The 123,282-nt window shown below is 41.8% G+C and overlaps 1 protein-coding gene across 3 annotated transcripts; it reads left to right on the forward strand.

Moving 5' to 3' along the window:
• Window positions 1–2,380: 2,380 nt before the first annotated feature.
• LOC149321760 (LON peptidase N-terminal domain and RING finger protein 1-like) lies at window positions 2,381–57,201 on the forward strand. 3 transcript variants are annotated; one of them, XM_089528119.1, is made up of 13 exons: window positions 2,381–2,817; window positions 20,432–20,550; window positions 24,816–24,938; window positions 25,594–25,728; window positions 26,077–26,203; window positions 28,625–28,739; window positions 40,210–40,324; window positions 42,415–42,536; window positions 46,628–46,786; window positions 48,467–48,629; window positions 49,882–50,028; window positions 53,097–53,287; window positions 56,788–57,201. In XM_089528119.1, exons 1-12 carry the CDS (start codon window positions 2,496–2,498, stop codon window positions 53,259–53,261), a joined length of 1,812 nt encoding a protein of 603 aa, XP_089384245.1. In that variant the 5' UTR covers window positions 2,381–2,495; the 3' UTR covers window positions 53,262–53,287; window positions 56,788–57,201. The 3 variants fall into 3 exon arrangements, with proteins under 3 accessions (XP_089384245.1, XP_089384237.1, XP_089384255.1); XM_089528111.1 differs by having other exon boundaries at window positions 53,097–57,201; XM_089528129.1 differs by lacking the exons at window positions 53,097–53,287; window positions 56,788–57,201 and having other exon boundaries at window positions 49,886–50,022.
• The last annotated feature ends 66,081 nt before the right edge of the window (window positions 57,202–123,282 follow it).

The following is a 123,282-nucleotide window of genomic DNA, read 5'->3' on the forward strand; positions in this document are numbered from 1 at the left end:
ATAAAGAAGCCAGCGTGCGTAGTGGTTTCAGCCTTGGTCTACCGCCCTGGAGACCAGGGTTCAAATCCCCGCTCCAGCACAGGAAAAAACCCCACTGCCTGACCTAGAGCAAGTCTCTCTCGCACACTCTCTCAGCCTCAGGGAAAGGCAAGGGCAAACCCCCTCTGAACAAAGCTTGGCAAGAAAATAGGTTCGCCATAAGCCGTTTATGACTCATGGACACACAACAACAACAACAACAACAAAGGCAGAATTCAAAGATATAGCTGTTTTAGTCTGTAGTATCACTTATGTAGAAAGATCTTAGCGCCTTTTAGACTCACCAAAAGAAAGAAGTTGGCAGCATGCCCTTTCCTAGACTCAAGTTTACTTCCTCAAATGCATATAGCTACATATGATGCATCTATCTATCAATACAGAAGCATATAACTATAGATACTATACTAGACACCAGTCTACTTCCTCAGATGCATATAGCTATATATGATGCGCATATATATATATATATATATATATAAGCTATATTTGCTATAGCAGACATCAGTCTACTTCCTCAGGTGCATATGATGCATCTATCTGTCTATCTAGATGCATATACCTATACAGTAGATGCTATACTAGATGTCAGTCTACTTGCTTAGATGCAAATAGTTATACAGTATATGATGCATCTATCTATCTATCTATCTATCTATCTATCTATCTATCTGCATATAACTATAGATGCTATAATGCACGTGAGTCTACTTCCTCAGATGCATATGGCTATATGTGATGCATCTATCTATCTAGATGCATATAGCTATAAATGCTATACTAGACTCAAGTCTACTTCTTCAGATACAGATAGCTATACATGATGCGCATATATATATATATATATATAGCTATATATGCTATAGTAGACATGAATCTATTTCCTCAGATGCGTATAGCTATATATAGAATCATAGAATCATAGAGTTGGAAGAGACCGCAAGGGCCATCCAGTCCAACCCCCTGCCATGCAGGAAATCTAAAAGCATCCCCGACAGGTGGCCATCCAGCCTCTGTTTAAAGACCTCCAAGGAGGGAGACTCTACTACACTCCGAGGGAGTTTGTTCCACCATCGAACAGCCCTTACTGTCAGGAAATTCCTCCTAATGTTGAGGTGGAATCTCTTTTCCTGCAGCTTGCATCCATTGCTCTGGGTCCTAGTCTCTGGAGCAGCAGAAAACAAGCTTGCTCCCTCCTCAATATGACACTCCTTCAAGTATTTAAACAGGGCTATCATATCACCTCTTAACCTTCTTTTCTCCAGGCGAAACTTCCCCAGCTCCCTCAGTTGTTCCTCGTAGGGCAAGGTTTCCAGACCTTTCACCATTTTAGTCACCCTTCTTTGGACACGCTCCGTTTCTCAATGTCCTTTTTGAATTGTGGTGCCCAGAACTGGACACAATATTCCATTTGGAGCCTGACCAGAGCAGAATATAGTGGCACTATTACTTCCCTTGATCTAGACACTATACTTCTATTGATGCAGCCTAAAATTGCATTGGCCTTTTTAGCTGCCGCATCGCACTGTTGACTCATGTTCAGCTTGTGGTCTACTTAGACTCCTAGATCCCTTTCACACGTAGTTTCATTCAGCCAGGTGTCACCCATCCTATATCTGTGCATTTTATTTTTCTGCCCTAAGTGCAGTACCTTACATTTCTCCCTGTTGAATTTCATTCTGTTAGCTCTGGCCCAGCTTTCTAGTCTATTCAGGTCATTTTGAATTTTGATCCTGTCCTCTGGAGTATTAGCTATTCCTCCTAATTTAGTGTCATCTGCAAATTTGATAAGTATTCCCCCAATTTTTTCCTCCAAGTCATTGATAAAGATGTTGAACAGTACTGGGCCAAGGACAGAGCCCTGTGGGACCCCACTGGTCACTTCTCTCCAGGATGAAAAGGTGCCATTGTTGAGCACCCTTTGATGCATATACCTTTTAGCTATAGAAGCTATATGCACCTGAGAAAGCAGACTTGTGTCTCGAGAGCTCCTGCCGCCAAGCCCTTTCTTCCAGTGAGTCTCAAAGGTGTCCAGCCATCCCCGCCAAGGGGCCGAGGGCGGGGCAGCCAGGGCGAGGGCGGAGAGCGCTCCCGAGGCCGGGCTTCGGCGCCCTTGTCTAGAAGGCTGCGAAACTTGGGAGGCTGGAGCCTGGCTGCGCCTTTAAGAGCCTGGCTGGGGAAGGAAGGGTGCTCCCAGAGAAGGCAGGGTTCCCTAGTTCCTCCTCACCCCCCTCAAAGTGTCTCTGGCCAGTCCAGCGGGAGGAGGAGGAGGAGGAAGGGCAGGGGAAGAGAGGCGAGGCTAGGCTCTCAGGGGCTGCTCCTCCTCCTCCTCCTCCTCCTCTTCTTCCTCTTTCTCAGTCCCTGCCTCTCCTTTGGGGACAGGGGCGCCCCTGCTTCCCTTTGCCGCCTGAGTCGGAGGGGTGTCCCCAGCAGCAGCAGAAGCCGGAATAGCATTAGCCATGGAGCTGTTCTTGTGCCCGTCTTGCCGCCGGCTGCTCTGGGACCCGGTGACCCTTCCCTGCGGGCACTCCTTCTGCCGCCGGTGCCTGCCCTCCTCCTCCTCCTGCTGCCCCTCCGCCCGCTGCCGCCTGTGTCCGGGGGAGAAGCCGCCGGCCTCCCGCTGCCCGACCTCCAGCAACGTGCTGCTCTGCAACTTGTTGGAGAAGTGCCTGCCCCGGGAAGCCCAGCTGGCGCGGCTCAAGGCGGACGCCCGGCAGCTCCTGCTCCGGGACCGCGACTACCGGGCGGCGCTGGGGACCCTCCAGAAGGGCCTCCGCATCGGTAAGGAGGAGGAGGAGGAGGGGACCCTCCCTCGGGGACCCAGAGGGGGACGGGGACGGGGCAGGCCCGCCTGGGGCGGCGGCACGGGCACCGGGCCCTGGCTGGTTATGCAACTTGTCACCGTCTCGCCGGCTGCATTGTGTAAGCGGCAGCCAGGGACCAGGCTCCGGCGCAGGGCAGCCTCGCCTCCGCCTTCCTTCCCGATGGGCTTTGGGGTATTTGTTCAAGAAGTGAATAACGAGGGGGATAGTCACGTATTGGAGGCGGGAGGCAGAGAGACCTTGGAGCAGCACCTTTGAGACTGACTCACTGAAAGGAAGAACTTGGTAGCTGGAGCCTCCCTGGACTCCACTCTCCTTCCTCAGGTGCATCTGGCGGTGTTGAAGCCAGGCACAGGCACATGCCATTGGGATGTGAGGGTCTCAGTGCAATGGGAAGTCCAAGGCTTTCATGGCTGGCATCCATAGTTTTTTGTGGGTTTTTCGGACTCTGTGGCCTTGTTCTAGAACCCACAAAAAACGATGTCAATACAAATTACTAATCCTTTGTGTTTGGAAGTGAAGTTGCAGCTTGAACCCAGGATTGCGTTGGCTGCACGAAAGCAGAAGTCCAGAGTGCTGCATTTTCCCTAGAGGAAAGAGACCTTTTACTTTTCTTTTCCTTTCAACCTGACAAAAGTACTCCACTAGCAGAAGCTGTCCTCCTTTGTAACTTCAGGCACACGATCATCGGGTTGGTGCTGGCAGTCAGCGATGATGGCCTCAGGAAACCACTTATGCAACCATGGTTTTAAAAGGGGGGGTTTAAATATATTAAATACATTGAATATATTGTAACCTGCCTTGAATCCCACCGTGGGAGAAAGGAGGGGTATAAATCCTGGAAATAAATAAATAAAAAGAGCCACGTTGAATCCCATTTTGGGAGAAAGGCAGGATATAAATCCCTTAATTGATTAATTAATGAATTACCCCTCCCCCTCCTTTGCCCAGTCACTGCCATTTAGGAGACACTTCTTTGAGATCTTGGGAAAAGCTGAGTTGCCAGATTGGTGTTGCCTAATCTGCTCTTCTGCTCACATAGTAATGCTAGTCTGTGGTCATTTCAGACCATCTATATTCCCATGTAAGAGAGAAGTAAGGCCATTTATAGTTGTCTGGGATTTATGTATCCCTTCTCCCACTGTACGCACTCTTTAAGTATATTTGTGAAATCAGTTAACAAGGGGGATAGTGGCTTACTGAAGAGGGTGTGAGAGCCTGAACCCAGGACTGTGTTGGCTGCACTGAAGCAGAAGTACAGAGTGCTGCATTTTCCCTAGAGAAGATAGTGCTGCATTTTCTTAGGCATAGTGCTGTATTTTCCCTAGAGAAAAGAGACATTTTACTCCCGACCCCAAGAACTCTGCAACTGTTGTTTAGAGTTGTCATTTTTCCCCTTTAAAAGATAGGCAATAGTTCAATGGATGCTGCTTTTCTGGCACAGGGCTGCAACAATTGGAGAAACTGTGCTTAATGAATTTAACTGATATGCTGCCTTTCAATGCACAGGACCTCTGTTATGGGAGGAAAAAAACCCAAGTGATTTACTTTATTATTCACCCAGCAATCTTCATTTGCCGGCTTATTCCCTCTTTAATAAACCTAAAATGTAACTGGAGGACCAGCTTTGAGGCTGGAGGTCACCTAGGCCTTGTTGGAGCTAAGAGTGACCTAAGCGTACATGCTTCGCTGATTCACACCTTCCTCTCTACGCAGAAATGCTGGCACTCTTGCAGTGTTCATCACTTGCTCAGAGCCTGTTACAAAACACCAGCTCTCAGTTTGCCATGACTCAGACAAAGAGCACAGGTGTTTAAAGTACACACACGCACATGCAGGTGAGACTGGTATAGAGGAATATTACAGAACTCACATGGTACTACTGTTATAACACGGTCTCTGTGGGAACTTTATGATCCTCCAAATGTTGTGCAGCTCCAGTTCTCATCAAGTGTAGCCAAGGGTGAGGAATGCTAGGAGTTGTAGTCCACCAATACAGGGATACGTGCTCCCCATCCCTGCCCTTGAACCCCTACCATAGAACCTTGTACGGCAGTAAACGCCTTTGAATTGCTGTTGCTTATCATTTACTTACTGTACAGAAAAAGCACCAACACATCAATTATGCACCAGTTCTGTCCAAAACACTGTATTGACTGTTGTGTTTGGAGTGGGTCGGTTTGTTTTTGGTCCCAGCTCTTGGCATTAAAAATATAAAGAAAAAAATTAATATAGAGAAGCAGGATTTTCCTTGTGAAAGACAAGAAAAAGTCTTGGACCAAACACCCCCATCCTCCCAGAAATCATTTTATAATCCCCCCCCCCCCCCCATTGTTGTGTCTTTTTGGTCCCGACCAATGGACAGGATTAGGATTAAACAATGTTTTGCTGATTCAGGGAAACAGATTTAAATGACTGCCAAATCCAGTATGATTTCCTCTTTCCACTGCAGCACAACTGAGCATCCTATATTCCTGTTCCAAAGGGCTGGGAGATCCCTATGGGTGGACCTTAGTGTTGCAGGAGGGAGGGGACGGGAATGAATCTCCGTGACATGCACCAGCTTCTTCTTTGAATAAAGTTACATTTTTGTGACATTTTATTGCATTCCAAAAGCTACTCCTGGCAGATTAATAGTTATATACTTATCTATTAACAAAACACTTGCTTTAGAGTTGGTCCCAGTAAACTCAATGTGCAAAATGCATAAGACAACAGGTTATTTAATTCAAAAGCACCAAGAGTAGGTGTGGTTATCAAATACTGTTTGACTTCAACTGCTATTATTCCTGACCTTTGTGGTGCTTGGGTCAGATGAGATTTGGAGTCCAGTGACACCTGCAGTGCCAGAGGTTCCCTGTTCCTAATAAATAAGATGGTTTCAAAACACAACATGCACATTTTTATTACTGTAAATATAAATGGCCAACAGAAAAGATTATCATTAATGCTATGTAATTTAGTTTTTTGTCAGGCCTTGGCTCTAGAAAGTATACAGTGGACCCTGGGGTTTGGTGCCAGGACCCTCCATGGGTACCAAAATCCATGGATGCTCAAGCGCTCTTGAGGGGGATAATGACTTTTACTGGAGGTGGGACGTAGAGACCTTGTAGCAGCACTTTTGAGACTCAATGAAAGGAAGAAGTTGGCAGCAGGAGCTTCCCTAGACTCCACTCTACTTCCTCAGGTGCATTTGGTGGTGTTGAAGCCAGGCACAGACATATATGATGAGGTGGTAAAATGTCCTGTCTATAAAATGTCAAAGTCAAGGTTTACTTTTGGGGTTTTTAAAAAATATTTTCAAGTTGTGGATGGTTGAATCCATGGATCTGAAAGGCTGGCTGTATTCTGCTTTTCAGCAAAATCTGCATAACTAAGATATGAAGATTTACTCAGGAAGTTAAATATTAAATATTTTGTTCTGGAGGACACTATTTGTCCTGAGCATATGTATAACTACATTCACCTTTCTCACAGTAGAAATATCTGAAATGTATGTCTTGCCAGACGTTTAATTTTGCAGCAAGTTGCAACCAGTAGTGGAGAACTTCTCACCCACTAGATGTGACTAGACTCCAACCCCATCGTCCCTGACTATTAGCTGTGCTGGCTGAGGCTGATGGGAGTTGCTGATGAGGCTGATGGGTGGTCACACCCTGAATTGGGTCTCCAAACACTGAACACTCACAAAATTCCCATTTCAGTCTTATACAGAAATCATATGTAGACTGGGAGAAACTGTGCACAGGCTAACAGGCTCTAGTCTAGAGTAGGAGAAAACTGCTCAAGAGTTACAAATGTTCTCTCTATCTTACTTCTAGACTGAGTTGGTAACAACATAAATTCACCTGGCAAGTTTGGGTCATACCTCCCCCCCCCAACAGTGGTTCTGTAAATTCACAGTCATGATGATGTAATAGACAGAAATTCCACAGGGTCACCTTCAAGCTAGACAGAAATTTTCATGTTGGATTTCTGTGTATGATACTGCTAGTATGGCATTACAAAGACTTCCTCAGGGAAAAGGCTAAAGAGGCATTGTTACATACTGAGCAATACAATAGGCTGGTGGCATCATTGGGAGGGTGGGGTGGATATGGACTGCACCAGGTGACAGCCCACAGGAGAGGTGACACCCTGGTGGGGTCTTCCTGCTGCTGCTCTGTGCCCCTTGTGGCTTTATTCCTGGCTTGGCTCTCTCCCCAAGGGGGGAGCCAGGCTGGCAATGAAGCCATGAGGAGCAAGCAGCAGGAAGAGGTGGGGCAGGCTGCTGTCACCACCCCCTGGCAGCCCCCCCTGCACAGGAGGTCACCAAGTATGGTGACACCACTGCAATAGGCATTTGGTATTCACTGGGATTTGGTTCTAGAATCCCCCCTCCATGAATTCCAATGGTCAATGGCGTAGTAAAATGGTGTCCCTTATTGATTTTTTTTTGTGTGTGTGGACAAAATCATTATTTGTCTTTGGATTTTTTGGCAAATATTTTCACACCACAATGTGTAATCCATGGATGGTAGAATTCATTGATAAGGAGGGCCGACTGTACTTCCTGTTTGATCATGTGCTTCCTTGCTGTCTTACCTTTTCAGCCATGATATAACATTACACAAAGTGCAATGGCAATCTCATGAAAACTTACTAGACTGGTTCTCAACTGTTTTGCTAGTTGCACTTATTCTACTTTACATATCTTCACATTATAATTTCTTCCTATTATTGTTTTTGTTTTATGTTAGCACAAGGGGAATTTGATCACTCTGAGCCAGCATGATGTAGTGGTTTGAGCATTGGACTACAACTCTGGAGAACAGAGTTCAGCTCCCAGCTTGGGCATAAAAACCTAGTGAGTGATTTTGGGCAAGGTACACACCCTCCGCCTCAGAGGAAGGCAAAGAAAAAACCCCTTTGACCAAAACTTGCCAATAAAACCATGTGATAGGTTCACCTTAGCGTCACCATAAATCAGAAATGGCTTAAAGGCATACAGCAATGACAACAAGATAACTAGGCATTTTCTACCCAAAATGAGAAAGAGAAAAGGTTGTGTTAATCTAAAAGTGTACTGTTAGTACTGATAAATTGTTTGTACTGTCTAAAATTCTAATAGCCCTATAGTCACCAATATTTTTCTGAATACTATTTTTTATGTATATTCTGCTTTGACAGCTTTTTAAATGTTACTGACCTGCGGCAAAAGCAAATCTCTGGGATCATTTTTATTTTAGGCTGTAGTTCATGGAAATAAATCCTATGGAATTCAGTGGAGTGTACTACTGGTTGACATACATATAATCTACTGTTAATTTCTATATGTTTGTGGTGTGATGGTGGATTCTAGCAGGGATGGGTAATACAGTATTTTCATTCAGTTTGGCTTTTGACATGGACTTAAGAAAAATGTATACACCTCTTTGTTAGTGGAACAGGAACCTTCAGAAAGAGAGTGCAACATTTACGAAGTGTGCACATATTCTAAACAGATTTATCCATCTAGGGTTAGCAATCAAAATTTACCCACCAGTCCTATGGTAAAAACAGTCAACTGTCTTGTAATCCTTAAAAGAAGACTCCAGATAATTTTTAGATACAATAGACACAATTAATCAAGCACAACTGCTGTTGGAGTCCTATTCAAATCAATTGTACCCACGTGGAGGCAAAAAGGGATTGTGTTTCTAGTTATGTTTCTCTTTTTCATGGCTTTTAGTGAGCCATGAAGGCTATTTGGGGGGATGAAGTTTATACACATGAGAGCCAGTGTGATGGACTAGCATTCCAGGAGACAAGGGGGTTGAATTCCTGCTCAGCCATGGAGACTCACTGGGTGATTTTGTGCAAGTCACACTCTCTCAGCTGTTGAGGAGGGCAGTGGTAAACATCTGACTCTTGCCAAGAATATCTCATGATAAGTTGTCCTTAGGGTTGTTACAAGTCAGAAATGAATTGAAAATAAACAACGGCAAATTTATTCACATACCTGGAACAGTTTTATTGTCAGGGTTTTATCTGTGATCCCCACAAATTGTTTATCTCACATTTTTACCATTTTAAAAGATCAGCATCCATTGAAGCCAGTGTCTGACTGAGATCCATAAAACACTTTGATTTAAATCTCCAAAGAACTTCTGCAAATGTGTCTGGCAAGCTAATGATTCCAGTAAACAGTATTACTGTCTGCATAAAGTTTATTCAAGTGACAAACATGAATTGAGATCTGAACCCGGGACACTCTGAGCTAAGCACATCAATTACATCACACTTATTTCTATATAATGATTTGTGGAATGATTTGGTGACAATACAAGGAGAATCATTATGGATTATGTAAATTGGAAATTAATGTTGCTCAAAGTGGTGGTCCATGGTCTACTGATGTTCTGTGAGCCACTGCTGCTGGTCCTTGTCAAGAAAGGGAAAGAAAGAAACAGTTGTAGCCACTGTGCAGAAATACAGTACTCTTCCCTGGCAGATTAAGAAGAAAAAAAGCCCTGCATCAAATGGCTTAAGATGTACTGCCTTAAGTGAGGCTCATAAATAAAACAATAGAAACAATTTAAAACACATCCAGATTATAACAGGAAAGTAAGGATAAAATAGCATTATGCAAGGCAACAACAGAAACAACATAAAAGGCAACAATAGCATAAAACCATGAGAGCTGGTGTGGTGTAGTAGTTTGAGCATTGGCTCTGGAGACCAGAGTTGGAATCTCTGCTTGGTCATGGAAACATACTAGGTGACCTTGGCAAATCACACTCTTTTGGCCTTAGAGTAAGGGAATGGCAAGCTGTCTCTAAAGAAATCTTGCCAAGAAAACCTGTGATAGGTTCAACTTAGGGTCACAATAAGTCAGAAATGACTTTAAGGCACTTTACATACAGTCAGATCTTCCTGTCTTCAGGCTTGCTATCTGCAGATTGGTGCATCCATGGATGATCTCGCATCCTGTATTCTGCTCAATGACGGCCCATGCACATGGCTGCACCAGTGCGATCATGTGCTCATTGTGCCACCATTGAGGAGTATGGGACTTTAAGTCCCATGGAATTTGCCATCCGTGTGTGTGTGTGGGGGGGGTCCAGAATGGAACCCCCCCCCACTGATATGAAGGGCCAACTATACCTACATATACATTTAAGTTTGGCCCAAAGACTGTAAGTTAGGCCCCACTAGTTGACACAGAAGGGGACTCTTGCAGACTTTGGCCAGTATTCTACATCAATTACTTAATCTATTTACCTGTATTTATTCATGCATAACAGCTCCATATTCATGATTTCTGCTAGGTCATGACACTATTGCCAAAACTGTAACTTTCTCCTTGACCTACTTTACTGGTCTTCAGTTGCATGGGAGAAGGAGGTCCATTCTGCTGGAGACTGGAGCACAGGGTAATGATGTTTCCATCAAGTTTGGAGCAGGGAGAGGAATATGGCCAGGAGAAGTTATATAACTTAGTAGGTGATGTAGCCTACTGACCATTATTTGGCAGCTGTATATAGAAAGAAGCACTCCTTCAAGTAGTATTGAGGTCTCAAGAATTTAGCTGTTTGAATGTCATCACCATCACCTTGAATTTAGATTGGAAGTGAATTGGCAGCCAGGGCATCTCCTTTAAGGGTGATATGATGTGTTGTTTACATCTTGCTCCTGCAATCTGCACTAGCTGTCTCTTAAAAGAAACCTTTGATTTTTAGATATTTTGTAAACAATTTTAACAGATGTAAAGTCAAAGGTTTTCATGACCGGCATACATAGTTTTTTGTGGGTTTTTCGGGCTATGTGGCCATGTTCCAGAAGTTTCTTCCTGACGTTTCGCCAGCATCTGTGGCTGGCATCTTGAGATGCCAGCCACAGATGCTGGCAAAACGTCAGGAAGAAACTTTTCTGGAACATGGCCACATAGCCCGAAAAACCCACAAAAACAATTTTAACAGAAGTATTAATTTATTAATACTTATTTTAATGAATATTTTATGAACAAAGGATTTATTCATATTAATCAAGTGTTTGTTAATTAAGTACATAATAGGTTAATGGCCACACTGAGTCTCCTGACGGCCCTAACAGGTGCATTCATATATAGAAGAAAAACTTTTCAACCCCATGTTTGTATTAGTACATATTTGCATATCTATAGCTGAAAACCATAAAGGTAAATCTAATAATATCCAAACAATGATATCTTTATTGGGACAACCAAAATGCATAATATACATGTTGCAAGCTTTTGAAGCTCCACTGGGTTCTTCATTGGGCAAGATGTTAAAAACCATATAGGAGAAAAAAAATTTAAGATGTTAGTCATAGGCCTGCATTTTGCTGTGTTTGGAGTTTATCGAACAGGAGGAATTTCTCTTAAATTCGAATGAAAAGAAAGTGGGGCCAGAACACATTCACTTCAAGTCGCTAGTTTCACGCAATCACGTGAATGCGCATTGCATTCGAACTGGCTCCCCATTGCCCAAAAATAGCATGCCATTGCCCAAATTTGTGAAACCACATGATTGCATACAGACTGACTTTCCATTGCCCGAATGTGCGTGTGGCGGTCTATCACGCAATAACGTTAAACCCCATGATTGTGTTCAGATTGCCATCGGATTATACCTCCAATTCCTTTTGTCTGATAAACTCCTTTGTTCTCAGATGGTATGGAGGGTATTTCTTGCAAGCTGCAACCTCCTCTTTCTGGCCATGTGGTTACTGGGAGATTCTCAAAGTAACACAAAAAAGATGCTTCCTTTGGAATCCAATATCTCTCCATCTCTTGTGAGGCCACAAGGTATTTGGAAAAAAAGTTCAAAGTTGTATTACAAGCAGATAGCTTTATAGCTTTCTATGATGTAGGTTAGGGGTGAGGATCACATGGCCAGTGAAATGTATGTGGCCTGCAAGGTATTTTTCACCCACCCACACAGACTTCCCACTTAAAAGAATGTACTGGTAAATTTTTTTGTCAGTAATGGAAGCCTTCATGATGGGGTCCCAGCACAGTGGAGGGGAGGACCTCTTATAACATGGACTTCTGGCTGCTTCAAGATTTGAGGTTTCATTTTGAGGGGGTAAATGCCCCCTCACATTTGCAAGATGGGAAATAGTCCTCTGGGTCCTTGGAGCTTGCTCACCCCTGATGTTTGTAGTGTTCTTCTGTTCAGTGGTGGAGTTACCATGAAAGCAAAGAACAAGTGCAATAACAGTGAAACTGTTCAGAAGATGCATGTCAGATGTTGTACAGTTAACTGAAGCAGCCTCAGTTGTTTGCTGAAGTAACAGTAGCATATTCTTTTCTGCTTTCTCCCCTTTTTTGCTGTTTTTAGTGCTTATATGGGAAGGAACTGATTTTTATAGGACAAAAATGGCAGCTTTTGTCTTGATTCCTGTAGTGTATCCCTACTGCACAGTCATAACAGTTCAATACCTCTTTGAATGCCATGACTTTATCCTACACAATCTTGGTATTTGTAGTTTGGTGAAGTACCTAGATTTATCTGTCAGAAAACTCTAATGTAGTTCAACACTAGAGAATTTTAAGCACCTTGTGAAACTGCACATCACGAGAGTCCATAGAAGCCACAGGTGGTATCAAAAATGCTATAATTGTTTAGTGTGGATACACTCCTGTTATCCATTCCGAAAACGTGTAGCTCACTGAACCTTAGGTGCTGACATCATTTTAATCTCTTGTTTCCTTCTGTTCTTCAGCCACTGGAAGCATAGACAGGTAATAGAGACACATAATGTAGGGTAACCTGAGAAATTCCTTATTGGAGGGAAGAGATACTTGGCAAGGGGCATAGTCTTTCACCTTTAGGCATAGTCTAACAGCCCATCTTTTGGGCTCAGGTTAATTGAATGTAAAAATAAAACCCTGAACTCCTTATTTATGCACAAAAGACTGGGATATTTAACTTAGCAGTTTAACAACAGGTAGAGTTGCAGTGGGAAAATCTGATTGATTCTGACATGCTGTTAGATCCTCAACGTGTTAGGCTTTTTCTTCATCCCCTTGCCACCCTTCTTTACCTTATTCCTCCAAGACAAGTAGAAAATTGTGTGGCCATGTTTTACAAAACACATCAGCAAGCAAGCTTGTTCAAGAGTAAAGACCCAGTTACAAGGAACACAATTAGATCTAGGTTTGCTAAATTTTGGCCCTGAAATCCCAGAGTTTAAGATTTCAGGACCAAAGTAAGAGATCTATAATAATAATAATAATATGAGTTATTTATATTCCACTTTTTCCTTGCAGAATCAAGGCAGACTATAAAGCTATGGATAAAAAAAATACAAAATGCACCCCTCTACAAAATACATCACAGCAATTATAACATTCCACTGAACATGTAGATAGAACTTGGGGCTATCTGTAGGGTTATGTAGGAATGGTGCATAGTGGAGGCTGATGTTGTTGATGTTGATGGGATGGTGAATCCATCCTGGGGTAAAACCTGAAAGGACTCACTACCCCACTGGCATGGGAACCACCACTGATGGTTAGTAGATGTTTAATAGACTGATTTTGCTAAAGCCCAGTAGTAATTTGCAAAACAATCTGAAATTTGTGGATTGGGTTTTGATGTGTGGAAAGTCAGCATTGGAATCCCAACTAGGGGAGAACCTGGCACAACTCTGGGTGCTCAAGTAAGGGAGTTTCTTCTGGAGAGCAAGAGAAAGCATGGTGTAGTGGTTACAGTACAGTTCTCCACCATCTTGTACATTCCATGCAATCCATTGCAATGTTACTTGAACTAGGAATGACAAAAAGCTTAAAGAGGTTTGGTGATAACTTTTGCTTAGAAATTTTAAAGATGTGGGACTCATTGTTCCATTCCTTCAGCTGACATCTCTTTATTGTAGTCTAAGAAGCTTAGAAGGCAGGGAAGACACTTGCTGCTTAGAGGCAAACATGGTCATACTGAACAGTTTTATCATAGTGACATGTTCTCAGGGAGCTTCGATTCCACATCCGAAGAAAACAGAAGCTGTGGAAGTGCCCACATATTTGGTTTGTTTGGCTTTCATTTTATTAGTCATTATAAATAGTAGGTAATGGAAATATTAATAGTGCAAAATTTCTACAGCATATGCCATTAGAAGGCATTTTGCATGGTCAGAAGCCATAAATGGCTAAAATATTCATGAACCTATAGACCTCTGGTCCTTGCAGACATCTCAGCGCTGTTCATCAAAGTAGTAGTGCTGCGGCAAAACTTTTGTTCTTTCTGTGATGGTCTTCTCCTTTGACATCCATTTTCTAACAGTCTTCAATATCATGCTTGTTCCCCACTGTCTGAGCATACTGTAGCCATTTTCATGGGTTTAGTAAACATATGGGACAAGGGGAGAGGGAGAGGAAGAGGGAGAGAGAAAGAAACAGTTGTTTTCATTATTCTTGCTTCCACACATCTTTCTGAAGAGAGCTGTTTCATGTACAATGGTACATGCAATCAGTGATCCTGCCTCTTGCACAATTTCCATTCAGGGAGTTTATATCTTGCATATGTGGGTTTAGGACTTTAGCATGTGTAATCCTAGCTTTTCTTCCTTTCATGTTTTCACTGAACTGTTATAATGGATTCATCTGTAACCATCCACAGTGACAATTTCTAACTTTGCTTTCCTTGCTCTGTTTTGATTTCTGTTTGGTTGGGGATGGTGCTGGGTTGACCTATATTGGATTTGTTCTGTAGAATGACAATGGATTTAGTACTCTCGTGCCCTTTTAACACCCATTGTATGCATGGGGTGCTTATAGATGATGGGTTGCTCTTCCTACCCATAAAAGGGATTATGCAGCCATTTGTTCATACCTTCGAAAATGCACTCTCTCTTATTCCTGACAAGAAAAAAGAGGCAGTGTGGTATAGTGTTTTGAGGTTTGAGGTAAAAACAACTGGGTGACCTTGGGTAAGTCACACACTCAGCCTCAGAGGCAAGGATGAAAAAAACCCTCAGAAGAAATTTTGCCAAGAAAACTCTGTGATAAGTTCACTTTAGTGTTGCCATAAATCAGAAATGACTTGAAGTGAAAGAAATGATGGAGAAAAATGGGGCAAGTTGTTATGAGATTAAGATGACATCTGGACAAGCATCCATGATAAAAGTCTGTGAAAAAAGCCTTATGTGAAAATACCCATGATCTGAACTGAAAATGAATCAGTTCAAGTCAGCCATTTCCAGGCTGTATCTCCATCCTGTGTGTGATGAATGTCACTGAATTTTGTGTATGTTGTTTCTACATATAAAGTTTGTGGCAGAGACAGAGTTTATTGGACTTCATAACTGACACACTGGGGTGGATGGGACAGTTCTTATTATATGTTCTTCAAAGTACTGACAGCCAAATGACTATCAGGTCTATACTCTAGTTTCTGTGTCAATCCGGAACTGGTGGATTTATCTTGAAGAGCTGATTGTGAAGAATTTTAAATGCAAGAATATTTCAGTTAACTTTTGTTTTTTGAAAAAGGAACTAAGTTCAGTGACTTAGCTGAAAGTTTCTGAGCCTCAAGATAGACACAAGGGTCAGTCTTTAGCTGATTTATGTCAGTGGGGAATGTATTCTGTAGCACACTGAATACAGGCTCCCTTGTCTCTCATTCTCTCAGCTTCTCTGTGATGGAAACTGTTGTTGTGTAATCACTTTTCTGCAGTGCTGATAGGTGAATCACTACTGCAGTACTGATAGGTGAATCATTACAGCAAATACAGCTGCATGCCTTTTATACAGTGGAGATTTGCAAGATGGGGTAGAATGGGGACTCCATTTACAGTCTTGTATGCCACATAGACTAATGATTTTACCAGCCTCAGTGTATCACTCTAGCACCAACCCAGCAGGCCCTGTCCTGAAGCATGCAGGGCTGATAGGCAGTGTCAGATTCTGCTGAACTGCACAGTTCCATAGTTGCATAAGACTAGGTTGGGGGGAAAAGAAAGAAATCTGGCTTGAATCTGAACAAAAGGAAAACTAGCAAAGATATGGTGAATATTTTATTCTAAGCAAAGTTGATTGAGTTGGCTAAAGAAAATGCTGAGGGATATAGATCATGAGGATAAGCTGGTTATCCTCATATTCTAGCAGGGTCATCAGATGATGTCCTAGTTGTGATTAATGCTTTATCACTGCTGCAGATAAATAGTGAATTTCAGAAGGAATCTGTCCAATTTAGATCCATTTTGATCAGTTCCAAATAGGATCAAATCTGGAGCAGACTGGTCTGGTTCAAAGCAATTTGGACCAATCCCAGGGTTGGGAAAACCAGGCAGTTTGTTGCTAGCTACATCATATAATAAAAATGACTTACATGAGGGGGGTGAGGGGGATTTTGTTCAGTTATAGCTCTAGTCTATCGTCTGGGCAGGAATCTCACTGATACTCTCCAATAATGGCACTGGGGATGAGACAGGGGAGGGTGGCTGAAGTATGTACATTCATTTCTCTTCTACAGCTTTGTGCTCTTTGTCTAGATTTAGAGGGTTACAGCAGCTCACTGCCTGCCAGACGACACAGTGCCCACCATGTTGGTTCTCAGTGAAATATTTTATTTTTATCTCTGGTGTTCAGTTCTGCTCTTTAGTGCAGCCGTACTTGACCTCTGAACTCAGAAGATACTCTTGGGAACTGTAGCACAAACATGTCACCAGTACTTTTCATACTGTCACCATAGCACAGTAACACCAATATTTCGGGGGCATCGGCTATGGTGTCACCAAAATCAGGCACCTAGGTGAAAACAAACAAACTGAAAAGCTTCCGTTATTTTGATTTTCCAGTGCATGTCAATGTGAGATTTCTGAATCTTGATTTGGATGCAATATCCAAAGCAATTCAGATTAGATTCAAATCTGTCTGAATAATTTGGGCTTAATTTGAATCATCAAATCAGGATCTGAACCAAACTGGGGACCCTGCTAGCAATGAAAACTCTCAGAGTGATGCGCTTTATTTGGCCCAAATAGCATTACCTGTGCACAGGGGAAGTATTGCCAGTGACTTGTCATAGGATATTTTTCATTTGGGTGACAAAGGGAAACACAGAAATAAGAGCCCTCATGCAGAAATACATCTTTCCTGTGAATAGCCCAATAAGGACTGGGCAAGAAACCCTTATGACAGAGTTGCCATATGTCTGAGTTGACCCAAAGGTATATAACAACCATAAAGCTCAGTGGATACAGAATCCAAAGTAATTGATGAGGAGAAAGGGGACAGAAAATCAAGGGGAAACAGGTAGCCATAGTGAATAGAATGCACTTCACATTGCAATGTCAAGTTGCAGGCCCACCTCTTAGTCACAGAAATAAATATTATGTATAAGCCACATTGAACTCAAGGGAACTTATTTCTGATAGCATGATAAAGGATTGCAATGTTACCACTAGAACACTGAGTTATCTGAAAGCTTAATGATCAGAAATGAGCACAAACATACCATGGGAAAAACTGGTGTATTTTATATGTTAAAATATGTAATACATTCATTTTGTACCTACCAGGGAGAACCCATGGGAGGCAACTTTACAACAAATAAAAAACAAATATAGGAAAAGCGAGCCAGACAAACTGGAAACCATTTAAAAAGTGGCAGGAGGTAAAATGTAAATACTGTAGGTAGTACCTATGTGAAATAAATTGTTCGAGCAACAGAGAATATGAGTATAACATGAGTATAACAACAGAGAGTATGAGCATAACCACATAAATGAATTGTCTGTATTCCTTCCTTAATTAGAGCTGATCCATGTACATCCTTGAGATTCCATGCTCCCAATCTATCATCTAGTTTCTTTCCTACAGCAGTTTCTGATTTTTAAAAAGGGTGTATATGTCTGCTGCTATGCAGTAAGAAACTGCAGTGGAAGTACTGGAAGGAAATATCATTGATAGAAAGGTAGATTGTATCTATAATATATTGCATGGGTTCTGGAGATATTAGGGTTCTTAATTAGTTTAGAAGCAAATTTTAAAAAATATATTTTCATAGTTGTTTGTAGAGCTAGTATATGTTAATATTTATTTATTTATTTATTTGATTTCATTTTTATGCCGCCTTTCTCCCAGAACAGGACCCAAGGCTGCTCACAAGATAAAAACATTTTAAAAACTTGCAGTAAGACTTTAAAAAGCGTTAAAATCATCTAATTAAAAGAGTATTAAATTAGCATAAAAACATATAAAAAGTTAAAGCATAACTAAAACACACACCCCATATAAAACCACCCTGTCATGATTATCATGTTAAAAAGCCTGCCTAAATAAAAACATTTTTGCTTGCCAGCAAAAGCCATGCAGGAAGGGGGGCCAGTCTAGCCTCTCGTAGAAGGGAGTTCCAGAGGTTGCCTTTATTTATTACATTTATTTCCATTAATGAACTAAATGAAGTTTAATGAACTTAATGAACTCAAGGTGGCATAAATGTATCTCAGCAATCTTTGGTCTTCCCAACTTTTTCATGAGGTAGCTCAGACTGACAGGCTCACCCAGTAAATTCCATGGTTCTTTGAGAACCTAGATTCCCCAGGTATGAGCTGAACGCAAATCTTGGAATAGGGTAAGTAACTTGCCCTGGATAGGGTTGTACTTGCCCTGAAGGAGCGGGTGTGTAGTGTGGGAATATTCATAGATTGATCTTTGTCACTAAATGGTCCAAGTGGACTGCATTTCTTGGAGTGTTTGGTGCCAACTCTGACCAGTGCACCAGCTATGATCTTTCCTAGACATGGATAACTTAGCTACAGTAGTCCACATGCTACTGTCTGGATTAGTTTACTGTATTGTGCTCTATGTGGGGCTGCCTTTGAAGATGATTTGGAAGCTACAGCTAGTACAAAATACAGCAGCAAGATTGGCTTCTGGTGTATCATATAGATAACATATAACATTGGTCTTAATAGAACTGACTGAATTCAATATGCTGGTGATGGCATTTTAAGTCTTAAGTAGCTTGGGACCTCAGTACTTGAAGGAGTGCTTGTCCCTGTGTATGCTTACAGTACCTGAAAACTGAGGTCTGTAGGAGAGGCCTTCTTCTGTGTCCTACTATCGTGGACAATATATTGTGGGAAAATATGGGACAGGGCCTTCTGTGTTGCGGCATGGAGGTCTGACTGATACCAACTTTGGTTTCTTTCTGGTGCCAAGTCAAATCATGGCTTTTTATTAAAGCCTTTGGGGACTAATTTACTTTGAAGTGTGAATGTACATGATTTTAAATTGTTGTAGCTTTTAAAATTGTTTTAACTGTTGTCTGGTTTATTATTTATGGTTTTAATCTGGAAGTTTTAAAAATTGTTCATATTGTAGGCTGTCCTGAGGTTCTACAATAGAGGACAAGATTAAAAGGTTTCAATAATTTTGTAAACCATCTTGGGTCCCTTGGCAGGAGAAAGACAGGGTATAAATTGAACAAATAAATAAGTAAATAAATAATGAACAACAAATAAATGAAGGGTAGGCATACTGGACTGAGCCAGAATATACAAATAAATTGCTTTTGTTAGGAAGGGAGGAAGCAAGGAAATGGGATTTCTTCCCATGGAATCTATCATTTTAAAAACGGAAAGATAAAAGGAAGCTATAGAACAACCTCTAGTATGTTTTCTGCTCATTTTGAGTTCCTTGTGTCTTATTCTTTCAGTGTCCTATGGGATTGGGGCATACATCCAGAATCATGGAATAAGTCCCAATAAAGGGGGTTTTGCTTCTTCTTTTCTGCCATATATTTTCTCATAGGCAGAGCTTGGAAGAATTTCCTTTTGATCTACAACTCCCAGCACCTTCTACCCAGATGGTAACCAGCCAGATAGTTTAAAAATGCTTTCAAGCTCTCCTCTTAAGACACTGTGGGGCTAGTGCCACTGCTCCCCTAAAATTGCCAGGATGAGCCATACCACATAGTTCTGCTATAGGTGTCTGTTAAAGTGGATGAAAGAAAGCTCTTTTGAGATATGGCACCAGAGAAGAGTTGTGAGAATACTGTGGAGAGCCAAGATGACAAACAAATAGGTCCTTGAACAGATCAAGTTTGAACCTTCCCTGGAAGTTGAGATGATCACATTGAGACTATTGTATTTGGCCACATCATGAGAAGGCATGACTGATTAGAAAAGACTATGATGCTAGGAAAGGTAGAAGGCAGTACAAAATGAGGCAGACTGCATGCCAGGTGGTTAGATTCAATTAGGGAGGCCTCAGGCCTGAATCTACAAGATCTAAGCAGAGCTGTGGAGGATGGGGGGCTTGGAGATGTCTCATTCTTGGTGTTGCCATGAGTTGAGGTCAACTTCAGGGCAGCTAACAAGGGGGCTGTTCACCTTTGAGAGGCTTTCATCCTGACTGATTCTAGTCAGCGGCTTATTAAGTTGTTGGTGGTGGGTTCTGCTTTCCTAATGCTAGTGTGTGCAGTGTTGCATTTTTGTATAAAGGCCTGAACAGAAATAGTGGACCTGTTGGCTCAAGGAATTTGGAAGTTGTAGTTCAAACAAGTAATTTTTTCATGCTTTGATGTTAAATGTGTTACAGCTTTCTGAGCCATGATTCTAAAGTGTTATGCTTTTTGCTGTAGCTCCAGATGACTGTATGCTGAGGCTGTGGCGATCGGATGCCTATGTGGCTTTACAGCTGTATCCGGAGGCACTGGAAGATTTGGAGGTGCTGTGCAGGCAGGAGCCTGAAATGTGTGAGGTGAGTGTGCAACTTGTGTTGCACTCCTTCTAGAAGATTCTCAGGCTTCTCTGAGACTCCTAAAGGAATGTTATCTAGTTGAAGGAACAGTTATCCCCCACTATGATCTTAGTTTTACTGTGCAAATATTTTGCCTTATTTGTGGAAGTTAATGAGAAAGTCCATGGGATGATATCTTCAGTTTTCATCCTTCTGAGGTTTTTCATGTCTTTTTTCTTACTAAAGGAAATCAATTAGGGCCCCATTCAGACTGGCCCCTCCCCCAAATCTCTCCATTAGCAAGTGCCCACTACAAAAGAGGGGCATTTTAAATCGAATGTATTCTGTGCCTGGTGTGAAGGTGCCTGCTGTCAATCAAGCGATCATCATGGTGACGTTTTGCAGGGGCATCGGAAGTGTCCTCCCCCCTCCTTTTTTTTTAAAGAGCCATGCACAAAATGCCCCAAAGTGTCAATTTTTTTAAAACTTCTTTTTTGTGTGTTGTGTGTATATGTGGGCAATTGGGGCAGATCTGCCCCTGTCCCCATTTTCAATCCCATGCAAGCTAATGCATCTCCCACTCCTTGCCCTCCAGAATGCCTCTTACACATGTAATAATAATAATAATAATAATAATAATAAATTCCTCACCTTGGAAATGCCAGAAAAGGATGCAATTGCCACGCATTCTTTTTTTGCTTTTAAAAGCAATTCAGGGCTGCCTCTGAATTCAGTAGCAAAAGCATGTATCATTTTGTCTAATTGACAAGAGCAAAAAATGTAACATTCGGATTGTAAGTCTAGCCCTTTGCAACATTTGTAACATTTGCTGAAAGCGAGCAGATGAAAGGGAAAGTGCACAAGCTGCTAGCCCTGCTCTATCTGCCTCAAGAAAAAAAATCATGCGCATATTGGGTCAAAAATAATTTTTCAAAAATATGAAAAGGGGGGGGGGGAGATGCCTGATGTGAGCTCCGTTCGTGCCCTGCCTTTGACCTGAACTGAACTGACTCTTTTCCTCTTGCTACATTCTCTTCAGAGGGGCTTTGCCATTGCCTTCCACTGAGGCTGAGAGAGCGTGACCTGTCAGTTCCAACTAAAGTAGACCCATGGAATGAATTGGGAATAAAAGGGAAATGCAGTGCAGGCATTCCTGTAGCATCCTCATATAACACAAATAATAATAATAATGATAATAATAATAATCCAGGAGCAACAGGAAAGTAGAACAAGCAAGCACCCAAAAAATAATGCGCATAAATGGTCAAAAGAGGCTGATTTCCCTACATCCCCCAGCATGGACCCACAGCCCTACTTCCCTGGGCAATCCTCCTTCCTTCTGACCCTCACCTCCCTTTGAGCTTTCTCCACCACCCCCCACCTCCCTCTGACAATAATCCAGAAGCAAGAGGGAATGAAAGTAGAACAAGCAGCCTGATTTCCCTACATGCCCCAGCGTAGCCCCGCAACCCAATTCCCCCTGGAAATCCTCCTCCTCTTCTTCCTTCCATCAGACCCTCGGGGATGCCCATTGACCCTTTCCCGCAGCTCCTTCATCCTCCTCCTCCTCCTGCTCTGTTTTAGGATCCCCTCCATGGCTCCCTTCCTCCCACAGCCCCTTTCTCCTCCTCCTCCTTCACCACTTTCTCCACCCCCCACCTCTCTCTGACAGCCCTCTGCAGCCCAAAAGTCATCCCTGATTTCCCCCTTTCCTCCTGTCCTTTGCATCCAGATTCCCCTTTTTTTGGCTCTTTCCTCCTCCTCCTCCCCCCTCCCTTCTGACGATGGGAGGGAATGCCCTGCCCTGCCCTGGGGCAGCTGTTCATTGGTAATCCTCAACTTGGAAGCTGCCTGGTGGTTTTGTTGGGTGGATCTTGTTGAGGAAACAGACTAACCAAATCCATCAATGAAGTGTTTGGTTTCAGGTATAGAATATAAACATAGTGTTGTGCTAATTGGTTCATCTGTCAATTCCCATTAATCTTGCTGGGCCTCAACAACTCTATTGGGTTAAAAAAAAGCCCCAACTTGTCCAGCTTCCTGTCTTACACAGTCTTTTGCTCATTTTATCTCATTTTTTTTGGTGTGTGTCAGCAAATTAGTAAGACAGGAAATATGGAAAGGCTAGAAGGGTAATTCACAGCTCCTGCAGTAAGCACATAAGAACTAATGGCATCAATTAAGGTGAATGCCTTTATTTTTATTTTGTTTTTAGTTACCTTTTTAACAAAATAATTTTTAAAAATGGGAACTTCTGGGTAAAATTTCAAATGCTTGCAAGGAAAGGAGTGCCCACACAATTGGAATAAAATCATTCTTTGGGGTGGGGGAATGCCACTGGTATAACAATTAGGTTCTCTGTTCACTCCATTGGATATAATAAAATAATATAATAAAAATAAGAAATAATAATAAGAGTTTAACCAAGAGGCTATTCACAAGTAATAAATCTAAGAGATTTATTTTAATCATAATAGATAAATGAAGAACAGGATGAAGGCCCAGTACATAAAATGGGACTTGAGTGATTGTACTCTCTTGGCCAAGTTCAGTGTCTGAATACAAAAAGTCCCTCATTGCCTGTCACAGACTCTCAGTTCAAGTATATTTCTAAATTACTATACCATCGTAATTTATCAGTTATAGTCATTTCCACTGCTAAAGTTAGAAACATATGACCTTGCTTATACATAAAGAGAGACTGGTGAGGGAATGATGCATCCCTCCAGATATTGTTTGGACTGAAGCTCCTAGCATTCTTTATGTTTGGCTATCTTAACTAAGGATGTAGGGACTTGCAGTCCAGCAATATTTGGAGGTCTTGCAGTGTTTTCACTTGGGAACTAATCAGAACTTATAAGTAACTAGTTAAAAATACTGTAATTTGTTGTCGTGTGCCTTCAAGTAATTTCCAACTTATAGTGACTCTACAGCGAACCTATCATGGGATTTTCTTGGCTATATTTGTTCACAAAAGGTTTGCCATTGCCTTCTCTTGAGGCTGAGAGTATGTGACCTACCCAAGGTCACTCATTGGGCTTCATTAATTACTTTTCCCAAAAGCAAAACTATAACCACATGACATTGTGATTGTAATGTAATGAGGGATAACTTCACTTCTTCTGGTAGTATTAATGGAGAAACAAATGGCCTTTAAGGGGTGGCTTCCTTCCAAAGATGGATTGGGGCTGCGCAAACATATACCCCAATCCAACCTGAAGCTGGCCAAAAAAGGAGCGGCAAAGATCAGTTCCTTTTTTGGCTGGCAAAAAGCTGGCTTTTCCCACCTGGCTGAGGCTGAACCTGGCTGCAAGTTGCTCTGACAGCGTGCGGCATATAAACTTGAAGGAGCCGCATTTTGCTGCTCCTTTTTGCATCTGCCAAAGGCTTGTGGGTGGAGCTAGGGCACAGCGTCCTCACACTGGATGCCCTAACCCCACCCCCAGGGTGCCATTTTGGCGTGCTCCGGTCCACACAGTGCACACTATCATAACACCCCTCCAGTGCTGCATCCACATGATGCAGCCCTGAAGGGGTGTCATAAAGCCATGGCTTTATGGCATCCCTTTGAGGGCAACTTCTTTTTGCCCTCTCCAGAGGCCAAATGGGGCCACGGTATGAGGTTGCTGTGGCCCCGATCCAGACAGTAAAAGGGCGGCTGTAGTAAAGGGGTGGTCTTGAAGTTGCACACATCTAAAGTGTCTTTTACAGGCCATCTGTTCCGGTCCTTACTGAACCTTTTTATTTATGTTCATAGATATGATGGTGTCCCCCCACAAATAGAAGGGAAAGAATATTAAATGGTTCGAATGCTGACTTGTGATGTGCTTTGTGTTCTATTTTGGATGTTGGCTTGATGTCAGGGTTGATAGGAGGAGGAGAGTATATTTTGGTACCACAGGCTGAAAAGTGTATGTTTGTATATACAGTATGTATAAAAGAAATTGATTTGAAATTCACCAGTTATATTTGAAAAAAAAATGAAAAGAAATCATTACTTGTAAAAATCCTAACTATAACAGTAACTAAACACTTTGGATATCTGGAAACTATTGCTGTAACTGATTACTTTTAAAGATAGGTTCCAGGCTCTACAATTAGTTCAATATTGTCTGTAGTCACTGGCAACAACTCTTTCATGTTTCAGTCAGGAATTGTTGAGCTTTAGCTAGAAATGCTGGAGGTTGAACCTGGAATGTTTGCCACAGTAATATTTAGCACTACAGTATGAATACTGAAGAAACCTGAAAGCATCTGGTTAAAATGTTATGTTTGCTTCCTTACAGGGTTTTTTAAGGAAGGGGAAGGTGCTGCTGGAAATGGGGAAACAATCTGAGGCCCTGCTGCAATTCCAACATTGTCTTACACTGAATTCCAGTTTCCATGCTGCTCAGTATGAGATAGAAAGGGTAAATGTACAATGGTCATTCAGTTCTGAATTAAACTTTAGGAATTAATAACAATTGCTTTCACTGGAAAATTCTTGGATTTTTCCTTTTTGGTCTACGGCAGACTGAGATTCTTTTCTCATATATCATCTTGTAAAATATAGACTCTGTTCATCTTTTTTCAAATAGTGTATGGTTCCTTTTTGACCTCCCACAAGCACCCAAAACTCAGTTTTAAATAATCTGACAGGGTGATGATGTATATACTTGGGGGATAGCATTTGTGGTCAGGTGATATTTAAAAAAGTATATGTTACTATTGCCAAATAAAATGATATCTGGATTGTGAGATGTGCTTGGTAAAAAATGTGCCTATAGTTGCCTTTTGGCCTACTTGCATGCATATTTTGTTAGGCTTATGGTTAAATAGCTGCCAGAAACAATTTATTTGCTCAGTGAAAGGAAAGGACCTGAAACAGAATATCAATTTGAAATCTTTTTTTACTTGTGATCTCACAGGCCAGTGAAATCTGCTTTTGGCTTGCTTAACACATTTTACTGAGAGAAGGAAAAAGAGATTTATTGCTAGCATCATCATCTCTAGTGTTGTTTAAAAATCAAATTCAATCCTACAGGTTCCTTTCAAAAATAAAATAATGTATATTCTTGTTTCCAGATTCTCACAAATGATGCCTCCCCTCTTCCAGGCACTGTAGTGGAGCTAAAGAGTGATATCAGTCAGAACTTGAAAGGATCTAACTCAGGGAAAGAGCTAGCTTTACTTGTATCTTTTGAAGAAGAATCTTCACAGGTAAGCAGCATGGATCAGTATGTGTACAAACTGTATACAATCGCCCTTTCTTTTTCACGGGGGTTCAGTTCCAACCCCCCTCGCAAAATATTCAATCCCCGTTGGCTTGAATATAGGTGCAGATGTGTGGGTGGGTGCCGCAAGCATGTGCCTCATTTATTCTCCCTCCATTTGCCCCTTGCACATATGTGAGGGACGCTAATCTGAAGACCGCAAGAATAGAAGGAGGACTGTTTTTCAAGACTTTAAGCAAGTTTCTATTAACGTCTTTTATTATGTGTGCTTCTCTTCCCCTCTGTCCATCCTGGAAAATAAGTGTTTAACCTGTTTCTTTTCTTTATTTAATAGAATTTGAAGGAAAAAAGGGAAATTTGTCTGGGAGAACTTGGTCCAGATGACAACCAGGCAGCATATGCTACATCAGAGTGCCTGAAGAAAAAGTCAACTACAGATTTTTTTGTAAAGAAGGAAGGGGGTGAGAATAGTAGAATAAATATTTGTAGATCCATGATGTTTATAAGTGAGCCTCTTGCCTCTTTCTGGGAAAAGCTCACCAAAAACTGTTTCCTTGTTCAGGTCTCCTGCACTGAATTCAATATAGGATTATGGCATATTAAATATTAAGTGTCTAAAATACACTGGCCAGGTTTTTTTTGGTCTTATACAGTCGGAGTTCCTTATCCATGGATATATAAGGGATGCCATTTTGTTATGCCATTATATTTAATGGAATTTGAGCATCCATGGATTTTGTTATCCGTGGGGGATCCTGGAACCAAATCCCAGTGGATAGCAAGGACCCACTGTATATAGTATAAGGTCCTACTTGGGAAGCAGTTGTGTCATTCACATGAATAATTAAATCTACCAACCATTATGGCAGTGTGGTGCCATATAATACAGTCAGCCTTTGAGATCAGTGGGAGATCCTGCCTCCCCATGGATACCAAAATCCATTGATGCTCAAGCCCGCATTGTCCCCAGTGGCAGCACATGCATGTGGCTGCGCTGCCATTAGGGAGGGCCCCCATTGTCCCATGGCAGTGTGCGCACATGGCCACACTGCCACTGGGGGCAATAGAACCTAATGGCAGCACAGCTCTGTGCATGTACTGCCATGCACATACCACCATTGGGGATAACGTGAACTTGCTGTCCATGGATGCTTGAATCCGTGGATGGCAAGCCCACGGATACCAAGGGCTGACTGGATTATTGACCTAGCTTTATGATACATTGGGGTCGAAGAATTTGTAGAAAAGAAAATCTTAGGTTGATAACACTTTTCTTTCTTTTTAAAAATTATCTTTATTCCACATACAAAACGTAACTTTAAGTTCCTATCACATTGACAACATAAAGTTACACATCTAAACAAACAAAACATTCAGACATTCTCAGACACTTTCTTTAATCCTAAAAGACAAAAAAAGATTACACATTTCTATTCAGCTGTGTCAATATACATCTAGTTATTTCAGAAAACAGAAACCTATGTTTCTCAAAATATCTCCAGGGTACCTCTGCTACAGAAAATCAGGTGTTTGTTATTAAGAACTGAAATAAGTTTCATAAATATTTGAAAACTTTTTTTTTAGTATCAAGAAATGCTGATGCGAATAACTCTGGACTTACTCTGCACAAAATTTGTGCATAAAACAGTATTCTTTTGAGAAGAAAATTAGTGACGATTTACATCCCTGCTTGTTAGCTGCAACCTCCATGATGCCAGACTTCCAGTGCCAGCTCAGTTTATTTTAATGCTGGATGCAGAGTCAAAATGGTGCTTCTCTATCCCATATGTACAAGGGTCAATACAGTGCTACCTCGGGTTACGAAATTAATTCATTCCGCGGCGCCGTTCGTAACCCGATACATTTCGCAACCCGAAAAGGCGCTGGAAAGCCGCTAGCCGCGGCTTCCGATTTGAATTTCGCGCCGAAATTAATTTCGTAACCCGAAAAATCTTTCGTTACCCGGAACAGTTTTTTTAAATCTAACTTTTTCGTACCCCGGAAATTTCGTAACGCGGTCAATTCGTATCCCGGGGTACCACTGTACTTTGAAAAGTCTTTCTGCACCATTTCTGCCTTCATTTTTCTCCTATGGTACCACCTGAAGTAGGTTGCTTCACGATGTCCCCAGTAGGGTCAGCCTTCTGAATTTTGGTTGCTATTGAGCTATCAGAGTGCTTACAAGGTAAAAAGGGTCCAAGAGGAATATGTTGTTAAAATATAATAAAAAGGAACATAGAGCTGTGAAAAATTAACCCAAATGGCTATCTAGTCTAGTTTTCTCTTCCTGGTTTCCAGTCCAATTCCTTTGGTACATTCACAAGCAGGACCTGAAGGCAACACAAGCCCGGAGAAACCTTCTTCCTCCAGTACTGAAAATAATATCTGCCTTTTATGACTGGTAGCAATTGATGACCTTATCCTCCATTGTTGGCAGGAGCAATTAACTAGATATCTGTGCATACCTCATAGGGCCATTTCATATATTCTAAAATATATGAAATCATGTTTTGCCACTCTGTTCACAGTTAGTACAGCTCCACAGTGAAAGACTGGTCCCTAAAGAGTGAAGACCTATGCTTTTCTCATGTCACTGAAAACCCAGCTGTATACTTAAAGAAAACATGTACAGTGTGAAGTAGCCCTTATTGATGCAATTTCACTTGTCAGTGTGAGTCCACTTCGGTCCTAAACCACTAATCTATGGGAATCCAAAAAGCAGGATATGTGATCTTGATTCTGTCTGCTGTTTCTCAGATGGTCCTGTACAAAGCAGCCTAGATAATCAGGGATATCCTGTGGCTTAAAATGGCATACGGTGAGAATGTGGCCAGTGTATGATGTTGAAAAGCTTTCTCTTGCTCTTTCCATTTGCTAAATAGATTTGGAGGAGGGAGCATCAACAGATACAACAAGAGTGAAGTCTATCCGGGACTGCCAACCAGACTTTGGGGGCCTTCTGAGTACCTCAGATTTGGAATGTTCTCTTTGCATACGGTCAGTTTGTACCAGAGTAGCAAGACAAAACGCTTTGGGGAGAAAAAGTTCCCTTTCTTAGCCTCATATGAAAATGGTTTAACGTTCTAGCCAGCATCCACAAGAGGAAAGTGAGATGTGATAAACAGAAACCTTGAAATACATGCAATATTTACTTTCTTCTTTAACTTTGCTTCTTTTTTTATTATTAAAGTACTACCCCATACAAGATAACAAATAAACTTGTATTGCTGGAAAGAATAAATGATTTATAATCTTATCCAGTGTTTATTCAGAAGGAAGACCCATGATGTTCAGTGGAATCTATTGCCAGATCAGTGTACATAGATTTGCAGCCTAAGGGGCTATACAGACCTCCCCAAAGGGGTGGTCTGCAGCTGCCCCTTTACTGTTTGGATCGGGGCCATGGCAACCACACACCGTGGCCCTGATCTGGCCTCTGGAGAGCGCAAAAAGGAGTTGCAAAAAGCGCCCTCAAAGCCGCGGCTTTACAATGCCCCTTCAGTGCTGCACCATGTGGATGCAGCACCGGAGGGTCATCATGATGGTGTGTACCATGTGGACCAGCACATGCCCAAATGGCACCCTAGAGGCAGAGTTAGGGCATCCAGTGTGAGAACATTGCGTCCTAACTCCACTCACAGGCCTTTGGAGGATGCAAAAAGGAGTGGCAAAATGCAGCTCCTTGCACCTTCTAAAGGGTGCCATATCTGCCACAGCATGGCGTGGTGATGTCCCTTCAGCACCATGCCATTTGGGCGCAGCACTGGAGGGCCCTCATCATGGTGCACGCTGTGTGGACCACTGCATGTCAAAATGGCTCCCTGACAACGTCATAAGGGCATTGAGCATCAAGACGCTCAGCCCTGACTCTGCCCACAGGCCAGCGCTTTTTGCCCATCTGTACAGGGCCTATGACACCTTAGTGTATCTTTTTCTGTTTAGGATATAGGGAAGTAGGTGGGATATAGGTGGGAAGTAGTGGTTAACCGAAAATAATTAACTTAAACGCATTATATGGAGCTTAGCATTAATTACTCAGAAAAATGAAAAAACTCAGTTGAGGATATATTTCTCTCCATTTCAAAGCTTGGAATTTTTTTAAAAAACAGTAACAGTTATAACTCCATGGTCCCAAAAGTAGCTACTTAGGGTTATAGCTGCTGTTTTTGAAAAATAACTTATTTTCCTGAATCTTGTATTTAACATAGTTGTGAATGTGTAAGCTGACTGTTTAATAATATTTATCTATATATTAAAAATGTTTCCAATAATTACAGTAATTTATTGCTCTGAAAACTTTTCAGAAGAGACTTCTGCTGCTCTTTCTTTCCCCTATACCAGTGGTTCTCAATATTTGGTTCTCCAGATGTTTTCTGTTTTATATCCTAGGATACCTAACCATTGGCCAAGTTAGCCAAGGCTTTTGGGAAACCCAAAACACCTGGAAGACCAAAATTTCAAACTCTGACTGTCATAACTTCCATTTCGTCCCCCAATTGCAGGCATAGGACAATTCTCCCTCTGGTTTTGAGATTTTGTTTGTGCACCCCTAGATATGAAGCAGAATGGAGATTTGGTTAAAGCCATTTTTGTGCAGACTACAGCCTTTCAGGAATCAACATTTTCTAGTTTCCTGCTCAGAGAAACTACTGGTAGATAATAGCAAAACAGATGTGGGGCATACTTTTCACACATAACTTTCTGACAACGGATGGTGCAGATAGAGGTAGTCTGTAAGAGCTATATGGGGAAAAAAACCCATGTGGAGGGGGTCCACTAAATTGTGGAGTTGGAAATGGCTGTAGCTGTCTATATGGTTCTAAACTTCTGTACAGTCCTCGGTGCTTAAGGGGATTGAAGATAGAAGGAAGATATGTATTTGTCAAGACTTGACAGGACTGCTTTGGCAGAACAGAGCGTGTTAAAGCAATGGGATGTATAACTGGGAAATCAGTCAAAGTGGAACTCCACCAGAGGGCATGTTTTAAAATTAAGATCATTATTCAGTTCAGTATGCCAGTACCTAGAACAGTTATACAACTGTTCCGTTCTCTTCAACTCTGTAATGTTTTGATGGTTTGATGTTTTTTCAGAGATAAAGCTGAGATCTTTTTGCATCCAGTCGTCATGGTATTCCTAGTTCTTATCAAGCTTGTTTGTGTGTATGTATATATGTTTGTTGCAGGTATTTATAGGATAATAAGAATTCATGTGATATCATACCAATGGACCAGAATGACCAGCTTGTTGGGTAGTCAGTTTTTGATACCAGTGTACCAAAAAGATAACAGTGATCTCTTTGGCCTGTTACAGACTGCCAAAATAAAGCTGCTTCGGGTCTCTTTGGAGGTATGCTATTTAAATGATGCATGCATCCTAAGAATCCGTAAGCTGCACCAAAGCTGTACTCCAGTGCTTAGGAATGGAGTGTGGCTTGGGAGCAACCTCCAGATTCTTAGGACCCATGCATCATGTAAATAGCATACTTCCAAAGAGACCCGAAGCAGCTTTATTTTTGTAGTCTGTAACAGGCCTTTGTTATGTTATGCAATCCTATTTATATGTGGAATTTTTTATTTGCAGAAGATCCATATTCCCTTTGTCTTGGGTATCCTTTTGAATCTAGCTAGTTCATTAGATTTCATAGTTATTCAAGGATCATAGAATCATAGAGTTGGAAGAGACCTCAAGGGCCATCCAGTCCAACCCCCTGCCATTCAGGAAATCCAAATCAAAGCATCCCCAACAGACGGCCATCCAGCCTCCGTTTGAAGACCTCTAAGGAAGGAGACTCCACCACACTCTGAGGGAGTGCGTTCCACTGTTAAACAGCCCTTACTGTCAGGAAGTTCGTCCTAATGTTGAGGTGGAATCTCTTTTCTTGCAGCTTGCATCCATTGCTCTGGGTCCTAGTCTCTGGAGCAGCAGAAAACAAGCTTGCTCCCTTCTCAATATGACATCCCTTCAAATATTTAAACAGGGCTATCATATCACCTCTTAATCTTCTTTTCTCCAGGCTAAACATACCCAGCTCCCTAAGGCTTTCCTCATAGGGCGTGGTTTCCAGACTCTTCACCATTTTAGTCGCCCTCCTTTGGACATGCTCCAGTTTCTCAATGTCCTTTTTGAATTGTGGTGCCCAGAACTGGACACAATATTCCAGGTGGGGTCTGACCAGAGCAGAATATAGTGACACTATTACTTCCCTTGATCTAGACACTCTGCTTCTATTGATGCAGCCTAAAATCGCATTGGCCTTGTTAGCTGCCACATTGCACTGTTCACTCATGTTCAACTTGTGGTCTACTTGGACTCCAAGTTCCCTTTCACATGAAGTCTCATTCAGCCAGGTGTCCCCCATCCTATATCTGTGCATTTCATTTTTCTGCCCTAAGTGCAGTACCTTACATTTCTCCCTGTCGAAGTTAATTTTGTTAGCTGTGGCCCAGTTTTCTAGTCTGTTCAGGTCGTTTTGAATTTTGATCCTGTCCTCTGGGTTATTTGCTACTCCTCCTAATTTGGTGTCATCTGCAAATTTGATAAGTATTCCCCCAATTTTTTCCTCCAAGTCATTGATAAAGATGTTGAATAGTACTGGGCCCAGGACAGAGCCCTGTGGGACCCCACTAGTCACTTCTCTCCAGGGAGAAAGGGTGCCATTGTTGAGCACCCTTTGGGTTTATCCGGTCAATCAAGGAAATTGATTGTGAAGGAAGATGAGATCCTGCCAAAGATCTATCCTCAAGTTTCAGGTCTGGCACCTGTCGCCGCAGTGACTTTGTTGGTCTGTAACCCCTTTTCTCCTCTTAAAGAGGATTATACAGTATTTCTTGGGTTGTGATGACAGGAAAGGTACCCTACTTGTTGGCCATTCCTCCACCACATGTAATGTGTGTTCAAAAATTAGAATAGCTTCCTAAAAAATTGTTGGTATGCCAGTATATTTCAGTCAGAGCATGACATTCAAATATTGTTGTCATGTGCTGAGGTATAATATGTATGTTACAAATATGTTTTCTTCTGTTATAAAGAGCAGGATTGGGCAAACTCCAAGAATCTAAAAGGGGGGGGGGGGTCTGCGTAGGCTCAACAGCCCGCAAGCAAAATCCTAAGTGGCAAAAATACTCTGGATGGCAGCACATGGGCCCTGTGGTTCCCATCCCAACTATAGAGTTTGAGGAGCAATGAGTATGTAGTATGTGTAGTACATATGAATTGAATAATAATTGAGTTGCTGTCTGCCCTTTGTTCCTGCATTCCAGTTATTTTACCACACACACACAATTTTTAAAAATAATTTCCCCTCAGCTGTCAGCCAAGGCTTTTTGTGCATATCCCAGCAGCACAATAATGGCTTCTCTCTTAGGTGTCCAAATAAATAGGTTAAGATGAGCTTTTTCTTCATCCCATCCTGTCCTCATCAGTCAAAGAAATAATGTGGCAAAATAGAGGTGAATGATGCCTGGGTGCTTTGAGGCTGCTCTCTCTATGTGTCAGGATTTGATGGCTTAACCCTAAAGCCTTGTCAACAGGCTGGTGATAGAAGGGATTTGTGTGTGTAATTAGGGATGTCTTTATTGACTTAACAAACTGGTAACTGAGGCTCATCCACATAAACGTTAGTTAAGGAATATTACTTGACCATGAGGTCAAAGTGAGGCTATGGAGAATGGATGGCAGAATGAGAAAAGGCCTGATGAAGAATGCCACATATGTCAAGGGGAAAAAACAGCTGCTGCTTATGGTGATTTATAATGTCTGTGAGTGACAAAGGCTTCAGTGCTACACTTTCTTTCCCATGAGTAAATCCTATTGGAGCAAATGGGGTGTATTTTTGAGAAGACTTATGTAGGATTGCACTATATAGTATCTTCCCCTTTTAATAACAAAGTTATTTCTAATGTGAAGTCGAAAGCTTTTATAATTTTTTGTGGCTTTTTCGGGCTATGTAGTCATGTTCTAGAAGAGTTTCTTTCTGACGTTTTGCCGGCATCTGTGGCTGGCATCTTCAGAGAATGTTTGCCTGGAAACAAGGTTTGACTACCAGTCCTGAAAGATAGCAAGATAAAGACTCAACAAATGCGAATGAGAAATCTCCCAGCAGACAATGAGCACTATCAAGCAGACATTAATCCTCTTTTGCAGACCCTCCCATCCTGAGGCCTGCTTTAGCAAAAAACCAATATACTGTACATGCAAATCATTCCTGCCTTTCCAGGTCACACAATATATATACCCAAGTCCTTTCCAGGCAAACATTCTCTGAAGATGCCAGCCACAGATGCTGGCGAAACATCAGGAAGAAACTCTTCTAGAACATACTCAGATCCCTCAGCTGCCCCTCATAAGGAATGGTTTCCAGACCTTTTACCATTTTGGTCATGCTCTTCTAGACAAATTGCAGCTTAACAATATCCCTCTTAAATTGTGGTGCCCAGAATTGGACACAGTATTCCAGGTGAGGCCTGACTAAAGCAGAATAGAGTGATACCATTACTTCCCTCAGTCTACACTTCTCTTGGTGCAGCTTAGGACTATATTGGCTTTTAAAGCAGTTGCATCACACTGTTAACTCACATTCAGCTTGTGGTCTATTAAGAATCCTAGATCCCTTCTGCATGTATTGTTTTCAAGCAAGGTGTCCCCCATCCTAAATCCGAGCCTTTCTTTTTTTTCTACCTTACATTTTTCCCTGTTGAAATTCAATTTATTAGTTTTGGTTCAGCTCTCTAGTCTGTTAAGGTCATTTTGAATTCTGATCAATGAGGCATTAGCTACCACTCTTATTGGTGTCATCTGCAAATTGGATAATGCCCTCTATTCCATCATACAAGTTATTATTATTATTAACCTTTATTTATGAAGCGCTGTAAATTTACACAGCGCTGTACATGCAATCTTTTTAGTTAGACGGTTCCCTGCCCTCGGGCTTACAATCTAAAAAGACATGACACAGAAGGAGAAGGGAGGGTGGAGGTAAAGGGTAAGAGGTCCAGCAGTTCCTCTCTACCTCCAAGGCCTGGACCAAGGCAGATGGACTGGAGGGAGGACTTGGCTTCATAATGGATGGTTAATCATTTTCCAGGGGAAATACATACTCTCAAGTAGGATAATGCATATACAGTACATAGCAATACAAGAAATGGTTTGATAAACAGGCACCAAAAGAACATCAAGTAGTAAGCGACAATTATGCAATGTCTGGGAAGGCTTCTCTGAACAGGATGGTTTTCAACTCCGTTTTGAAGCTGGTTAAACAAATGATGGTTCTTGCTTGTGGGGGAAGAAGGTTCCAGGAGTGAGGGGCAGCAAGTGAAAAGGGGCGAATCCGGGATGGGGCAGAGGAAATCCTGGGCTGAGACAGCAGACCTTGACTACCAGAACGGAGGGCCCTGGTGGGAAGGTGAGGAGAAAGAAGGTCTGATAAGTAAGGAGGGGCCGGTCCATGGAGGGCTTTAAATGTCAACAGCAGGAGCTTATACTGAATGCGGAAATGGAAGGGGAGCCAGTGAAGGGAAGCCAACACAGGAGAGATATGGTCAGAGCGGTGGGTGGAAGTGATAATGCGTGCAGTTGAACACTGAACAGAGATTAAAGGACGGAGGTGAGAAAGAGGGAGCCCAGCCAGGAGGGCGTTACAGTAATCAAGTCGTGAGATCACTAGGGCATGGACCAGGATCTTGGCAGTAGAGGCGGAGAGATATGGTCGGATTTTGGCAATATTGTACAAAAAGAATCTACAAGCCTTGGCTGTGGTCTGGATCTGAGGGATACACGACAGAGAAGAGTCAAAGATAAAACCAAGACTGCGGGCTTGCTGCACTGGTTGAATGGAAATGTTGTCCACAGAGACAGAAAAGGAGAATTGAAGGGTGGGCTTAGGAGGAAAGACAAGAAGCTCTGTCTTGGACATGTTGAGCTTCCAACGCCGATGGCACATCCACTGCGAGACAGCTGTGAGGCAAGACGAAACTTGCTGTTCAAGGCTTGGAGAAAGGTCAGGGGCGGAAAGATACAACTGGGTAAGCCAAGAGAGCTAATGAGTTTTCCTAAGGACAGTGTGTAGAGAGAAAATAGAAGGGGACCTAGAACAGAGTCCTGGGGAACTCCAACAAATAAGGGAACAGGAGAAGAAGTCTGGCCCCCTGCAACTACTGCAAAAGATCTGCCAGACAAGTAAGATCTAAACCAGTCGAGAACAGAGTCTGAGAACCCAAGGTCAGAAAGTATATCAACTAGAAGACAGTGATCAACAGTGTCAAAGGCAGCAGACAAATCAGGAAGGATGAGTACAGAGTAAAGGCAATTGATAAGTTATTGATAAGATGTTGACTGGCACTGTTTTAGGTCTACTGTTGCCCATTTGTCAATTTACCTCCATGACTAGGGGAGCCTATTTTTAGGTGGTGTACCAACTGTATTCATTGCTGGACAGAGATAGCTGGGCCATGGCCATTAACACACAGGGAACCTCATGTCTGAACTACAAGTAGTATACTCTGTGTGAGACTTTGCTTGAGTTTGGAAGCTGCAGCTGATACAGAATGTGGCAGTCTGGATTCAATAGGGTACCTTATTGCTTGTATAATATGATGGCATTCTGTGAACTATACTGCCTTCCTGTTAGGTACTGAATAGTCTTCAAGGGATTTTTTTAGTCATCAGCATTCAAGCCCCTGAATAACTCTAGACTAGGATATCTGAAAGACTACCAGTCCTCTTTACAGATCTGCATGGACACTATAGCCACCTCGTCTGGGGTCTGGGGAGATCTTGCTGGTGGTACCACCTCCCCCTGCCATTGTCTGGCAGTGGCTCACCTGAACTGAGGCTTTTCTGTTGTAGTGCTTCATTTTGAGATGGTGATCTCATTGCGATAACAGAGGCAGGATCCATTATATTTGCACAGCCTTTCCCCAAATTCTTCCTTCTGGGTTCTATACTCTCTAGACAATGAATGCTGTTTTATCACATCAAATCTATTTCTAGACAATGAATGCTGTTTTATCACATCAAATTTTTGTACAGTGCACCCGCATCATATGTGGGTGCCTTTTACGCAGCTTTCAGCTTATGCTAAAAGCCGCACAATGGAAACAAAATGGCCGCACCGCATGCATGAGCCCCATTGTTTTCAATGGGGCTTGAGCGTACGCGCTGTTTGCTTTACGCGGGGGGGGGGGAGGGAGGGGGCGGAACAGATCCTCACATAAAGCAAGGGTTCTGTCCTGGACTGCGGCCAGCAATCGCAGACATAAACTGATAAGAATGACTCAGCTTAGCAAGTGAATGTAAACACAAACCTTGCAAAGGCAGTCCTAGAAATCAAGCCGAGGTCAGGGCACTAGAAGTCACAACAATCCAAAAGCCAAGCCGAAGTCAGGATACCGGGAGACAGAGTGGTCAAAACAGTCCGAGGTCAAAGTAGCCAGAAGATAACAAGGGTCTGGTCTGAGATCAAACAACAAGGAATCAAGGTGCCAGTGCTAGCAGCAATCACACCAAGGGATCATGCAATAAACTCTGGCAAACAGTGAGTGTCTCTCCATAGTTTAAGTAAGAGAAACTCTCCCCCGTGCCACCTGAGGCTGGTTGGCTAATTGCCTCTCAGCAATCCTTTTGGATCTGCGCCTGCAAGCACTCTCAGCCCTTCTCTCTAGGAACGTAGACACCTCCAGGCAAGCTTCCTCCTCAGAGTCACCACTAGGCTGTTGCACCATAGGAGGCCCCTCTCTAGCACTAGGACCTGGTTGGGCCTCCTCTTCAGGGTCAGGGAGAGTACAGCTGGGACCTGGCAGAGCAGGATTGCCACCTGGTGTAGCCTCAATCAGCTCTTGCTCTGGAGGAGGCTCATCCTCCTCCTCATCCTCCGAGAGCTGATCTTGGCTGGCCATGACAGGTGCACCGTAAACTGATTGTGTGTATGCATGCACATCTTCAAGTTTCTGCTGACTTACAACAATCCCATTAATTTTACAGGATTTTAAAAGGAAAGGACTACCTAGTAGTGGTTTGCAATTGCCTTCTTCCCAAATATAGCCTACAATACTTGATCTCCACTGGGTAGATTCTCCGATCTGATGTTTTCAGATATTGTTTTATGTTTGGATATTGTTTTATGATTAACAGTCTAGAATCATGGTGAATGAATAGAATGAACAGTGACATATGGTTGACATATAAAATGGTATGAGTTCAGAAAGCTATGATTGCTAATACCATCCTAGTTTCAGTGTCTGTTTTGATTCCTCTTCTTTAATCAGTTATCTTGTTTCATGGGACAATTCATGTCATGCCACTATGTGGTCTCTGTTCAACACACACATGGGTCTGTGCCTGTGCAGAGGCACTGTTTGGAATCTTCTAGTTAGCTGAGATTTTGGCAATTGCTTCTCCCACTCTCCCCAAATGGCATGCTCTGGCAACCATTTCCCCAGTTCTGCTTTGTCTGCCACAGTGGCTCCATGTAATACAGATCCTCTTGTCTAGCTGAGAGTTTGTTCATTTTGTGAGTCTTTTCCTTTCCCCTTTATTTATTCCCTTTGTTCATGTCATCAATCCAAATTTTTGAAAAAAAACCTTACTACATTATTCTTGTTTGTTGCCCAAGGATTATAAGGAGGACCATAGCAGACAGTGTCCCTTTCCAGTTGGGAAGTCCTATGGCCTCATGACACTTGTAGAAGCATTGCTCCTCCTACAATAGAAAGGCCTTGCTCACATAGGAGCACTCCTTGTGCCACCTTTGCTTGGGCTCCTCTCATGCTGTTTTGGACTGCCATATCTGCTTTTTACTGCTCAGGAGAAGCACAACAGAACATAGTGGTTATGATCCTTTCTCTGGGAAAACTCAGTGGCACTGGGGATTCTGCATATTGTAGTCTTAAGTGAACTTTCCCTAGTTGTGCTCCTGTCACATCAGTGATTTCCCATCAAAACCTATGCTGTCCCTGGATGTTTTGATCCCCTCCTCTCAAAGCTTATGATATTTAAATTCATGGCTAAATTTAAATGACTCATCCGCTCCAGGAGGCATCAGTTAAGTAAAAGGCCATTATTTCTGCGAGCTGAGATGATTGGGCAACTCTTTGATCTCCTGCTGAATGCTTTTCAAGGTCTGGTACATTTTCCAAATTGCTTGGTGCTGTTAGGGTAGGGAAGGCAAGTTCTATAGAAAAGCTTTTTAAATTTCTTTTTGAAGGCAGCAGGAAACTGGGTACATACACCCCTCTCTTCAAATAGTTAAGATGCAAATATGGTGCAAAGTATGTTAAACACCATGAAAATGGCATGTTGTACCAGATAATTTTATTTAGTTTGTGTTAGTGACACTAGCTCACTGAAAAGTAAACCAGAAAAGTTTCTGACTTGGTTTTCTCATCAACTCTAAGGTTTCTCTTGCCTCTGTGTCCTCCTAATTATGTTAATTCATTTTAGCTTGGGTGCAGTACAAAGCAGCTGGATACTGTACTCTTCATAAGCTTGAGCTAAGCTCTCTGATTTGTTGCAAAGGAAATCTTTCTTTCATTACTGATGTTGAGTTAGAACTAGCACAAGTTTGTGGTGACCTTCTGAGGAATAAGAAGACTTGTAGTAGTGTCTTTCTCATAGTAGGCATCTCCTCTTACCATATATAAATCTTGGGATCCCATTGCCTAATGTTAAGTGTCTGTTGGACAGGGAAAAATCATGCTTACAGTCTGCTTTAAGAATAGCTAGACATTTTTGAAACTAATACTATTCCATTTTAAGAGAGAATATGAAATTCCTAGATGTGTCTGCCATAGTTCAGTCAGACTTTGAGAAAGTTATTTTTTGTATTATATCTCTAAATTAACAGATATGTATTTGCTGTGGCTAGTGGTATATGCCTATGGCAAACACACAGTGATGTGTATTTAAAATGTCAGCTATCCAGGCAGTTGTAACTTAATCTTTCATTTCAGCACCAGCCTCTCATCTTTGAGACAGGAATGCTTTTCCGTTCATACAGGGCACATCCAGACTAATTCAAAAGTCCTGAAAGTCCCAGATTTTCTTCCTGTTCTTTCCAGTGTTATTTTGGAGATCCATACACATTTTGTATATCCCAGAATATTTTCTGTCAGCTCCCACTATGATCAAAGACATTTTATATCAGCTTCCCTAGTCAGTTTATTCTAACCCAGTATAAAGTCAGCAAAATAAGGAACAAAATGGGACTTCTCAATCACTCTGGATGCACCTTTAGTGTCTTTGTGTTTACATTTCACACACACATATCCAATCTAAAAGGATGCACTCCCATATTCAGACTTTAGAGAAATTCCTCATGTTTGGATTATAACCCCTATCCTATATCATGGCCAGATCATTTCTAAGTTCTGTCCATATGATTATAGTTACTGATTTTTCAACTACCTTTTTAAAAATCACTGTGTGTGCTTAATAAGTAGTATTCATTTTCTTCTTTTGGTTTGTTCTGCAGTCTGTTCTTTGAGCCGGTAACTACACCTTGTGGCCACACATTCTGCAAAGAGTGTGTGGAGCGCTGCCTAGACCATCGACCCAATTGCCCACTTTGCAAACAGAGTCTCCGAGAGGTAGGTAAGAGGAATCTGGCCTGCAAGTGAGCTCATAGGAAGGTCCAAATTGGTATTGTCTCTAAACTTTCTGGAGCTTTTTACTGTATGAAGAGGTAGTGAAAATGGTAGGTTCTGACTTTGCAAGTTGTCAATGGCATTCTTTGTCCTCTAGTTCCACTGTTGTCTGGGATAAATTATTAATAATAGCTGCTAACTACTAAAGTCTTCTTTATTAGGACATGATTCCTGTGTCTCTAGCACATCTGTAAATAGGGAGCTTCTGGCAAGTACATCATTATAACAGCATTGGTGGCTGCCAAAATTTTATTAAAAGCAGCACTAATTTACATAGAAAGATCCGGCATGGTGTAGTGGTTTGAATATTGGACTAGGATTCTGAGAGACAAGGGTTCAGATCTCCTCTTGGGCATGGAAACCCACTGGGTACATCTTACAATCAGAAATGACTTGAAGGCACACAACAACAAATTATTAGAGCTATCTAATGAAAGTTCTTTGGGTCATCTGATGAAGGTTCTTGGCTCCTCTCCAAGGGCTAAATCGGAATATGCTTCTGAAATGTTACCAGGTATGACTTTGCATAGATAACAGAGTTTAGAAATCATTACACGTTGAAGGCAGCAGTGGGGAGTATATAGAAATATAACTTTTCATTAAAGAGAAAACATGAAATAATGCTTTGAGTCTCTATTTAAAAGAGTCCCCTGAATCACAATGTGATTCAGACATAACATTATTAAAACGGGAAATAAATATGACTAGGATAGATAAAGATAAAGATAAAACAGTAGACATAAGGAAACAGTTGGTTTCCTGCGTACTGATTGAGTTCCCATTCTGAAACAAATTTTAAACAGCAGAAGGTATTGAGAACTGATTCTGACAATCAAATATGCTGCCCCCCCCCCCCCCCATGGTTCTTCCTTGGTTTGAGATCACATGAGAAAGCACCAGCACATAACTGAAAATATAAGTACTTCATGGGTCATCCATGTAATCTTGCTGACAGAAGGATTGCAATGGAAATAGAAACAGTCATGCTGCAATGTTGAACTGACTCAGAACATTTTGTGGAACCTGTTTGCCTACAAATACCCACTAAAGGAACTTTAAAACCAATTTTATTGAAACGATTGTTTTTCTTCCCTCAGTAAAGTATAAATGTTTCTATACATGGGTTTGAATAACCTCTCTCTTTCCATCCAGTTTTGTGTTTTCTAGAGCTACAACTATACAGTAGATTTTGGCTTATTTACATTAGGGGTATGGACCCTGTGGTCTTCCAAATATTGTTGAACTACAACTCCCAACATGCCTAATCACAGAGTAGCCTAACTAGAACTGATGATAAGATTTCAAGTTCTGTAATTCTAGGAAAGGTAGAGAAAGGTAAAGAAGAAAGAGAAGAAGACTACAAACTAGATGGATAAACTCAATCCGGGGGATTGTGGGCAAGGGTTTGCAGGATCTGGCCAGGGCATCGGGGGATAGGGATTTTTGGAGATGTCTCATCCACGGGGTCACTATGAATCAGAACCAACTCAAGGGCAGCTAACAACAATAAAGTAGGCTATAAGTTCTTATAGTGACCTGGGCTAGAGCCTAACATGTTTGATCAAGTCACCACCAAATAGATGCCGTATTGCATAATGTGTTTCAATTTTTGTATGGCCTTTGACAACTTTTATGTGTGATGTTGTCATTAAATAATTTATCCTGACATTTCTGAATCCAAGCCTTGATAGTTGAGTCTAGTGAACTTTTCCTGAGCGTTACAATGTTTGCAATTGCTGTAGCTGAAGAGTGTAAAATATTTTTCCAAAATGGATTAAAGGTCTGTTGGGAAAATATTTAGAATAACAACTATTGGAGTTTGGGGGATATCTTATTTGGGTATACTGTTTATTTCTCCAAAGAATTTGTTTTGAAAGATGTCTTTACTATATGACAAAACTTTTTTTTAAAGAGAGAAACAAACAATACACCATGATCGATATTTACTTATTCCATAAGTAAGTTAAGTTACGCAATTAATTAACTTCTCATGCTTTTTAAAACAAAATGTACACATCTCTAATTTCTTCTAGTATCTGAGGGCTGGAAAATATAACATCACAATTCTGCTGGAGGAGCTCATGAAAGCTGTTTTCCCTTCACAACTGGCAGAAAGGAAACTGATTCACCAAGCTGAAATGGCAGAACTTTCCAAGTAAACAGATCTTTTTGGAATTGTGTATTTGGTGTGTGTGTCTGTGTGTGGTGGAGGAGGAGGAGGGAGATGTCATTTCAATGTACTTTGAAGGAACACTTTCAGCATGCCCACATTTGGCTATTTAGAAGTGTATCAATTTAATTCAGTGGGATTTACACAGATATCAGATTGACTTGGATTGCAGCCTCAAAGGACCATGTCCTAGGACTTTTTCACATGGGGGAATGTATCACCGTCCTGAATGAAGAAGAATGTGGGGCCAATTCACAAATGGATGAAATTATGTACTACCTTATCACACGCAATGCAAAACACAGCAGCCATTCGAAAGAAAGTAGTGCCAATGCAAATAAATTCATCAGATCAATCAGCTTCTCTCTTGCGAATTAGAATGTTTGCGTGTGCACAGGGAGGATCGGATCGCATCTAGATTTTACAGTTCTGGACCAAGGACATTCCCTCCCCGAGTGATAAGAAATCAGGAGGATTACTCATCTCCCCCCCACCCCCAAATCTCTAATGCCTGATAAATGGCCACTTTCCTCTTTCCTCTCTGCAGCATAGATTTTCTTCTCTCTCTCTCCTGGCACCAGTCCAGCCTGCCTTCTCTGCTGGGGTACAGTGCAGAGACTGGATAGAGGGAGAGCTAGAGCTTGGTAGGGATGATTTTCTTGTTAACATGTCCTTTCAGATAAAGGTATCATTGTTTAGATGTTTTTGTATACACACGTGGTTGTTGTTGTTGTTATCATGTCCCTTCAAGTTGACTCACACTTATGGCAGGGTTTTCTTGGCAAACTTTGTTCCAGTGACGTTTGCCCTAGCTGCCCTCTGAGGCTACCCAATTCCTCTCCTCCTCTCGGATTACAGGAAGGAGAATTGCAGCAGAAGTTCATGGGAATTGTAGTTTCTTTCCAACAGGGAGTATCCCAGGGCAGAAGTAGAGATGCATTTCATACCACCAGAACTTTAAACCGAGTGCAAATTTGCAGTAGAAGAGGATTTATGAATTCGATAGTTTACCAAAATTACCTATTTTTGGGATGACTTCTCATTGTGTTTGGATGGACACTCAGTTGCTTTCAACATCATTTGATAATCTCTTTCAAAATAACGTGAAACTCCTTGAATGACTCCTGATTGGCTTTGGATTAACCTTCCAATTTTCCTTGTGTGACAAAGTCCCTAGAGACTTTATGAAAGTATCCTGAAGAAAAAAAAATGTTGCTGAATAAGGAGATCCATATAATCTGAGGAAATATTACAAGCTAAGTAATATACAGCAATATACTAGACATACTAAATTTAGAAATGCAAATAGGTCATAGCGTCACATTGAGGTTTGAAGTTACCCATTCAAAAGCCATCTAATCCCATCCCTTGCCAATGCACAAACCCACAGCTAAAGTATCTTTGAGAGATGGCTGTACAACCTCTGTTTAAAAACCACCAGATAAAAGAGAGTCCACTTCCTTCAAAGGGTCTCTTTTCCTCTGTCAGAAACCCTTAACCTCAGGAAGTTCTAATGTTTAATAAGAATCATCTTGTTTGTAATCCATTGGTTCAAGTCTTGCCCTCTGCAGCAGCAGAAAAGAAGCTTGCTCCATCTTTCCATATGAGATACGATATTTAAAGATGGCTGTTTTATCCTCTCAATCATCTTTTCTCCATCACCTGTTTAGGACTTCACTAACTTATTGCTCTTCTTTTCTTAGATAAGTGAATCTGTGGCTCAGCACAGTTTTTTATATACTGTGTTACAGAAAACAGGCAGTGTATTTTAAAAAAAAAAAAAAACCAGTAGATTTAAATTGCTAAAAGAAATCTGTTCTGCTTATCCAATGCTGTGATAACATGATAACCTCTAACAACTGTGAGGGCAGTATTGTGGAGTGCGTGTGATACAAATGTGTTTGTGTTACAGTAGGTTGTGTGAAGCAGAAATAATTTTGCTATTAGAAATTTTGGGAAACTACTTGTGCATGGTCAGCGTAAGATAACTGTGGAGGGTCATTGACAGAGTGGAGTTTCCCCAACAGCCAATTAGAGACAGGCTGGATACAAAGGTGGGGGGCTGCCTGAGGAGTGACTATAAAAGGGGGAAGGAGCTTATGAAAGAGGAGTGTGTGTCAGTACTGTTAGAAGAGACAGAGGGGCAAAACAGACAGCCGTAAAGAGGTGGCTTAATGTCACCCTTTTGAGTGCTAGATCAGGGCTGTGGCAACCGCACATTGCAGCCCCAATCTGGCATTTTTCCAGAGCAAAAAGAAGCAGCAAAATGCCCCTCCTTTTTGCACCTGAAAAAAGTCTCCCCTTTCACCACAGCTCTTCTCCACTCCTGTGGCATGCAGCGTCTAATTGCTGTGCCACAGGAGCGTTCCCGTGCTGCTCCCCATCTGGTTGAGCAGGTAGCGTGACTCTGGCTTAGGGCAGAGTTGGGGCAAGTGGTCACCATGCCCCCACGCCATTACCAAGATGGCTCTTACTTCCAGTTTGCTTTCCCTCAGAGAAAGTAAGGGGAGACTAAAATGAAGACAGATGACTGGAATACTGGGAGCCCATTCCCAAGTCACTTACGTAAAGGGGTGTGCTAGGGAAATTGTTGGGGCCAACAATATTGAGACTGAGGGTTAAAAGGATGCTTCTGGGTTAAAAGAAAAACCTTAAAGCATAGTAGGAAAGAAGAACCCCATGGTCAGTGTGGTGGGAGTCATCACAAGAACTTTGAGTAATTTCCACAGTGGGCATACTTCTCTCTCTTCTTTTTAAAAACCAGCTGACACTGCACTGAGATATGTTCTGGTTGGTTATTTGCTCCACCAGCTGCCTCACTTCACCATTCCTTCAGGGCCATGCCTCTTCTCCCTCAGAGGCTTCCTGGCTCTGCCATCATAATTTCTGATAGCCCTTTTGATGGCCCTTCCCCCCAAAATGAGATATTAACATTTACAGTGCTTTATAAATAAAGGTTAAATAATAATAATAATAATAATAATGATAATAATAACAATAATAATAATTTCAGTTGCCATTGGTTCACACCACCTACCACATTTGACTGCTGCTTTGGGGTAACCCCTTTCTGGGGGAGGTGCTGAGTGACTGGCAGCACTCTAGTTATAGCACTAGTAGATTCTCATGTGGTGATGGTGGCAAGGTCAGGCAGGGTTCCAAGGACAGGAAAGGCACAGGGAATTTAACTATCAGCCCCATGAGGCCTGTCTGAATAGGTAGACTCTGACCGTTTCCCAGGTATGCCAGGTGTCTGGCTTATACTCAAGGGATTTCATGTCTCAAAGGTGTGAACCAGGCCTAGATTAACCATTAAGCAAAATAAGCATGTGCTTAGGGCAACAAGGGAAGCAAAGCATCACAGAAAAATGTAACAATAAGAGTCAGTCATGCTGATGTTATGAAATAATTGTAGAAGACAATATTGAGCGTGCCTTTCCAAATGTAGACATATGCTTTCATATATTTTTAACAGTCATGGCCACAAATTGCTCATTTGAGTATTCATTTTCTCAGTTGAAGTATATTAAAAAAATCCCAGCACAACACCTATGCAACAAGGTAGGCTGGATGCCTTATCTCTACTAAGCAATAGAAGCAGATATGTTATGTAAGATTTGTCAGGGGGTTTTGCAGTTAAAAAAGTAGGATAAAACTTTTCAAATATAAATAAAATGGAAGTATACAATAATAAACATTTTGTATCATACTGTAGATATTGATTCATTTTGAAAAATAAAATTTTATTTTATTATTATTTATATTTTGAATTACTTATATATTGGGGGCACCAAAATTTTTAAGTACTTGGGGTCTCTAAAGGTCTTTATCTGGCCCTGGTGGGAAGAAGGTTTAGAATGAAGAGGAATGAAGATGTTCCCCATTCAGCTCTTATCCTTGGGCAGGTACAGCAGTTCACAGACACCTAGATTCATTTTCTGTGAGGGCTGGTGTGCTTCTGATACCTCAGTTGAGATTTAGAGTTTACCCTGTGTGGGGCTTCTCCTTCTATCCTGTGTTATTCTTTGTCTGTACTGAGAATATGTAACCATGCTGCTTCCTTCTTCTTTCTGCAGCCTGACCAAGAATATCCCCATCTTTGTCTGCACAATGTCATTTCCTGGCATTGTGTGTCCCCTTCATGTGTTTGAACCTCGTTATCGCCTCATGATGCGGAGATGTCAGGAGACTGGCACAAAGATGTTTGGCATGTGTATGTACGAGCATGGGAAAAGGTGAGTGGCAAGGGCGGAGGGAGTAGGTTTTGGCTCGGCTTGTCCCTGTATTTGGGCAGGTCTTCTACTTTAATTGAATCATGCAGTTTCAGGACAGCTCAGTACTCAGAACAACTTCCCAGAAATTTAGTTCTTACTCCCACTTTCTGCTTTGCCATTTTTATTTGTGGTTGGAATCAGAATTTCTGCCTTTTGTATTATGGAAATCCTCTGTTCCACCCACTCTTTCTGTCTCTTTCCTGAAATATGCTTATGGATAAAATAATATGTAGTCTGGGACTGAGACTGGAGGAGCTCTCCTGTGTGGCACAGCAGTGTGGGCAATGTACTGTGGAACGAGGTGGGAAAGGGCCTTTTCTACTGTGGCACCCGGGCTGTGGAATGCTTCCCCTTGGAAGCCCAGTTGGTACCAACACAGATTCCATTCTGGTACTCAATAAGAATATGGCTTGTTATTGAAGCCTTGTGGACCTAACTGATCTCTTTTGTGTTTACACGTGTGCATATTTTAAAATTTCTATTAAACTGTTCTAATTGGCTTTTACTTTTAACTTGTCCAATGTTTGATGTGCTTTAGCCTGTTTAATTATTTTACAGTTTTAAATTGTTTTTATTGTGTCATGCCTTGTGATCCCATCATAGATATGAACACAAATAAATAAATATCCCTTGACATTGCAGTATACGATAGATAGATAACAGACATATAGCGACTGTGACTTTTGACCCTACTATGTTATACTCAGTGCCAGTTCCATCTCCTGACATTCCTGATTGAGATAATGTGATGCTCATGCAAAGGTTCATGCTTTGCAGATACCCTCCCCACTCGCACACTAATATCAAGGGGTGGGGCCAGGAAACACAGTCCCTCTTCGGGTTCCAAGTGTTAGCTCTGTGAACTTGTGAACAGGACATGGGACATTATTTTGGACCATTTAGTGGTCCTAAAGATATATCGTGGATCATTGCCTATCTAGTGATGGTGTGCATGTGTATCAAATATTGGAATCCACAAGTGGCTGAAGAGGTCAGAGTGGTACTTTCCTTGCGAGATCATTGAGCATTTGATAATGAATGCATATATTTTTGAGTTGGGGATTTTCCAGTATGAAGTGATTATGTTACCTTTTTTGGATAAGTCAGGGTGGCAGTCCTTCAAAGCAAAACATGCAGCCACCTGTCTTATTCTCTCTCCTCATCCTGCTTGAAAGAGAATTATGATTTCCAGTTTCATAAAAAGCTTTATAACTGAAAGTCTACAGAGGGTATATATTCTGCAGCACCATTTAAAATATATAGCCCAAACCCTATAACCTCTTGTTGCCTGTAGGAGAGTCCCTATCACCCTCCTCCCCTGTTGAATTTAATGGCATGCCAAAAACATTTGGTGTTGGTGCAGCAGAGTTATAAAAATGCATTTCTACCAATAAGTATGGTGTAGTGGGGCACACACTTTCTGAAGGGCTTTTTTTTTTTTGCACCTATAATGACACTTAGGTGCCAAGTATAGGTGGTGAGGGATGGATGTGGCTTGTAAGAATTGGCACTGTACTCACCAAGGTTTGCTGCTCCTGGTCTTCAGAATCGATAATAGCCTAGGACTTGAGTAATCAAAAACATAAAAGCTGACTAATGTTTATATCCTTCTCAATTATGTTTTCTTCAATCATGTTTCAGTTTTGCTGACTATGGCTGCATGTTGGAAATTCAGAAAATAGTGTTTCTGCCTGACGGACGATCTTTAGTAGATACTGTTGGCAAGCGAAGGTTCCGAGTTCTGAGACGTGGGCACAGGGATGGGTACAACACAGCGGATATTGAGTACTTGGAAGATGAGAAGGTGAGCAATCCATGGTGAGCTGTCCCAGATTGTAGCTACAACTTCATCAGGCAACAGTGCACTGTTGTTGTTGTTGTTGTTGTTGTTGTGTATTTTCAAGTGAATTCTAACTTTTGGCAATGCCATCATAGGTTGGTGGTTGTTTTTTTTGGGGGGGGGGCAAGATTTATTCAGAGGCATTTTGCCATTGTATTCCACAGAAACTGAGTCAATGCGATTTGTCTCAGTGGATTGCCATGGCTGAACTTCTCTTTGAACCTTCGTCTCCTAGAATCCAACACTCAGTCCACTATACCATGCTGGCTCTCAATAAAAATAGTAGACTATTGAGGTAATGAAGCTTGGCATGTCAGAAAAATCATATGTTCAGGTAACTTACCTTGGGTAGTGAAGTGCACATATGTATTATGTCACAAGTTATGTTGCACAGACAGATGCATCTTTTTAGGACAGAAGAGATGCAAAGCAAACAAGTTGCTATCAAACTGCCTAATGATTTTAACTATCTAAATTTAACTGATTAAATGCTACACATTTTACTTGGCTAACCAAAGTGCTTTTTTGAAATATTGATGGGAAAGGGCTAGCAATGATATAAACAAACTTTTCTATTCATTGTTTGTCATCAATTTATTTAATTTATATTCTTCCTTCTGTCCACAATGGAGCTTCCTGTTAGAAGAAGATATCCCTGTTTAAATATGTTCAGAGTATCATATTAACAGTCAGCATCATTGCTGAGAATTGGTCCCTGTTGGTTAATTTGTTTACACTTTAGTTGATTGCTCTCCTGTGGATACTTTAATCTGCAAAAATATGGAAGGTGATAGCTTTTATCTATTCTGCTTCCATTGACAACCATGTAAGACTCTTCTTCAGGCAGCTGATGTAACAAAGGATTACATAAACTGCCTTATGATAAACATTGAGATGATACAGAGTCACTAATGAGAATTAGCTGATACTCAGGCTATTTTGATCAGGAGTGCCCAGGCACCTGCAGGTCATCAAAGAAAAATTCAGTTAAATAAAAGGTGCCACTCCACTTGCTTTGTGTTTCATGTTTTTTGGCACTTGGATAGCATCATCACTTTATATGAAGTCACATGTGCATATTTAGCTTTGATCTGTCTTTGTCTCCATCACTTTGTTTTATGCTCAGTTTATGCTCACCCTCCATGCTTCAATTTCATACTCTGTCCTTGACTCTTTTTATTTTCTACTTCTTGTATTTATTGACCTCTTGGTACAGGTAGAAGGAGAAGAACTGGCTGAACTTCAGAATTTGCATGACTATACATACCAGTTAACACAGAGATTTTATGAAGATGGTGATGCCACCTCCAGACGACTTTTGATGCACCACGGACCCCTTCCTGAGAAGGAGGAAGATATACAGGTATCAATGCATGTTTGTTTGTTTGTTTATTTATTTATTTATATCCCGCTCTTTTCCCAGGACTGGGACTCAGGAACCTAGAAAGGACAGCTGCCTATGTTCTAATGACATACTGTGCTTTTCACACTGTTGAACTGGCTGTTTGTTTTTGTTGTTGCTTACTGCCCTCGAGTTGACTTTGACTCATGGTGACCCTGTGTATGAGACATCTCCTCTTCCTCTCTGCTCAGGTCCTGTAGCCTTAGGACTCGGTCTCTTTGATTTTGTCTAACCATCTGGTGTTCCTCCTATCTTTCTCTTGCCTTCCACCTTTCCTAGCATCATTGCCTTTTCTAATAATTTATTTTTCCTCATGATGTGGCCAAAGTATGAAAGCCTCAATTTAGTTTTCTTGGCTTCCAGAGAGAGTTCAGGCCTGATCTGTTCTAGAATCCATTTTTTTGTCATTTTGGCTGTCCACTGTATTCTCAGCACTCTTCTCCAGGGCCATATATCAAATGAGTTGATTTTCTTCCTACTGGCTTTTTTCTCTGTCTAGCTTTCACATCCATACACAGTGATGGGGAATACAATGGCTTGGACGATAATCAGTTTAGTGTTCAGAGTTACATCTTTACATGTTAAGATCTGGTCCAGTTCTTTCATAGCTGCCCTACCCATAGTCTTCTTCTGATTTCTTGACTGCAATCTCCATTCTCTGATCAATATTTGATCTAAGATATGAGTACTCTTTGACTATTTCATTTTTCTTGTTGTCTCTGATGAATTCTTGTAGATCTTCCATGGTCATTATATATAGTCAACATTAATCCAACCTTGGCACTTTCCTCCTTGACCTTCTTCAGTAAATGATCCAGGTATTTGTTTGTTTCTTCTAGTTGTATTGTGTCATCTGTGTATCTTTAGTTGTTAATGTTCCTTCCTCCTGTCTTCAGTCCTCCTGCCTCTGAGTTCATGCTTGCTCTGTGTATGACATCTTATGCATATAGATTAAATAAATAGGGTGATAATATGTATTCTTGCCTGATCCCTTTTCTGACTGGGAACCATTCTGTTTCTCTGTATTCTGTTCTAACTGCATCTTCTTGTCCTGAGTACAGGTTACTCATCAGGATAGTCAGATGTTGTGGCATTCCCATTCCACTAAGTGCAAGCCATAGCTTTGATGTAGTCAAAGGCTTTATTAGCAGTTTATATTATGGTGCAAAAAAACTACCATCAAGTAATCCTTTCAATGTAGAAATAGATTTTAAGAGCACAATTTTGCATCCTATCCTTAATCTGTTTCATGTTGCTGTTAACTCAGAAAAATACAAAAAGTTAAGATACTTCTGTACTTCCTAAGTGTTATTGAACTTAATAACACTTAATATTTAACAAAATATTACATTGTTAGTATGATTAAGAGACTCTTTGTGCTAAATCAAATTGTTAGTCCTATTTAGAGCAGATCTATTGAAGTGTTATCTCTTCTATATAAGTCACATTGATTTGATGACTGTACTCTAATTAGAACTAACAATTCAATTTAGCTCTCTAATTTTTTTTCTGCAGTGTCTGCTTAACACAACCATGTGTGTATGTGCATTCAAGCCTGTCAACTCATGACAACCCCATTAATTTCATAGTGTTTTCTTAGACAAGAAATATTCAGAGATGGATTTGCCAGTTCCCTCTTCTGAAATATAGCCTACAGCACCTGATATTTGTGGTATTGTTCACTTTTCTGTATAGTCCAGTATCCTAGCTCTACAGGCACCTGCCACCTTGGCCAAATTGTGTGGAAACTATTGTAACAAAGATGAAATAATACTCATGGAAAATGACAAATAACAACTTGATTCAGTATGATCAAGAGTTCAATTTCCACTTAGATACCAAAATAAGACATGTAAGACTTGATATTTATAAAAAGCATCATATAGTTCCCCTGGTTCTTTTATATAAGATTTTCAAGAAATTCTCCATGATCAGCAAATAGATTTTATATCCTTTCATGAAACTGTCTTATCTATAAAAACTGAAAATGTTAGTCTACTTGTTGTTTGCCACACTGGTGTGCTGGTCTCAAAAGGCAATGCAAAACTCTGTTTAGTTTGTAGTCTTTATATGTTCAGACTTTCCCAGCACAAATCTGTTTCAGGAGTTTGTTTAAAATATGAGCCACTGCAAAATAAATGAATACATACATTCAGAATCTCTTTTTCTAGAAACACAATGCTGCATTTTTCACAGTTTCCCAAGAGACCATTTATAAGTTATTGCCTGGGAACTAAGCTCTCAAAGTTTGAAGTTGCTAAGAAGGACTCTCCCGCCCCACCTCATTTATGTATCTTGTTAGATTTTCCTTTCTGTTACATGTTGCATATGTTCAGCATGTTCCCAGCAGTTTAATATTCTGCACCAAATAAATTCATAAGACGTTTTTTAAAAAGTAAACTGTAAGTTTACAGTTCTCTTTTTAAGAGATGGCTTCTAAATATAGATTGCAGTATCAGTTACGATAGTGTGTAGATCAATCATATTTATTATTGAGTCCATGGACAAACTAATTTGGACTGTTCTACTTAAATGCAAGCAGGATGACCAGGTGTCTCACTTTACAGAAGACAGTCCTCAATTTGAAGTGCTGTCCAGATTGAAAATACAACATCACACAGACTATAACTATACCAAGGCAACGATAACTATGAACTATAACCAGTTTCCTGGGTAAAGACATTTAGTCCTTGGTACAGTGATGAAAGAGACTACAGTGCGTCCTTGCCTTACGCGGGGGATCCGTTCCGGATCCCTCCGCGTAAGGCGAATTCCGCCTATGCTCGAGCCCCATTGGAAACAATGGGGCTTGTGCGCGGGTGCGCACGGGGCACAACGGGTGCGCGCGCCCATTCAATTGAATGGGACGCGCTGCCCCTTCTGCCCGCGCGTGCGCTGCGGCTTGAGCGCATACACTCAAGTCCGCATATGGCGCGCCCGTGTATGGCGCGGGCGCACTGTATAATCTTTTTCTTGTGTCCAGTGCTAAGCACAATGATTGCACCTGTTTTCCTGTATCTTCCTACTAGGCAAGTCCAGATGGACCAGTTTGGTGTTGGTGGCTTATCTCCATATTGCCCCTTGACTTGAGCCGTAAGTTGACCATCTTCTCCGACACTTCCCTGAAAGCTCGTCTCACCCAGTTGAAGAATATTCTCAATGTCATTTTGGAAAGCCGTGACTACAGCAGCTAATTCTCAGACTTCATTCCAAGACAAAGGTTATAAATAACGCAGAAGAAAAAAGTGGGCTCATTCTGTATCGCCTGCTAATTTTTCTCTAGGCCTTTATTCTTTATTTTTTCTTTGTTTTTTGATTTTGTGTTTTTTTGTCCAATTGACCTCAAAAATAGGGCCAGGAACCAGTACACTGGTGTGCAATAGTAGCAAGACTCATTAGCAATGTTGCACCGTCCACAGGATATATATATATTTTGTATTTCAGAGTCTTTAATTGGTCTTGTTTGGTTCAAAAATGCAATGAATTTAGATGTGAAATCTGTCCAAGAAACCTGACTGTCCAGTGCTAAGTGAAGAAACATCTAAAGAACCTTTACATTTCCAATACAAAGAAAAACCCATCTAGAAATGCTAGAACTTCCTGGGTTTCACCGTTTTCTGCCATATAATGAAGCTTTTAAGGGATGATTCCAGTCTGTGCAAAATGTACTGCCATTCTCCAAATTAACTCATTCCTTTGAAGCTGTTATTATATGATGAACAGGAGAGAGAAAGGTACAAATGTGGCACATGTCCTTTTCTTTTTTCCTTAGTTGCTCCTAGCAGCTTGATGGAGGAATGGTTTTGAATCAGGGCCATTGCATAAGAGGAGAGAGTTAATTGCTTCTTCAGCTCTGATCCAGCTCCCTCCCCACTAAGCCCATAGCATTTTATTTTTAGTTAAAGAAAAAGATGGGAGATAGAATTAGATGAGTGAAGTGTAATTTGCCACTAAGATATAAGTAAAAATGCTTATCTAGATAGTACTTCTTCTGTATTAGAGTGGGCAATTGGGAGTTAGGGGTGCACATTGTCCCCTTCAGTCTTGGAGGGGTGCATCCCTGCTGTATTCCCTGGAAAAAATCATTTTGCTTTTGTCCACAAATGTTCAATACATCTGGTTCTCTTCCTGTTAGAAAAAAGACCTCCCTGGGCCTAAAATAGGCCACATACACCTAGAACATGGTGATATATATATATAAGCAATGTAATTGGGGAGGTTTTTGGACTAGGACTTCCTGAATCACCCGCCAGTGTGGCTATTGGCCATGAAGTCAGAGGGATTTATGAGACTGTCAAACTAAAAACAAATCTCTGCCAATAACAGTGCAAGGTATTGGTGTCTTGTCCCATTGCTTAATAAAGATTTAAAACTTTGTAGTTGCTGGATGAATACTTTTTATTTAAAAGAAACCATACTATTGAATTTTGAGAAATTAACAACAACAATGTGGCTGTTGTTAATTTCTCAAAATTCAACAGCATGATTTCTTTTAAATAAAAAATATAGCCTCATTACAGTGAGCATTTTGCAATATGTTCAGCATTGCTGGAGCCAACACAGTCCTTACTCTTATATTTCTATGTCAAACCACTCACTAGTAGGATCTGACTAATGTGAACAGAGAAGATGGGAAGGGGTTTCCCTTCAAAATAGGTGTAAACCTAGAAAATCAGACTGCTGACAGCATATCTAGAAATGGCTGCCATCTTGATATATTGGTTAACAAGTGCTGTAAAATGTTTTCTGTCAGGGTTTTTCTCCCAGACGTGCTGAGCAAAGATTTGTTTTGGCCTTATGTGTTTTCTGGATAGTGATCCTTCTCTACACCAGAACTTCACATAGATACATTTTAAGACCACCATTGCTAGAATTCCTCAGCCAGTATGGACACGCAAGCATGCACTCTGGAAGGTTTTGGGAGTGATGGTTCATAATAGTAACTGCTTTGAGCTTTACTATACATGTACTCTATAGAGTTAATTGTAGTACGAAGGATGCTATGGTGAATAGTAGGCTTCATTCCCATGCACATTGACATCTATGAAATTTTGTTGCACTATAAGAACACTGCCATTATAAACATTGCAGAACTACATTAATAGTTCACCCATGGCCACATTCTGAGTGTAAGTATAAACAAAATCATATTCATCAAGAACAGCTCCATTTTATTTGTTGGTTTGTTGGATCAGTTGATTAATACGTATTGTATAGGGTCAAGGGCTAAAATATGTACATTTTGTGGAGCATGAGTTACAAATTGAATGTGAGTACTATTTTGGGATGAGGGTGAACTTTTTAAAGATCAGATCTGCAAGCTCTGTTTTCAAACAGCGTAAGACTCAAGTGCCCTGGACCCTGGTAAATCCACCTTTTGTGGATGTGGAAAATTATCAGGATGTAGATTTGAAAATTTGGTCATGTCACTGTCCCACCATAATATATTTTGAACAATTTTTTTAAAATGTAGCAAGGGGGTAACAGTAATCGAAGCTGCCCTCTCCGAATGTAATTTTGCCTACCTTTTTGTAGGGAGCATTTTAGTTTTTGTATTGCCGTGTAAGGGAATTTTTGCATTGTCTTAAGTTCTAACAGAGGTGGGTGTCTAGGCTGCTGCATTTTGTTCAAGTGATTTTATCTTTCTTCTCCGCCATATGTACTTGGAAACCATTCATGACAGATACTTACATTAAATGTTGTACATAGCTTTGACATGGATTCTGATAGTCTTTCCTGTTAAGGCCTAAGTCAGGGCAAGTAATTATGAAAGTGCATGTATTTTTTTAAAGCTATAATTTAAATACAACAGGCTCTCTGCCTGACTTCCCATGTTGACACCAGCTGTTCCTTTGCCCCCCCCCCCCCCCCAATTTTATATTCCAAAACAGGAGTAGGACTCAGATGTTTTCAGCTTTAAACCCCAGCAACTCCCTAGCCGGCATAGTCAATGGAGAGAAATGCTGGGAGTTGTGTGTGCTCTAGGTGCATCTGGAGAGGTGCACAGTTCCCACTTCTGTTCTAAAGCCTATTCTTTTGTATAATGTATGTCATTAAGGGGAATAATGAGCTTCTGCAACCAAAGATGTTAAATGATGGTGAAAAAGGGATAGGACAAAGTTGGGTTATTGAAATCTGCACTTGTTTCACTTTTAAGGTATTAAAAATACTTTACTGGCTGGAATCAAATACCCATACTTTAACTACAAATATCCATACGTTGACTACTTTAAATATGGCTGCTGTTTGGACATGTGAACGTATCTATTTCTAACTGCTTGACAGCCTCAATCTTAAGATTTTTGTGCCATGGCAAGCCATTTGACAGAATGACTTTCTGTTTTGCCCTGTGCTGAGTGGTCCTCTTGTTAAAAGTATCCATTCCAATTTGGTTAGTTCAGTCAATTTGGTCTTTCATTTGGTGGGGGAGGAATTCTTCTTACCAGGATAAATTAGCATTTCTTCCTACATCTGCTTGGCCTATTTATATGGCCTTGAAATTATAGATATTTCTGAATTATGGGTAATTGAGGAGAAGCTAGGATACCCAATAAACTGGATAAGAGGAGTATCTCTGTGAATATATATCCATTTATGGAAGGGATTTGCTATTGCTCCCTGCTTTGTGTGCTATAGGGAATAGAAGTATGAAGGGAGTGCTTAGAGCCACTGACCATACGCACAATTTTTTTCTCATTTGAAAAGTGCCTTTTTTCCTAGGGTGAAGAATGAGCTACTCCAGAGCCAGACAAAGTTATGGGAGATTTTTTTTTAAAGTTTACTGTACTGACTGCATGGCAATTGGTATTACTTGAGCTGCCTAATCAAAGAAATTTATTCTGCTTCTTGCTTTTTCTGAAAAAACAACACACACATGGATTTCTTGTTCTCCCACTTTTCAAAGGCTATAAATGTGGATGAGGATGGTCTCTAAAAGAACCATATGATCTACTGGCTGCATGATATCATTCATTATTTTGTGATTTGTGAGCCGTTTCTATTTGGTTATAATGTGTTAAAATCCCTCCACTTTGCTTGGAGTTCTTTTGAATTTGTATCTTTTTATTCCGCCTGGCCAAATTATTAGTTGTTCTTGTCAGACTAATAAACTTAATGTGTGTTTGTTTGCTTGTTTTTTTAGCATTGTGTTCATGTATGTTTGAGTCTCAAGAATCAGATGTGAGAGAAAAAATATTTCATTCATATGATATTGAATGATAACAGAAATACATGCCATATCCAGCTATAGACAAGGGTTTATGTAGGCAATTATCTTATCAATTGCCATGAAAAGTGTTAGTCATCAGTTGCAAAGAGTTTCATGGACCATACTTTGCTCCCCAGTATTTTTTGTATCAATGCATGTAAAATACAGATTTCTGCTCCTCGCAGTTCATGGCATTTAGATGCTTTTATACAAATACATGATGAAATGTAAGGTGAGGATTGTAGTAATGAGCTTAAGCTATTTTCAAAGTTGGGGAGTGAAAGCTTTATGTGGAATATTAATGTGATCAATGTGACACTTTAGTAAATCTCTCTCAGATCAACATTTTTTATTCAGTAACAAAATCTTTCACCACTAGGTGTTGCTATAGAACAGAGGACTTCTCAGACAAGAAAAATTAAGTGCAGTGATGTAGTTATCAGGGAAAAGAAAAAAGACCACACATATTTCAACCCTCTTTTTTTGAGCTCATGTATCTCAGCATAAACTGAATTGGTTGTATGATGCTGAGTACTTGATTGGTTCTAAGTTTAGCCATCTTTAAACTCATTGCAATCAATGGTACAATTGGGTCATAGCTGACATTGTGGTCAGTCCTGTTCATTTCAATCAGTTTACTCAGGCCCGCTACAGACAGGCTCTTGAGGCACCCCCATCATGTGCTAGGGGTTGGCCGGGGACCTAGCGTCCACACTGGCCTCACTCCTAGCACGTGATGGGGCGTAATAATGGTGGCACCCTATACACACAGGTGGCGCCAATATTATGTGTCGGACGCATAGCGTCTGCATGTCGCGTGGCACTTATGACATCGTGAGTGCGCCATTGGCGCCTCGCAGTGTCATAACCGCACCGCGGGAAGAAGTGCCATTTTGGGTTTCTTTTTTGCTCCGCGCGGGAGCTGCGCGGTTTGGCTGCTACGGCTCCCTCGCGGAACAACCAGCAGCGCTGGCAGACCGCCGCTTTTAGGCGGTCTGGAACACGCCTGTGTCTGCATTATTACAGTTCTGTAGGGAGACTTATGTTTTCCACTGAGATTCTTCTGTCTTTATGGATATGCTATAAGTTCCCAATCCCTCAAATACTATCTTGTAAAATAGGTTCAGTCTACTTGCAAATGATGAATTAAGTAATAATGTGTAACCTCACTGGTAAAATAATAATTTGGAGGAGTCCTGCTGAATTGATGGGCCAATCCAGTCCATTGGCAGTATTTGAGCTATGTTCAGCCCTTTGGCAAAGAGGCTTGATTTTAGCAAAAGCTGTATTTCACAAGCAAAAATTCCACATTAGTTTGATGATTTTTTTAGTATCCCCTGTTCCACAACTATTGTTTATTCATGGTATTTGTTTACCACACCCCAGTCTACTAGCCTCCTCCCCCCAAGGTAATGCACAATGGGTAAAAACATTTAAAACAACAACAACAAAAACAGTTTAAAACATTCCCAAACACAAGGAGGAGGCAAATGTCCTTCTCCCATCATTAAACAGTGTTAATCGCATGATTGGGGGGAAGATTATCACACCCCTGCATGCTTATCCTGTTCTCTCATCCGTAAACAATAATGGACCTGTCATTTGGTATTAATGGGAGCTTCTGTTAATACCAAATGACAGATCCATTACTGTTTACAGACAGGAGAAGAACAGGATAAGTGCATTGGGGTGTGATAATCTCCCCCCTCCCCTCGATCACATGATTAACATGGTTTAGAGACAGAAGAAGGACACTTGCCTCTGTGTGATCATCTCCATTGTCTTTTCTAGTGAGTCATGTCTTCTTATGATATGTCCAAAGTACAACAGCCTCAGTGTAGTCATCTTGGCTTCTAGGGAGAGTTCAGGCTCGATTAGCTCTAAGAACCATTTCTTTGTTGAGAGTAAACAGCTGGCCACAAGCACTGGTGCCCACAGATACAGTTAAATAATTCTGTTTAGAACCGGTTAGTTGAACAAAGTTTGGATGAGCACTATATAATAATAATAATAATAATAATAATAATAATAATAATGTTTATTTATATAGCGCTTTTCCAAATTAAATCAAAGCGGTGTACAACAGGAAGCACAATACAAAGTCAAAATAAAACATAACAGGCCTCTCTCCCCCTGAAGATGGTGGTCAGAAGGAGGGCTCTTAATCTTTCAGGCCAGGCCTCTCTCCCCCCAAGATGGTGGCTGAAGGGAGGGCTTTTACTTCTTTCAGGCAGGCAGTTGGAGCTAGCCTGCCTCTCTCCCCCCAAGATGGTGGCTGAAGGGAGGGCTTTACTTCTTTCAGGCAGGCAGTTGGAGCTAGCCTGCCTCTCTCTCCCCAAGATGGTGGCTGAAGGGAGGGCTTTACTTCTTTCAGGCAGGCAGTTTTTATATTTCTAGACCACCCCTCCAGTTTACGAAAAGAGATGTAGAAAATAAAATTTAGTAAAAATGAAACAAACAGCAATTAAAATTACATGGCTATATATTAAGATGGCTGATAAAATAGCAAATAAACCTCCTGGAAAGATCAACTGCATGAAAACTGAAATGAATTTTTTTAATCCTTTGTGGGGGGAAAACACGTAAAGAAGATAATGACATTTTTTCTATGATTTAGTGGGCCATGGCTATCTTAGCTATCCATGGTCCGGCACTGGTACAGTGAGCACTTGATATCCTTTGGATTTGTTTCCAGTACCTCCTATGGATACAGAAATAATTTGTAGCTCAAGTCCTATTATATCCAATTGGGTAATAAAATGGTGTCCCTTACCTAAAATGGCAAAATCAAGGTTTGCTTTTTTTGGAATTTATAAAAAAAATCTTCAACCTATGGAATTTGTGGATGAAGAATCCATGGTACAGGGGGCTGACTGTATAATGAAAGCATACTGAGTGGTTCTCATTTATTGATGGCAACTGCCAAAGCAAATGTACAGAGCTGTGGGCCCAAGCTTTATGTACAAAGCTTTAAAGCAGGGATGGGATTTGTGTGATCCTCAGGTGATGTCAGAATACAATTCCTGGCATTCTTCACAACTGGCTGTGGTGGCTAAGCCTACTGGGAGTTACAGACATCCAAATTTGGAGACCCACATACTTCTCACTTCTGCCTTAAAGGATAATACTGGTATACTGAATTGGCTAAGTTTGGAACTAAGAGCAGGGAATCTGCTGCCCTCCTGAAGTTTTGGACTGCAACCAGAATTTGTCAAAGTTGCTTTTTAAGATTACACCTCCCATGCTGGTTGGAGTGGTCTGGAAGCTGTAGTCTAAAATCATAATTTTCTTGTTTTTCAAAGTTCTGGCTACATTTCTCAGAGTTCCTGCCCAGTGGCCATATTGGAGTTTTTAATCCAAATCATTTGGACTGCATCTGCTTTCTAGAAACAAGCACACATGAAGACAGTGAAATTAGCAGAACAGAAGGTTGACATACTGCCAAAGGGGGAGTTGTAATACCCTATCCCAGCTAAAAACTGTGAGTAATTTTGAAAAGGAGAGGCACTTGAAGCACATCACTGTCAGGGTCAGACCCGCTGTTGGAAGAGGGGAAGACCTGCAGCTGTATCTTGTAAAGGCAGCAAATTGCTACTTACTTTATTATACTTTTTTTTACTGCCAGGAAGGGAGGGGGAATTGGTGAGGTTTTCTGCCTTAGGTGAGAAACTCAACCTACCCTAGGTTATTAGGTACCTTGACTTTGGGAATGGGGAAGGATAAGAGCTACTATTTGCTGTTTTGCCTTAGGCAACAAACTGTCATAGGCTGACCCTGATTATGAGAACCAAGCCTAGAGTTTATTCAAGTGTGGAAAACTTTGCAGATTTGGCTTCACATAAGAACAGAGAACCATCCCCATTTCAGTTTCCCTTTTCTGAGAAATACACTGAGGAAGCTAATAACAAATTCTCTGTCCCTGCTCCCCTGCCACACACATTAAAGGATGCTTTCTCTAGTTAGGGTGGTTCAGTGCCAATAGTCACCTGTTTCAAGTGGGTGTTATTCCTACCCCCAGGTATCTGAAACTCTTCTTTCAGATTTTGGGTGGCTGTGGCTCTCCACAGACCTTGAAGCCACCACATTTTCCTTTCATGTACAAAGAGGCCAATAGCCATGGCTTCAAAGCCACAGGGAAAAGGAACATTAAAGGTAGAATCCGCAGGCTGCCAAGAGGCTGTTGCTTTGTTCTTCGGTTCTAAGTTTACTCTCAGCTCCATTTTACTGAGGTCGAGAGAGAGGGAGAGAGATTTTTGTGGTTTAAAAAAAGTGTCACAGGTTGGAGAGTGCCTTTTCAAAGAACCAAATGGAAGGAGGGGTCAGCTTCCCATTATTTCCCAATATTAGAATCAGGCAGACATTAATAGCATGGTATGCTTGGTTGCTTATCTATAATTACAGTGAGGCTTCTTCTCTTTTCCCCTCTCCCTCATCTTGCACTCCAAATAAATTACTTCAAGTTTTTCTTTAAAATTCCAGGTAGGGATGGATCAGCCAGGATTTCTGTAGGTTGAGATGAGAAGTCACAGGTGTATATGCAGAGGCAGGGAATTTTCCTTCCCTTCCTTTCCTCATACCTTACTTAGGAATTCTAATACATTATTCACATGAGGCTTGAGGTGAGAATTGCGAGACTCTCCCCCTTGGTGAAGATTCATGGAAGCAACATCATCTGACCTAGTCAGTGACAAATTGTGGGGCCAGGTTCAGGGACCATCCCCCTGTTGGCCGGGGGTGTACGAGTGCCGTGGCAGCAAAATGAAGCATGCCTCTCCCAATATAAGAATTCTGCCCCCCCCCCCCCCACCACCACCAAAATGCTCCACCAGATTGCAAATTTCTAGCACGGAAGAGAGTGAAACACTGAAAATCATTCACACCTAGACTCTTATATTTACTGTGTTCACATTCCCTTGGTCATTTCAACAGTCCCTTTTCTTTGGAAGCCTAAACTGTATTTCTAAATGTTCAGCAAAAGTCAACTTGGGTCCAAAACACACTGCAGAAATAAACCAGTTGGAGACTGCTTTAACTGCCCTGGTTGAGTGACAGGGAATCCTGGGAATTTGAACTTATCACAAACCAAAGCTCTTTGACAGAGAAATCTAAATATATCACAAAACTACAATTCCCAGGATTCCCTAGCACTCAGCCAGGGCAGCTAAAGTGTTCTCAAACTAGATTATTTCTACAGTGTGTTCTGGACCTAAGTTACTGCAATACTAAAAATTTAGGGACTGAAACTTTCCATCGGACCAAAAGGATGCGCCTCAGTACTGATTGGGGCTGGCCTGGTAAGGGGCGATGGAATGGGGCTGGCTTGAGGACACTTCGGTGTGCAGTAAAATCTGTTCTCCCTCTGCAACGTGCATCCCCGAGAGTCTCCTTTACATGCCCAGATTGGTTACCAAAATGTGTGTGATAAGGTTCTAGAGCACCCTGTTTGGTGGGACCTAGCCAACCAGACAGACCCTGATTGCTTGTATCCTGTTTTGCCCGTGGGAAGCTATCCAAACTCTGAGTATGAAGACAGTCCTGAAGGAGCGGCATGCAGCTGCCTCTGTTTTAGCCAGATTGGGGCCGCAGAAACTGCACACTGCAGCCCCAATCTGGCCTTTGCAGGGTGAAAAAAGGAACCACAAATGGTGGTTCCATTTTGCGACCTGCAAAGGGTTCGATAGCCATGTTGCCATGGCTTGGTGGTGCTCCTTCAGTGCTTTGTTGTAAGTACACAACGCGGGAAGAGTGCCATAATACAAGCACTGTGCAGCACGTTGTGTGGCATCACGCCACCCTGGGGGTGGAGCTGGGGCATGCATCACGGAGACTCCATGCCCTGACTCTGCCGCCAAGCCAGTCCAAAGTGCTGGTCTGAACAGCCCCTCAGTCTTAAGCAAGACATGAGAGAAAGAGAATCAAGGTTTCTATAGAAAAGGAGTGGTTGTCTAATCTAGTTGAGGTCCTTCATGAGTCAGTAATCAGTCCAGGAAAGCAATCCAAAGGGTAATCCAAAAGAATAGTCAGAGTCCAAGCAGAGGTCTAGGCAACAAGCAATCAGTCAAGAAATGGGGCACCAGCATGGCTTTCTCCCAAGGTTGTCAGCCATGCTAGACCAAGTTAGGTGCTATAGCCTGTCCAGGTCTTGCAGGTGCTCCCTATTAGCAATGTGCTTCTTATTTAAATGCCAAGAGCACTGGTGTCTTTTTCTTTCCTGGTGTCTCTCTGCAGAGGTAGGTATCTGTCTCTTCATCTGAGGGTTGTGGTTGTCATGAACTTTGCTTTTGTAGGTGCTGGGAACTTGGACCCTGTGCTGGCTGCAGGCTCATTGTCTGGAGCTGCTAGACTTACATGTTCCCTGGGCTCTCGGTCTCTCAACCAGAGCCTTCAGATTCAGAGAATATGCCAGGATCCTGGAGACAGGGCAGAACAGCCTGGTGGAATTGGCTGACCTAGAAGACTGTGATAGGATCCTTCCAATGTGCTGCCAAAGGATGAAGCAGTCTGCCATGGCCATGTGTCCACCCTCCCACCAATAAGGGTGCAAAGGCTACTCCCAGGTAAGTATGGGGGAGCAAAAATAAATACAAACACTAAATAAAATATGAATTGTGATTGCTTAAAGTAGGGGCAGTCTTTCTTGTGCTGCTCTATTTACTTCAGTTGTTTCCTCCCCATTAGTTATAATTTGGGAGGAAACCTTTTGTAAATTAAAATAAATTAATCAAATTTGTTTTAAGCCTTTGTGTTGATGGTTTATAAGAATCTCAATTAGCCAAGCATACGTGGCGATGAGATTATGTTTCCTAGACTGACTTTCTGTATTTGAAAGAAAGAGCAATATCCGTAGTGTTGCTGGACTGAATGAAAATCAGCTATTAGGAAACATTTTAATCAATGACAGTTTTGTTTCTTTGTTTGTTGCTATAAATCTCATTACAGGGCAGAAGAAATGACTTTTACTCCCCAAGAAGCTCTGCTGAAGGAAATATGCTAGAAGATTTTGGAAAGGGAACTGGACAGAGTGGATTTGTGATGCCCAGTGTCAAGTGTTGTTATTAGTGTTCTGTAGTGTCCATGTACTTTCTTGTATGTATTTTGAACCTTTTGCGTCTTAAGCAGACACAAAAGACTGCAGTAACTATAGGATCAGAGCATTAATTTCCCATATAAGCACAATTATGCTCAAAATTCTGCAGGATATACTCTAATCATAGATGGAGTCTCCAGTCCCAGAGGTTCAGGAAAGGAAGAGGCATTAGGGTCCATATTGCAAACATAGGATGGTTATTGGAGTGCACCAAGGAATTCCAGAACTGCCGCTGTGGCAGACAAATGGGGCCAGGTATCCTTGTCCTTGGATGCAGTAATAATGGCTCCTCATAAGGAACTGCCACTGCCATAGGGAAGCAGGTGTCCTGGACTGCAGCCAGCATTCACAGACATACGGTGATAGGAATGACTCAGCTCAGCAAGTGAATGCAAACACAAACCTTGCAAGGATTCAGCGTGAAAGCAGTCCGAGAAGTCAAGCCGAGGTCAGGGTACCAGAAGTCAAAGCAATCCGAAAGCCAAGCCGAAGTCAGGATACTGGGAGTCAGAGTGGTCAAAACAGTCCGAGGTCAAAGCAGCCAGAAGATAACAAGGGTCCGGTCCGAGGTCAAGCAACAAGGAATCAAGGTACAAGAAGCCAGTGCTAGCAGCAATCACACCAAGGGATCATGCAATAAACTCTGGCAAACACTGAAGGTCTCTCAGCAGTTTAAGTAAGGGAAACTCTCCCCCGTGCCACCTGAGGCTGGTTGGCTAATTGCCTCTCTGCAATCCTCCTGGATCTGTGCCTGCAAGCACTCTCAGCCCTTCTCTCTCTGAATGTAGGCACCTCCAGACAAGCTTCCTCCCCAGAGTCACCACTAGGCTGTTGCACCATAGGAAGCCCTTCCCTAGCACTAGGACCTGGTTGGGCCTCCTCCTCTGGGGCTGGGAGAGCACAGCTGGGACCTGGCAGGGCAGGATTGCCACCTGGTATAGACTCAATCAGCTCTTGCTCTGGAGGAGGCTCATCCTCCTCCTCATCCTCCGAGAGCTGATCTTGGCTGGCCATGACAGCAGGGTTGAGTGCATTCGCCCTCCTCCCATTGGGAGGAGGGCCAGCTCAGGTGTCACCCCTTCTCTTGGTGTTACTCAGTGCAGACCACACCACTGAATCTCCACAGTGATGCAACTGTACAAGGTGTTATGGTTGGGATGCCAGTTTTACTCTCTCACACATTGACTTTTTTTTTAAACAAAATCTCATATTGTTTTCATCGAATGTATGAGGAACTCAGTGTATTCTGGAAAATTCTTATGAAAAACCAGCCAATCATGGTCACTAGCCAAATGTCAAAGGGACAGCTATTCACAGTTTGGAGACAATAGTAAAAGTGTGATTTTGGGAAAGTTCTAATCAAAACAGTAACTAAACAAAATTCTCATTCATTTCTACATTTTGAGCAAGGTTTATTTTTTCCTGCTTCAGTCCACTATGTCTAGAATGGGACTCTGTGAAGACACATTTCATGGTGAGAATTCCAAAATTGCCATGGATAAATGTGCTTTTATTGTATCATTATTTTGTGAATCCTGGGTCAAATCCATTCAGCCAACCCTTAGCACTATGTTTGAAGGGATTTAAGTAGGGCTGAAGATATATTAAGGGCATATATACATTGAAAATGTCTCATCTTCAATTTAAAAACACTGGCTGAGGGAGCCCAACCAAGGATTGCAGTTAAAAACCCTCCCTCTAAGGTACTATTTGACTTGCATGGGAAACTTCCAAATACCAATGACTTAAAAAGTTGGGGAGGGGGGCAGTTTTTAGTGTGACATAATCCTGGTCTCTTCACCACAAAAGCTTTCTTTTATTTTTTTTTTAAAAGGTTTAAATAAGAAACATTAAACATATACACACATTTATTGTTCCAGTTTGTTTCAACTTCAGTCTCAACCAGTCTTTGAAAAGTTATTTTTAAAATAACTCAGCTGGAGTTACATTTCTGAGAGTTAAAAACAAAGTAGTTACTTTTTATTACAGTTGCATTTTTTTTTTAAAAAACAAGGGCTTTATTATGCAAAAATAATTAAAACAGTAACTTTTGAAACACTAGCAGAATGCTACAATTGGCTGACCTGTGATATGAAAGAGACATAGCTAGTACTTTTATCTGCCTTCGTTACTAGAAAAGTAACTAAAACAATTATAATTATACTGCAAAAAAAAGGAGTGACCTTATCTTGTTATGTTACAATTGTAATATAATGGAAGCCAGAATCCTATTGGGGCTTTAGGCTAGTGTAACTGTGGTTATGTTAGTGGATCCACTCTTTATAACACTGAGCAAGGAGTAACTCTGCTCCTCCTTACTTAAGAAATTTGCTCAATAGTGGAGTGGTTTCAGTGTTGGACTATGGAGATTATCAGATGAGGTGGGACAAAGTACGGGAGCGAAGCGGATTGTTCCAGTCCTTATCCTGTCCTGATCGCATGAAAGGGTATCACGCATGTAGCGCTTATATAGTCATTATCCCATCACTGAAGTGGAATTGTCATGTCACTATTGAATAACGGAAACTTCTGCTAATGAGAAATCACAGAGCAATTCTGCTTCACTGATGGGATAATGACAGAATAAGTGTGATGTCATCTGATAGTCTTTCACACAGTCACAGACAATTCCACTTCAGTAACAGGGTAATGACCAGATAAGCACAACATTGTCTGATAATCTTCACATGATTGCGTGATAAGGATGGGAAAAGGATGTCCTTTCCCCCATGTGATGATCTCCTATGACTCTGGAAACCAGGGTTCAATTCCCAGCTCAGCCATGACACACAAGGGAAGGCAATGGCAAACTTCAACTGAACAAAACTTGCCAAGAAAGCCCCATGACAGGTTCACCTTAGGTTCACTATAAGTCAGAAATGACTTGAAGGCACAGAACAGCAACAACAACAGAAAAGGTTATCAGATGGCACCTGGACAAAGTTCCGACCCAAACCAACCACCACTGACTGGCTCCCTTGGTCCATTGCTGAGCTGGCTGCCTCCCTCCCCAGCAGGCCAGACTCTGCATTAGTACTCTGGTACATTAATATTTTACATGCTACTAGCTGTTGGGATCTTGGCCAAATTATATCTTCATTATTTCAAAAAGGAATAAATAATAAGTAAGTTGTTATTTGCAGCATGTTTTTTCAAGCTCTAGCCTCAAGTAGAATCATAAAATCATATAATTGTAGAGTTGAAAGAGACCACAAGGGCCATCCAGTACAACCCCCTGCCACGCAGGAACTTTCAATCAATTCATCCCCAACAGATGGCCATCCAGCCTCTGTTTAAAGACCCCCAAGGAAGAAGACTCTACCACTCTCCGAGGGAGAGTGTGAAATGTGCGAAATGGAACTCTTGTCTTAAAGTTCCTGAGTAGTCACTATTCCAGTGGCAGAAGTGGCCAGAGCTCATTTCATCAGATTTACCTAGCAGTCACCTTGGTAAGTATAAATGCCATGATTATTAAATGAAGAAGAAATTAATTGCATATATGTGTGATTGTTGTTGTTGTTTTTAACAAAGACAGGGAAATGTTTCAGTAGTGCAACAGATTTTAGTAGACATGTCATAGTCATGGCACTATACTGAGCACAGAGGAATACAGAATGAAATAAAAAGGATGAGGTTAAGTCAGAATGGTTCTGAGTGATTGAAATACCAGTAGCTGGCAAGATCAGTGTGTATAAACAAGCATCAAAATTAAGGGTAGTTACTGTTAGGGCGTGGAAAGACGTGCTGTGTCCACCACGACCACCTACAGAGTTGAACCACGTCGACATGATGCCAGGGAGAAGGAATCTGAAGAGATGTCTGCAAAGGTATTCAGGCCAAGAAGGAAAATATTTCTTCACCACTGCAAATGGCCTTAAGCTCCTGGCTTGAGAAATAACAACAAGAGCACTTCAAGCCTTCACTCTTCATGAGGGCTTTAATAAATAAGTTACTTTAATAAAATAAGTTACTTTGCCAACCAAACAACCATAACAACAAAACAGAGAGGCAGTTACTCTAATACCAGCTGTCAAAACTGACACTCTCTCTCAGAAGGACTGACAGCATCAACATTCCATAATGCAAGTGTCAACTGTCAACTGCCACTGGAACTGTAATAGGTTATGCTACAGCTCTATCTTGTGGACACATAAATGTCATTTCCTAACAGTTACTTCAGAAAGAAAGGTAGAAATTCTGAGGGTTTGCTGAGTACTGACATATCACATAAGCCTCATTTTCATCACAATTATGTTAGTAAAAGGAAAGATACATACTTCCTTACTGTATGTCCCTTAAATATTGTAGTATGACTCAGGCTGTTTCTGCACTTGATGGTCCCTCACATTCTCTTCTGCACTCCTCCTTACCTCGCCTTTTTGCCCTATACCCTACCCAGTATGCCTTTTGCTTTTTAATTTTAATTTGTAATACAATTTAGCAATTATGGCAATGTGGTGAAAGAAAAGAGAGAGGAAAAAAAAAGAAAAGAAAACCACCCTGCTCCTGAATAAAAAAGAGGAGTGGGGAGAAGAGGAGATTGATACCATGTAACTGCCCATGGAACTACTACTGGAAGTACTTATCACACCTGAGGACTAATGGCACCGCAGCATGATTGGGAGCTTACTGAGGGGTTTTTCCCATCAATGAAAAGGTGCACTCTAACCATGATTCTGATGCACAGCAGCAATGAGTTGGAGGTGATATTGTGCCATAGGTATCACCAAAGGTGTTAATTTCACTTTAAAAGCTGTGTATGATAATTTCCCACATATCAGGTTTTCAGAGATGCTGTATCAGTGCCTTGCAGCCAACTGGGACTAAAAAAAGGAAACAGTTTACTTTGACATCTGGAGATGATTCTTATAGTTAGTTCCAATTAGAATAGGCCCATTGAATCAATGGGATTTACCTAAGTCTTGACTCATCGTTCAACAGTTGGTTTAATGAGTCTACTCTAGTTGGAGCAAACTAATGAGATTCAGGCTTCCCTGTTCATGCAGACTCTTAATTTATTCTCTCAATTTGTCACGGGGAGAGGAGAAAAGAGAGAGTAACAGAACTCTCATTTTACTTACAGTTTGAATTTGAGGCCTTCACAGATGAAGATCAAAGTAGAGTGTCAGCTTGTGTGTGTATGGTGGAGAAAAATGGAGATTATTGGTTTAGATGGTAGATGAGCTGCTTCTGCCTCGGCCTCTAATATGTGGTGAGGAGGCATAATTGGTTACATTCTAATAGCCCAAGATGGACAAAATACTGCTCTGAAGATACACAAGGGCTTCCAGACTGTATTCATTAATCCTCAGATGACAGCATTTTGTAGCTTTGAAGTACTCTGCTCAGTGCTCATCCTTGGCAACCATTGAAGGAGCTGTCCCTTTCCTCTGATTCCTCAAAGGACCTGAACATCTTTTAGAGGCTATCAGGGAGCCAGAAGAGTACATGGGAGAAACACATGTTTTAGTAGCCAACAAATACAGATATCAAACACAACTGACATAATACAGCAAAATAGACAGTCCCTAAGAGAAAGAAAGGCAGCCACAGTGATTGTGGGGGACAATTTATGCTCCCATGGAAGACTGAAAAAATGGCTGAAAAGTCACAATTTGGCCAATTCCCATCTGTGATCAATAGAAAGGGTGTTTGGCAAAGACCATGCTCAGACAGAAGTGTTTTGAGTGCCAGATTGGAGTGTGCTGAGGGTTAGTGATTGTCCTCATTACAGTTCTGACCAGCTGATATCTGTCCCTACCAATCCTGTTTATCATTCCTCTTTCAACGGGTAAAAGCTTATCTCTTGCCCAGTGGTGTACTTTATGCATTTGTGTTTTAGGGCCTTAACTATGCTGTTAACATTATTAACAATCTAAGAGAAAGAAAAGAATTTAAATAACAGGTGCTGTGCAGTGGAACTGTGATCGTGGAAACAGTAGGCCTGGAGGAAAGGGTTAAGTCTTGGTTAAAATTGTCCTTCCCAAGAAATCAGGATCAAGCTGAAAAATCCCATTGGCACCAATCTTAGAATCATAGAATCATAGTCTATTCAGATCATAGAGTTGGAAGAGACCGCACGGGCCATCCAGTCCAACCCCTGCCATGCAGGAAATCCAAATCAAAGCATCCCCAGCAGATGGCCATCTAGCCTCTGCTTAAAGACCTCCAAGGAGGGAGACTCCACTACACTCCGAGGGAGTTTGTTCCACTGTCGAACAGTCCTCACTGTCAGGAAGTCCTTCCTAATGTTGAGGTGGAATCTCTTTTCCTGTAGCTTGCATCCGTTGTTCCGGGTCCTGGTCTCTGGAGCAGCAGAAAACAAGCTTGCTCCCTCCTCAATATGACATCCTTTCAAATTTATAAACAGGGCTATCATATCACCTTTTAGCCTTCTCTTCTCCAGGCTAAATATACCCAGCTCCCTGAGTCGTTCCTCATAGGGCAAGGTTTCCAGACCTTTCACCATTTTAGTTGCCCTCCTCTGGACACGCTCCAGTTTCTCAATGTCCTTTTTGAATTGTGGTGCCCAGAACTGGACACAATATTCCAGGTGGGGCCTGACCAGAGCAGAATACAGTGTCACTATTCCTTCTCTTGATCTAGACACTATACTTTTATTGATGCAGCCTAAAATTGCATTGGCCTTTTTAGCTGCCGCATCACACTGTTGACTCGTGTTCAACTTGTGGTCTACTTGGACTCCCAGATCCCTTTCACATGTAGTTTCATTCAGCCAGGTGTCCCCCATCCTATATCTGTGCATTTCATTTTTCTGCCCTAAGTGCAGTACCTTACATTTCTCCATGTTGAATTTCATTTTGTTAGCTTTGGCCCAGCTTTCTAGTCTATTCAGATCATTTTGAATGTTGATCCTGTCCTCTGGAGTATTAGCTATTCCTCCTAATTTGGTGTCATCTGCAAATCTGATAAGTATGCTCCCAATTCTGTCATCCAAGTCATTGACTTAATGTGTAGTTCACTGAAACTTCAGTACAGGTATACTTCAGTTAAGGAAGTACTCTTGAGCAAGATTTCTTTGAGAGAAATTTTGGTACTGGAGGCAAAAATAACACAGAAAGAATAGGGATATGTTCAGGCACCACAAAAAGAAGAACAGACCAGTAAGTTTAATCAAGCTTCTTATCCAAAACTAACAGTATGCACATGTGTTATGAAATGACCAAGTCAAGTAAGCCTTGTATAAGTAAAGAAAAACATTTTCAACTTTTAGAGACCACTTGAAGGCTTCTTCTAAGATAAATCCAAGGACGTTTTTTGCTTTCTTTCACCATCACCATCACCCATCTATCTTACGATTTCTGTTTTGGTGGCCAAACGTATAGATCTTTGCTCTTTAAAATAATAATAATAATAATAATAATAATAATAATAATATGGTGGCAAGCTGGTAAGGCAGGGTTATCTGTTTTTACTCTTTTGCATTTTGTGCATTCTCAGTAAGGGATTCTGGAAGGATCTGCAGTTTATGTTCCCTGTTGTAGGCAGATACACACAGCTTCAGTAGGACTAGCAAGAATAAATTCCTGTTTTTTGCCACCTTAAGTTTCATTACTGTAGACATGCTGCTGCAACCTGGCACTGAAAATCTGTGTTTCTCCAACCCTCCTTCACCAGGCTTCCAAAGGTGATGCTACTAAAAAGCTTCTAGCTAGACAGCAGATGAGAAAAAGGGGAGCTAGGCAAACATGTAAAGATGTTGTAAAAAGGAACTTCTTTGTCAGTGTTTTTGTTAGTTATGTTTGTTTTTGTTAATTGCCTTTGAGTCTACTTTGCCTCATGGTGATCCTGTGGATGAGACATATCCAAGTCTCCCTAACTTCATCTGTTCTGCTCAGTTCCTGCAGGTTCAGGCTTGTGACCGTCCCGATTCAGTCTAACCATCTGGCATATGGCCTTCCTCTCTTTTTACCACCCTCCACCTTTCCTAGCATTATTATCTTTTCTAATGATTCACACCTTCTCATGATGGGGCTGAGGTATGAGAGTCTCAAGCTATTCAGTAGCATCACTAGGGTTGCCATCACCCAGTGCAGTAACTCATGGTGGCACCCCTGCCATTGACCTCCTCCCATACCACACCACACAGAATCTGTTGTAATGTTTTTGTACCAATGTTACTCATAAATCGTAATTCAATTATATTTGTAAATTACAATATGATACACCCATCCAAAATGTATTTACAGTGGGCCCTTGCTTTACACGGGGATCTGTTTCGGACCCCCCCCCCCCCCTGCATAAAGCAAATATCACATAAGCTTGAGCCTCATTATAGCCCCTTTGATTGTCTTGTCACAGAAAAGCAGGATATAAATAAAAGTTTTATTTTAATTATTTATTTATAACAAATGGGGCTCATGCTTGCTGCATGGCCGCGCGCACCATTGGATATAATGGGGCTCATGCTTGCCATGCGGCAGTGCTCGTGCGTGCATTTCCCAGGCAGCTTCAGTATATGCTGAAAGCCACCTATAAGGAGCCAGCGTATGGCGTGGGCTCACTGTACATATATTTCATGTGGGTTAAAGTGAAAATTTGTCAGTGTTTTAAAAGCACACAGGGAAACACCACAGCCCATTTCTGCCCAAAGGCAGAGTTTAGGGACCAATGGTGTCACCCCTCTTAGGGTGTCACCTGGTGTGGTTTGTACCCCCACACTCTGCTAGCAATGCCCCTGAATTTAGTCATTTTGGCTTTCAGAGAGAATTCAGGCTTGATCTGTTCTAAGACCTGTTTATTTGTCTGCTTCACTGTCCATGGTATCCTCAGCATTCTTCTGCAGCATCATCCCTCAAATGAATTGATTTTCCTTCTGTCTGCTTTCTTCACTGTCCAGCTTTCACATCTGTACATGGTGATTGTCTGTATCCTCATTTAATAAATATGATGTCTGTAATAATGTAAAAATACTTCTGAGTCTTTCAGCTGCAGCCGGGTGGGTGGTTGTTAGACTTTCCAAAGAACCATTTATATTCTTCTAGGAAATCAATTAGCATTTCTTTTAATTTATGCATTCACTGGGGGAAAAACAGCCTAGGAAGGATGGAGAACTCTATAACTGAGTGCCAGTTTGCTTCATGCAGATATTCTGTGCTGCTTATTCTTGGAGATACACTATTTCTTGAGAAATACAGTAGCAGAAGTGAGAAAATAGGGATGTTTAAGCAGGAAATTTTAGCTGATAAGAAGGAAAAAATGAAAAATGAGCAGAACTTGAACTAGCAAAAAGCAGACTTAAGGCAAACAAAGCTAGAGCAACATAATAAGACATGCATTTAGTTCCCTGCTGTCTCCTTCATTCCCCAGATGAAATAAGCCTGCAGCGTATGCTGTGTAGGTATAAATATCTGTCAAAGGCAATATCACAAAGTTGAGAAAATAAACTAGCTACCTGCATTTCCATACCATTTCATTCCCTCCTTTTCACTTGTGGCTCATAGCAGGACATTTATTCAAGTATCTTCAGGGCCAATCTTACCATTGAGCTGAGAGAGGTGGCCACCTGAAGCAGGAGATTTAGGATGTCAGATAAGTACAGAAATGGTTAGTTATTTTATTCTGTGTTTATTGTACTTTTACTGCCAGGGAGAAGGATGGTGGCAGATGCTTGTGGGGTTTTCTTCCTCATGTGCCAAAATGATGTATGCCCTATGGTAGCTGGTGGTTTCTATGTGAGTGAACAGGTGAATCCATAATAGGCTTTAATCCAAATTTTAAAAGTGCTATCTGGTGAGCAATATCCCCCAAATAAGTTCAATACCTTGTACAGTTGCAGTAAAATACAGATTAAACATCCAGAGCAAATTCCTCACCCTAGTGACATGGAAGCTACTAGACATCACTGTGAGTACCTTGAGTTAAGTGGTGTGTATGTGCCATTTGCTATTCTACTACAGGAGCAATCTGCCATGGCATACCCTACCCAGCCCTTAAGATCCCGTCAGATGACAGCACCAAGAAGATTCATGTTTGAGCATATCACATTTGGGATGCTGCCGTCCAAACAAAAAAAACTTGTGGAGGTTTATAGATAAAATAGATATGACCAACCTAGGAATGACTGTGAAAGGTTTCCGTTCTGAATTTGGAAAGGAGGAGGAGTTCCAAATAATCCAGGGGATATTAAAGAAACAGAACATGGAACTGAGGTCTGTAAACCAAACAACAGTGTTGCCGGTTTCAATATTAAATTTCATTTTCGGCAGGGTTGGGCATAGTGCAGACCATGGGCTGTATGGAGCTCCTGAGCCCCACTTTGTGATCCCCGAAACCCCTCATTGGTTCCTGAAATTTTGACCCCAAACCAGGGAGACTCCCAAACAGATGAAAGTATGCAAAAATGTCACTCACCTTGACAAGCACTCCAGAACCCTGTACAGTCCCCTAATACCTCCATTGATACCCCCTAATACCTCCACCAGGGAGCCTTGGTGTTGCAGTGGTTAAATGCCACTACTGTAGCCACAATGTTGTGAATTCAATCCCCACAGGGCTCCAGGTTGACTCAGCCTTCCATTCTTTCATAGGTTGATAAAATGAGTACCCAGCTTGTTGGGGGTAATTGGCTAACACATGGGAAACCACTTAGACTAGTGCATAGTTCACTATGAAGCAGTGCAGAAATGTAAAGTGCTATTGCTAAGTGCTATTTTACTTTACATCACCTCTCAAAATGGTGACAGTGAGTGACACAATGTCACTTCCTGTTGCAATTTTGAGAGGGACGGCAGAGGAAAAGAGATATTTGTGTGGCCCATAGGGGTATGGGAGGGAAAAACTGACACCTCCCCCTCACACTGCAATTGCCTGCCCCTGATTTCAGGGAAATGTTTAGTACTCTTACCACAGTGATTTTTCAGCAATGAGATGGAGCACATTCATGTGCCACAAAATAGGCTAAATTACCCTGTGGGAAAATTAATCCTCCATGGTATACTCATCTTCTTGCAGCAGTAATATTCTAGGAAGTCTAAAATGTCTCTGATTCATGCAGCTCCCAAGACATCTAATGGAAATGGAGAAAATCTGAGAAATATCCCAATTGCTCTGAATTTGGCTGTCAGGAGCCTGGAAGCTGAATGAGAACATAATCAGGCTTTACATACAGAAAAGGAGGATAGCTACCCATTATTCTGGCAACTGACTGAGAAAATACTTCCCTATATTTTTGAGTAAGAGTAAAATGTGCTCCTAATTTTTAGCCAGTGTGTTAAAAAAAAATCCCTGTTCATCAGTCATATGTTTGGGAAACAATGTTCTAATGTTATTCAAGCTTAGGTGTTACAAGCAATGAATGTCTTTCAATTCTGGGTGTGCATGCTTTTCCTCCATGGCCATAGATCAAACTGTAGAGAGAGCTGCCATGGGCCCAAAAGCAGGCAGACCACATATACAGGGCTTTGGAAGAGAGATCAATCAGCTAGTTTGGGAGTTGCAATCAGGAAAAGATTCACACCTTTTTCTAAGCAGGAGGGCTAGCTGATTTGTGACCAGGATGTTTTCTGTCCAAGCAGGAGAAGATCCATTGTCACCTCTAAATTCTATCTGTTTCAAGTGATCTTTACCATGCAAATTTGGCATCTTTGAAGGGTAGTAAATAACCTTTGCCTCAGGCTGTTTTTGGCCTATATAAGGACCTAAATTCCTTTGTTCTGTGTGCTAGTCAATAATCCATGGTGACTCCATGTCACTTTAAATTTTTACTGAGCTTTGACTTGCTGTCACTCCCCATCCCCTCTATGCGGCCAAGGCCAACTCTTCATTGGATCCTCTGGAACCACCACAACTTTAGGTAATGATCACTGTTAGTAATCCTCTTGTCTATTCCAATGCCAACTCCTATATTCTTGAGGCCCCTTGTGTGTGTGCATAAGTGAATGCTTGTCTTAGCGTGTGTGTTCAATAAAGATAGATTAACTGGATCAGAATTTGCCTCTCTCAATTTACTGTCCTTAGCCACCTTCGTATACATTGGGATGAATCCCTGATTAGTTAATTCAGCTAGTTAAAATTCCCCCAGGTCAAGGTCACATAATATAGGAAGTAGTTCCAGGGTTGGGGACACCATATTTGTGGCATAATTTATGAGGGGGATCTTATTAGTTAGATTTGTATAGTGTCCTTCCTCTTCCTTCCTGCTTTATTCTCACAAAAGCCACACTTTGAAGCAGGTCAGAAAGAGAAAGAGTGACCCAAGTGGCTTAGTAAATCTGGTGTATCAATAGAGACTAGGACCTAGGTCTCCCACTCCAACACCCTACCACTGTCTGCATTTACACTGCAGATGTAATCCAGTTTGACAGTTTTAACTGCCATGGTGCAATGCTAAGGAATTCTGGGATTTGCAGTTTTATGCGATATTTTAGCCTTCTCTGTCAGAGAGCTCTGCTGACAGAACAGACTCTAAATCTCAGGATTCCATTGGATAGAGCCATGATAGTTATAGCAGTGTCAAACTGCATTATTTTTGCAGTGTGGAAACAGCCACTTTCTCTCAGTGACATGAATTTTTCCATGTGAAAGTAGGTGAATTTCATCATGGGCAGTTTACATGGCAGAAACATGGGATAATCTTTCAGTACAACTCAGCATAGAGCCCCTTCATCCTGAGACCTATTCACACTACAATTATAACACTGTTGTTGTGTGCCTTCATGTCATTTCTGACTTATGGTGACCCTAAGGCAATGTGACTTGCCCAATATCATTCAGTGTGTTTAATGGTTCAGCTGGGAATTGAACCCTGGTCTCCAGAGTCCAACACTCAAACCACCACACTGGCTACCTTACTCCCCTTTAATTGCTATGGTCTCATCATAAGGAATCATGGGGTTTGTAGTTTGGGGAGGCACTGGAGGAACTTTCTGGCTGAGAATTTTCAGGGGATGCTTTGATTGCGAGTTCCTGCATGGCAGGGGGTTGGAGTGGATGGCCCTTGTGGTCTCTCTTCCAACTCTATCTTCTATGAATTAGAAATGCCCCTCCCTATACTGTCAGTCCCATGATTCCATTAGATGTTGCCTTGGCAGTTGAATAATAGTGCTATAATTGTGTAGTGTGAAAGGGTCCCTGCTAACAAAAGGAAATAGATCTGTACCTTATAGGAATGCTGCTTTAGGTGTTCAGCATCAGATCCTGCTAGTAGTGTAATTGCAGTTGTGTAGTGTGTGGGCATCAGTTTAGCTCAAAGAAAACAACGTAATTAGAGACCTGGTCCTGTACATTTGAACTCAAGTGAGACTTTGCACAGCCCAAGATATTCTCTGCATGTAAGTGGGGTGAGGTAGAAAATGCAAGCTGCTGCCTAAGGCCCTTCCTTGGAACAGCAGCATTCAGGATCTAGCCTGATTGATTATTCTGCATTGAATTTCACATTGAAAAGCAGAGAGGAAACTGGCAGAACATTAAAAGCTTCCCAAGTTCTTTTTAAAAAAAGCCTTGGCAAGCTAAAGCCACCCTTGAGGAACCCATTTTTCAAATATCTGACACTTGCGCCTTGTGCAGTGAGGATGTCATTATCCAGCAGTACTACCAACTTTCGCTTTGAGCACATTGTAGTAAGTGACAAACCTGACCTGAAAAGGGGAGAAAAGTTTGCATACCGGAAGAGAATAGTGGTATAGAAACAGCACAAAGATCTCCCATATGGTTTCCATGTCTCCTTCTTCTAAGTGGGTTAGAGTCTGGGGTTTGGGAAAAGATGCTTTTGTACTCTCCCCCAGGGACCAATTTTTAGTTTTCCAAAAATAACAGGATGAATGTGGAGACTAAAGGCCAAACAACAGGCTATACAATGGGCTAGAGGAGAAGAAATCAATGCCCATATGATGGAAGATTTGGAGGTAAATAGTCTCAAATAATTGCTAACAATTAGTAACTTTACTCACCTTACAAACTAACTTATATCATAAGGAGGCATAACTTCACTCCTTTTGTTGTGTAACTATAATCTTTATAGTTGAATTCAAAGACATAGCCTTGTTAGTTTGGAAAATCAGGTTGCAAAGGGATCTTGCAGCACCTTTGAGACTAACTGAAAAATAGAAGTTGGCAGCATGAGTTTTCATAGACTTGAGCCACTAACTTTTATAACTTTAGCTTCACTGTAAGGCAGAGCACAAGTATCACCCTGTTCAAATGCTGGGTCATGTACCTCATGTTGGTGCCTCACTCTCTGAAGTTATGATGTGGTGGTCAAGTGGCAAATGTGTCCTGTGCCATAGGACAGCTGCTTGTAGCTTTCAGATTTTTTAAAAAGTAATAAAAAGGAAAAAATCCTTTTTCAGACTGGAAATGTAAATATGACTTTTAAAAACTGTAGCTATAGCAAAAGGTGGTCATGCCATTCTCCCTTCACCAAACATCCTCCCCCCTGTTAGCAGAGATGGAGATGCTAGGGGCGGGGGAAGAAAGATGTTTTATTCATACATTTGCGCTCTCTCTCTCTCTCTCTCTATATATATATATATATATATATACGTTTTTTTGCCTGCTTGCACCAAACGTTATACCATGGCTTCTCTGAATTTTCCCTTTTCCCTTAGCTATGTGGCACTCAGGGCAAAGTCCCCAGTCAAGTCATGAAAAACAACATACTCCATAGAACCTTAAATGCTCATAATTATTTTGCAGCTTTTGCCCTGCTTTATTGCATCCATCCTCCTCCACTTCATTGCTTTCTGTGCTGCTTTGACAAGGAGCTCTCCAAAACAGATTTCAGCTAGACTCCTCCCAAAGCTACAGTTTCCTGCAGAGTTGTAACACTGCCCCAGGGAACTGGAAATTAGAGATGAGAGAGAAGATGGCTTGGAAATGACATTCAGAGATGTGAGATTTCACTCATTGGCTAAAAACATTGAAAGGTAGGGACAGCCTTTTCCCCCCTCATGAAACAAGTGGACACAACTCTGCTTATACAATGGCTAGAGAATGGCTTTTTGAAAGAAAGAAAGAAAGAAAGAAAGAAAGAAAGAGCTAATTAGTTAGTTTGTTTGGAATCTGGACCAACTGATGCCACTAATGTGACATGCCCTGAATCTTGGAAAAATCCAGGCAAATGCAGGTATGGCAACCCTTTGATATGGCCACTACTCTCTGTGAATAGATTTACTTCCTTGCACTGTTAATTCTGGCCAACTTAGCAAAGCTGTGGTTATAGAATCCAAACTTCATTGTGGGCCACAGTAGGGCAAACTCTGAGTCACTGGGAGAATGGGGAGAGATGAAGCTAGCAAACCAGAGAAGTATAGATAAATCCTCTAAATGTAGCGTCTAGGTCAGAGGCACATTTATTTCTGAGCCACATGTTTCATACATTATAGTCTGACTTTTCTGTGCTGTTTAGCTTAGAAAAAAGGTGAATAGTTTGTTGACAACACACAAAAATTTATGATAAAAATGTGAATAAAGGGAGAAAAGAGTGAATAAGGTCCTCCTCTCCACTGGTTTCAAAATACTGGAACCCAGGGTCATCCATTGAAGCTGAGTGACGGGGGATTCAAGACAGATAAAAGAAACACTTCTCACAGCACACTATTCAGCTGTGAAATTCCCTGCCACGAAATAGAAATAAGTCTAAGATCTTGAATTGTTTTTAAAAGGGAATAGGATATATTCATAAAGGTTAGGGCCATCAGTAGCTACTGGTCAAAATAACAATATATCACCTCCAGCATGCTTTTGTTCACCACCCTATTAATGCTGGGGCCACCAGCTTCCACTTTGTAATATCACAGTGTCTAGTCATAGGTAACAGTCTAGCCATCTTAGTTTAATTCAGTGTGCCCTTCACATTAGCAAGAGGTTTGGTTTTGCCTCCCCACTGCTGAGAAAAAAACTGCATGCTCAAGACCTATTAGTCAATGGGCAACGATGTGCACGTGGCCATGTCAGCCACCACACCATTGACAATAATGGGGTGTGGCAACATTCAAATCTACAGATAGCTAGCCTGCAAATACAGCAAGCCCACTGTAAATTAATTTGTTATGATGTTTTATACATGTACAGATATTGCACATAACTATGTGCTGTTTTTTAATTTGTCATTTCTAGTCATATTTGCTTTTAGATAGCCCCCAAAGAAGGCCATTGTAATAAGTGACTAGGACAAAATGCACTGAGCTTGTTTCAAGATAAAAAAATAAATAAAGACCACCATAGAGATATATCTCCCCTTTTTTCTTTTGTTATTCTTTGAAATGACATTCATGGTGCTATATAAATTGATGATAATGAAGGGGACTTTTGGGCAAGGTGTTGGAATGTGTTGTTGTCTTCCAGCTAGAGGGGTTCTTGGATGAAACTGATTTTGTAGATCCATTTCAATCTGGCTTCAGACCTGGCTATGGAACAGAAACAGCTTTGGTCACCTATGCAGGGAGCTCGACAGGGGGAGTGTATCCTTGTTGTTCCTGCTGGATCTCTCAGAGGCTTTCGATACCATTGGCCATGGTATCCTTTTGGTCCACCTTTCTGGGATGGGACTTAGGGGCACTGATATGCAGTGGTTCTGGTCTTTCTTGGAGGGGCAAACTCAGAAGGAGGTGTTGGGGGACTCCTGTTTGATTCTTTGGCTGCTGGCCTGTGGGGTCCCTCAGGGTTTTGTTCTGTCCCCCATGTTATTCAACATCTACATGAAACTGCTGGGAGAGGTCATCTGGAGTTTTGGGGTGCGGTATCACCAATGTACTGATGACACCCAACTCTATTATTGTTATTATTTTTAACCTTTATTTATATAGCGCTGTAAATTTACACAGCGCTGTACATACAATCTTTTAGTTAGACGGTTCCCTGTCCTCAGGCTTACAATCTAAGAAGACACAACACAAAAGGAGAAGGGAGTAGTGGTGGGGAATGGGATCAGGTCCAGCAGTTCTTCTCCACCTCCGAGGCCTGGACCAAGGCAGATGGACTGGAGGAAGGGCTTGGCTTCTTAATGGATGCTTAAAAGGAGGCTTCCTCGGTCAGAGAGGGGCTCACCTCTGGGAATGCTTCTCTAAACAATATAGTCTTTAATTCAGTTTTGAAACTGGGTAGAGAAGTGATGAGGTGTGCATGTGGGGGAAGAAGGTTCCAGGAGTAAGGGGCAGCAAGCGAGAAAGGACGAATTCGGGAGGGGGCAGTGGTAGTCCAACACTGTGACAGAAGAACTTGACTACCAGAGCGGAGGATGCGAGTAGGAATGTAAGGAGAAAGAAGGTCAGATAAGTAAGGAGGGGCCAATCCATGGAGGGCTTTGAAAGTCAATAACAAAAGCTTGTACCGGATGCGGAAGGGGAAGGGGAGCCAATGAAGGGAGGATAAAAGAGGAGAAACATGGTCAAAGGGCGAGCGGATGTGACAATATCTCTCCTTTCCATCAGACTCCAGGGAAGCTGTCTCTGAACTGAAGCAGTGTCTGCTGTCAATAATGGACTGGATGATGGAAAACACATTGAGGCTTAATCCAGACAAGACAGACGTGCTTTTGGTCAGTCATAAGGCAAATCAGGGAATAGGGATTCAGCCTGTACTGGATGGGGTTACACTCCCCCTGAAATCTCAGGCTAACAGCTTGGGTGTGCTCCTGGACTCCACTCTGAGCCTGGATGCCCAGGTTTCAGCAGTGGCTAGGAGTGCATTTACACAGGTAAAACATTGTGCCAGCTGTACCCGTTCCTTGAGACACCAGATGTGGCTACAGTGACACACACCTTGGTTACATCCCATTTGGACTATTGTAACATGCTCTATGTGGGGCTGCCCTTGGAAACTGTTTGGAAACTGCAGCAGGTGCAAAATGCTGGGGCCAGGTTGTTTACTGGGGCTGGCTACTGGGATCATGTCACTCCCTTGTTGAAACAGCTACACTGGCTGCCAGTCTGTTTCCAGGCAGAATTCAAGGTGCTGTTTTTGACCTTTAAAGCCCTAAACAGCTTGGGTCCAGACTATCTGAAGGACCACATCTCCCTATACAAGCCAACCCAAGCGCTAAGGAGAGGGCTTCAGTCCCACCACCTTTACAAATGCAGTTAGTGAGGACTTGAGAGAGCCTTCTCCGTGGCTGCTCCCAGACTATGGAACTCCCTGCCATGGGAGGTCAGGGTGGCCCCTCCCTGCTCTCTTTCTGCTGGCAGCTGAAGACATTTTTATTTAGGCAGGTATCTGGTGGGTAGATTTTATTTGAGTAATGTGGTGTGTTGTTTTAATGTTTAATGATCTCTACTGTTTTAAGCAGTGCTGCTTTTATTTATGTTTTACTGTTAGTAGTATTTAATTTATTTTTTAACTTTTGTAATCAATGTTTTAACTTTGTCTTTTTAATATATTGTAATGTGCCTTGAATTACATTGTGGGAGAAAGGCAGGAAATAAATCCTGGAAATAAATAAAATAAATGTATTTATTTATAATAAACAGAATCCTGTACCACAGTTACAAATGAGTAATCTGGAGTTATGCATCCAAGACTGCTATGTGTTCATGGTCTGTATGTAGCCCTTAGCTTAGTGGCAATGTAGGGACTGTGAAAGCCCCCCAGCCTTCACTTACTGGACAGCAGCCATTGCAATCCCCTGCCTGCTGTCACTCAAAAGCAGTTAGCTGCCATTTGTACTCATTCTGCATGTGTGATCTCCAGTGCAAGACAGAATTGCAATACCATCCTTGTTTCTACTTGTTGCAATGAGGATCACTCATGAGAGGGAGTGAAAATGGTAGCCAGCTTTTCTGAGTGACAGGGGAACAGACCCCTGTTGATCACAGATGCTGCTGCCTGGTAAGGGCAGTCTGGTAAGGTCACACTGGAGATTGGGAAGGTCACACTGGAATTCAATGCATAACACCATAACTGCAGTGCTTATGCATACATAAAGACCGTACAGGATTCAGACCTATATGTATCAAAATATTTCTACTCCACTCTATGTCAAAAAGATTTCAGGTGAGCTGACATTAAAACAACAGAATAAACCAAGTAAAAGAATTTAAAAATAAATAAATCAGATAAACATATATTAAACAAAATTAATTAATTAATTTGTTTTATTTATATACGGCTATTCCAAAGATCATAGCGGTGAACAGCAAGTAAGCTAATTAGCAAGTAATATTAAACAAAATCATGAGTTAAAACAGATTTAAAAGATTAAAGAAGTTTTAGAACTATGTACAAAATATATCAGTATTTGAGATGAATTAATAAGGCCCAAAGGCACCTAAATGAAATCAATGTTTCATTGTGCATCCCTTTAATAACATTCCCCTAAATTATATGCATTTACCTGAGCATGTGAAAAAGTCATTTCCCCACTTACAGTGGTGTACATTTAAGAAGAATCCATGCAAATGGGGACCAGAGCAACTAGAACTCCCAGTCTTATGGCAAGCCAATCTGGGCCATCATAAACAACTGTATGCATGAATCTTCTTTTGGGAAGTTGCTGGATTTATCTGTCATGATACTTTACTTGTCCCAGGTAACAGAGGTTGGCATAACAGAGAAGAAACTGAAGATAGAGGAGAAAGAGAAAGAAAAAGATTGGATTAAAGCATGCAAAGGAATATTCACAGACTCTTTTCACAGACCATGAGCATCTTACTGACTTAGGTCAAAGCTTTTCATATCAATGCAGTCTCCTCAGCCACCATTAAAAAACGATTTAACACCCAAACCTTAACTTCTGGTTTCACTTGGCATTTAAGAAAACAGAACCCAACTTCAGGCATTTTTTGTAAATGCATAGTGATGAAGATTACTGTGCAAGATCATGCTTTTCAATGTATATAATGAATTTATAGCCCTTCCACAACCTTTCTCCTCCTACACATGTGGGGAAGGGGAAATCAGTGATCAAATATAAAGGATTTCCCCCCTCCCTATGTATGTTTGACTGAAATCTGAACATTTACTTAGTATGAGCTTTGGATTTGTAAATTTAAATAGGGCACAGTGCCAGGTGCAGCAGAAAAGATAAGGGAGTTAGGAGGAGTATTTCCATGTTATAATATATTCAGATTAATTTGAAGCAGTTCTTTAAGCTCAATATTTAAACAGGATCAAATCATCACTGCTGTTACTATCCTTGTCCATCACTCTCTTTGAAAATTAGTGGGAAATGGTTTTCATTAAAACAAAAGGAGTATTTTTTTAAAAATCATTTCCCATTTCCTGTTACTCTTAGTGTGTCATTATTGGTGGGGGTGATGGTGGAAGAGCCTAGAGATTTCATAACCTTCTAAGCTGAAGGTTAGTTTTAATGAAACCTACATTAAATAAAGTGCAATGCAAAATGCTGGACGGAAAGGTTAGTAAAATACGCATCAGTCTCCAGAAATGTTGGCTTCTTAGGAAGCAAGTGAGAAAGGAAGAGTTGAGACACTTGCAGTCAGAAAAGGTTTGTTTCTGAAGTGAAGTTTAAAGCCAAGAAGCTTGGGAATTGCTCAATTTTCTCCTCCTGTTGAAAATGGATAAGCAGCTGGACTTAGAACTGACATTTTATTCCATTAAAATTTGCACTACATTTAATGGTACATTCAGCTAGATTAAGATGCCAGAAAACCCTCCATATGGAAAAAAAAGCTAAAGTGTTTTAGAGTTTTTGTTTGAACTTTAGAAGAGAAATGACCAAACGAGAACAAGATAATAGAGGTTATTAAAATTATGAATGATATAATGTGAAGGAGCAGAAACATCCTCTATTGATCAAAGGATCTACTTGCTCCAAACCTGTGGGAGGATGCCCTGAGTTTAGAGCTGGACCTTAGGTATACCCACATTACACAATTGTAGCATTTTCATGCCACTTTAATTGCCATGATGCTATTCTATAGTATCCTAGGAATTGTGAGTAGTAAGAAGGTATAGGTCCTGTAAAAAATGATTTATAGCTTTTTGATGACCTGTCAAAATGATTGATGACCTTTCAAGAATGACTGAGGCCTGTCAAAATGATTCACATGCCCCACCCAGATGAACTAGGATGGGACATCCGGAATGGCTCATGTGACCCCAACTGAAACTTGTCACACTACCCCCAACCAATATGGGGTTTCAGATCTCTCAGAATCACCTGGTCCAAACCATCTGATTGTGCTCAAATGGGCTCCAATGGGATTATGTGACTTGTCCCAGAACATGCCCCACCCCCAACCAATAGGGATTGGTTTTAGCCCTTCAGAATCATATGGGCCAAACCACCCAATAGGAAGACAACTTGTAGAGAGAGAAGCAGCCAGTTTTGGAGGCTTACAGAGCTTTCTACTCCCAGGAAAATTAAAACCCAGAAAGGGTTCATGCTCACCAAGATATGATGGTCCTGTGGGCTTTTCTATGCCAGTTACACCTTTGAATATTCAGCCTAGAAACGAATTGCTGTATAAAGACCTTGAAAATGCAAGCCCAGCATCCAGAAGTATGGATTACACTGACCAGGAGTCATATCAAGTGTGATTGTGGTTGTACTTTAAAGTGAAATCTCCAGAAGGTAGAAAAGATGGAGGTTTCCAAAACTAGCCACTCAAATTGAAGAGGGAGATACTGACCCAACCCTACCTATTCTTGAGGATATGTTTGAGGACGATCCTTCGGATAAAAGCATGGAACTAGATCAGGCTATGAAAACTTACTGATATGAGTTTTTATTTCATAAAAATGTTGGTTGGTGGGTTATCATTTGAGAGGAAGAGAGATTAATATGTTGTTTTCCAAAATGAAAAGGAAAAAAATGTTTCATATGTTTTCCCCACATAGGAAGAATACCTCCATGCTGATGGTGCTAAACAACAATGTGGCAAGAGTGCACAGACTGTAAATGTTTCACCCATTCCTGAGAAGCAGATATGTTTCTAGTCTTTCCCTCAAAAAAGAGTTGTTTGTTTTCCACTTGTGGGTTCATACTTACATTAGCTGGGAGAATGGCAGGCAGGAAAAATTCTTGAGTGATATATATTATTTACTGGGTGAAGTTGGGAGCTTTGGGGTAGTGAACTCCCTACTTCACAAAGTCAAAAAATAAAGCAGAAATAAGTTTCCCAATGGCTTTCTGGTCAAGAAGCTTACACACTACACAGACCAGCTAAAATTCATGTTAAAAGAAACAAGAGTGTTGTTTCTAAAGTGGATTCTCAATAGTAAGATGATGGAGTTGATATGCAGTAGCTTTCTAAGCACAACAAAGGGAACAATTACAGTTTGACAGTAATAGATGTTTGGCATTAAAGAACAAAACTGGTAGAGAAGTGCCCAGTGTCTTTAACACTATTTTTAGGCAAGACAGAAAAAAAAAACAAATTACAGTGTGTGGCTGGGAGTCCCCCCCCCCTTTTTTTTTCTTTTCAGATTTCAGCAGGTATTCTGGTAAAAACCACAGCACCTTTTCCCACTGAGTTTAAGTAGTTTTTTGCCTCCCCCCCCAATATAAAAACCTCAAACTCATATGAATCGCATGAGGCCAGATCACATTCTGAATGACATAGACAATAGGCATGATATGTAATGCTGCAGTGTTGCAACCTGCACCCAACTTTGACTCTTTGGAGTTGTTAGCCAGGATATCTATGTACAAACTGAGCTTGCATCTTGCTTGTGTTAAGCTCAGAAAATAATTTTGTCTTTGTCTTCCCAATTGTTATATTGATAGAATTCCTATATTTCAGACACATGGCAACATTCTTTTCCCCACACCTTGTAAGTTATTGGTTTGTGATGATACTTTTGTGAAGCAAAAGGACAGCAGGGGGTGGGCAAATGGGGCCTCTCAGAATTTTTTTTGGACTGTAATTTCCATCAGCCTTAGTCATCATAGCTAATGGTGAAAGATGATGGAAGCTGCAGTCCAAAAATATCTGTAGGGACACTGTTGCCCATCCCTACATTGCAGCCTACAGGATTTCAACTACAGTCGACCCTCCTTTCTCGTGGACTTGTAATCCGCGTTCTTGCATATGCGTGGAGGGGTGACCTCCATTATCATCAATGGGCATGCTCCCACGGTGCGTGCCTCCCATGCTCATGGTGGCATGCCCCATCCAAGCCTATTGGGCTTGAATACTTGTGAGTCTCCATTTTCGCAGGGGTGTGTGTTTTGGAATGGATCCCCCATGAAAACAGAGGGTCGACTGTATTAGATAATCTCTATCTCCATTCTATCAATTGTATAAACCACCACTTTTTTTTTTAAAAAAAGTGTATCCACAACTACTGAGAACTTTTTAAATGTTACAAAGTCATAATCTCCACAGTGATCCCTACCTATTGACTTCTCAAGTTTTTTTTTAAATGCCAGTGTTTAAAAAGTTGTTGCAATTAGCACTGGGAAGAAAGATGCAAGAGCACCACACTCTTAACAGTGCCAGAACACTGAGAGGCAACACTTGTTGGCAAAGAACATGAGAAACCAAGGACATTTTGGAAACTGTTTCACTGACTGAGAAAAGTCCTGCGATCCAATTATTAGTCATGCTTAACTGGCAATAACTGCTCCCTTGTGAGTTGCTTGACAAGCAATTTACTGTTGACAAGGATGAAAATCACCCAGTGTTTGTTTCATCAGGATTTCAGAAAGTACTTTCCTCCTCCTCTCAGCCTCTCATCTTCACTCCCACATTCTCTCCACTCATGTTGCTGCTTCATGAAGCTAAACTGAAACAAGCCTATAATGGAGAAGAACAAAATCTCAGCTGGATGGAAGTCAAAAACATGAAAAAGTTTCTTCCTGATAACTATGCAGCTGGCACAGGAGGTAGAAATCACATTTAAAATCTACTCCTGACACATTGGGCATCTACACTGTAGAAATAATGCAGTTTGATACTACTTTAATTGCCATGGCTCCATTCTAAAGAATACTGGCATTTGTAGTTTCATGAAGCACCAGAGCTCTCTGATAGAAAAGGCTTGTAAAACTACAAATCCCAGGATGTCATAGGTTGGAGCCACAGCACTTAAAGTGGTGTCAGACTGCATTATTTCTACAGTGTAGATGCACCCACAGGGTGCTCCTTATTTCCAGAAAAAAATGACATATTACTGCTTTGGTGAATTTTCATAATATTGGGGACATCGGATTTCAAACAAGAATGACTTGTCTTCAAGAAGGATGAAATTGTGCAGGGAGGGGGAAGGTGGTCAAGTTAATTATTTTGCAGGGTAGGGCCAATCTGCTGCTGTTGATATTGATGTTGTGTATCTTCAAGTCATTTGCAATGTAGGGCAACCCTAAGGTGGGCCTATCACAGTATTTTCTAGGCAGTTTGTTCAGGGGTGATTTGCCAATCAATCCATTGCTTTCCTCTGAGGCTGTGAGAGTGCAACTTTTCCAAGGTCACCCACAGAGTTTCATTTGAAAGCTGAATCATCCCCTGGAGATGCTGCAAGATGTGAATCTTGGTGATGTCATTTACTCTGCTTTATGATGAAGCACTAGCCACAGTTACTAGAGCATATCAGTCAAATAATAGACAACAAAACTAACACATAAGAGAATTTTTTTTTTATCTAGCTGAAAATTCACTTTTCAAAGTCATGTATCAAATAGGAACACACACACACACACACACACACACACACAGACTGTTTTTAACTCCTCTGCAAGCACTTCTTTTTAAGGATTTATGGGAAATGTACTCCAGCCAAAAACACATCTTTCAAATGCTGCCTTGAACAGAACTTGTTAGGGGCAATTGGCTTATATGTTGTTAACTGCTTAGAAACTGCTCAGTTCAGCATGAAGAGGTATAGAAATGTAAATGCTCTTGCTCTTGCTAGGTGAAAATCTATTACTTTACATGCACTGGGATCAGTGTTTCTCTCTCCAACACTCAACAAAGGATAGTGACATGTTATCTTCAGTGTCTGCAGCCTCTGCCAATTCCTGCTAGGGAGCAGGGTCCCTACTACCCCAGCCTCCATCTCCTTGAACTCAGAGAGAGCTCCACTATCACGAGCTACAGCTTCCTGGCAATCTGCCTCCTCTTCATTTGAGAAATCTAGGGAATGAGTTAAAACACTGGAAGGCAGCCAAAAACTAGTGGTTACAATGAATTCAAAGACACCTGTGGCCTTGAAAGAGCTGTCCTTAAGTATTGGGGCAGTTATTTCCCAGCCTTAACATGACCAAAAGAGAATACTGTTTATATAAGTGGAGGCCACTAAAGATCTGTACGCTGATTGGATCACTGGATGCTGGGAAGGATATAAAGCTAGTTCAGAAAAGACAGAAGACTAACCAGAGTGTCAGTCTCCACCATATGAAAACAACTGTTTCATAATAGTTCTGCTGTTCCTAGCTGGTAGGCTCTGGACGGTGCTGCTAGATATACCTCTTATTTAAATAGATGCATGTCCATTATGAACAATGGATGGGTGTTATAGATGTTTATAGATATCTAATGAATGACACATATATAAATCAATGCCAAATATCTCACTTGGATGCATATGTGTTTCCTCCATAGATGGTATATGGCTTAGGACACCCCAACACAGGGGTCGGCAACCCCTGGCCCGCGGGCCGGATGCGGCCCACGGAGGCGGCAGGACTGGCCCCAGCCACCTCCTCCTCCTCCTCTGCCCCAGGCCGCACGGCCCTCCTCCTCCTCCACTGCGCGGAGGAGGAAGGGGAGGGTTGCATGGCCTGGGGCAGAGGAGGCAAAGGGGGAAGCCCCGCGCCGCCCTCCCCGCCTCCCTGCGCGGGCCCGCACCACCCTCCCTGCCTCCCTGTGCAGGCCCGCGCTGCCCACCTTCTTCTTCTCTGCCTCCTCCGCCCTGCCCCCAGGCCACGCGGTGTATGGAGGAGGGGGTAGGAGGAGGAGGAAGAGGAGGAGTAGGGAAGAGAAGAAGGAAAAGGAGGAAGAGGAGAAGGAAGAGGAGGAGGGGGGAGGAGAAGAAGAGGAGGAGGAGGAAGAGGAGGAGGGGGGAGGAGAAAAAGGAAGAGGAGGAGGGGGAGCAGAAGAAGGAGGAGGAAGAGGAGGAGTAGAGAAGAGAAGAAGGAAGAGGAGGAGGGGGGAGGAGAAGAAGGAAGAGGAGGGGGAGCAGAAGAAGGAGGAGGAGGAGGAGGAAGAGGAAGAGGGGGGAAGAGAAGAAAGAAGAGGAGGAAGAGGAGAAGGGGGTAGCAGAAGAAGGAGGAGGACGAGGAGGAGGAAGAGGAGGAGGGGGGAAGAGGAGAAGGAAAAGGAGGAAGAGGAGAAGGAAGAGGAGGAGGGAGGAGGAGAAGAAGAGGAGGAGGAGGAGGAGGGAAGAGAAGAAGGAAGAGGAGGAGGGGGGAGCAGAAGAAGCAGGAGGAGGAGGAGGAAGAGGAGGAGGGGGAAGAGAAGAAGGAAGAGGAGGAGGGGGAGCAGAAGGAGGAGGAGGAGGAGGAGGAAGAGGAGGAAGGAAGGAAGAGGTGGTGAGTGGCCAGAGGCCTCAAGGTTTTGTAAAAATTTTATTTTGGGTGCTTTTAATGCTAACAAGTCTCCCTTGGTTTGACAATGATAGTGTGGTGGTGGTGGTGGTGGTGGTGGTGATGATGATGATGATATGAGTCAGCTTGAGAGGCATGCAGGCACTGTTTCTTAAGCTGAGAGAGTGTCACCTTCCAAAGTGTGTTTTGGGTGCTTTTAATGCTAACAAGTCTCCCTTGCTTTGACAATGATAGTGTGGTGGTGATGATGATGATGATGATGATGATGATGATGATGATGATGATAGTCAGCTTGAGAGGCATGGATGCACTATTTCTGAAGCCAAGAGAGTGTGACTTTCCAAAGTGCCTTTTCTGTGTGTTTTTGGTTCTTTAATGGTGATATTGATATCAGAAAGCCTCTGAGGCAAGGCCAATGTAAATTGCTGTGATTTTTACAAACTCATGCGCAGTGAAGAAAAACCAAAGTCCCTTGACCAAGTACACACTTCTGAGAAGTACACTTGGTGCAAGAATGGTGAAACCACTTTGACATGTTCAATATGCATAGCCATGTTAAACCATGCTAAGTGTTAAACCCAAGGGGTTTGGCTATGGAATAAGCCTCTGAAATATGCAAGAGGCCACGTTAAGTAAAGCCATGTGAAATGCCCAAATGTGCTGTTGTGTGTGTTTTGGAATGCAAGTTGGGGGTGTTTGGCCAGAAAGGGACCGAGGAGGAGAGGGCGGGCACACGCCTCCTCCTCCCCACGGGGCTTCGGAGGAAGCTCCGCCCCTGGTGTGCAGCTCCGCCCCTGGAGGGTGGAAGCTCCGCCCCCGGCATGCAGCCCCGCCACCAGAGGGTGGAAGCTCCACCCCTGGCTTCGGCCCCCCAAGTTGTCTGAGGGACAGCAACCCGGCCCCCGGCTCAAAAAGGTTGCCTACCCCTGCCCTAACATCTTGCAAGCTGTAGAATTCTTTATATGTAATGTAATGTAATGTAATGTAATGTAATGTAATTAGTGTAATGTCCCTAAACATTGTAAAAGTCTGTTTTTCGCTGAGGGTAATGCAGATTTGTATGAAATAGCCTTAAAAATGTCAGTGTGCTCATTCTTCCATATAATAAATAACCTGAGATTCTGATACTTAAGAGTGGTTCATTGGAGTGTTGATGTTGACTCTGCCAGTTTGGACTACACCACATTCTAGCCCAGGTACCAAGATAGTGATAAAAGGGACTAGCTGACAGATGGCAAAGAACTCTGTTTCTCAGTCTAAAAAGACCAGGGTGGGGAACCATGCGTGTTTCTGAAGACCCACTGAATCAATTATTGAATTGTGAGTTAACACATAGATCCCATTGATTCAGTAGATCTTCTCTAGCTGGGGCTACTAACAGGATTCAACTGTCTATGTGTGTATTTCATAGCAATGGTCTTGACCTGAGATTTCTTTCTCTCACCCTGAGTACTGGAGAAGAGGGCTCAGGTACCAAAACTTTGGAAATCATAGCACCTATTGTTCTATTTGTTTCAGAATGTTTTTAATAAGTGTCATATGTTTAAATGTATAAAATAGCTGAGTTGTTCATATCTCTGCAAGGAGCTATTGGCAGGTCTGTAGGAATCATAGAATCATAGAATCAGTCCAACCCCCTGCCATGCAGGAAATCCAAATCAAAGCATCCCCAACAGATGGCCATCCAGCCTCTGCTTAAAGACCTCCAAGGAAGGAGACTCCACTACACTCCGGGGGAGTTTGTTCCACTGTCAAACAGCCCTTACTGTCAGGAAGTTCTTCCTAATGTTGAGGTGGAATCTCTTTTCCTGTAGCTTGCATCCATTGTTCCGGGTCCTGTTCTCTGGAGCAGCAGAAAACAAGCTTGCTCCCTCCTCAATATGACATCCTTTCAAATATTTAAGCAGGGCTATCATACCACCTCTTAACCTTCTCTTCTCCAGGCTAAACATTCCCAGCTCCCTGAGTCGTTCCTCATAGGGCGTGGTTTCCAGACCCTTCACCATTTTAGTTGCCCTCCTCTGGACACGCTCCAGTTTCTCAATGTCCTTTTTGAATTGTGGTGCCCAGAACTGGACACAATATTCCAGGTGGGGCCTGACCAGAGCAGAATACAGTGGCACTATTCCTTCTCTTGATCTAGACACTATACTTTTATTGATGCAGCCTAGAATTGCATTGGCCTTTTTAGCTGCCGCATCACACTGTTGACTGATGTTCAACTTATGGTCTACTTGGACTCCTAGATCTCTTTCACATGTACTTTCATTCAGCAATGTGTCTCCCATCCTATATCTGTGCATTTCATTTTTCTGCCCTAAGTGCAGTACCTTACATTTCTCTGTGTTGAATTTCATTTTGTTAGCTTTGGCCCAGCTTTCTAGTCTATTCAGATCATTTTGAATGTTGGTCCTGTCCTCTGGAGTATTAGCTATTCCTCCCAATTTGGTGTCATCTGCAAATTTGATAAGTATGCTCCCAATTCTGTCATCCAGGTCATTGATAAAGATGTTGAATAACACTGGGCCCAGGACAGAGCCTTGTGGGACCCCACTGGTCACTTCCCTCCAGAAGGAAAAAGAGCCATTGTTGAGCACCCTTTGGGTTCGGCCGGTCAACCAATTACAGTACAGATCCATTTAACAGTTACTTTGTCTAGCCCACATTTTACAAGCTTGTTTGCAAGAATATCATGGGAAACCTTGTCAAAGGCCTTACTGAAATCAAGATATACTATAGGAAGCTTGTCATGAAATGGATCCCAAGTTTTGAAAATATCCAGTTGCATATTTAATACTAAAATACTCCACATGATTCTCATTTTTGAGGCTCTTGACAAGCTCTCTTTGTTTTCCTTCCTCAGCATCCACCATTGCTCCCCTTCCTGGGTTGTTACTGTATGGATAGGGTGGGCTTACCCAGTGACTATATTTGGTGGCTATATTTTATATATTTTATCTCCTTCAGCTGCCAGAAGAAGAGAGTAGGTGACTGGCTGGTGACTGTAGCATTGCTATGGCATTCATGCTATGAATTGGGGGATGCATACAGGGAGGGTCTGAATGGCTACCAAAGACAGTAATAGTGATGGAAAGCTCAGGCAAGATGTCAGTCTAGTCTGCAACAGCTATAAAAACTGTAAGGCCACAGTCAGGGGCCAATCTACATGATGCAGACACTGCTAGCTGAATGCAGTTTACAGGATGGGGTGGAAACACTGCATTAACATTATTCTAATTGAAAAGCTTATTTACAGATACAGTTAGAAACACTCTCAGCACAGAGTCTGAAATACTCACTGAAACAATTGTAGCTATGCTGAAGTAGTTCAATAGAAATGCTGAAATGCTATCAAATACTGAAATGTATGTAAACATTTGGTGTGAGAAATGCAGTTGAAAGGTGACATGTAAGATAATGTATTGAAATGTAGAATTCAAAGATACAGCTGTGTTAGTCTGTAGAATCAGTATGTAGAGAGATCTTGTAGCACCTTTGAGACTAACTGAAGAAAGAAGATGGTAGCATGAGCTTTCATAGACTTAAGTCTAGTTCCTTAGATGCATTTCAGGAAGTGCATCTGAGGAAGTAGACTTAAGTCTATGAAAGCTCATGCTGCTAACTTCTTTCTTCAGTTAGTCTCAAACGTGCTGCAGGATCCCTCTACATACTAAAATGTATTATAAGTACCACATGCCTTATAAATTTGGGAAATATTCCTTATGAGAAGATAATGTGCCTAGATTTTATAATGTCTGTAGAAGATTCAGGCACGATACAAGTTTGTTTTGTTTTGTTTGTTTTGAAAGTTGATATGTAAAAAACTAAACAATTGCAATATAACATAACCCCCAATGACCTAGATCCAATAAGCACACTGACAGAACACAAGCCTCTGCTAGCAGCCTTGTAGCATTTTCAAGCAAGGCACAGCTTTCATCCACACTTTTGAGCTGCATGACAGCACATAGAGGGTCCTGATAACAGGACCATCCGCTAGCTATCTACTGATTTCAGGGTTACATCCTGATGTGTATAGCAGCTTCCACCCACATAGTTACTTTGCTCTTTCCTTCTCAGGTGTCCAAGAGCAGAATGCCTTCAGTCAAATCTCTGTAGTTGAGAAACCCCTGGTGTTGTGGTGTAGCTGGGACAAAGGATGTTGCTCAGGAGGTACAGGATACCACTTTCTGTAAAATCCCTCAGAATACACATGCTGATCTAAGCAGGGATTACACCAGAACCAGTACATTTCACCCACAGGATTCTGGACATTAATTATAAGTAATTCGTTCTTTGTGATTAGTTGCTTCTTCTTCTTCTTCTTTGAATGGGTTAAATGGTTTATTTAGATCAATAATTTGAACATTTTGTAATTTTATGCCCTTTAGGGTATAACTGTAACTTTCTTGTTACTTTTATAGTTACATTAATGTTGCTTCCTTAAATGGTGGAGGAAGAATATCAGATGGTTGAAGTACTGGGTCATGCTGTGCTTTATGCTGTGTCTTTGTGCTCTGTTGAGAATGTTGAAATGTGTATTTTACACCACAGTTTAGTAGCTTGTATGATTCAACTATCTTGCTTTTCAGTTTTTCTTGTTTTGAGAAACAAACTTTTAAATACTATTTAAAATCGTAGCTAACTGTTTGACTCTTATCTTTTGGGTTTTATAAGTTAGATTCAAAAGATGTCCAGATGTCCTCTTACTCCCACTCATTTGTCTGGGGGAAAGAACTGCTCAATAGTTCAGATGCTCAAAGGGTAGTTCCCTTTATCATTGCTCAGATTGTATGGTCTCTAGCAAAAACTAGTCATGCAGGTTCAAGTGGCTTGGATGCACTATTTCTTATTTCTTATTTTTATTGAATTTATATCCTGCCTTTCTCAAGGTGGCTAGTGTAATAGAAACATGTTCTAATTATCTGTTGGTAGAAATTAGAACTGAAACAAGATGGGCCATTTAAAAAGTTCATTTTGCATCATTGGAATCAATTTGCCTGCAAACCAGAGATTTTTTAGATGGAGATTCATGCCACTGAAATTAGGAAATCTTAATGGGTATGCTGCAAATATTCAATTCTCTTGTCTTCTGCTTGAAGCTGGTCAACAGAGCCAAGGTTTCTGAGTGCTAATGTCCATATTAATAGCAGCGCAAGCTAGACAATGATCCAGCACAAAAGCTAATTGACCTGCAGATCACTTTTAGAACAAAACAGCATATAATTTAATCTTTGGAGCTGCTCAGTACAACTGCCGTGTACTTAGCGTGCTCTGGCATCCTTAAATGACCACCATTTACCACAATCACTACTTACAATAATTGCAGATTTAAAAATAAGACAGTGCTGAGATGCTTTCAAATGGGAGATATGATTTTATCCCCAGAGAGGTAGCCCAGGAATTCCAATACTGCCCCAGTTAGGATGGCTGGTAGGACTGAATTGTAATTCAGTCTGGGGAGCTATTTGGACTCGAGAGGCCAGAAGGAGAGTAATGTGCATATACTTGCTCTTTTCTCCTTAAAATTTTCCCAAGTTTCTGTTTTATGGGATTGCTGATACATGTTTATTCAACATTTTTGCCACACTCTTTGGTTCCAGAGTTCATTTTAGGGCCAGGAGAGGCCTTTCTTTTAGCAACAACAACTGAACCAGTACTTTCTGAGGATTTTTTTTAAAAAAGGCCTCTCATGGCCCTAAAATGTCTCCACCCCCTCATGTGGAGATGTGGAACCCAGAGTATGTGACCTCCCAAGGCCATTTTGTGGTTTCTAGTTTCCTATCTCCCAAACATGTCTCTGAATTTTGATAGTGAATTGGAAAAACTTCTTCAAAAACTCATTTCCTGGAGTGTTTTAAAGGGATGTTTTGGGTCTATAAAACCAGTAGCAGAGCAGTGATGTGTGCTTTTGTGTGTGAGGCACACAATAGCTTCCAGGATGGAGGTAGAATTTAATCTGGAACTGCAGATGCTGCTCACTCATGGAGAGTTTTGTGATTGTTCCCCAGATCTCCATCACAGAAGCTCTGGCAGCATCTTTAGCCAGCCAGCTTTCTCTGCAAAGCACAATGAGTTTGGTAAGCATAATTTGATTTGCTAGGGAGTTAGTATAACCTCTCTGAATTCTCTGTTGGCAGGTGATGCCCCTTCATGTGCCACATATTGCCTGTGTTTTCCAAGTCCAGTGGATTGATCACAAGTGTCAGAAGAGCAATCTGCTGTAAACAGGTTTGTTGTTTCCCCCCTCCTGTCTGGAAAGGTTCAGTTTTCAAAACATCTGTGATTACCTGCTGTGTTAAGAAACAAGGTTTCTTCCTCCCTTCATCTATTTTTCTGCCTCTTTTGCATTGTGCCAGCTACACACACAGCCTGGGGGCATGGATGGAGAAGAAAGTCAGTTCTGACCTGAAGTGAAACATTGCAGAGAAGGTTATGGAAGAGAAAAGCTAACAAAAGGCAGTTAGATTTTTCTGAAGTGGCCATTTTATTTCTAGTATTTGCATTACTGTAGCATTTTCAAGCCGACCTTTTGCTGGCCTCATAGAATCATAGAACTGGAAGAGACCCCAAGGGCCATCTAGTCCAATCCCCTGCTGTGTAGTAATCCACAGTCAATGCACCCCTGACAGATGAGCATCCAGCCTCTGTGTAAAAACCTCCAAAGAAGGAGACTCCACCACACTCTGAGGGAATGTGTTCCACTGTCAAACTGCTCTTACTGTCAGGAGGTTCCTCCTAATGTTGTGGGGAAATCTCTTTTCCTGTAGCTTGCATCCATTGCTCCAGGTTCTAGTCTCTGGAGCACCAGAAAACAAGCTTGAGCTATCTTCAATATGGCATCCTTTTACACATTTAAAGATAGCTATCATGTCACCTCTTAACATCTTTTCCTGAAGCTAAACATACCCAGCTCCCTAAGCTGTTCCTCACAGGGCATGGTTTCCACACCTTTTTGTTGATCCATAATAGGCCATAGGGCATCTGTTTGAAACCATTCTCATATTAAATAGATGGGGTAGATCGGAGGCTAAGGCTAAATATCTCACAAAACTACAAATCCCAGGATTCCATAGAATGGAGCTACAACAGATAAAGCTGTTTCAAACTGCATTAATTCTGGACTGTGGCAGCAGCCCTGTAGAATATGAAGTGGAAATAGCTTGTTGCCAGTGGGTGGCTATTAGAGAAGGCAAGGAACAGGGAGGAGAGTAAGGATAGGGATGGATAGCTGGTTACATCTCTGTGTCCATTCTGCCATTGTTCTTTGCCCCCTTGAAAGAAATTGTTGGGATATAGCAACTTTGCATGCTGAGACCTTCTAGTAATGCATGTCTATGGTAGTTTATTGTTTACTCACAGCCCCTCCTCCATTTCCTCTTTACTCATGAGCTCACCTTGCCTGTTGTCCCTGAGAGAAGGAGCCACCATTATCTCTCTCTTGCCCTCTCCTTGCTCAGGAGAAGATGCCTTCCTTGCATACTGAGAAGAAACTTTTCTAAGATGTATGTAACCTACTTTTTCCTACCTTATTTTTCTGCAACATGAAGCTAGACCTGTGTGTTACTTCATACTACATATTTTTGTAAGTAAATTTGTTTTATTATTCACTTAAACCAAGTGACTGTGTTTTATTGGGGACACGTGGGACTGGGAGATATAGTGGACCTAGTTTTTCCTGCTCGCTCATATTCCTCTATGTTTACTCTGCTAGTGAGATTAAACAATCTCTCCCACTTTCCTGAGTTTCTAGCAATTCTCAAGAAAGTGATAATTGCAACAGAAATAAAAGACACAAAAATATAAAAAGGTCAGAGAGAACTCTCTCATTGTCTAGAGAGGTGATTTACTAGTTCATGTTGAGCTGTTAATAGAAATCAGTGGGGAAAAAATCCAGATCTCAGTGCAATGGTTCCCTGCTCCCAGTGTCACTTGGTGTGGGGATGGGGCTTCTGAGGAGGGGGCAGTGATCCAGGTGGGCATGGGGCTTTCTGGGGGCAGCTGCATGTTTGCCTCTTCTCTTCCCTGCTGCTGCTGCTGTTGTGGGCCACTCGCCTCAGGAACAGAGTGGCACCACAGCAGCGGGTTGGGAGGGCCGTGGTCAGCCCTCTTCTTTGCTGCTGCATTCTTGTTCTCCTCAGGATAGCATCACCATGGCAGAAAGGTCTGGAGGGCCACACTTGGCCCTCTTCTTCACTGTTGTGGCATTGTTCTCCTCAAGTCTGCACCACTGCACCCCTTAGTGACACCACTGTCTCAGTGTATCTGTGATTGGGCACCAGTATGTATGCCTGCCTACCAAAACTCCTAAAATAGAGCAGTAAAGAGAAGAGTTTTTTCTCTCTAACATTATTTTTTTTTGTGGGGAAGCATGTACTAATGACAGTTTCCAGTTAATGTAGTTCGTGGCCCTCAGTACTGAAGACTGGATGAAGCTGAGGCTGGGACACAATGGCTTTGATAACTTTGTAGCATAGTTCACACTAGATATTTCAGGTTAAAAACAAAGTAGTTTATGACCACCTTAAAATGTTGTCCAATAGTCCCCCATTGCAGATTGAGATGATTGTTGAGGGAACAGCACACCAGAACTGTGCAGAATTATCAGTTGCATCTACCACCCTGTTCCATACTGGGCTGTGAGAGCAGTATACAACAGAATTGCATGGTAATTCACTGTTATTTCTCCATTGCAGATTTTGAGGGCTAGCTGTGCACCACATCCCACTGTTAGTGTTTCAGGTCAGAGGCAGGGTTTGGCTTCTGATTTTTTTTTTTTTTAAAATATCCCATACCTCTCAGATTCAGCCCTCTTCCCAGGCTAGGCCAAATCAACCTCTCAATTGAATACAGAAATCTCAAGTCTCCATTGACTTGCTTCTGGATTGGTTTTATTTCTAAATGGAACCTTTGTTGCATCTTTAATTGTTCAGAGGAAGGAAGGAAGCAAGACCGATGTTAGAGTACTATTGACTCTTGTTGAATGATCTTAATTTTTCCAGACTGAGGCTGAGGTAGCAATCCAGGGATACAATGCAACTTTGTGTTGCAGGGCTCCTCTTGTGCATTTCTAGCTGCAACTTGTGAACAAGCTTTAGGCAGGTATATATAGACCATTTCACCTCCCTCTTGTGTGCACAATAGTTATAGGGGTGGTATATGGTGCTGCCTTTTAAAAGCCAGCTGTTTTCCAGGTCACATATAAGGAAACATAGTAATAAAACAAAACTGTTCTCTAAAAATAAATGAAACACCCCCCTCCATTTTTTTAAAAAAGTAACATATCATTTTCTCCACATCATCAGCTGCTGAAAGCTCTCCAAGTCCTTCCTGCACAAAATGCTAGGGAACAAAATAATTGCATAATTAGTAATGAATCTCACACATCATGGAAATTATTTAAAAAAATAAGTCCCAGAGCAAGTACAAAATGTTTTGCTTCACTTGTCTGAAATGGCAATACAGTGCTACAATAAAAGAAAGAAAGAAAGAAGCTACTTTCTACATATCCATTGCTACATTATGAAATCCCTGAAGATTCAAAAAGAACCTTGTGTGTATCTGGCTCATAACATTGCACTAGCACACAGATAAAAGAGATGACAACATGAAGGACACTGAAGATGAACCCCAAATTCTAAAAACTGAGGTGGAAGCTGCAATCAAGGAAAAGGCAAAAAACAAGACCCCAGGAACAGATGATATTCCAGTTGAACTGCTGCAATCCACATTGACAGAGTCAACTCTAGTGCTAACCAACATAAGTCAACAGATATGGAAAACCAAATGATGGCCAACAGATTGGAAGTGATCAATATACATCCCCATCAACAAAAAAGGAGACACAAGAGAATGCAGCAACTATAGAACCATAGCACTAATCTCCCATGCAACCAAAGTCATGCTAAAAATTCTGAAACATAGGCTCCAACCATACATGGAGAGAGAAATCTCAGCGGTCCAAGCCAGGTTCAGGAAAGGAAGAGGCACAAGGATCACATTGTAAATATACGATGGCTAATGGGGTGTAGCAGGGAGTTCCAAAAGAAAATCAGCATGCGCTTTATAGACTACAGCAAGGCGTTTGACTGCATAGATCATAATCTATGCAGCCCATAAAGACGTGAGAGTGCCAACACATCTGATAGTCCTAATGAGGAATCTTGTACTCAGGACAAGAGGCTACTGTCAGGACAGAACATGGAGAAACAGAATGGCTTCCAACTGGCAAAGGAGTCAGACAAGGCTGCATCCTATTCCCCTACCTATTCAACTTATGTGCAGAACATATTGTAAGGAAAGCAGGCTTGGACATGGAACAGGAAGTAATGAAAACAGGAGGAAGAAATATCAACAATCTGAGATACGCTGACGATACCATAATACTAGCAGAGAACCTCACAGACTTGGAACAACTACACAGGAAGATCAAAGAAGAAACTGCAAAGGCAGGTTTATTGTTGAACATAAAGAAAACAAAAGAAAATGTACACACATTCAAACTAGAGAATGAAGAACTAGTGGCCCTTGCGGTCTCTTCCAACTCTACGATTTTATGATTCTATGATCCTAATTCTCATACCTGGGTTCAAACATTGATCAAAATGGGGACTGCAGCCAGGAAATTGGAAGAAGATTAAGAATGGGGAGGGCAGCTATGAAAGAATTAGAAAAGATCCTAAAATGCAAAGAAATACAACTCAGCACAAAAGTCAGAATCATACAAGTCATTGTATTCCCTATTACCATGCAGAGATGTGAGAGCTGGACAGTTAAGAAAGAAGATTGGAGGAAAATCAACTCATTTGAGATGTGGTGCTGGAGGAGAGTGCTGAGGATTCCATGGACAGCCAAAAGGACAAGCAAATGGGTCCTAGAGCAGATCAAGCCAGAAATATCCCTAGAAGCCACAATGACAAGACTTAGACTGTCATACTTTGGACACGAGAAGGAATGAATTGTTGGAAAATACAAAAATGTTAGCAAAGGTGGAGGGAAGTAGAAAGAGAGGAAGGCCACATGCTAGATGGATGGACTTTATTAAAGAGACCACCAATATGAGGTACCCAATTGTATCGAGATGTGTAGCAGAAGTCCTCCAATTGAGATTTGTTATTCTCATCATCATCATCAACAACAAGTTTATTGATTAGTCAGCTGACCATATCAATAGAATACTAAATACAGTTACAAAATTATAACATATAAAATACATATACAATATATGTTGTAATTTTGTAACTGTATTTAGTATTCTATCAATATGGTCTTCTCATGAAAAGAGTGAAGATGTCGAAGGGCAGGGTTAGTATTCCCCCTTTAGTACATGTTCGATCAGCACAATAGCACCTGAATAAGGCTATTGCCTTCTCTTTCTAAACAATATGGACCAGAATTCAAAGAACACTAGCTCCATGCAACGATGGATGTTTCTCCAACAGCAAGTCAACATGTCACATCATCAGCTACTTTCAAGACAGTGTGTGTGTGTGTGTGTGTGTGTATGTGTGTGTGTGTGTGTGTGTGTTCAAGTGCAATTTGTGATATGGCAAGTGGCAGTTCCTGTTATTCAGGACTGCTGAATACTGTCCATGGCTTAAAGTGATTCTGCCATAATTGATATTACAACTAGAAAGAAGAAACAAAGGGAGTGCACAGTCCAATTCGGCAACAATGACATCTCCATTTAATCTCATTTCATTCTTATGTACAGTACAGGCTAATCCTGTCTGACCACCAAGTAAGCATCCAGTCAAACTGGATATGCAACTGTAATGCTTGGATCAAGCATTTAGGTGTCTAGTAAAAAGAACATTGATATATGCTTCCAAAATTATGAGATCCCAAGTTTTGAATTTTTGAGCCTCCCCCAAGTAGGTTCAATACATATTTAGTCATGTTAGAAACGAATGAAATGTAGACCTCAAATAAATTAAGTCATATTGAGGAGGGAGCAAGCTCGTTTTCTGCTGGTCCAGAGAACTGGACTCAGAAGAATGGATTCAAGCTACAAGAAAAGAGATTCCACCTCAACATTAGGAGGAACTTCCTGACAGTAAGGGCTGTTCGACAGTGGAACAAACTCCCTCAGAGTGTAGTGGAGTCTCCCTCCTTGGAGGTCTTTAAACAGAGACTGGATGGCCATCTGTCTGGAGTGCTTTGATTGAGAGTTCCTGCATGGCAGGGAGGTTGAACTGGATGCCCCTTGTGGTCTCTTCCACCTCTATGATTCTATGATTCTAAGATTCTAAATTGTGTGTCAATAATGCAGAAGGCTCATATTGCTGCTGAAACCAGACCTATAATTTATCCTTCCTATCCTTCCCAAACATTTTCTACTAGTTGAATGAATTTACTTTCAAACTCTCACACACAGTGAGTATAAGCACTCTAAGCCTAGGCATCTGCTGAGTTTTAAATCACATTTTTCAAGAGTGTAATACAATGGCTGTAGTAGGATTACTCTAGGATTATGCACTGCAAATATGCTAGTGCAACCCATCCTATGTGGAAAGATTGCATAACAGCCACCCAACCCCTATCACTCCTGCCATCTATATAAAATATATACATCTTTTAGATTGTAGCAGATTGCAAGATATACTCACAACTTGCAAAGGGATGGGCAGACTAGATGCAATTACAGTATCTCCGCATCTGGTGAACCTGTCTTCTACTTCGCCAGTTCCAGTGGGCATCAGTCCTCACTGACAGCAGATAATAATAAAACAATAAATAAAATAAAACTTTTATTTATACCCTGTTTTTATAATAAAAGAATCAAAGTGGTTTACATAGTTAAAGCATCCAACACACAATACTTAATCTTACAATACCCCCCCTTAAAAAAGAATTAAACAAGTTACAATTAAAATTAGTTTTAAAACAAACTATTAATATAAAATAAACAATGGGCAGAATGGTAGAATGATACATGGTGTGAGGAAATAATCCTTATACTGGAAATAATAATATACTGATTTTACCATGGGGATATGCTGGGAAAGAAGACGTGTCTCTTCTGAAGATGTTTCCCACATTATAGGAGGAAATACAATCTTCAAATGGTTTACAAACCGACAAAGAATATCCAGCAAATGCTTTGCTCAGCCAAGGACAAGAGAGACCCTCTCACAGCCACAGGAGTTTAATGCATACCATGCAGCTGCAGACAAGTCTGTAGACCAAATGCAGTGTGCAAACAAGAATCAAGGAACATGAGAGACAAAGCAGATTGGGTCAGCCAGAAAAATCAGCAGTAACAGAACATGTTATAAACCATCCTGGACATAAAATGTTGTTTGAAAACACTGAAATTCTGGACCATGCCAACAACTACCGTGTCAGGATGCACAGGGAAGCCGTTGAAATCCACAAACACCTGGACAATTTCAACAGGAAAGAGGAAACCCTGAAAGTAAACAAGATTTGGCTTCCAGTCTTGAAAAACAGCAAGCTGAAGACTCAACAAATGCAAATGAGAAATGGGTCAGGGGCTTCCCAGCAGACAATGAGCACTAATCAAGCAGACATTAATCCTCCTTTGCATATCCTCCCACCCTGAGGCCTGCCATTAGCAACAAAACAATATACATGCAAATCATTCCTCCTTTCCCAGGGTGACACAGTATATATATACCCAACTCTTTTCCAGGGAAGCATTCTCTGAAGATCCCAGCCACAGATGCTGGCGAAACATCAGGAAGAAACTCTTCTAGAACATAGAACTTTATCGCACCGGGTTCTCATCCTGGCCCGATAGGAAACGGAAACGAGTGGGGGACGGATTTTACCAAATTCAAGGTAATATTTAATTCCCCTAAAAGTGAGCTGTCCTTGTTACAGCATCTATGTCAGAGTAAGGCTCTACCAGAGTAAGGATCTGCCAGTTAACTGGTCTGGCCTTCCAGGTGTTTTGGACTTTGGCTTCCAGAATCCCAGACCACTGCTCAAGATGGTTGAGGCTTTTGATAGCTGAAGTCCAAAATGCCTGGAGGGCCAGAGTTTGGGAATCACTGGTTTGGGTGATATATGAAGTTCCACTGATGGATCAGTGGAATACCTATTGGAAGATCAGAACTCACATATTACCAGGTTAATGGCCATTTTTTCTGGTGGAGGCAACAAGATTATGATTTAAATTTTAAAATGATTCTGTAGTTTTATTGTAAATGCATGTCTAATAAAGGTTGACTGACTGACTGACTGACTGACTATGAAGTTCAGTGGACTTTACACCATGAAGGTGGCAAACTATTCAAAGGGATATTGCCATGCAGGAATTGGCAACTTGGGTGTCCATTTAAATGTGAGTCCACATGGGGGTTCATTGTGCCTACAAGCTTACCACATTCATGGAATCTTGTTGGAACCAACCCTAGAAAAGTCTGGCATTTTTATCCGAAATTTAGTGATTTGAGTCTAGGACTAGGACTTCAGGATAACAGGATTCAAATTCCCATTCAGTCATGGAAACCCACTGGGGTGACTTTGGGCAAGTCACTCTCTCTTAGCCTTGGAGGAAGGCAATGACAAATCTGCTCTGAACAAATCTTGCTAAGTGAACTCCATGGTTGGATTGCCTATGGATTGCCATAAATTGGAAATGATTTGGGCTCATACAACAAAGGCAGTAGCAACAACAACAGGTTCAGTTGTCATTATCATAATCAATTTGTGAGCCCCTGTTTTCTCACCATCATGTCATCTTTTTTTCCTCACAATTAAGGAGGGCATAATGCCTTTTGATTGGCAGTGGAGGAAGCTCTCTGTCTGAAAGCCCCCATTCAGGAGACATCTTTGCTGAGCCTTTCTTCTATGGGGTTATGGCTGTTGGTGCAGAAAATCAGAACACGGAAAAGATAACCAGAAAGAAGATTCTAAGATTTCTGTGCAAGATCATTACTCATCACCAGCAAAGTACATAGACAGCAATTGTATAGATTTTATATGTCATTCCTCTAATTAAGGCACTGTATATATTTTTTTTAAAAATGTTGTAAATGATGGAGTGCAGCCTAGGGAGTTATGGTAGTGAATCTGTCTTTGTCTCCCCAGTGGGTGATTTCATATACACATGGTTGTTTAGCTTATGTTTACCAGGAGAGGGAGTGGGAGGACCACAGAGTATGCCAGAACTCTTGAGACACCATTTATTCTCTTTGGTTAAAACCGAGGTGCTTTTACTGACATCATTGAGCTGAGAATACAAAACAAGCATGATTGAGTTAAACAGAGACTGGCTTGCAAGTGTGTGTGCAGCAAGCAGAAAAGGGAGAAATGCTATATTTTTGCTGCACATTTCAGAGGATAGTGAGGCGGAATGCCAGGCATTATGCCCAGCATATTTCAGAGAACTCAAAACTTTGACAAAGACTCTTGATCAATAAGAGATATGAGAAAGTCAGTATTTGCTTCAGGTCATTTCAGCAGAACTTGGGGCACTTCTGTGAGGTGTTCAGGAAAAGAGTTGTTATTTGTGTTACTGCAGCTTGCAGCCACCCACGTCTTTTTGAAGAGATGGTTTTCCTCTCTCCCATAGCTGATCTCTCTCTCTCTCTCTCTCTCTCTCTCTCAGAACACAGTGTCTCTCTACAACAGATGCACATGCATTCTTTCATTCTCTCTGTCTCACTCTAGGCTTTGAAGGAGATGCAGGCTCTTTTGTCGAGATTAACAACTGTCACAACTAGAGATAGGGATGATCACAAACATTATGGCTAAGTCCAATTGTTGGTCCAAAACAGAGTAGACCAATGGAATAAATGAAATTTTCATAAGTGTTGAATTACCATCCAGCAATTGCATCAATAGTTCTACTGGCTCTGACAGGAAATGGATTTATGCCTGCATGTGAATTAGAACATATGGACATATAGCAATAAATAATGCTAACCTTGAAACATAGGTATACACAGGGCTGTATTTTGAGAACCAACATGATGTAGTGGTTTAAGTGCTGGACTACGACATTGGTGGAGTTTGAAGCACCACTGAGCCATGGAAACCAAGTGGGTGGTTATGGGCAAGTTGCGCTCTCTCAGCGCCAGAAGAAGGCAAGAGCAAAACCCCCCTCTGAACAAATTATGCCAAGAAACCCTGTGATACGTTTGCCTTAGGGTTGCCATAAGTCAGAAATCTCGTATTTGCCATAATATAGCAAATCATTGGCAAGGTTGGTGTGATGTCTAGGATTTTACCATATGTACATTTATTTCTCAGTTCCACACTCTCAAAAAATTATTAGGCATAAGAAATCAGATGTGAATTTGAAAAAGTACCCATGAGAATGGGGATGATGCTTTTCTTTCATCAGTAGGAAAGAGACAGCATGGCTTAGTGGTTGAGTGTTGGACTACAACTGTGGAGACTATGGTTCGACCATGGAAATCCATTGGGTGATCTTGGATGAGTCATATATTCTCAGCTACAGAAAACCATGTGATAGTTTCACCTTAGGGTAGCCATAACTTGGAAATGACTTGAAGGCATACAAGAATAATCAAATTGTTCAAGTAGGTTTCTTGAGGAAATATGGTTTATGTCACTGAAATCAAAAACAAAAGAGTAGAACTTGGCAGAGTTATTTTTTAGGAATACTGCTCCAGAATTTCTCACCCAGGAAGGCCACTCTATCTTTCCTTCCAAGAAGCTCAAGGATTATGTTGTCCTATTCCTCTCTCTCTCTCTCTCTTTTTAAATCCCTTCTGTAGCCAAGAAGTGATATTGAGGAGCTGCAAGGGTCTGGTGCATCGGTGAGGCGGTGGAATGATCTTGTATTAAGATCAGCACTGCCTGCCTGCTTCCTGCTGTTGAATTTGCAGATACCAGAAATAGACATTTGTTTTTTAATGGAAATAAATAGATATTACAAAGCAAGCATCTTAGCACTATGCCAGCTCTGTAACCACTGTACCAATACTGTTGACTCTCTTACTTGAATTAATAAACAGCATGATTTCATGCAAACTGCAAAGGTTTTTGTGAAAGAAAATTATACATGCACACATTCTTAGCACACTCTGCATGTTGTCAGCCAGGATGCCTGTCCAGTAATAATTTCATAATGGTTGTAGCTGAGGCTGACAGAACTGGCAGGGCATAGTGGTTTGAGTATTGGACTAGGATTATGGGAGACAGAGGCCCGTTACAGACCGCCCAAAAGGGGTGGTCTTGGGCCGCTGCTGTTTGCTCCGTGAGGGAGCCACAGCAGCCAAACCGCACGACTCCCTCACGGAGCAAAAAAGGAGCGTGCAAATTGCGCTCCTTCCAGGAACCCGGAAGAGATGCTGCGAGTGCCAAAGCGCGCACTTGCGACGTCTCTTCTGGGTTTGGACGTGCGGACGCAGAGCGTCTGCTACGTCAAGATGGTGGCGCCCATCTGTATAGGGCGCCACTATCTTGACGTATCGGTTACGCGCGAGGGGCAAGGCACGTCCAGAAGCGCCGCCCCTCGTGCGTAATCGCAGCGCGAGGACGGCACCTCTTAGGCCCGTCTGTAACGCGCCAGAGTTTGAAATCTTGCTCAGCCATGGAAATCCACTGGAAGAACTTGGGCAAACTGCATCCTGTCAGCCAAGGAGAAAGGCAATGGCAAATCCTCTTTGGATAAATTTTTCCAAGAAAACCCTGTGATAGGGTCCCCATAAGTCAAGAAGGCACATACCACCACCAGTACTTTAGCTTTGCCTGCCATACCTTATTACCATACACCACACACCACAAAGGACACTGAAGAATTGGAAAAGGTACAGAAAGGATTGACAATAGATGATGAAAGAGCTGGAGAAGGGTTAGAAAGGTTAAAATATTTTGAGCTTTTTGAATAGTAGAAAAACAAGCAACAGGAGGCATGGCAGATGTGTATAAAATTATGCTTAGACTGGAAAGATAAGGAGAAGTTTCTGAACACAAAGGTTATCCAATGAAGTGGAATAACAGGAGAGTCAGGACAGCACATACTTAAACTGAGGTATTCCCTGCCACAGGATGAAGTGATACCATGAATGTGGACTGATGTGAAAGTGGATTTCACAAATTCATGGTATATAAAGCTATCAATGGCTACAAATGGCGATGGCAATATATAGGATACCCTCCAACATTTCACAGATGAAAACTGAGATATGTATGGCTGACCACATTAGAGTGTGATCAAAAGTGTGGCCAGGCAATGAGATAGAAAAAGTTATTAATGAGGAAGAACATACAAAACCTGTTAAGGAAAATGCAACATGGGATATACAGTGAAAGAAATAAAACATGTATGTGAGAGTCAGGGTGACTCAGCAGAAGCAATTAGAAGCCACACAGGTGTAAAAGGTAATGCAATTAGCAAGTCCTAAATGCCAAGGACAGGAATGTAAAGTGGATAATTGAACACACCTGAGAATTGTTAAGTGGACAAGGTGAGATGATGAAATCATTAATTGTGGGTTGAACCAAGAGAACCAATGAAAGTGGATGTACACGCCCACTGGGGGGAAACAGACAACAGTGGGTGGTATTTTCCAATGACTATAATAATGGCTATGAATCCCAATGTATTTTGTGGGTAGTAGTGAGGAGTATTGGAGTTGTGTTGGATAGTTTTGGAGCTGTATATAGTAGAATAAAGTAGATCTTTTATATAAAGACTACTGAGTTGTCTGGTGTCTTGAGTGAAGATACAAGAGCCAGCTGGATCCTGAAGAAGTGGGAAGACTTCTGTGGAAGCAAGAGTGAGAAGGCTTGGAGAGTTTGTCAGGGTCTTCAGCCTATTCTCTGTAACTCTGCTGCTTTAGAGCAAAGCTTTAACCACTGGCCAAAACTGGTCAGCGCCGGTGCGTAACAAGGTGGTGAGTTCGAGCCAGAGGTGAAGAGCTACAACTCCCATCATCCCTGACAAAACCACCATTTTATGCAATGAAACCAGGAAATTTATATACTGAGTTTAGAAATGGCAAGGCTCCATCCCCTCCTCTCCTCTCCCTCCTGTTGAGTTAACTGAGCATAAACTGCTTCTGCAATTTGAACTCAGTTTGAATCAACTGAAGTAAGGCCAGGATGAAGGTGTGGAGTGGAAGTGAGAGAGAGAAATCAGGACATTTTAAAAACAATAGAGCAAGTGGGATGGTAGGGGATTTATTGTAATCTTTCCTGCCAAAACCAGGATAGTCAGAGGGTATGGTATATTACCTCCAGATTTCTGATATATCAATTTCTGGGGAGTCAGAAGGGTCAATTTCACTCATGTCCGACTTATGGGTTTGCCATAAGCATTTGGTTGGCCCTTTTGGAAATGGAATGTTGTCCTAGATGGGCCTTCAGTCTTACCTACCTTGGACCCTTCTTAAGGTCTTATGTTCTTCAACACTGTTTCCAAGCTATGGTCTCACTTAGTTTAGTTTTTGGACTGTGAAAGAGGATGTGTGTGTGTGTGTGTGTGTGTGTGTCTGTGAAAGAAATAAAAAGAAAGAAGGAAAGCGAGAGTGAGGTGCTTCCATAATGCATGAAGTCAGCATGCTAATAATGTGGGCCAAGCAGCAACTAGACGGACAAAAGCCAGCAGGAGGGGGATAGAGCAGAGAAAGAACTGCTTATCACTGTGAACCAGGAAATGGCTCTGTGGAGGAAAGAGGCTGATGAATAAATAAAACAAAACATATCCAGCAAACAACCTCCCCCTTTCCTTTTAGCCCTGCTGCTCCAGGCACTGAAGTGCATTTTATGCAGATTAGCAAAGCCACTGGTGCTGGAGATACCATCACTCTGGGTAGCAATTGCTGCCATCATGGGAGGCCTCCTCTCTCCCCACTTTTGCCTGAAGCAAAATTGCCCTGGAAATTAAATGTTCTTTTCCCACACAGGAATTCAGTTCTTTGTGCTAGAGCAGAACGTCTCAGCTTGAGAGGAATGTCCAGCTTCCCTGATAACACAAATGAACTTGTGGGAGGAGGAGATAGGGTATTGTTTTTCCCTGTCCCCCTGTTTCAAAAGCCAAATTGGCCCAGCTTAATGGGACACTAAATGGAACACTAACTTTGAACCTTCACTCCAGAAAATTACTTTTAGTTTTGTTTTGGAACATAAGGATTAGATGTGTGTGTGTATATGTTTAAGAGCCTGAATGGTGTAGTAGTTTGAGTATATCTGGAGACCAGTGTTTGAATCCTGGCCTGGCCATGTAGACCTGCTGAGTGAACTTGGGTGAGTCTCAGGATGCCAATGGCACCCCCCCCCCCCGAAGAAACTTGCCAAGAAAACCCCATGATTTGTTCATTTTAGAGTCACCACAAGCTGGAAATGATTTGAAGGCAAACAATAACAATAACATTGTATGCAAATGATACCGCCCCCCCCCCCCCCAAGGTGTGCATTCCATGTTTGACTGCACAGTATTATTTAATCTAGGTAATTGCTGAATAGTAAGGTCATTCCTGTTGTGTGTTTTTGTGTGCTGTGTTTCTTCAAGTTGTTTCCGACTTATGAAGACTCTAAGGTGACCCTATCCTGGGGTTTTCTTGGCAAGATTTCTTCAGAGGAGGGTTGCCATTGCCTTTCCCTGAGGCTGAGAGCATGTGACTTATCCAAGGTCACCTAGTGGGTTTCATGGACAAGCTGGGAATTGGACCCTGCTCTCCAGAGTCAGAGCCCAACACTCAAACTCATGCTGGTCCTTAAGAATTCCATATTTTACTTGTCTTTTTGATCTAGGCTAGGGATGTCATTCCTTGATTATTTCATCCTTGCATTCTATCAGATGATACCATGTCCATCCTGCTGCTACTATAGTGCACCTTTTCTTGTAGACCACAAGTTGAACATGAGTCAGCAATGTGATATGTCAGATAAAAAAGGCCAATTCAATTCCAATCCATCAGTAGAATTTTAGAGTCTAGACCGGGGAAATAATAGTGCCACTCTATTCTGCTTTGGTCAGGCCTCACCTAGAATACTGTGTCCAGTTCTGGGCAACGCAGTTCAAAAAGGATATTGACAATCTGGAGTGTGCCCAAAGGGGGTGACCAAAATGGTGAAGGGTCTGGAAACCATGCCCTATGAGAAGAGACTTAGGGAGCTTGGTACAGTATGTTTAGCCTGGAGAAGAGATGGTTAAGAGTTGATATGATAACCCTGTTTAAGGATGAAGCAAACTTGTTTGCTGCTGCTGCAGAGAATAGGACATGGAATAATGGATGCAAGCTATAGGAAAAGAGCTTCCACCTCAACATTAGGGGAAACTTCCTTACAGTAAGAGCTGTTCCACAGTGGAACACGCTTCCTTGGAGAGTGGTGGAGTCCCCTTCTTTGGAGATCTTTAAACAGATGCTGGATGGCCATCTGTCGGGGATACTTTGATTGTGATTTCCTGCATGGCAGGGGGTTGGTCTGGATGGTCCTTGAGGTCTCCTCGAACTCTATGAGTGTGATTCTACTCTATGATTCTATGATTGATTGATGGACAAAACCCATTAATGAGCTCTCCACGTTCCTATTATAAGATAGGTATTTTGCTACAAAAAGCCTCTTCACATCAATTCTAGCTTTACAGCATTCATGTGGCAAGATGGGGCCTGATTCTCCTCCTTTCTTCCCCTTTCAATCTCTAATTTTATGTTTTAAAAAATAATTAATTTAATTTTTATCTTTGCTGTGTTTGCATACTTACAGCAAAATGTTAAAATAAAAGTATTTTAAATTATTTTAAATTATTTTTGCTGTAATTACTCAAACACAGGATAATTTAAAAACTAAATAAACAAACAGGCATGGAGTTAACCTGCTTTGGAATAGTGAGTGGTAAGGGGGGAAAGTGTGGGACAGAGGGAGAATCAGATACCCTTGTGGCACTGACTGCTGGAATGCTGGAATTGAAGTGAAGAGGCTTGTTACACCTGGAGTGTGTGTGTTACTAAGCAGTGCAGTTGTACAAAAGAAGTATAATAAGAAACATTTTCAAAGCAATATGTTCCTGTTACAAGGCTGGTGTGATAATGTTCGATCATCAAAATTGGCATCTTAACCACAAAGCCACTGCATCCTGATAATGTCCTACAAAATTAATAACAGTAAATATTCTTTCCATCCTTACAGCAGACCAAGTGGGAAGCCTCTGGGTTGCAGGGCCTCCCCATTTAGCTGCTTAGCCTCTTTTTCTATGTGCTATATGCTCTCTTCCATCTGTGTCTCTTCTACCTCCTCAGCTCCTAATCTTCTGAGCAGGATGGGAAAGGGTGGCAGAATCATTGGGAGCAGGGGGAAAAGCTGCTTTGTGGAAGAGAGCCTGGAAGAGAGGAGGGTGGCTTAGGAGCCCTTTTGCCAAATTGAAAGCTCTCTCTTTCTCCCTCTCCCCTTAATATTAACGTTAACCATATCAACATCTGGATGTTGTTAGCTAATTAGGGACAGTGAATCAGAGTCTTCAGAATACTGTGAAAGGGGGCCCTTGGGGGATATAACCCTAGTGGCTTGTCTGTTAAAGACATGCTTGGGGTCTGGGGAGGACACCCCAAAACCAATATATTAGGGGAATTTGTACTTGGCCTAATGAGATTGCTAGTGTGGCAGGGGTATCACAGCCAACCCAGCTTTTACAAGGTTTGTAATCACACCGAGTTCCAGAAGCAGGATTCTAAATAAATATAACTTTATTGAAGGGGGAATATATGCATGCACACACAGTCACACACACGATCCACACATGCTAAAGAGCTAAAGAAATCAAGGGTGGGAGCAATGAACAGAATTGAGGTTTTTGCTAATAGTAATACTTGCCTCCTATAGATCTTGAGTCCAATTATGAGAGAAACCTGAATGGAGATGGCCCAAGCACCACACGGAATGGGGATTAGCTGGCATATTGGATTGGTTTAGTAAACCAGCAGAGTGTCTGCTTGCCTTCCACTAGTCAAGACTGAAAAATGGCTAATGTGCTCTCTGTATATATATACTCTGTAACTAGCCTGGGGGGGGGGGGGGGCAGAAACTCAAAGTACAATGCTTTAATTACTCTGCATAGTTTCCTGAGACAGGAAAGAATGGTTTGAAATTGGATTGATGGGTGCTTGGAGCAAATACCTCAGACAAAAGGGATTAGCCCACCGGCTCTTCAACCCTTTGTCCGACTATGTGCTTCCAGTCCTATACCTACCTGAGGAAGAAGGCTGAGTCTACAAAAGCTCATGCATACCAGCTTCTTTCTTTCAGTTAGTCTGAAAGGTGCTACACAATCCCTTTGCACGCTGAATCAGACCATTATGCAAAAGGATCTTGTAGCACCTTTGAGACTAACTGAAAGAAAGAAGTTGGTAGCATGAGCTTTCCTAGACTTCAGCCTATTTCCTGAGATGTATGTTTTTGGAGTGGAGAATTCAGAGACAGACCTATATAAGTCATTTGTGTGTGAGAACAAGTAACACTTTTCCCTCTGCACATTTTCAGTTCCCCCAAACCCAATTCAGATCTTATCCATTTCCCTCCTCCTAATCAGTCTTCACTCTGTTTCTGACAGCTCTAACTCTATGGGAACTTGGATCACAAGTGGGTTTCCATGGCTGAACAGGGATTCAGTCCCTGTCTAGCCAAGAGAAGTCCAAATTTGTCCCCATCCAGGGCAGAGCCAGGATTCTGATGACTATAGGGATGGCTTGCAAGGAGAGGGGCTATATGAATGTGAATTGGGGGAGTGTATATCTTGTGTGTAAATAGTGACAATGTGTGTAAATAGGGAAGGGGTGGATTGGTGGATGAATGGGAATATTTTGGCTTTGGTCCTTTTTGCTATCAGTTTTTGCATCATTCACCATAGGGGTGCACAGGGGAGCCACTTGAGTCCACAATATCAAAGGCATCATTCCCATTGTTCATTCCAATGATAGTAGACTCACTAAAGCAATTGAACTTATGTACATACTGACGTACCATGATTCAGTGGGTTTACACTAGTTTGGGATAATATATAGATTTAAGTCATAGACCAAGTGTGGAAATTGTGCAACCCTTTAGAAATTGTTAAATTTAAGCTCTTACCATGGCTGTGCTATATAGGGCTGTTGGGAGTTACATCAGTATTGTGAGGGTGGCACAGTTTCTAGTGATTTTTGTGTCTGTACTCAGTGGGGTGAGACAATGGCAACGATAAATGTGTCGGAACTTGTGGCCCACAATGCCTAAAATGCTGAGTGATAGCAATGCTGGGTGATAGCAATGCTGTCTTTCATCCAAGTCATTGATAAAGATGTTGAATAACACTGGGCCCAGGACAGAGCCCTGTGGGATACCACTGGTCACTTCTCTCCAGGATGAAAAGGTGCCATTGTTGAGCACCCTTTGGGTTTGGCCAATCAACCAATTACAAATTCCTGTTAACAGTTTCCTTGTCTAGCCCACATTTCATTAGCTTGTTTGCAAGAATGTCATGGGGAACCCTATCAAAAGTCTTATTGAAATCAAGATACTATATCCACAGCATTACCTTCATGTAACAAGCTGGTAATTTTATTAAAAAAAAAAAAAAAGAGAGAGATAGATTTGTCTGGCATGACTTCTTTCTCTGAAGTCCATGTTGACTTTTTGTGATTATGGCATTGCCTTCTAGATGTTCACAGAAATAAGCAGGTGATGCTTTTCACAATATGTAGATAAGTCTGAGTCTGCCTATATACCATAAAGGCACCAGATCCTTTCTGATCTTGGAAACTAAGCAGGGTCAGCCCTCATTAGTACTTGGATGAGAAACTGACAATAAATATCAGGTGCTGTGGGCTATATTTCAGATCAAAGAACTGGCAAAACCACCTCTGAGTATTCCTTGCCTAAGAAAACCCTATGAAATTCATGGGGTCACCATAAGTCAACAGGTGAGTTGAAAGTAGATATAGAGATAAGCATGACCATTTCTCCCTATTGTCTTGCTGTTAAAGGCATAAGTACAGTGGGAAGTGAAATGGGATGGCAACATGACACCCCATGCACACTACAATGGTTCTGTTTAAGAAGAGCTGTACCACTTTGGAAATACAACAATACAGTCTGCCCTACCCATACGTGGGGGATTTGTTTCGGACACATATACCCTGTATATGGGGAAAAGAGCATATGCTCAAGCCCCTTAGAAAATAATGGGGTGTGTGCTTGTGGTGGCGCAACGTACCATTATTTCTGCTGGGGCTTGCCTTCCACGTAAACTCAAAGCCGTGGAAGGCAAGACTGCCTATAAGGAGGGCCAACTGTACTAAGTATATAAAGATGTAAAGATGTCATATGGTGGATCCACAATAGGAGTATGACCACACGGTAACAGCTATAGCTCTTTCCTATGGCATCTTTGGATCTGTAGTTTTGTGAGTTAGTTGGAATTCACTTCTAGACAACTGTTTATTCAGGGGAGGTCACTAGATGCCTCAAATTAGAAACCCCCAGGATACACAACATGGAGCCATGACAGTTAAAGAGCAATCACTATGATATAATTATACAGTTTGGATATACCCTTACAGAAAGAAGTAGTGATAGGAATAAATAGTTTTCAGTGACCTAAAATCTCTTCATCTCTATTGCCTTATATCCTAACATTTCTGAGGTGGAAACTGACACTTTCAGGGATCTTTGCACCTCTTCTCTTTCTGACCATTTATTTTTTCCACTTCTCCCAAAAGTGAAATCAGCTCAGTTCAGTTATTTTAGCAACCTTAGAAAGTTTTCCTATCTTTAATGGGGTTCTTACAATAATGCTTTAATTTGTTTCTTTAGCCATTGGTGTCTTTAATCCTTAATCAGAATTGCTAGCTGGTGTACATGTACACTTTGTATCCCAGAGTGCATAAATTTGGGTGTTCAATCCCAGCCAGGGGGCTCAAGCTCCACACAGGCTTACATCTTTCCGAGGTTGCTAAAATGAGTACCCAGATTCTGTGATTGTTGGGGGCAATTAGCTTACACTTTGTAAACGGCTTAGGGAGTGTTTAAGTGCACTGATAAGCGGTATAGAAATGTATTTGCTATTGCTATTGCTATTCCACATGACTGGCCTTACCAGTCTCTAGAAAAATGACTTAGCCCCCCCCCCCCCCCCAATTACAATTTCGAGAAGTCCTTGTAGATATTCATCAGCTGAATTGATTGAAAAAGAATTGTACTCCAGTTCTGAATATACCAAGGAGGGAATAAGCACCAGTGTTTGACTTTGACCGCAGCCTAGGCCAGTCTTGTAATGCTCAGTATCCAATGGTGGATAGAAAAGAATCTTTATTACAGTCACAGATCAACACATGGTGGATATCCATTAACAGAATTGACAGCTTTGTCAGTGGAACAGGAACCCTTGCATACCTTCAGTATTTACTGAAGTACCTTGAGAATGGGATATCAGGGGCTGGAAAGAGGGTGGTGGTGGAGGAGGAAGGTTTATTCCCTTCATATTCCTTGGGGTTGCAAAGAAATTGAAAAATCAATGAATTGAATATTCTATCAATTTTTTTTATAAAAATCATGCACCCATAGATCATACCACAAGCACAAAGGCAGCGCTGGGCGGTGGTGATGGTGGTGGAGGAGGAGGATCTACCAAAAACTGAGGAGGGATGGGAAACATCCCTCTGCCATTAGTCCTTCCCCTCCAGAATGATGTGATTCAGATCTGTCCTTCCCACTTGTTGAACATGCTTTGCAATTGATTTTATTCAAAAGAACTGCCTGGAAAGAGCTGGGTTTTTTTTTTTGCGTTTGCCTCACTTCATTGCAATTGAAACCGATCACAGTAGGATTGGAACCAGTTACAAATGGGAACAATGGTCATTTAACCCAATCAGCAATTCACTTTAAATCATAGTGAGAACACTGCTTTGGTCTCTGGCTTACCATAATGTTGTAACAGCTGGTGGAAATAGAAGGGAGGAGAACTGGGAGTGCCCTGGGAGATCAAGATAGCAGATGGGGTGGGTGGGTGCTAATTTGTAGATTTTGGCAGTTCTGGCATTCCTATTTTGGACTGTTCTGATCACTGCAGATTGACAGATCCCAGCCAGTATTAGCTATCTTTTAAAAGGTAAAAGTATTCCCATTTGACAAGGTTGTCAAATTGTGTCCAACTATGGGGGGTGGTGTTCATCTCCATTACCAAGCCGAAGAGTCAGAGTTGTCAGAGACAACTCTGTGGGTCATGTGGCCAACATGACTGCACCAAATGCTATTTACCTTCCCACTGAAGTGGTACCTATTTCGACTTCACATTGGTACCTATTTATCTACCTGCACTTGCATGCTTTCAAACTGCTAGGTTGCCAGAAGCTGGGACTAGTGATGGGAGCTCACCCCATCATGCAGCACCTGGGCCTCAAACTGTCAACCTGCTGATCTTACAATCAACAGAGTCAGCATCTTAACCACTTGTACCAGACTTCATCCCCTGCTTTCAGAGGCATTGGTCTGAGTTAGCTAGCAGATCATATTCTCCCTCTTCAGTCCATTTGTAGCGTGCATCTACATTGTTGAAATAATGCATTTTGACACTACTTTAAATACTGTAGCTCCATCTTATGGAATCATGAGAGCTGAAGTTATACAAAGGTCTTTAACTTTCTCTGCCAATGAGTGCTGGTGACTCACAAAACTACAAATCCCAGGATTATGTAAGATGGAAAAATGGCAGTTAAAGTGGTGCCAAACTGCATTATATGGACAGTGTAGATGCACACATGATTAATTATTATGGTTTACATATAACATGTGTGTGTATGTGCCTTCAAGCCATCTGACAGTTCATGGTGATCACATTAATTTCATAGGGTTTTCTTAGGCAAGGAATCCTCAGAGGTGGTTTTGCCAGTTCCTTTCTCTGAAACATAGCCCCTAGCTATGGTATTATTGACAGTCTTTCATCCAAGTACTAACTAGAGCTGACCCTGCTTAGCTTCCAAGATCAGATAAGCTCTAGTGCCTTTTGGGTATTTAATTGACATACTGTATGTAATGTACCGTCTAGTAAAACTGAGATATTTATAATCTTCTGTTGCAGTTTAGGAGGGTGAACTTGATCTCTCTAGCAAAATTTCCTAGATACAGTAGCTCAGTAAACTATATGTATGATCTGTATTGGTGCTGGCAATTTCTCTGTGCATTTGAGACAGCAGAACAGTTTAGAAAAAGATGTGCTCAGTGTGTATTGGCCTGATGATGTTCTGATCTGGTGGGTGGGTCTCCCCACCTCTTTAAAGCATTATCCCAAACTTCATCAAGACATTGCAAAGCAACAAGAATGCCTTCTAGTTACTGTAGGGTTGCCATAAGTCAGGACCTCCAAACTGGGACAAATGTAGGACAACATTTTCAAATGTAGGGCACATTTTTTTAAAATGGAGGACACGTGAAAAAAATTGATGATTTTAAAAAAATGTTAATATAAATGCGTGTTTCTTAGGCATGATCAAAATGGAGGACATTTTGGCATTATTCCTAGACAGATGGCAGAAATGGACTTCCCTTTCTGGCCAAACACCCCCAGCCTCCATTCCAAAACACACACAACAGCACATTTGGGCATTGAACATGGCTTTACTTAACATAGCCTCTTGCATATTTCAGAGGCTTATTCCATAGCCAAAGCCCTTGGGTTTAACACTTAGCATGGTTTAACATGGCTATGCATATTGAACATGTCAAGGTGGTTTCACCGTTCTTGCACCAAGTGTACTTCTCAGAAGTGTGTACTTGGTCAAGGGACTTTGGTTTTTCTTCACTGCGCATGAGTTTGTAAAAATCACAGCAATTTACATTGGCCTTGCCTCAGAGGCTTTCTGATATCAATATCACCATTAAAGAACCAAAAACACACAGAAAAGGCACTTTGGAAAGTCACACTCTCTTGGCTTCAGAAATAGTGCATCCATGCCTCTCAAGCTAACTCATATCATCATCATCATCATCATCATCACACTATCATTGTCAAAGCAAGGGAGACTTGTTAGCATTAAAAGCACCCAAAACACACTTTGGAAGGTGACACTCTCTCGGCTTCTGAAACAGTGCCTGTATGCCTCTCAAGCTGACTCATATCATCATCACCATCACCATCACCATCACCATCATCATCACCACCACCACCACCACCACCACCACCACTGTCAAAACAAGGGAGACTTGTTAGCATTAAAAGCACCCCCCCCCAAAAAAAAAAACACCTTGAGGCCTCTGGCCACTCACCACCTCCTCCTTCTGCTCCCCCTCTCCTCCTCCTCCTCCTCCTCCTTCTGCTCCCCCCTCTTCCTCCTCTTCCTCTTCCTCCTCTTCGCTCCTCCTCCTCCTCCCCCCTCCTCCATGCGCCACGCGGCCTGGGGGCGGGGTGGAGGAGGCAGAGGAGAAGGAGGTGGGTGGTGCTGGGAGGGCTGCGCGGGTAGGCGGGGAGGGTGGTGCGGGGCTTCCCCCTTCGCCTCCTCCACCCCAGGCCGTGCGGCCCTCCTCTTCCTCCTCCGCTCGGTGGAGGAGGAGGAGGGCAGCGCGGTCAAGCGCTGCAACCCAACTGCAACCGGGGTTGTCCCGGTTTTTGGCTGCACCTGGGACAGGAGGGGCCCGGGGCCCCCAAAACCGGGATAATCCCGGTTGCAGCTGGGTTATGGCAACCCTAAATTGCTGGAAACCAGCTGTTATAATTCTTGCAGATACAGATAGGCAAATAAACTGAGGCCTATAGAAAACAGAAGGGTTGGTGTCAAAATTGAGTAGATTTGCATATGCAGCCTTAGAATTCATGCATTATTATTCATTTGTTGTTGTTATCCATTTGTTGTTTCTGACCTATTCAATCCTAAGGCGTCACTATCCTGCGGTTTTCTTGACAAGATTTGTTCAGAGAGGATTTGCTATGGCCATCTTCCAAGACGGAGAGTGTGTGACTTGTTCAAGGTCACCCAGTGGGCTTCCATGGCCAAGCAGAGATTTGAACCATGTTCTCCAGAGTCATAGTTCAACACGCAAACCACTACACCTCACTGGCTCTTACAATTAAAGCTGGGTGATGGATTTATTTCCACTTGACTGTTTTCTAAACCCACACATCACTTGAGATTCATATGCATTATGTTTTTAATGTGGGTGTGTGCTTTTTACAATAAATCTAATTCATGGCCATTTCTTCAGCAGGGTGCACACAGCCTTGTGTGGCAAGGTTATTCAATTCAATGTCAGTTTGCTACTCCATTCCAAATATTATCCCTCCCTGCTGCTTTGTTTTATCACTCACATTCTAATGATGCTCGTCTGTTCTCACTTTCAGTGTAGATGATGAAAAACAGAAAGGTCATCCAATAGCTTGTTCTTTAAAGTGTCTTTGTTCCCCATCCCTTTCCCTTGCCCAGTCCTTAGCCTCACATGCTCCCCTGTCTTTGATGAGCCACATTTTTATTACCAGTGATGGGGGATTTGTTCTGTGTCATTTTGAAGGGTCCAGGGGCAGAAGCTTTAATTGCTGGATTTTTCACAGAGGGTGTTAACATTTATTAAAGTCAGTTTCTCTGATTTCCTTTTAATGAAATGACTACTGTGTGTATGAGATAACATTAGGATCAGTTGGTGGGGAACTCACAGAGGGCTTAAAATAATCAGGCTGAGAAGGAGGGAGGAAGAAATCACACACCACACCACTTCTTAAGGAATTACTTTGCTGCTTTGCTTGGCACTGAGAAACCACAATCACTTCCAGGGAAGGCCAGGCATAGCTGGAGCTTTGAATTTTATTTTTAAATGCTCGTCTTGGAGGAAGTAGCCTGGCATTATTAAAATGGCAGCTAAGCTCAATAAAAATTCTGTATGTTTAGAGGGAGAAATGTGGAGTGGGGTTTGGGGTTGTTTTGTTTTAAAGCAGCGGCATTTACCTCCTACTTTATATTTAGTTCTTACTATTCCTCATGCCATGGCTCAAGCAGAAGAGGAAAAGGCTATGGGTAAAGAAATGATGCTTCTAAGTCATATATGGGATTGGCATCAGAAGGGGAATAAATGGAAGAAGGAGGAGGAAGAGGATGAGGAGGAGTGGTGATGGTGGTAGTCGTGGACAAGGAGGAGGAAAAACAAATAAAGGAAAGGATAAAGGTCCATATTCCTTGATTCATACCCCCATGGATGCTTGTTCTGAGAATGTCAAACCAAATGAATACTCAGACAGGGTTTGGATAAGTTCTTTTTATAACTTTTTTATAACACAATATTAGAAATGCAACAATGCTCTGCACTAGAGTCAAGAATACCTCAGTGAAGACAGTAGTAATAGGGTTAGAAAGTATGAGTGACCCAAAGTGTCCTCCCTGTCTTTCCACCTATCCTGCTCCCTCTGTGATGTAAACTGATACTCTTGGGGATGTTTTCACCTCTTCTCTTTTTGAGAATCTCTCAGCTCTTCCCTATAATGCAGCTAGGAGCCAGCCACAGATGCTGGCGAAATGTCAGGAAGAAACTCTTCTAGATCATGGCCACATAGCCCGAAAAACCCACAAAAAACTATAAATTAGCCCACTTTACTATCTGAGAAGAAAGTTCCTAAAATAAAGCCTTTTCTTTGGCGGGATACAGACGGGCAAAAAGGGGTGTATTCATGACGTCATGAAGGTAGAGCCTTCAGACGGGCCTTACCTGAATGCCGCCATGAACACGCCCCCCGCACGCCCCAAGCGGGAAGAGGCGGCATTAAAAAGGTGCTTCTTTTCTCCGCTTCTTTTCCGTTTGATGCGCAGCTGCGCAGCTCCGTCTGTAAGCTGCTGCACCGGTACGCCAGAATTGCTACGCCGCTAATTTAAGTTGCCCATTTAAAAGCTCCGTGTCTGCTGCGTCGCATAATGAGTCGGGGTCCTGGAACATGCGCAGTTTGCAGTCAGGCTTTAATTGCAGCGTCAGCTGCCATGCAGGTGTGGAAGCTGCAGCACAGCTGCAGCGCATTTTAAGACTCGTAACCCTAACCCTAACCCTAACCCTAGAGCAACATGTACGCATGCGCTGCTTGGAAAGTTTGGACTTTAAAGTGAGCCCCTACACACATTCCTGTGCCATTTTCACCTAACAATAAAAACCCCTAAAACTGTAAATATTTACATATATACAAGGGAGGTGATGGGGGATGGCAGGGGGACAGCGGTGGCAGCGGCGACAGCTGTGGCTGTGCATTGCAGATTCAGCAGGAGCGTGGGGACCAAAGGAGAGGAGGCATCCATGATGCTGGTGACACTGGCAAAGTGCAAGCGGGCAAGGATGCCAACACCAGCTGATCACCAGCTGGCAGGAGACCACCATTGTTCCTGGGCAGAGCGGGGAAAAAGTTTTAAAGGGGCTTGGGCACTTTAAATGTGCCCATAGGCTTTCTGCCGCCGCTGCTTAGCGCTGCAGCTGAGCAGCTGCGCATCCGCCAGCCGGCAAAGGAAAAAAAAAAGCCCCGTTTTTGGCCGCCCGTGAGGAAGCTGCCTCTCTCTTTGCAGCGTCCTCCGAGGTGGCGGTTTGGAAACTGCGGGTCAGAAATGGCCCCAGGTGAGGCGTCTTCACTGCCCCCCATGTGGAAGC

The sequence above is a fragment of the Sceloporus occidentalis genome, unplaced genomic scaffold (assembly GCF_023333645.1).
Source record: "Sceloporus occidentalis isolate IW3139 unplaced genomic scaffold, rSceOcc1.0.p SCAF_1, whole genome shotgun sequence".
NCBI lineage: Eukaryota > Metazoa > Chordata > Lepidosauria > Squamata > Phrynosomatidae > Sceloporus > Sceloporus occidentalis.

What these genes read in the sequence shown, in the direction of transcription:
- LOC149321760 (XM_089528111.1), top strand. Translation starts at nt 2,496, where the DNA reads ATGGAGCTGTTCTTGTGCCCGTCTTGCCGCCGGCTGCTCTGGGACCCG. An exon ending in TTTTGTAAAGAAGGAAGGGG is followed by an intron (nt 26,204 to 28,624) that starts GTGAGAATAGTA and finishes TTTGCTAAATAG; the next exon opens with ATTTGGAGGAGGGAGCATCA. An exon ending in GAATGTTCTCTTTGCATACG is followed by an intron (nt 28,740 to 40,209) that starts GTCAGTTTGTAC and finishes TTTGTTCTGCAG; the next exon opens with TCTGTTCTTTGAGCCGGTAA.